Source organism: Mus caroli, unplaced genomic scaffold, assembly GCF_978045245.1.
Source record: "Mus caroli unplaced genomic scaffold, Mus_caroli_1 scaffold_6, whole genome shotgun sequence".
Classification (NCBI taxonomy): Eukaryota; Metazoa; Chordata; class Mammalia; order Rodentia; family Muridae; genus Mus; species Mus caroli.
The window spans coordinates 50522850-50667028 of record NW_028227261.1 but is presented as its reverse complement, the minus strand read 5'-3'; the positions used below and the strand labels follow the sequence as shown (position 1 = coordinate 50667028).

General features: G+C 43.0%; 1 protein-coding gene and 1 pseudogene across 2 annotated transcripts; one reads left to right on the top strand and one right to left on the bottom strand.

Moving 5' to 3' along the window:
* The first annotated feature begins 22984 nt into the window (after positions 1-22984).
* Positions 22985-137600, top strand: Fyb2 (FYN binding protein 2). Of its 2 annotated transcripts, XM_021159645.2 has the most exons (20): positions 22986-23253; positions 55427-56174; positions 59216-59374; positions 61404-61437; positions 97683-97783; positions 104898-104932; positions 106789-106820; positions 107586-107688; positions 108776-108935; positions 116155-116269; positions 116358-116398; positions 119744-119807; positions 120836-120934; positions 122531-122562; positions 124221-124293; positions 131154-131240; positions 134039-134132; positions 136330-136486; positions 136572-136605; positions 136870-137600. In XM_021159645.2, the coding sequence occupies exons 1-20, from the start codon at positions 23053-23055 to the stop codon at positions 136880-136882; spliced, it is 2382 nt and encodes a 793-aa protein (XP_021015304.1). In that variant the 5' UTR covers positions 22986-23052; the 3' UTR covers positions 136883-137600. The 2 variants fall into 2 exon arrangements, 1 of the variants encoding a protein (XP_021015304.1); XR_015047336.1 differs by lacking the exons at positions 134039-134132; positions 136330-136486; positions 136572-136605; positions 136870-137600 and having other exon boundaries at positions 22985-23253; positions 120841-120934; positions 131154-131232.
* On the bottom strand, positions 80198-80572 carry LOC110292350 (small ubiquitin-related modifier 2 pseudogene; annotated as a pseudogene).
* Positions 137601-144179: the final 6579 nt, after the last annotated feature.

Below are 144179 nucleotides of genomic sequence, written 5' to 3'. Positions count from 1 at the left end.
AGGTCCTGGACTCCTTTCATGGATCCTGAGTCAGGTGGCCCTCGCTTGTTACCGGGTGCTGTGCTGTGCTGAGCCCCCCAGGGGGATGGGGGGATGGGGGGTAGGGGGTAGGGGGTGGGCTTTTCTCTTTCCCAGCATTCTGTTCCGCTTTGGGATGAATAGTTTCACCAAATTCAAACTCCTACTCCTTGGGACCTTGCCATTATTTCCCTTGCTGTCTGGGTCCTGGTATTAAGACTGGAGTAGAGCAGACCTTACAGAGAGCTGAGCCATGGGGAGATGTCCAGGGAACATCAGTCAAGCAAAATAAGCATATGCTTCCAGTTATGCAACCATCTTTATGAAAAGAATAACACTGGGTTTTTTCCTTGTCCACTGTGAAGTCCAGATGCATAGCCCACCTACATGGGTCTGTTCCTTCAGCAGAGGTAACTCTGTACCACATCGAAGTCCCTAAGCAATCACGAGTAGCAGGTCGTACTTCTGTCCTGGAAGAGGCTAGGCAACCTTACCAAAGGCTACTATCATGTAATAATATTATCATCATCATGGGCCAGTTCTACCCAAAGATGGGCAGCTAGTCATATCTATACCCTGAGGATCCAAGGAGAGCTCAGTTATTAGCTGCAGAAGGGAGGCTGGCTGTTCAGAAAATGGCTATTAGGTAGAATGGAGACCTTCAATAACCTGGTGCTGTCTGCAACCAGAATCAGGACAGAGTGGAAAGCTGCGTGACTGGAGCTCTGAGAAGGACCAGAGGCATTGGAGGAAGCTAATCATTGGCAGAAAGAGAAGCAGAGAAATGCCAGTAATAAGCTTCTGGTGGGTTATGCCAACCGTGCTGGGTGCAGATCCGGCAAGCATCTCACAGATCCTGCAAGCCTTGAAGCCGGTACCTCTGCAGTCCCTGCATCCAGCTGCCTGGATGGATGGAGGTCTGGCTACACGTGATACTATTCTAGGATTCCCAGGAGCACCTTCTGTCCCTTATGCCAAGAGCATCTGCACCATCACCCCCTCCAGTGTGCCTCTTCTTCCTGGTGTTACCCTACATAAGACCCTTCATTATTACAAAGAGAACTCTGCCAAAGCTCCAGGCTCTGTACAGGTGAATGTGTGCGAGGTAATTGGGTTAGTTGTATCTTACAGACTCTAAAGTGAATCGATGCTGTGCTTTATCGAAGCATTGTGAAAGCAAGGGGACCTGTTTATGTCTTGCTGGTGATCGGTGGGAGAGGTTTTGGTGCCAGGCAACTGTCTCGGCTTCACCTTTACCTCCAGCGTGTGCCTTTCCTGCTCATTGTTCCTAACTTAAAAGGTTTCACATTTAACACAATGTTAATAAGCTATAATTTCCTTTTCAAACAAGACAATAAATAAACATGTACAAAGAAGTAATACAAAAGTTGGGTCTTGGTGGAAGATAATTCATCCACAGAGTTCAAAAGGAGAATGGTTAAGAACAGAGCCCCCCAGAGGCCCTTGGTCCTACGAAGGTTCTATGCCCCAGGATAGGGGAACTGCCAGGGCCAGGAAGCGGGAGTGGGTGGGTTGATGAGTTGGGGGAGGGGGGACAGGATAGGGGATTTTCAGAGGGGAAACTAGGAAAGGGACAACATTTGAAATGTAAATAAAGAAAATATCTAATACAAAATTCTTTAAAAATAAAAGGAACAGAGCATCCTAGGGAGGTGTGGACAGAGTGGGACAAACCAGTGAAATGAGATCCAGACCAGGAAGAACTGGCACCGTTACCACCGGAGGAGTTCCTGGCACACCCCAAAGCCAAGGCATGAGGAAGTACAAGACACGGGGACTGCCTAGGACCCGCAGCACAACAGGAGGAGGCAGGAGAGATGCTATGACCATCTTGCCTCACCTTGGGACCTCACACTTGAGCTTCACAACTAGAATGTGCCAGCACCGCCCTGGCCACGGTTCCCTGTAGCTCAGCCTTCCGGAGCACAGAGAAGGCCTAAGGAAGGTAGGAAGGCGGGGGAGGAAGTTGAGAACAAGCTGCTGAGGTGAATATGATGTCAGAGGATGGAACATGGTCACACACAGCAATCACACGGACAACTAAGAGCCAGAAGAGTGGCACGGTCAGCCCACTCTGTGACACGTGTGCTGCTCCCGCGTGGAACCTCACAGCAAACCTTGCTCGAGGGCCTTCCTGTCCACCTAGCCCCCTTTCCTTCATTCTGGACCTCTGCCTTGACACCCTTGACCTCTGGACATTTGCAACACGTCTGCCAACCACACCTAGAGCTTCTTACCTCCAAGTTCCTTTGATTCTAGCTTGTTTAGTCTATGGGGGCCTCTATGACAGAATGCCACAGACTAGACGGCTTACCGAAGAAAACCTTTCTTCCCCACCATTCTAGAGACCAAGCAATCAAGGCACAGGTAGGCATGCGTCTGAGCAGAAGTCACTTTCTAGGTCACAGCCAGCTGGCTTCTTGCTGTTGTCATGGGAGACAGGAGGCGGACATCAGTTGGATCCAGGATGGCTCTACCCTCCTGACCTTATCAAAGCTTCTCCTTCCAAACACAAGCACACTGAGGAGTAGGCCCAATATAAGGATTCGAGGTGGGCACAGACATTGAGGTTGGTCTAATGGCTCATCTTCCTCTGTCCATGTGGTCTGCTTACCACGTGGCCAAGGGAAGTACCTCCTGCTAGCCCATGCGGCTGGGCGAGAGATCGCTGTATGCTCTTGTTCCCACTGTCTTGACCTTTCTTCACCATTCATCTAAATTCTAACACCTCTAACAACAGGCCTTCTTTAGAGCCAAGGGGTTTAGGAGTTGAGCCTCATGCCCAGATGGGTCCACCATCACCCACCCATTTAGGACTTCAAAGCAAAGTCTGAGGTGCCTAAACCACAGACTCAGAATCTGTGAAAATACAGAGGTCCAATGTATTTGTAACTGTATTTAGGAAAATGCAAGACCCTTTTCCAGGAAGAAAGTTGGTATTTGTTGACTACCTGTGATGGCCACACAAAAACATACACAGACACAGATATACACAGACACACACACAGACATACACACACACAGAGAGATACACACACACACACACACACACACACACACACACCACTTAGCTCATCTCATATTTATGCCCAATCTGTGAGAGAGCTGCTATGAGCAGCTTGCCCAAAATCTCAGTTTCATTGCCGCAGAAAGGCAAGGTTGCAATTCTTTTTGCAGTGCTTCCCTTACTGCATGGCTTTGCAGCAGACCTTGTGCCGGGGATTTCCTTGTAGAACTGTCCTCTTGTCCTTGATTCTGGGCCCCTAACTTGACCCCTAGGGTCCTGGGAGTCTGTTACATGTCTGCAACCCACCCTTCCCCCAGGCTTCATGCTTCAAGTCTCTCTGTTCATCAGAGGCTGCTTGCACCGCTGTGTCCAGAGAATGCCACAGACGGGGTTTTGTCCACGGTGCCCTGTTACATCATACCTCTACCTAGCAAGGGCACAGCTTGTCCAAGTGACTGGAGAGAGGACAGGGGAACTTTGAAGACAATGGTGCCTTACGTTATAGCAAGAACTCTCCTAAGCATCTGATTTGGGTTTTAAAGACAGATTTACACAGGAGAACAGTCTTTTGGTTCCGTTGCCTCCAATTTTCTGTCATCTGAATCATAGCCAAGGAATAAATTGAATCTTTTTCTAACATAGAATATATTACTCTTGAAATAGTAGGAAATGTTGATAATTGCCTTTTATTGGACTCACAAATAATTTATAAGTTGGTCCGATTTAAAAAAAAAAAAAAAAGTATTATAGTCTTATTTCTTTGGTTTCTTCCTTGAGGCAAGTATCAGCCTCTAAAAATAGAACCCGTGTAGAGATGGGCCTAGCGCTCCCCCTGGTGGTCACTATTTAGGATTGCAGGCTCCATAAATGGACCTGAAGCTGTAGGCTACATTTGAATAATTCCTTTTCCCCTAAGTACACAGAAAGATTTGATTTATTCTTCCCAGCCATGTCTGCGTTACAGAGTACTTCTCCTTATAAAGTCTATCTGCTTTGAGCGTAAGTAAATGATCTATTCCTCATATACATTATCAGGCTGAACGTCTCGGAGGTAGTAAGAGCTTTCCTGGTTCTATCAAATGTCAGGAAAGCTGGGAGTTTCTTCTTTGCTTTAGAAAATACGGAGGAGTGAAATGCAAGCTGGCTGTCAGAGAATCGCAGGGACAAGATATTGAAGGAATGACTCGTGACTGTGTGTGCGAAGAGAGTACAGTGGAGAGATGGACGGGAGGGAGGCTCAGAACCCTGGGTCAGAGGCAGGATCCTGGGACGTCCTCCACTGCAATAGCAGATACACACTCTGCCTTTCTCTGGAGAGACTGTGATGCCCTGCCTTCCTTGCAGGTAACTAGAGACCCAAGTAACAGTTCCAGACAGTGGGCTGGAAAGCTAGATGCAGCACTTCCTGGCCTAACCCCTCAAGCACCTGGTGACGGCTCCCACTGTCTCTGTGTTCACACAAATGGCAACGGAATATTCCAAGATATCACAGGAGCAAAGTGGAGTCATCTCTTGTTTGAAAAGTATTTCTTTTCATTTTTTGAGATTATGATACAATTGATATCATTCTCTCCACATCTTCCTCCCTCCAAACCCTCCCCTATACCCTTCCTTGCTCTCTTTCAAATTCACAGTATCGTTTTTTTATTAATTATCACCTTCTACAAACAGACACAAATATACATACATATACACATTTATATGTTTATATGAATGTACATATTCATATACGTATACATAAATGCATAAATGCAGTCTGTGAATGCTACTTGTATATATGTTTTCAGGGCTGGCCATTTGGAATGGCATGACCAATCCATGTGTTCTTCCCTGGGGAAGACTGTTTCTTCCTCTCTCAGCATTGCTTAGTTGCCTGTGGTTCTTCCTTTCAGGCTGAGGCCTCTCTCTTCCTCCTGTCCACCTTGACATGCCTACTCTTGTCCTTTCTCAGCTCGTGCTTAGGCAACTGTGTTGCTGAGACTTCAGGGTTGTGGTTTCTGATATTCCTGAAAGGCACAATATCACAGCAAACTCCCTATCCCCCTGGCTCTTCTAGTCTTTTGGTCCCCTCTTCCTCAGTGATCTCCGAGCCTTGAGTGTGGGAGTTATGTCATAGATGAATTCACTGGGACTAGGTCCCACAACAGTATGTTTTGATTGGTTATGGTTTTCTGTAATGTTCTCCATTTATTGAAAGAGAAGTTTCCTTGATGAGAGATGAAAGCTACACTCATCTGTGAATATAAGGACCAAGATTATAACATAGTTAAGAATTATGCTAGTTTAGTAAAATAGCAGTTAAAGGCTTTCCTCCAAAATCCATGACTTCACTAACCCTGGGTAGTTGGTTAGGTGTTTAGTACTGGACACAATTTCCTTCTTGCTGAATACATCATAAGTCCAATTAGAGCGTTCCTGGTGACCACCTAGTTACGCATTACCACTACCACACTCTTAGAGACAGCATACCATGGAGGTGGTTGCTGTGCTTCATAAGTCTCATAGCTGGGTAAGACTGTTGGTTTACTCCATCCTTAGAAGCTTGCATGGCAGCTTCTAAGTGCCTCAGGGAGGACTCACTCAGCTCAAGACTCTTTCAGCACTAGGTCTGAAATGCATGGTGGTTTTAGCAATAGAGTCTTACTATCTTCCACCTCTGGGGGTGCAATGAAGAGCAGTAGCAACAGCCTGTAATGTTTTGAAAGTTACTTGGACAACTCTGACCAGCAACTCAGAAGAGGACCTTCTCATGCCCAGTGTGGGGGTTTTGTTAGATGACTTTGACTCTAGGAAGAAGAATTGTCAGCAGAGCTGATAAATTTTCCTTCAAACTATATATGTATATTTATACACAGACTTACTTGTATTGTAGGTATTCTTAGGTAGATAGCTAATAGTATGGTGAATTTTTCTGACATCCTTAGAGCTATTTTACCCACTATCTTTTGTATTTATCTTTCCCCTTCCATAATTAGAGCCCCCTCATTCCCTGTTTTTCCCCATTACTTGTACCCTGATAGCCCCCTCTATTTTGCTTCTCCAACTCAGCAACGGTCCCTTTCTTCTTTACAGACTTCCACAGTTACTCCAGGGTAGTGAGTTCATCTCTTACTGAACACTGACCCGGAAGAGCCACCTGATTCTCAGAAACTGGCCTAAGGGAGAGCACACTCAAAAGTGCCGAGTCTCCAAGGAAGAAGAGAGCTCTGAATGGCAGCCAGAAGGGACAGATATCCCCACCATCAAAGTGAGTCAAGTCCTCCCAGCCCCAGTTTTCTCAGCCAGAACTTGCATTAGTGTAGGAAAGTCAATGAAACAATGTATGAGAAACATTTATAATGTATCCAAGCTCAGGAAATGCAAGTGTACCGTCTATTGTGTCTTCTATTGGCAATGATGAATTCTGAAATCATGTTTTGGTTTTCACCCAGGGTTTCTGTTACAAGAAAAGGAATGCCTTGCTTCAATAAATAATCAAAACCAGCTTCCCAAAGTCTGGCAGGTCCAATGTAGATTAAGCCTTGAGGCAATTTAATCCACTCACAGTGTCTTTCTAATTTGACTCCCCAGAAGCTGTTACATAGTCTTAACCTGTTTTAAAAGCAGGAGAAACCCCTCCCAGGCGCCTTGAATCCTGTGATTCCTCCTAATAGACTGGCTTAAATGCCCTGCTCACTTCTGAACCAATTAGGACTCAAATCTGAAGCCAGGGGCTGGATCAAGCTCTCTTAAACCCAGACCAAGAAGAATGAGATCACACATTTTAGAAAGAATGTTTTAAGGATGCTTTCTTAATAGAAGAAGTCACTGGTCTATTGCTGACCAAAGCAATGCTTATAAAAGAAAGCGTGACCTTTGAGCTTGTCATAGTTTCAGAGGTTAGCACATTACGATGGTAGTGGACATCATGGCGGCATGCAAGCAGATGTGGTGCAAAAGGAGCAGATGAGAGTTCTTCATCCTGACCCATAGGCAGAGAGAGAGAGAGAGAGAGACAGAGAGACAGAGAGACAGAGAGAGACAGAGAGAGACAGAGACTTTTGAAGCCTCAAAGCCCACCCCAATAACACACTTTTCCCAACAAGGCCACAGGTCTTAATCCTTCCAATCTTTTAAAATACTGTCACTCCCTGGTGACTAATGGGCCTGTGGGGGGCCATTCTTATTCAAATCACTACAGGGAAGTAGAAGAAAGAGGATACTAGAAATAGCTTGGAGGGGAAATGGTGAGTGTTATTTTGCAATCACTCCAAATAATCTTTCAGAAATCTTTTCATTAACTGGATGGTATGGTTTACAATTCCTAACCTCTGACCATGAGTTTCCTAAAATACCCTCAGGTATTGACTTCGTAAGGTATGCTCAGATATTGACTCCCTGTCTCTTTTGACAAAAGTTCTCATAAGAATAGATTGCTCTTTTATTCTGCTTCCCTTCCCTTTTGATTTGTGTGTCCTTTGATTTTTGTGTTTTAGAAAGTACACGGTGCTCTGTAGACATGAAGGACTAGTATGCCCTTCCTGGCTAGGATAGTCACGTGGTGCTCAATCATTAGGTAACCAGACCAAATTTTAAGGAGATTATTTAGGTACCCCCAAGAGTATCCTAAATAACTGCACTTGTGAGCAGCCTCCTAGAGAGGTGATCTTCATATGCTACCCAAGTGTCTTTGAGCCACAGCTCAGATTTTATTTCCTTAGTTCAAACCCCAAAGTACAGTCCCTTGTCAGACTACACTATGCATCTGACTGGATTCCTGGCTCCTGTAAGGCTTTCCAAAAGACAGTCTAACTCCAAACAAAGGTTTGCCCTCTTGGATAACATAGCTCAGGATAGGAATGCAATTGCCTGTGGAGAAGTAGAAGATTTTGGATTCTGGTATTTGGGGTCAATGCTAAAGTGTGACTATTCACAAGGAAGCATAGAATAGGAGGAGAATAGGAGGAGGCAGGATGGTATCATGGAGCTCTGTACACCTTTCCCACCACCAGCATGCTCTAAAAACCACCCCCTTTAACCCCTTGCAGGAGAATCCCTCCAATCTTCAGGCTTTGGACTCTGAGTACCATTCAAAACCCTACACAGGCACAGACATGCGCGCGCGCGCATGCGCGCGCGCGCACGCACACACAGACACACACACACTTCCTTCCAGCCTGAAGTTTTCTTGCCCTGCTGGGGACACCCAAAAGCTGTGGCCCAGTCTTCCTCTGTTTTCTCTGCTTCCCCTGGCCTCTTTCAAATTGTCTGGCTTCATGTTCCCGTGAGCTCCTCTCAAACCTTCAGTCTTAACCCCTTCCAGTTCACAGAAAGACCATGTTGTTCTGCCTTTCCAGACTGTACCGTTTTGTCCGTCTTAATATTGTGTGGGGCTATTGTCTCTTGCAATGCCTCTCTCTCTCTCTCTCTCTCTCTCTCTCTCTCTCTCTCTCTCTCTCTCTCTCTCTCTCTCTCCTGCACTCCAACCAGTCATGCTCAGAACAGTTAGTTCTTCATCCCTGCCCAGTTCCCTTCAGTCCAGCAGAATGCCTGCTTACTTTAGGCTGCCAGTTCCAGGCCCCTTCATCAGGTGAACTCTGCCTCTGCTTGTTGAGTAGGAGGAACTGCAAGGAGACCGAAGGAGAAGAAAAGGGAGAAGCTGAAGTATTCTTCTCTGTGAAGCCTCAGGAGATACAGTCGTGTGGTTCTGGCTCTCCTTGGGTGTTCCCAGATCTCAGCCTGATGACACCCCATCCTGTGCTGACATCTCCAGGCTAGTGGCTTCTTCCAGATTTTACTAACCTCTGGTTTTCTTATAGCTCTCAGGATAGGACCAGTTCTCTGTATGACATTCCCTCTGTCTAATATTAAGAGAACTCTCTGTTCTTGTAATTGCACACTGACAGATAGCCACTCCCCACTCCATCTAGCAGTACCCTAAGAAGTCTGAGTTCATCATAAAGCCAACGAAAGGAAAAGTTTATATTTCCATTCTCTAAGACCTTTATGGCTCCTCCAGAGCTAGCTTCTCTAGCTCACTTTTAGAAATGGTTACACTTTTCCTAGCTCAGTGCCCTATTCCCAAACCCCTTGTTCAAGTTAACCAGCGTTATGTGGCATTGGTATCCCTAACAGATGGTTAAGACACTGAGTACAGAGTGGGATCATCAGATCGGAAATGCTTCAGATCCACAGAGCAGGGGCTGCTGGCTGAGCCTGCAGCTCAGTGTGAAGGACTGAGTATCCTTCGACTCTCCAGGTCTGATGTGTGACTTTAGCCAGAATGAGGCCAATTTACTGTTATTCCCAGAGCCCAGGGCAATTTTCACATGAAGGGAAGATGCACATTTGTGGCCAAATAGGCAGATTTGGACATTGGGCTGGATGCTAAAATGTCCCCCTGTGCTTGAGGCAGGCACACAGCCGGATGACTGCCTCGAAGCTGCCTGAAACATTATTCTATTTCCATGGTCTGGGCTGATTAGAAGCCAAGCATTTGGAAAGGATCTGGGAATAGCTGGGGGTTGCATTCCAGCTACTTGAAAACAATGGCACAAACCACATTTTCTGCAGCCCTCAACCTATGTCGCCTTCCCTGAGCATGGCTGACAAGGTGGGTGGTGGGCACGCCAGAAACATCATTCTAGGCAGAGAAGATAAATCAGGGAAATATGAATCACTGTGAGCCCAGGAATGAAGAAATCAACTGCAGAGGCATCTGTAACCAAGGATGGAACATGCCCAGAATCCAATGATGAAGAGTTATAAAGAGCCTTTGGTATGTGAAAAAACTTTAGGCTTCATCCCTTGTATGTGGGGTCAGAGGTGGTTTCAGTGCAGTGTCACTATCAGATTTGCCTATGGGAAGATCAATCTGGAAAGCCCCAGAAAACTTGTTTGATGTGGAATGGGAGACTAGAGCCAGGGGCATCCTGGATCTAAACATACATCTCCCTGTAGAGGACACTCACTAAAGAAATTGGCCAGTGCAGTAGTCTTCAACCTTCCTAACACTGCAACCCTTTAATACAGTTCCTTATGTTGTGGTGACCCCTCCACCCAACCATAAAATTATTTTCATTGCTACTTCATGACTGTAATTATTCTACCTTTGTGAATCGTAATGTTAATATCTTATAAGTAGGATATCTGATATATGAAAAGGTTGTTTGATGCCCCCCAAGGGGGCACGACCCACATATTGAGAACTGCTGGGGTAGTGAGATGTTCTAGAAGCCTAATCCTCTTCTGAGGTGAAACTAAACTGTAAGTCCCTTGATGACAAGGACTGCACTGGCTTTCGGTGGGTTAGAACCAAGTACCAAATACTGGAGTGGGCACAGAGATAGGGCCTTTGCCAGTCACTGCCAAATGGTGCACAGAGAATGGGGTTCAGGAAGGTCCAAAGAGTCTTCAGGGAAGGTGAATGATATTTGTGTTGCCTGGAGCAGGCTAAGAAGTCAGATCTTGGGTCAGGTCATGGCCTTGCAGGGTTTGACATGTTTGCAGAAGACCCAAATAAGAAATGTCATGGGCATTTGGATACGGGTTACTCACTGTGTCCTCAATACATAGAACAGTGCCTACCTAACTCAATACCATAAGCAGTTACCCAAAAATATGTGTTGAAGAAAGTGAGTAGGCCTGGAATTCAAGAATGGCCTGAACTTCTTGACTATCTTCTGTGTGGCAGAGGCTGTTGATCTTCTGTCCCCAGTTATTGTCCTCTTGAGGATGTGAGTGTCCTGGAAAGATTCACCTGTGACCTAATGTTTGCTCTTTGGAGTGAAGACATTGTCATTTTGTTTACTTCTGTGTGTCTTGGCCTACTCTAGCCTACAGACAACATTAGATCAATATTTGTTGAATGCATGAGGACCTAGGAACATTTGATATGGGTGTGGGTAGGATGTAAGTAGAAGCCAAGAGCAGGGAGGTACCCGGCAAGCAGGCAGATCATGTTCATCACAGAACTTTCAAGTTTGTCACACTTCGGTAGCCCTGCAACTTCCTCTTCCTCCCCAACATGTCACATCTCCAAACCAGGCCCAATCAAACCCTGCTGTTCTTTCATCTGTAAAATGGGAGTTTAGATCATATCCTACCTAGGTGCTTGCAAGTACTACATGAGGTAAGTCAAGGCAACAAATGTCCATACGGGTGATTTAATGCCACAGTGATAAAATGCTTCTGAGTGAGTCGCTGATTTGCATATTGATGCAGACTGTGCTGCCATGGCTAGAAGAAGCATTCCTTGCTCCAGCAACAGTGGGGGAACATATCTGTACTGGCTGGTTTTGAGTGTCAACTTGACACAGGCTGGAGTTCTCACAGAGGAAGGAGCTTCAGAAGAGGAAATGCCTCCATGAGATCTAGCTGTGGGGAATTTTCTCAATTAGTGATCAAGGGGAGAGGGCCCATGGTGGGTGGTGCCATCCATGGGCTGGCAATCTTGAGTTCTATAAGAGAGCAGGCTGAGCAAGCCAGGGGAAGCAAGCCAGTAAGGATCATCCCTCCATGGCCTCTGTATCAGCTCCTGCTTCCTGACCTGCTTGAGTTCCAGTCCTGACCTCCTTGGTGGATGAACAGCAGTGTGCAAAGTGTAAGCTGAATAAACCCTTTCCTCCCCAACTTGCTTCTTGGTCATGATGTTTGTGCAGAAATAGAAACCCTGACTAAGATAATATCTCATTGACAGAAGCATCCTCGCCAACCAGAGATCTCTTCCTTTCAATGACAAAAGACTTTCATCTTGCAATCTGAATAAAGGGCGGCCAGTCTGCCTCCTTCCACCTCTCCATTCAAATTGCCATCTCTCAGACAGGCCATGATGGTGAGGCCTGGCTGCACCTCCCCTCCTCATGAGCTATTGTACTGACTCTTCACTGTTTGGGTCTGGGCTGCTGACAATGCTGCTAACACAACTAGTAAGTGGGGGGATTGAAGATGAACAGAGGAAGGTCACGTGATAAATGCCTGGACCACAATTCTTGAAAGCAGAAACCCTACCTTGCACCCTTTAGCCCTCTTAAAGTCTGCTCAGGAAATTGCTTGTTAATTGCAGTTCTAGAGCTCCTCTTTCTCTAGTCTGCCCCAACCTCAGTCCTGCTAGGACTAAGAGTCAAATCTTGCTGGCTCTGTGAAGCCTGCTTTCCCTCTCTGGGCAGAGACATCGGTCTCCCACTGTAAATTGAGAGGCTGGAGAAATACTGTATATCTGCAGGAGTTACCTACTGCGAATGTTTCTTTCTATGCCGTGTATAATTTCACAGTTGCAACCATGTGGAAGTAGAATGTGACTCCATTTTACAGATCAGAAAGCTGAGGTGCAGATAAGATCTCTTGATCAAAGACAACTGCTGAGTAGTTGAATCCAAATTAACCAAAAATCAGATCTATGCTAGCCAGACTTTGTCCATGTTACCCACAGAGCACAGATTGTATAGTTTTGATTCTGTCTTGTCTAGAGCAAGGATCTCTTCTCTTCTACCTTGATGCCTAGACACACCGGACAGGTCTAGAGACCTTGATCACAAAGTAAGATCTTTTTGGGCCTGGAAACTATTAACCAAGTACATGATAGGGGGCACATCCCCCGAGCAGGAAGACCTGGTGTTATCCTTCCTCTAGTCTGATGCATAGCAAACTTAGTCTTTTGTCAGTAGGGTGTCTTTATGTCTTGCCTAGTCCCCAGCCTCCATCATATGTCCCTGGCTCTGCCAGCTGGGTATCTGCCTCTAGTCTTTATGTTCACGTGCCTTCTGTGAGAGACCTTAATGCTTGTCTGCTTTTCTGATGCCCTGGCACCTTTCCTGGGCACAGCAGGCTCTCTCCCTGGGCCTTGAAACCCATCTCTAAGATGCTGCCAGTAACTCTCTAAGTGTTTGACACCATCTCTTCCTTAGAGCCCAGTGATGCCAGCCAGGCCTGTGAGCTCCTGTGGGGACATCAGCTAGCTATGCATCTGCATAGCAATGAGCATCTGATGTTACCTCACCAATCAGGGCTGAGTTTGAAACCCAGCTCTGCTTCTTCTGGGCCAGGTAAAGGAGAGATCTCTCTATACTTCAGTTTACTCATCTATATAAGATTAAGAACACTGCCATTAAGGAACAGAATTACATGGTACGTGTAAAGTAATAACCACTGTTATTCTAAGTAGCCCAGATCACATCAGTTAACATTTCAATCTGATCTTCAATTCATGCCCCACCTACGGAGTTAGCTAATCCCAACCCTTTCAGGACACTTTCCATTTTGCCTGTGCTAGCTCTTCCTATCGACTTTGTTTTCCTACCTACCCCTTTCAAAATTACTATGATTTTATAATGAATATAGGACAACCGTATCAGTCAGGATAAGAGAGGCTTTGCCACAGTAGCAAATTACTCCGGATTCTCAGACACTTAAAAGGACACAGTCTGATTCATAGCCCAAGCTGGTGCTGAGTTAAGAGATGCCAGATCATAGTTCTCTTAGCAGCCGATGCTCAGGGATACAGAACCCCTCTGGTTCTATGCCTCGTCCATCCTAACCAGACATGTTACATGATTGCTGCAGAAAGAAAGGAAGGCAGACAATTTAATAGTCCCACAAGTCATAGTCATTTCTTTTTACTACATACTATTCCCAAGCCTGGTCACGTTCTTAAATCTGCTTCCAAGGGTGGTGAGAAATACGCCCTTCTCCTGGGCCCAAGACCAGGAGATAAAGGTAAGATATGATGAGAACAAAGTGTCCTGTCTCCCCTTCTTACCTGTATTTATGGAATAACCTCCAAAGCCCCGAGGTGTGAGGAAAACTGGTTGTATCTCAGTACCCCTTCATCTGGACTCCCAGGCCTGGAAAATCACTCGCTAATCAGTATTGCAGCCCTGCCAACCTCAAAGGACACGAACCCTTTTATTTAACACTCTATCCCAAATGTGGACCAAAAGCGTTTGCTTTTCCACTCTTTCAGAGTTGAAGTTAAAGTGAAATATCTAACAATAACAGGTTTTATAACATGGTTGCCAGTGACGCATGAAGAACTAATAAAGAATGCTCCTTTTTTTTTTTTCAAAATAAATCTTATAGATCTTTAACTTGGATGTTCTTAAACCCTTCCCTGCATCCACAGTTTAGAAGCCACCTTACTTCTGCAATCCAGGGAGGCTTGCACATACCCTCTGCCCATAAAACATAAGCACAACATTTTAGGCAGAGTAACCAGAGGGAAGGGGGTATGTTTGTGAGTGCTCGAGAAAAGCCACCGCCACCATCTCCTCCAAGGAAAAGCAATGCCACCGCTCAGACCTCAACAGGATTTTCTAATGCATATGAAGCCAGTTTGCTTGTAAAACTATGATTCGTGAGAACCATTCCAATTTTTATGATTTGAATGTTTGTGTCCTTCCACAAATTCATGTTGAAGTTTAATCTATCACGTGTGGAAGTTTTCAGAGGGCCTTACAAAAGAGCTAGCAGAAAATATGCCTAGGCCTTTTTGACCTTCTGTCCTCCCTGCTAGGAGGATCCAATGGCAGTCATCCTGGGCAGAGCATGCTGTGCTAAAATCATCATCCTGAAAGCAAAGACTGGTCTCTGAGCAGATGCCTGCTACTGTCTTAATCTGAGAGTTCCCAGCCTCCATGACTGTGATCATTAAAGTTTCTCTATTCATAGATCAGACAGTCTGAGGATTTTGTTTTAACAGCACAAATGGACTGAGATATCAATTGACCTATGGATTTTGTGGCAAGACCTACCATGCCTACATCCTAATAACTCCTAGATTTTATGCATTGCAGTCATGTGACATGGTTATGCCTTGAAGTCCTGATCTAAGTAAACGAGGCCCAAAGAGAGGGAAATTCCCAGCTTGAGTTTTCTAACTAAGGACCCACTTTTCTGGGTGATGGAACATGGGAGTGATTGATATCGGTAATGATTTCCTACTTGCCTAGAAGTCAAGTATTCCCCATCTCCTTGCCACAGGGGAATACTCTCTCTTTGATCTCAACAAGACAAGCATATCAGAAAACATCTTAATAATTCATCTGAGCAGTGCATACATAATGTAACTGACATTAGCAGAGGAAGGAAGTTTCTGTACAAGGACTACCACATCCCTAGCTCCAAGCAGGACACCTGGCACAAAACAGCTGCTAACATTCTCCTTAAATGATCATTAAAAGGAAAGTGTGGGCTGGTGAAGTAGCGCTGCAGTTGAGAGCACGCGCAGCTCTTGCAGAGGACCTACGTTCAGTTCGCAGCACCTACATGTCAGCTTACACCACCTGTAACTCCAGCTCCTAGGGATCCATTATCCTCTGGTTTCTACAAGTACCAGGAGGACAGTGGTCCATATTCATACATGCAGGCAAAATACTCAGACATACAACATAAACAACATTTATTTATTTTATGTATATAAGTACACTATAACTGTCTTCCGACCAGAAGAGGGCAGCAGATCCCATTACAGATGGCTGTGAGCCACCATGTGGGTGCTGGGAATTGAACTCAGGACCTCTGGAAGAGCAGTCAGTGCTCTTAACCACTGAGCCATCTCTCCAGTCCAACAAATCTTTTAAAAGAGATTATTCAAAGGACAGTAGCTTGACTTGGTCATGTTCGCTTCACATTCTTCAAGGCTAAATTTTCAAAGGTATGAATTTGCATGGGATATGTTGAGAAGACCATGGTGGGTTTGGGAGAGAAAAATAGAACAGTAGATACAGTCGTATTTCATTGTATATGATATGAAATTCTCAAAACTAAGGAAAAATTATATTCCGTGGATACTTTGAGAATTCCATACAATGCACTTCAATCATATCCACTGCCCCTCCCAAAGCTCTTCTCAGGTCTATTCCCAAACTACCTTACCTCATGTCTTCCATAAAAAATAATCATTGAAAAATTAAAAAAAAATCATTGAGTTCTGTCTTAGTCAAGGTTATTATTGGTGTGAAGAAGCACAGTGATCAGAGGCAACCTGGGGAGGAAAGGGTCTGTTTGGCTCATCCTTCCTCATAAGAGTCCATCATTGAAGGGAGTCAAACAGGACAGGGAACCTGGAGGCAGGAGCTGATGCAGAGGAGTGTTGATGACTGGCTCCCTATGACTTGCTCACCCTGCTTTCTTATAGAACCCAGGGCCACCAGCGTAGGGTTGGTACCACCCAAAGTAGGCTAAGACCTCCTCCCTTCAATCGCCAATTAAGAAAATGCCCTACAGCCAGATCATTCTCTCAGTTGAGATACTTCATGTCAGATGACTCTAGCCTGTATCAAGGTGACATAAAACTAAAGAGCCCAAGTCCAATCTGTATTGCCCACATGCTTTGGATATGATGCCTGCCCTGGAATGTGGTTAACTTACAAGAGGTTACATCCTAAAAGAGAACAGTTTGCTTTTCCTAGTGGATATCAAATTCCAAAAGCTCCTAGTGGATGATGGATGGGACTTTGTGCCACCCTTTTGCTGGGATTTTGTCTAGCTTGAGTTTATCCAGGCCTTGTGCATTCTGTCGTGATCACTGTGAGCTCACATGTGCCATTGTCCTGGTGTGTCAAGAAAATAGTTTTTTAAAAATCATTTACGACCTCTGCCCTCTCTTCACAGATCCCTGAGCCTTGTGGGTAGAGGTGTGATATAGATGCCCCATTTACGGCTGAATGTTCCACAGTTTCTTCTTCATCTCTGTGCATTGCCATCTACTGCAAGAAGAAACTTCTCTGAGGAGGGTTTGAGAGACATACTAATCTATGAGTATAACAATATGTCATTAGAATAATTTTAATAGGGGAGTAGCTGTGATCATATTTCATTGTATTCACTATGAAATTCTCAAAAAAAAGAAAAAAATTTCATCTTGCTAAATCATATGATAATATGATACTGACTAACAGAAGCAGAAAATGAGAACACTAAATACTGGATTATACACTTTTCTCAAGCAAAGAAGAATCAAGACTTTTTATAGGTCTATAGACCTCCAAAATAGTTCTAGGCTTTTCATCATTATATATAATCTACAAATAGGTATATATTGTATAGCAATTCATTCCATGTTTCTGATTGGTTGTCCATCCCTTCCTACCCACCTACCTGCCTGCCTGTCTGCTCTAGAACCCTAATCTTCATTTTTAACCATCTTGTTTTATTTGATATCATATCGCTCAAGTCTTTTTAGGCCATCATGGGGGGAAGGAAAAAACAATTCAGGAGAAGAAGGACGTCTGGGAAGAGCTGGATCAGTGGAGTATGGAGACCTGAGTCTGGATACTTCCTGCTCATGGGAAAAGCCTGAGGGTCAACTGCATGTCTGTGGTCCAGTGCTTGTGGGCAGAGACAGGCAGGCATATGCCAGGGGCTGGCAGGCCAGACATAGTTCATGTGCTCAGTGTGAGCCTCTGTCCCAGGAATAAGGTAGCAAATGACAGATAAAGACACCTGATGTCAACCTCTGGCCTCCGCGTGCAACTACACACACACACACACACACACACACACACACACACACACACCACACACCGTGGGGGGTGGGGTGGAGAATCAAACCTGTGTGCTCATACACCAGGGCATCTGCCATGATCTTTCTGATCTTGCTATCTTCAGTGAGAAGAAGGGAAACAACCCTGAAAATGCTGTCATGAAAAATAGAATACAATAGATGTTGTGTCACTTGTTATACAATAGACTTCCAATAAATTTAACTTCCTTTCCCCTTCCCTTCTTTCCCCTTTGAAAGTAGCTGGGATATAAATTATACATAAACAAATTACATGTTCTGCTGAAAGTCCTCAGACATGATTAATGTAACCAATAATAGCGTTAATATTAATAGTGGGTTACTCCAGCAGCAGCATCCTGACTGACAATCAATCTGTGCACCACATGACAGATCGCGCTCAAGGCTTACCCAGGGAAATGGAGAATGCACAGGCTTTCTTCCCACTTTCCCATGATATATATATATATATATATATATATATATATATATATATATATTCCTTCTTCACTTTAGGGTATTGTGGATAAGCCATTACTTATGGTACAAAGCGTAAGTAATACATTTGTCAAGAAATAAAAAACAGTGATGTGATAGGAAACACTAAGACGCTTCAAGTAATATCTGAGGCTGAAAGGTTTGGAACAATCTAGAATGTGCCAGAATACAGGTGTCTGCTAGTCACTGCCTGTTGCATTATCTTTTCCTGGAATTCACAAATGAATGTTTGTTCACTCCAGATAGGCTGAAACCAGGGACCAAAGTTGTAATTGTGCTCAAGTCTAGCTCAGTGATTCAACAAGTCTATTGAGCTTACTCACAGAAGCATAGGCAAGAGGTTCTTTGAAGGATGTAGGTGGCTCCCAAGGAGCTTCACCACTGAAGAGTCCCACCCCAGGGTGAGTGGTGACTTCCCTCAAACTGCAAATATGAAGTCCCCACTTCCGTTAACTCTTCACCTCCCAGCCAGGAAGTAGTGACCCATGCCTTTAATCCTAGCACTTGGGAGGCAGAGGCAGGCAGATTTCTGAGTTCGAGGCCAGCCTGGTCTACAGAGTGAGTTCCAGGACAGCCAGAGCTATACAGAGAAACCCTGTCATGAAAAAACCAAACCTAACCAAACCAAACCAAACCAAACCCCTCTTCACCTCCCTAGACCACAGGCAGTTTGGACAGAATTACAGCTAGGAGGTACAGCACAGAAGGCAGGGAATAGCTAGAATTTTAGAAAAGGGTCTAAAGACCCTTCCAAAGCCCTCCTTCTGGGAGGAAAAGTAAACAGGTCTGACTTGGTCTTTTGTAGATCGTCAAAGGCTCTCTGGAGAAGATAGTAATGACTTCTCCAGTAATGACTACTGAAGTTAGACTTGGAGGGCAGTAGCCCAAAAAATAGATAGGACTTAAATGGGGGTGTGTGGTGGTTTGAATAAAAATGTCCCCCGTAGACTTGTAGGGAGTGGCACTACTAGAAAGTGTAGCCACGTTGGAGCAGGTGTAGAAAATTTGCCACTAGCAGGTGGACTTTGAAGTCTCAGAAGCTCAGGCCAGGTCTAAGGGCTCACAGTCTCTTCTTCCTGCCTGCAGATCAAGATGTAGACCTCTCAACTCCTTCTCCAGCACCATGTCTGCCCTCATGCTTCCATGCTTTCCACCATGACAATAAAGCACTAAACCTCTGAACTGTAAGCCAGCCCCAGTTTAGTGTTTTCCTTTGTAAGTGTTGCCTTGGTCATGGTGTCTATCCATTGCAATAGAATTCCTAAGAGAGGGGGCACACCGTGTCCCCTATAGGAAAAGCAAACCAAAGATATTAAAAGAAGATTTTGAGCCCAACTTCAGTCTATCTGTTAAGATCTCCCACCTCCCACTTTCAGAACTTAATTTGGGGGAACCTACTTTAAACCTTTAAGCTCTCAAACCCTGTAAGCTTATTGTTTGGTATTTCTTGAACATTGAAAGAAATGGCAAATAGGCTGGCTGTGAGGGTGGAGACTGGAGCCAGGCTATCTGGACTGGAATTTCTGCTTCTTCCGTTTGCTAAATGTTGCCCAGAGGAGACTACTTAACTTGTGTGTGCCTCAGTTCTCAGCTAGAGAGTAGGGCTTATAATAAAGATAATTAGGGAGCGGTCTGCAAGGTCTATGGTCCCGTTTTCTGCAGACAATAGTCTGAGACATGCAGCCAGCCATTTCCTCATCCCTGATTAACTGGAACTCATGGGGCAATTCCTCCTGGCCCGGGGCAAGAGTACCAGGTACTTGGTCAGATCGCATCTTTCTTGACTGAATAGTGTTCATTCCTAAGGTACAGTGAGATCTAGTTTTACTCAGGTCAAAACTCAGACCTCACATCTCCAGCTCTTCACAGTGAGTGTATTTGCTAGCTTTACCCCTCCCGTGTCAGCGTGTGTGGTTTGTCTTCCGGTGGAGCTGGGCGCCCGCTCACTGGGACCGACTCACTCTCAGGATCCGGGCTCGTGAGCAATTTGAGATCACTGCGGTTGAGGGTGGAGGATGAAACAGTGCTACCCCATTCCCGTAGCTAGGCATGGCCTGTGCGTTGCGACACTGATAACAGTGATTTGAGGTAAGAGGAGAGAGGACAGGAGGAATGGCATGTGGGGTCTTGCAAAGTGCTAAGAACCTTACCAGAGTTCAGATGGCCATTAGTCCTGAAGTTAACCTTGCTGGCCTTCATTTTAAAGGCAAAGAACATCACAGAGGGACTTAGTGGGGAACTGTATTTCCCATCTGCATCTTATGATAATTTTCAGGATGATACATGGTGCTAGGCGACTACTTTCCTACCTCTCTCTTTTGTCTGTTTACTTAGCAATGTTTTTATTACTTGTAATATCTAATACAATATAATGATAGATAATTATTGAAGAAATGATGTCCCAAAAAGTCCATACACATTTAGTTCTGATGTAATCCTCCTGGCCTCTCCATTTCCCCAACCCCTTTCCCACTGGATTGTTCTGTCTCTGTAATTTCCTCTTCCCCTATCATTGACCGCACGCTCCTTTGGCCTCACTTAAGTCATGATGTTTCTCATTGAGAGATAAATGAGCAAGCGACATGACTCTGGTTAAAGCACTTGCTCCTACAAAGGACCTGGGTTCGATTCCCAGCACCCACATGGTGGCTTTCAGTGGTCTGTAACTATAGTCCCGGAAGATAAAAAACAAACAAACAAACAAACAAACAACCCTCTTCTGGCTCTGCATGCACTTCAGACCTGTACTGCACATAAATACATGCAGACAAATACACACAGAAGAGTTAATTAATTAAAAAATTATACAATAGCCTTTGTTATACTCTTTCCCCTTCCCCACTGTGCCCCGATCCTGCCATTCCCACTCACTCAACATCATATTCTTTCTCTCTCTCAACACAAAAATCAGCCCAGATGTCCATCAGCAGATGAACTGGTAAGGAAATGGGTTACACATGCACGGTGGAATTATATTCAGTTGTAAAGCAAAACCAAGTTATAAAATTCATAGGAAAACATAGAAGTAAGAACGTTATATTGGTAACCCAGGCTTAGAAAGAAAACTACCTCTTCCTTGCCCACATGCAGATCCTGGCTTCTAAATGTTAACTACAGTTAGATCGTAGTAAGTACAGGAAAAGGCCAGGAAATTCAAAAGAGCCCAAGGGAAGGAAGAGGAGGCCAAGCCTACTGGCAATATAGTCCCCACGCCCAACAGCTAAATGAAGGTACCTCGTAAACACTAGGACTCACCACTCTAACTAGTTTAGGGCCAAACCAAAGGAAACCTCTAGGAGACCCCGGATAGATAGATGGGTTGTTGAGGAACCCTGAAGCCCTGCTTATCCTCGGCCATGTAGGCTGTCCTGACGCCACCAGGGGGAGCCCTTGTGTTGGGACCATGGGGATGTTGGAGGCCCAATGGCCCCTGGGGCGCAGAGCTGTGCTGAGCATAGGTCATAAAGGACCCTTGGCCTTGAGGAAAGACAGCAAATGTGACTGTGAGCAGTGCTGGGCAAAGTGAAAATCCTGCAGTCGGTCACCTCTTAGCGGACAAGCAAGCAGTACTTCCTACCTACTCTCCTTCCTCTGCTCCCGTCAAGACAAGGGAATCTTATTTTTTAAAAGACTTTTTGTTTCCATTATAAATATTGTTTATTATGAATTTCTGTGTTCAATACACAAAATAAAATTTAAATACTTAAGGTAACTATGGGATATATACAATTTATTCTGATTATTGCTAAAATCATGTTCACATTCACGCCTTGAAGTCTGAGAAGCCAGTGTTTATACATGGAAGCATGCTGTCTAATGTGTATCTCACACAGGGTCTGACAGTGACTCTGGAGTGGAAAGAGTACTGGTCCCATGTCCAGCCTACCCAACAGTGGGTGTTGTGTGGCAGTCAGCACACTTTCACTGCCCTCTCAGTGTTGCAGCTTCTCAGGGACGCCTCGATGGCCTAGGGTTATGGACCTTTTTTTAAGACTTTGAAAGCCAGGCATGGTAGTGCATGCCTTAAATCACAGCACTAGGGAGTCACAGGCAAATGGATCTCTGTGAGTTTGAGGCCAACCTGGTCTACACAGTGATAGCCAGGATAGCCAGGGCTATATACAGAGAAGACAACAATAATGATTTGGTTGGAGGCATTCCAAGTTATAAAGTGACTTTGAAGGCATCTTGAGTAGGAGAACCTGCACCAAACAAACAAACAAACAAACAAAAAACATTTTTATTTAGTCCATAAAAAGCAATGAAACTCAACGGGCCTTATATAAATCAGAGCACAGGACGCTCACCTGCCCACCTCCAATCCCCACGACAAGTGGGAGATCTGCTGCCCCACCCCCACCCCCACCCCAAATCTAGGAACTGAAGTTTGGGTTTCCAGCCAGGATCAGCTCAGGCAGGAAACAGCAAAGAAATCAGAACCCGGAGTTATTGCCCATCAGAGATCCTTTCCTTCAGCATCCTACCAGCATAACTCTGAGCTAGTTAAGGCCCTCTCCCCAAGTTCCAGTTCGTGCCCTTCTAAAAGGAGGACAGCTGAACTTGATTCCAGGGCTACTTGTAAGAGCTAAAGGGATTCATGTCTTAAAACACCGCGACCATGCCTGTCTTTAAAAACGGGTGTAATTTATTTCAGCTTCCTCTCACAGCCCCCATTAAACGCACCTGCCAGCTTAGCGACACTGAAGAGCTTTCTTTTCTCAGAGCCCTGAGCAGCTTTTGTGAAATTAAGTAGCCATCAGCAGGGGCGGAGTTGGGCGAGAGCGCTCACTAAAGGAGATCACAGTGTCCTGAGCTTTTTTTTTTTTTTTTTTTTTTTTTTTTCAGTCTAACTTTAGGGACAAGATGTACTCAGTTCTCAGAAACTCCCCCAGATGGGATGTGATGGGAGAGGACCCGACTCAGGCACAAAGTGAAACCGGTGCAAAGGGAGTGATGGCACGGAAGCCCGGCACCAGTGGCCTTCTGCCCACACACCGGCCCTTACCCCTATGCAGCAGGTCCGGCTGGCAGGATGGAGGCCCGCCCACCCGAGAGAGGGAGGAGCCACAGCCCAGGTGGAGCAGGTGAGGAGCCCGGGCTCCAGCTCCTCCGGGACAGGCGAAGTGACTGCAAGCTGGCGGGCGGAGGCGAGAGCATTGTTGGTCCCAGGATCCAACTCTGGGAAGCTGGCATTGTCTCCCAGTCGCTGCCTAGGAGGACCACAATGGAGGAGGTAAGGCACCCGCTCGCGTGTGAGCTGTAATCTTGCGAACTTTAGTTCCTTCCAAAGGAGGAAGCTCTAGGGAAAGAGCTGCCAGTGTGCCCTGGGCCGGGCCAAACATGTCAGGTTGTCCCGCTATGAAACTGGCATGCTGGCCTTGCTCAGGCAGCCTGTGTCCTCTGTCTCTACAGAACCGGAGGAGCTCTCTCTAACTCAGGGCACAGTTCAAGTGCCTATCACTTCATTGTTGACTTTCCTTCTCTGTCCGGCCTCTGCGGTGGCAGATGGGTGTCCAGGTTCAAGGACAGAGTATGACTCTGGGAAAAGGTGGCCTCGTAGTAAGTGATATGCCCTGAGGCATTTTTTACATCGCTGTTCCCTAAGAACTCTGTGGGCTGGGGCAAAAGTGCTAATGCCCTTGAGCCCTAGGGATCTATCTCACTTCAGTGAGACCGAAGGTGCATGAAAAAACAGAGCCCAGGCTTGCGGTAGCTCCAGAGGCTGGGGTGTTGAAAGGCTAAAGCCAGTCTGAGCCACACAGGGGGACACTGGAGGATTTTGGTTTTGACAAAAGCAACGCGAGGGTTTGAATGGCTTCGATCGGCTGAATGCTGTTAGCATAGTCAGAGATTTTGCCTGGCTAACCCCATCCCTTCTAGTCCTTGCCCTGCTGTTCTGTTAGTGACTTGCATTTCACAGATACATACAAGCATGTTGTGCCATGTCTCTATTACATATTTGGGAACAAGTTATTTACAATTTACTGAAATTGTGTTACTTCCCACCCAGATGTTTGGTTTACAGTCAGGATGGTGGATTCGTTCATCTGTGGCTGGCAAGGATTGCTCTGGAGTTTTAAAGGGGTGCTTGCATCTCTGGCAACACTGGTATCTCTGGTGGTTCACACCATTCAGTTAGTTGAGGTTTGGAAAGGGGGAGCCAAGAACCCCAGTTCCAGCCCATTTGTGGTGCTACCATGTTTAGAAACTACTACTTTTAGTGGGGTGGGGGAAATGATTTTATTTAGAAAGGGTCTCGATTTACAGCCCAGACTGGCCTCAACCTTTTAAATGCTTGAATTACAGGCATGTGTCGCCATGTCAACCTCTATTGGTCAACTTTTGGGACCTTCTTCGAGTTGGCAACTTGCCAGGCTGAACTGATCCTTGTGGATTCAGAAAAAAGCAAAGCAAAGCAAAGCAAAGCAAAGCATTTACATTCTGCCCTCTCTGGCTAGCCAGGATCCGAACTGCCCACCACCACTTCTGCTTATCAACCTGATGGGACAAAGACCTGGAGGTCATTGTCCCTGGGGTTTTTAGGTGAAGAAGCTGAAGGACAGTACATTATTGCTACATGGTATGGCACCGCCAGTCAGAGCAGGGCTAGGGCCTAGGCTCAGGTGGGTGAATCATAGCTCCTGGGAGCCGGCAATAAGCCAGGCAGCACGAGCAAGAATTAATTACTCCAGCAGAGCAGACAGGATGTACAAAAAGTACCAAAGGACGTATTTGCTTCCTAGTAACATTTTACAGAACAAGAAAAGCCAGTGCACGTCTTCCTCTGCTCAGAAAGATGAAGGGGAAGAACCCAAAGAGAAATATGGGTAGTTTCTCATCTGGAGAGGATCCATCTATTGTTTTAGAAAGCCAACGGAACATTCCTTTAATATATATATATATATATATATATATATATATATATATATATATCACCTCCTTTGTATTGTCAATTTCCTTTTTGGATACATGGATACAGTTAGGAACCAAATAGTCCAAAATCTCTGTGTTAGCCAGGCACACTGGTACATGAGTGTAATTCCAGCACCTGGAAGGCTGAGGCAGGATCAAAAGTTCGAGGCCAGACTAGGCTATGTAGCTTTATAAAACACATTCATGACGCTTTACATACTAGTAAGAAAGGAGAAGGAAACGAAACTCTAAGGGTTAAACGGTAGCTAATGCAATGCAGACGTTCAAAGCAGAGAAGGCTCTAAGGTCATGAGACGACAGAGGAGACCACCATTTTAAGGGGCACGGGGTCAAAGGTCAATACATATGAAGAAGAAACTGAACAGAAACTTTAAGTAGAGAGTGGTTGTGTGGATGTTTGGGGGGAAAGATTCTGCGGAGATGCATAGTTCATCTAAGCTTCTTTGATGAAGAGCAAACAGCCAAGTGTACGCTAAAGAAGCAAGGCAAGCAAGGGGTAGAAGCTCACATCATAAAGGGCGTGAAACCCTTAGTGGAAACTAGCTTTGCCTGGCGATGGCAAGTAGCTATGTGGCACCCTCTGGCTTCAGTTGCCTAAGAGTCAGGTGGCTGGAGTTTGGAAATGAGATGGCCAGAAGTGAGAGAGCAGCAGCTGGCTGGCCTGGTAGATAGAAGGTGCTTAGATCTAAGAAGAAGTGGCTCAGGCTTGGCTTAGCGGGGATGGTGGTTACAAGTGTCAGATTCAGGGTCTCTGACTTTGGATGACTGAACTAACCATGTTTTGGCTTTATGAGGCACAGAAGTGGCTTTCATTTGGCAAAACTACTTTGAGCTGTGAATCTTGATCTTTTATCAGCCATGTGTGGCGCTATACAGGTAAATGAATATTCTATGTGTTCTCTGTTGCTAAGCAATGAGTTTTAGTAGGATGGGTGTATCAACTGCGTTTTTAGCTTACGATATGGTATTTTCTACTCACCATGGGATTGTTATGCCATTATCCTGTGATAAGTCAAGGTGCATCTGTATGCTAAAGGTAGAGTCATCGAGGTATGCTGACTAGAGAAGGGAAGGAGGGAGGGAGAGGATTGCTGATGACCCAAAGGCACAAACGCTGAACTTGAGGAAGGAAGGAGCCAGCATTTTTTTTTTAAGAAATGACTTAATACTGAGCAGTTTAGAAGGAGACCAGGAGTCAGTTTTAGACATGGGATGATTGGAGGGCTAATTATACAGAGGAATACTCAGCCTCAGAGTTCACCGGGGAGGTTGGAGCAGGAGAATAATCAGAATAATATCAACATTAGAACAGTGCTGACGATGCGTAGGTGTTTAAGACCCATGGGGTTAAAACTGACCTCACATTCTCCAACATCCTCCTCCGGAGGTGAAAGCAGGCTCCCTGTACTGTGTCTGGGCAAAACTGCAGGCTGCCTTGAACATTGTAGGTTGTCACATTCGGCACTGTGGGACTTCACAGACTCCGAAGAAGCACTGTTCCCAGCTTGTTTTGAGAACTGAGTCTTACAGCCCTGAGCTAGGTCAGCAGCCCTTGCCCTGACGCTTCCATGCTGAAGAGGACCTCATGCACACCCGAACTGGCAGTTCTGGATGAGCCTAGCTTGCTAGCCTTTCTGCAAGGCTTTCCTCAGGATCTCACAGACCACACCAGCACCAGGCAAGCCCCACAGAGTGGCTTTCAGCAACGCCCTGTGGATAGAAAACTCACCCAATTGGGCCATGTTAATGTTCTCCTCCTACACTATTGGGCGATGCAGAAGGCGGGCTTTATGTTCATTTTAGGTCACTTAGTTTTCTGTTGTTTGGTTCTGTATTAGGTAGAAAAACAAATGGATACCTTTAGGTCTTTTTGTTTGTTTGTTATTAAAAGAAAAGTTATTTTTATCTGGGCATAGTAGTACACACCTCTAATCCTAGCATTTAGAAAGCTACGGCAGGAGGACTGTAAATTTAAGGCCAGCCTGTGCTACATAGTGAGATTCTAGCTGAACACGCTGCCACACAGCTTTAATCCCAGCACTCTGGAGGCCAAGAATGTGGATCCCTGAGCTCAAGGCCAGCCTTATCGACATAGCAGTTCCAGACCATTCAGGATGACTTAGTGAGACCCTGTCCCAAACAAACAACAGCAAACATGTATTTCTTATATGGTTTGGAGGAATTCTCTAAGAGTATGCTTTGAGCTGGCTCAGTTGGCAAAGGGCTTGCCATGCAGGCATGAGAACCTAAACTCAATCTGCAGTACCCACATCAAATGGCAGGCTTTGTGGTGTATGCTTGCAATTCTCAAACTGGGAAGCCGGAGACCTGAGGATCCCTGTGCTTGATGGACAGTTGTCTGGCACAATCCGTGAGCTCTAGGTTCAGTGAGATAGCTTGCCTCAAAAACCAAGGTGAGAGTGGTTCCTCAGGAGCCACATCTGAGGTTGCCCTCTGGTCTCCACATGCATATGCAAATATGTATCTGAGCACACAAATATGCACATGTACAAACATCACACACACACACACACACACACACACACACACACACACACGGCAGGGGCTGCTTTACAGACAAGTTGCTAGGTTCTTTTTCAAATGCAGAGTTAAGTGGTATCCTAGCCTGTGCTCTTGACCAGGTGTGTTTTCCCTTGGGTCCAGTCTTGACAAGAGAGAATTGTAGCAGTTTTTAGTTAGTGCTTACTAGTCAAGGTGTCACCACATGTTTGATGGATGAGCTTGAACCACATTGAGAATCAAGCCACATTGAAGTTCACCTCTGCCCATTGGCAGCCAAGTGATTTGAGCAAGTGCTGGAGTTGGGAAATCTCTCAAAGTCCAACCAGTTTAACAACTCCCATTTTACAGGGAAATTTGAGTCCCCAGGCCAGAAAATGGGCAGCGGTTTGGAACTACCCATCTAGTCTCTGTAGCTTGGATACCCTGTTCTTACTCACGTTGAGTTGGAAGATCTGCTTCTTAGCCCCGGCTCATATAGACATTGAGCAGGCATCTTCCATGGGCCAGGCCCCACATTAGCGTCTGAGAGGGACCTGCCTTACCTGACATCTAGTGCCTCAGCCTTTCAGAAGAGTATTAAAGAAAACAAATGGCAGCAGTGTGGCTGGTGCCTAGCCCAGCATTGGTCACTTGTTTGAGGGGCTGTTGTCTGTGCAGAATGTCAGAGGAGTAGGTAGCAATGCATCAGATGAAGAGTGGGGGTGGGGTGGAGGACAGCAGACAGGATCAGAGGTACACAGTGTTGTTGGGTGAGTCAGGAAAGCTAAGTGTGACTGGGGTGGAAATTTTTTTCTAATAAAAGTAAGTTGCCACAATGGAATCCTAAGATTTAGAAGGGATGGGTTAAAATGCTCTAGGTGATGCCCATTTTTGACTCTGAGAACTGAAGGAGCCACAGGGTTGGAGAGGGGGAGCTTTTCTTCTAAAATTCCGGGGTTGAGCTTTGTGTCCTGCTGTGGTCTTGAGGCAGTAAGCTATCACCAAGACCACATTTGGCTAATTTGAATAGAATCTAGGCATGAATGCCGATGAAACACAGCTTAGCAATGCTTCAAGAGAAATGTTTGTGTTTTCTCTTTTTTTACCTAAATAATCTGATGTTTAAGGAAAATGCCCTAAGGGAGAATCTATTATTAAATAATGGGGTGCCAGCTGGTTTCTGTCTGCATGTATCTCCAGTCACAAGATTTAATCCATGAGGATCCACCAGCAACGGACAGCTCTGGTTGGTGAGCTTGTCTGGGGAGAATAGAAACAGCTGTGGTCAAGAGGCATGGTGGGTGGTGCACACCTGAAATCCCAGGACACAGAAGGTTGAGGCAGGAGACTGCTGTGAGTTCCAGGCTAGTCTGGATTATGGAGTAAGTCTTTGTTTGTTTGTTTGTTTTAAAGTTTGGAAACTTCACAAATGTGTTATGAGGGAAAAGATACCACCCAGTAAATCACTGAATAAAAAGGCTGGACAGCTCACATCTGTCTTGGCTGGTAGGCTGTGGGAAACATCCTCTTGGACTGTATCGTTTGGTCCTGTGGTGAGACAAGAAGTGACTTGTATCATTGCCTCATAGCGATCCCCACCCTTATCATCATGGCTTCAAAGGGAAGAGTCAAATTCTCCTTCTCTGAATCCTTCACCTGCATTTCTCCTGAGAGAAATGCTCCCAGCAGGCAATGTGGGCCATGCCATTCTGCTGCTGCAGCTCAGCCATTCTCGATGCCTGTGACGTGGAGTCCATGCCTATCAGCCCAGCTGACAAGGCTGCAGTCTTGGTGCCCACACAGTAGCCTCCCATTTTAGCCACTGTCCTTGGGCTATCCCAGTTCCAGCCCAGCATTTCTGTAAGCATCTTCACTCAGAGGCATGACCTCTTGCTGGTGTTACTCAAATCAAGTCCTGCTTTGCCACAATTGGTCTCTCCTCTCCTCTCCTCTCCTCTCCTCTCCTCTCCTCTCTCCTCTCTCCTCTCTCCTCTCTCCTCTCTCCTCTCTCCTCTCTCCTCTCTCCTCTCTCCTCTCTCCTCTCTCCTCTCTCCTCTCTCCTCTCTCCTCTCTCCTCTCTCCTCTCTCCTCTCTCCTCTCTCCTCTCTCCTCTCTCCTCTCTCCTCTCCTCTCCTCTCCTCTCCTCTCCTCTCCTCTCCTCTCCTTGCAAGACCCCAGGCCCTTTGAATAGAGCCAAGTGTGGATTCTGAGGTCCCATGGGGTAAAGCACTGTCTTGTGAGAGCCAGGAAAGCTTGCCTCTTAAAGGCAAAGCCCCTGAGGCTGCCTGACTGGTTTATCCCGAGCCTTGACACATGCCAGTTTCTTGGTTTTGAGCAAGATATTTAATTTCTCAGGGCCCCAGGTGCTCCATTTGTAAAGGAGAGAAAGTAATACCTGCCCCTTAGCATTCCATAGAGGCTTAAATATGCTCATACGAATAAAGAGCTTGGACCAGTCCTCAGGGCTCAAAGGGCAGACATAATGCTATGTCTGACATAACAGTATCTTACAGGAGGAACAAACAGCTGCTACAGTTGGATTGTGTCAGTCTTGCATTGAAGGCCCGCCCAGCAGTGCTTGGAGAACACACTTGTTATTTAGAGGGTCTTAACTGAATCGTCAAATTGAAGTGAGGCTCTGAGAATCCGTTTTAATCATGCATGAGTGATAGCCTCAGAAAAAAGGCTTTAAACAGAGGAGCGTGCAGAGGATAGAAGGTGTGACTGTGACCATGAGAACACCCTGTAAACATCAAGACCACCATCAGGCTCCAAGCTGATGAAGACCTACAGTCCCCAAGAGGGACCTGACCCTGCCTGCATCTTGAACTTGAACATTTTCCTTCCAGAACCACCAGACAACAAACTTCTCTTGTTTAAGCCACAACGTCCGGGCATTTAATCATGGATGCCCCAGCAACCCATGATTAATGCAACCCATGATTATATGCAACCCATATACACAAGTTAACAAGGAAGTTGATGTTAATATTCAAGGAGGTTCCACACACACACACACACCCTACCATGGTGATGTTTCGTGTCACTGTTTGGACCTACTCCAAAGCAGCAGCTATGCTTAACTTTTCAGAAAAGGGACTTAAGAAAGTGCTTCACAGGGACTGGACAGACATGAGGTTGGCATCAAAGCTGCTGTCCCACCCAGTCAACAAATCCCTGGAAAGATTCTCAAAGGTTAATCACAATAACACGCCTTTTGCTAGAATTCACTAAATACAGACAAGCTGTATAGCCTGAACTTCATAAATATCAAGCAGCTGTGAACCCGGACTATGGGAAGAGTTCACACTTTTCCTTTCTCTGGTCGCTTGACTATTTTTACTATTATTTTTCCCATTTCACAAATAGAGCAGGATGCTGGTGCAAACTAGGACTGTTTACCCCAAAGTGTGAATCTTCTGTGACTTTTGCATTCTATTTACAGTGTGTGTGTGTGTTCCATGGTGCACAAATGTGGAGGTCAGAGGACAGCTAACTAGGAAGAGTTCATTCTCTTCTACCATGTGGATTCTAGGAATCAAGCTCAGGCGATCAAGCTTGACAGGAATTGCCTTCCTTACCCTGCAGCCCTTTAATACCGTTCCTCGTGTTGTGGTCACATCCCACTCTAAAATTATTTTGTAGTTACTTCATAACTGTAATTGTTGCTACTGTTTATGACTCATAATGTAAATATCTGCAATGTGTCCCCTGGAGGGGTCGCGACCCACAGGTTGAGAACCCCTGCACTAAGCTGTCTTGCTGGCCTGCTGGTTGCAGTTCCCTTTGTTGACTGGCTTTGTCCCTTCCGTTGTCGTTGATAGTGGATGCTTATGAGACAAAAGGCCAAAATGTTAGGCTGCGACCTGCGTGTGACCCACCACCTCCCACACACTTGCTATTTGTCCCCAGACAAATTGGTTGCCTTCTCTAACTTGAATTTTTCTCATCTGTTTGTGCGTATAGTAACACCTGTCAATGTTGTCAGTAAGACTTACATTTTGAATAGTATATTTGAGTAGACAGGAAAACGAAAATGCTGTATTTACAGTACTTGCAGTTGTGGTTATTGTCAAGCTCCCCAGCCATAGAATCATAGCAGAGTCACCACTTATCACTGGTATGCAAAGTGTTTCCAAGCCCTGCGACATCTCCCGCTTCCCGCTGCCCCCCCCCCCAGCTGCACACACACACTCATATCTTTGGGGAAGTAGTCCATAACTTGTTTCAAAAATCAGCCAGGGCTGGAGGCAAGAGGAGAGAAAGGAGGTGGGAGGTGAGGAGGTGAGGGTTTCTAAAAATTTTGAGGACTGAATTTTTATTTTTTATTTTATTTTATTTTTTAACTCTATGTTGGCAGGTGTCTATGGGATCTGGGACTATGCCACGTGTAAGTCTCCTCTTCCTTCTAGCCTGAGTTTGTCTCCAGCTCTCTGAGCCCTACTGTGGTTTTCAGTTCATTGAAGCAACAGCCACTAAATGGTGTCGGCATGTGGTAGCCATGTGTGTTAAATAAGTGAATGGGGTAGATGTCCTGTTGGGAATGGGAGCAGCACCGAATGGGAGCACCTCTCATCAGTGGGCAGCTTAGGCAGAATCCAGTCAGTGCCTATGGTTAGCTGAAGAAGAGTATACTCAGAAAGGGCAGGTCCCAAAGTTGCTGGGACACATCCTGGACAGTTGTGTGTGGAGGACTGAATTTTTATTAAGCCAGTATTATTTGTAAAGTTTTGAAGGACCGGTAGAGACATGCCGGCTTCAAATGCCCTTTAAAACCAAAGTACCCACAGCTGTTGTGCTCTTTCTGGTTTGGCTGGTGGTTGTTATTGTTTGATGATGTTGTTGGTGTTTGGAGTGATACGGATAGAACCTAGTACTTTGTGTATGCTACACTACCAAACCACTCCGTTCACTTTTCTTCCCTTTTCTTTCCTTTTCCTTTCTTTTCTCTTTGTAAAGGTAGGGTCTCATTAATGTTTCATTGCCCAGGCAGGCCTTGAACTCACTCTGTAGCCCAAGACATTCTTGAACTTGTAGCCCTCCTGCCTCAGCCTCCCAAGTAGCTGGTCTCGTAGGCCCGTGCCACCTGGGTCTGCCATGATGCTATTTCGAGTGTGTGGAGTGTGTGCACTGGGACTGATCCTGTCTTCTATGGTGTGAGCAGAGAGCGTGAGGCTGAGAGTTTCGGGACTCATATTCAATTTGATATCCTCCTCTCATGCCTGGATACCTGAAGGTGAATTATTTTACCCTCTGTGGTCTTTGGCTTCACTGCTTGTGAGAGAGGATTTAAATGTGGACAGCAGACAGCTAAGAGCATGTAACAGTAGAATTGTCTGTATCGTCTGAGTGATGCGAGGGGCTGCTGATCTGAAGACACCAGATTCTCACATGTGAGCTGGCCTGAGCACCGATATGGTACCGCAGTATGAATTGGTCTGAGCACGGACATGGTATTGCAGAGATTTTCACACCATCTCCTTTTGGTTGTACACAGAATTATTTAGACTACCTTCAGGCTGTGTGTATAAGATATATATATCATATATACATGAATCTTGTATTTAGATATCACAGTACATATATAGAATATTCCAAGCTTCTAAGAAATCTGAGATCAAATATACTACTGGGCCCACACATTTTGAATAAGGGAAGCTTAACTATTTATGTCTTCTGCCTTGTTTAATCTCCAGGTCATAGACCAAGGACCCCAAGGTCTGGCACTGTACCCCTCATAAACCAATTATACCAGTAGATGTGTGTTCTGTGCTTTCCCTTCTCCTTGACCCTCACCACAATTCCATGCTCAGTGACTATTTTAATTAATTTAATGTCCTGGAAAGTATGGAACATATTTATATAGCACAGTCCAGTCCTTTCAGACACAATTTCATTCAGACCTCACCAATCCCATGAGAAAAACTCTAGTCTCCATTTAACAAACAAGGAAATGGTTCTCTGGGTTGCCTGGTTTTGTTCAAAGTCTCATGGATGAAGAACCAGGAAGCCAATCTTTGAGCCATATGCTCTACTTAAAGGCCCTAGATGCTCAGCAGGTTAGGTCACCACCTTTTGAGTTTATTATCTGGGAAAGCACAAACTGAGACATTAGCCTGTGTACTGCATGTTTAATTTTCCATTTGGAGTAGAATAGTATGTCTACTATGATGGCTGGTCTTGGTCATGGACTTGGCTGAATCTGGAATCAACCTACCAGGCACTCCTGTGAGTGTTCCTTTAAATGCGTATCCATTCCATCAGTTCTGTTCCTCTGGAGAATACTGATTAGCACAATTGCCGAAATATAAGTAGCCATCACTGTCAAGAGATGGAGAGGAGTTGAGAATAGAAGACTTGAAGCTGAAACCTAAAGAAGCAAATGTCCTGGCTGTGGTAGATGTATTGCTGCGAATAATTAAAAAACGGGATGGGGAGTCCCTTAGAGGCAAAACAGTTGCCTGACATGTGTAAGGCCATGAGTCGGGAGGGGGGAAGGGAAGAGGTGGGAAGTGGTTTGTTAAAAATGCAGTCAGAGCTCCCAGGGACTAAGCCACCAACCAAGGAGTACACATGGTCCCAGCTGCATATGTAGCAGAGGATGGCTTTGTCATGCATCAATGGGAGAAGAGGTCCTTGATCCTATGAAGGCTCCATAGATGTACCAGTGTAGGAGAATCGAAGGCAAGGAGGTGGGAATAAGTGGGTGGGTGGAGGAATACCCTCATAGAAGGTGGGGGGGGCACAAGAGAGGGAGGATAGGATAGGGGGTTTCTGGGAGGGGGAAATGGGGAAAGGGGATAACATTTGAAATGTAAATAAAGAAAATATCCAATAAAAAAATGCAGCCTGTAGGGCTGGACTCACTGGATACAAATTTCACCCTGGCTGCTTGACCTCGGAGGCCCTGGTCACTCCTTTAGGCTTTATCTACAAAATCCGTCATCATCATAGTGGAGCTTGCCGCATAGTTATTTTTGTAAAAGACAACTGAGCTTTAGATATAAAGCTCTTAGCATATTACCTAGCACATGCTGTTCCTTTAATACTGGCTGCTAGTAATAAAACACCCGTGTCCCCTGTATTTTCTGGAGTGTGGTGTGGTGTGGCAGAACTTGCAGGCATGAAGTCTCACAGAAGAAGTCATGGCAATGGCGTACTTGACTGTGGTGGACTGGGGAGGGGTCCGAAAGAACTGTATTACCGAAAGAGCATACGCCTCAGCAGTAGAGCATGGCCACACCGTCAGGCAGCTTAAGGTTTTTAAGGTTAAGTTTCTCTTCTGTTGAATGGACTTGATAACACGTTCCGCACCTTCTTTCAGATGGTCATGGAGATCAGAGGACATCAATGAGGAAAGAGTTTTGTGAGTTATGTTACAAGATACAAACAGAAGGAAATTGTGGTGGAAAGTGATAGGTAGATTAGATAAATACCTGGGGTAGGGTGAGGGCAGGGCCTAGCTCTAGCTCTCTCCTACTCTGTTACATCCTAGAATCATTAGTTACCTCATCTCCTTGCCTTGACAGAGTACCTGACAAAAGTAACTAATGGGAGGCTGTCTTTTGTCTTTGTGCTTAGTCTTCCAGAGAATAGAATGCAGTCCAAGATGGAGGTGGGGTATGGGGTGGGGCAAGAGGCTGCTGGTGATACTGTGTCTTAAACAGCAGCAAACACAGTAGCCAATACTTGTACTCAGCTTTCTATCTCCCTTTGTTTTGGTCCAGGACCACAGTGAATATAATGGTGCCCTTCACATTTAATATAGATCCTGGTTAGCTTTGACTGTCAACTGGACATAATCTAGTCATCTGAGAAGGAAGTCCATTGAGGAACTGCCTAGATTCCTCAGTGAATTGAGGAAAGAGGATTGGCCTATGCGCATGTCTATGAAGAGTTGTCTGGAGTTTTAATTGATGTAGGATGGTCCAGCCCAACACTGTGCAGGGTCAGGACAGGCAGTCTTGGGCTATGTAAAGAGTTCATTAATCGTGGACTTGATAATGAGCCAGAAAACAGCGTTCCTCCATGTTTCCTGCTTCAAGTTCCTGCTTGCATTCTTGCCCTGAAGCCCTTCAATGACCTGTAACCTGAAGGAAACTGTTGCCTCACAGTATAGCTTTTGGACAGAGTGTTTTATCAAAGCAACTTCTACACACCCTATTCTAATTCATTTAGTCTAGGTAATCCCTGCCTAGAGATAAGTTACCCAGGCGATTCTGTATCCTATCAAGGCAATAATCAGGAGTCGCCGTCATTCCTGGTGTTGAATCTGGCTGGGCTGAGAAAGGCCTGTTTTCAAGTTAGTAAGCCCAAGTATAAGTTAAGTAGAAACGTTAAGGGTCATGGGCTTCCACTGGTGAAATGTCCATGCAGGAAATCTTGTCGTATAACCTGGCCTCCAAATAGGAAGATTTTTGAAAGGAAGAAGGCAGCTATCCTTAATTAATCTCAAGACCCAGTGTGCCTCTTGGAAAGAAATGGGAGAAGATATCAATAGCCTTTCTACCAAGCAACTAGAGATTTTAGGCAAAATAGAAATCTGTTGCAAAAAGTAGTTTAAGTGACTTTGTGGCTTGTCGAGTTTGGGCAGGCATGGGTTAAACTCAGTGTGAATGTTCATGTCCATCTGACTTTAGATAATTAAACATACTTTCCTCTTCCCTCCTTCATTTTTTTCTCTTCACTCCACAAGTTTGTCCAAAGTTGGCCTGTGTTCATCTCTGTACCTACCATTACCTCTCCCCATCTCCAGCTGCCATTTTAAAAGCCCCACTGTTGGCAAAGTCTTGCTACTACCTCTACGTCAGTTTTTTAGTGCTATGGCCACCAATGCTCAGTACTTAGCAGATGCCCCTTTGCTCTCTTAACAATTCCCAGCTTCAAGCCTGGCAGTGGTGGCACACGCCTTTAATCCCAGCATTTGGGAGGCAGAGGCAGGCAGATTTCTGAGTTCGAGGCCAGCCTGGGCCATACAGAGTGAGTTCCAGGACAGCCAGGGCTACACAGAGAAATCTTGTCTCGAAAAATCAAAACCAAAAAAAAAAAAAAAAAAACCAAAAACAATTCGCAGCTTCTTTTTAAATTATATGGAGTCATGTGACAAATGCTGGCCAGTGGGATGTGAGTGGAAGTGACACTTCAGGCACCAACAAGTGGCTGTGAGTCTCTTCGCCCTTCTAACCCTGCTCCAGGTGCTGAGGTATAAGATGCTGCATGGTGGATCTCTGAGTGAGTGTAATGAACAGTCCTTCTCCATATGTTGGGCTTGTAGAAGAGAGAGGACTGGAGTCGGGGAGCAGAGGCCTTGAGTTAAGCCAGTGAGATTTGGGGTCTGCTTGAATATAACAAAACCTAACCTGTACTAACCACTGATCACCCCATTTTCAAAGTCGCATGAGTATCAGTTTCCTATTGATGGTGGAACAAGTGGGGTCACAGGGCTCCATGCCTCCTGTCAATATGAGAAGAATCTGTCTCCTTGCCTTTGTCATCTTAGAAACCACTTGCTGCCATTGTTTGGTGGCTCCTGCAGAATCAAGGTCAGCAGGGTGACATCTTTTCTCTCTGATCTTGGCTTTCAGCCTTATAACTTTTAAAACACTGAATTTCTTACCTCTGTTCTATAAGGTCCTAAGAATATGCTGAGCCCACCTGGGTGAGTCAAGACCTCATTTTCAAAGTTCCTTGACCATGTAAAACACCATAATAAAACAGATTCACAGGTTCTCAGAGGTAGGACAAGAACATTTTTAGGTGCTTTGGAGGGTATTATTTAGGTTCTATGTAGGTTATTATTTAGCCTATTTCTTTCCTAGCCCATCCTGACCAGTTGTTTTTAGAGTATTCATCCAATTATTTTGTTTTGTTGTTGTTTGTTTGGGCTTTTATGGGTAAATAGATATTTATTTCCTATACAACTTATTTCTCATATAGTGAATTTCACTCTAAAAAAAACCCTGAAGTTATTTCTTATTGTTATCTTGTCCACTAATTAATTTGATCAATAAGAATGGCAACTACAATGATAACAAGTATGTTTGGAGGCCCGGGCATGGTCTCCTTTCTGTGGAGAATGTAACTATATCACCTGGCATTCTGACAGCGACCACTGTACCCATCTCATGTAGAAAGACTGAACCCTTGTGGATTTAAATAGCTATCCTGAGACCACAAAGTAACTTAGTCATGGGTCCAGGACTTGAAACTTACTCTATGTGATCCAGAGATTTTTCATTTAATAAGCAGGGTGCCAAGAACCCATAAAATGAAACAATGTAGGCCTTTCTCAAACAGTTTGAAGTTTAATAAGGAAGACATACAACAGCAATATCACGTCATTGCAGTGGGGACAATAATACCACACTCAAGTGACTGGACTCACTTGGTGAGTCAGAGGAGGAAAGATCATTTCTGACTCAGGCTTTAAAGGATGACAAGCTATTGCAGGAGGGCTTTCTCTAAGAGTGAACACACATCTGCCTGTACTCACCTTCTGGAGCACTCATAAACAAAGCATAAGTCTACCAAAGTCTAACTTGGGGAGCCAATGCCCACAGTAGGCTCACTTACAGAGCATGGGTCAGAGGCTCTCGTCTGTGTAGGTGACCCAAAGCAGCCACTTGGTCAGAGAGTCTGACCCAGCATGAATGATGATACCCCAATAGCTGCATTGATAGGGTCCACCCTTTGGTTAACCTTCTACACACTGTGTAGTCTAGCACCTTCTGAGATCACAAGACCTTATGTGGTTAAGGCAGAATGACATACAATAGGTAGGAGGGTGTGGGAAGAAGAAACTGAAACTCAAATGAGGACCCACTTTCTCCTTTCCCCACCCCCTTCTTCCATGAAAGAATGTCAACATCTAGATTTTGAGTTCTTATAGAAGGATCCATGACTGCTCTGATAAAAGTGGTGGCCACTATGGTAGATGGACAGCATGCCATAGTTAGAGCAATGGGGGACAGGAGTGGGAAATATATTGTAGCCATAGAGGACAGTGTGCCTCATGGACTTGTAGCAGAAAAGAGTATGCCTTGAGGAACAGGCTGTGTGTATAGCAGGGTGTAGGATTGTACGTAATAGAACCATGGGGACTTGAACACTTCTGTTGAGGGCTGAATAGATGGTTGGGTGAAGAATGCCATGGGCAGATGATGATCATAGCAGAACCTGGATTCACTAAGTCTTTCTCCTCCACTTTGTCCTCCTCTGGGCTATTTCATGAGCCCATAAGTACATGGTTAGAGACTGGTTTTGTGATTTGAAACAGTTTCGCAGAATTGTTATGGGTTCTGTGTTCAGCTGACTCTTGTTCTCTAGACTTCAGTGGGCGTTACTCATTCCCTCATCAGGTCACAGTCAGTTTTGAGCTTCCACGGGTAGAGTGCTGCTCTGGACACCAGGGTCCTCAGCTAGCTGTACCTGTCTCCGCTAATCTAGGTCTAGACACTCAGCTCTTTCTACCCAGACCATCCTCTCATGCATTGCACTCATTTAAAGAGAATGCCTCCAACCTGGGTTGCATTCTATTTTATTCACAACATCTTCCTTCTTCACTTGATTTGATATTTATGAGAACCGTAGTAAGGAAAAAGAATAAATATAATCATTTCCATTTTAGATGTAATCAAAATAGAGAGATATCTTTAATCGAGCAACAAATATTTTAGCTAACTTCCTTAAGCTGTGACATATTCAATGTGAACTAATTAACATGAACCTATTAACTTTTACTCTAGTGTCATGGTAAATCCTGAGGTTTTAATCCCTACCACAAACTTTCAAACCCAGAAGAGAGCTCAGCTCACGTTACAGATCATCGGCTCTCAACCTGGGGATTGAGCAACCCTTCCACAACCCTTCCCAAAAAACATGGGGAAACACAGGCCTTTACATTATGATTCATAAGCTTAGTAATATAACAGTTATGAAGTATCAACAAAAATAATTTTATTATTCGGGATCAGTGTACATGAAGAACTGTCTTAAAGGGTCCAGCAATAAGAAGGCTGAGAAGCGCTGCTTTAGATGAGCAGACTGAGGCTCTGAGATACCACCCCAGTGTTACCTCTCCAAGGAGTCAGACCCTCTTGAGGAACCAAAGCTTATGCAGGACCAGAAAGTCATCATACTTCAGGCCTTCTATTCTCTCAAAGCTAAATGATTGCCTGCCATTTTTATTTGTGGAGTATCCTGTGACTTTAAATGTCTTATTCATTCATCTTGTCTTTTTTTTTTTTTTTTTTTTTTTTTTTGGTTTTTCGAGACAGGGTTTCTCTGTGTAGCCCTGGCTGTCCTCGAACTCACTTTGTAGACCAGGCTGGCCTCAAACTCAGAAATCCACCTGCCTCTGCCTCCCGAGTGCTGGGATTAAAGGCGTGTACCACCACGCCCAGCTCATCTCATCTCTTAAAGCACAGAAAATCCAGCCATCACTCTTAAAGCCATACATGCTATGTAGATTATCTGTGTTATTCCTACCCTCTCTTTCTGACCATTGACCTCAATCTGTTTCTGAGCCAAGTCCCAGATCTGTCCCAGCACCCATGAGAAAATTCAAGGCCATCTCTAGCTGGTGTCTTCATCAGATTCTTTCCTCATCAGGTATCTCTTTACTATTCCCCACGTTTGCTAACTAAACGTAAAGAGAGATTCCCAAAGTAGAGTAATAATGGGCAGAATAAAGTCTGGGAGCTAGGGTCTGGTGCTGCTGTTCTGAGTGAACACCATTAGCAAACCCAGTTGGAAGTAGAAAGGAAAACAGGAGAAGAGAGTAAAGTCATAGAGTTTGTTAAGCTGTGTGCATCAGCAACCTGACTGCCTAAACACGGAGATGAACAAAGACAACAATAGATATGCTAACATGGACTTGGTTGGAGGAGCCAGGAGCCCTCAACCCTAAATAAAGAACTAAGGCAACTAAGGAATGCCCAAACAGAAAACTAGCCTTCCCCAGGGAAGAACACATGGATTGTACACATGGACACACATTAACCAATACCAAATGGTCAGCTCTGAGAACAAACATACAAGTAACATTGTGTAGACTGAACATGTTGTATTTATATATTTAGGAATATGTATGTATGCATATATGTGGACATATAACAACAAGTAATGAAAAAGGTCATGACTTTGAAAGAGAGTAAGGAAAGATATGGGAGGCTTGGGAGGGAGGAAAGAGACAGCGAAAATGGTATAATCGCAAAAACTAAAAGAAAAAGTAAAAGAATTCTGACCTAGAATATAGATCAGATGGGATGGAGAGGGGGTTCAACAGTAAAGACCATTTGTTGCTCTTGCAGAAGACTGGAGTTTAGTTCCCAGCACTGACATGGTAGCTTGCAACCATCTATAACTATAATCCAAAGAGATCTAAAACCCTCCTCTGGTCTCCATGGACATCTTTAGGCAGACATGTGTGTATATATACCTGCACATACATGTAGTCTCTCTTCCCCTAGCCTGAAACCTGCTTGTTTAGGGGTGGAGCCTTTTGCTCATTTGTTTTGTCACGCCCACTGTTGGACCGTGTTGCTTTGCTGTTTGGAGCCATACACGTGTTCACCCTGTTACTAGACTCTAAGATTATTTGGCGGAAATCGGGTTCCCTCTCCCTTCTTTTATAACTGAGTGTCAGAACAGTAAAATTGAGCTTTGATCAGAGTGATTTTGATTTGGCTTCGTTCTTTCTTTCGCCCGTCTAGTTCTTTTCTTATAGCCAGAGTTACCATCTCAGTTAAACTGTTTGTTGTGAGCTGTTGGTCGGATACATACATAAAAATAATCTTTTTTATAAAACAAGTCTTCAGGAAATGATACATTGAAAACTCTTGCAACACAATGGCAACATATTTCCAATGAATCATCAATGAACACCACTCTCATTTTTCCTATGGATCATAATTCATTTTTAATTCTGAATATATTTATTTTTAAGCACATCATACAATAGGCTAAGTGTTATTACCTTTGGAATCTAGGTTGTATAAATTATTGCATTGTTCTTGAGAATTGTTATATTGGAATTTGATTTCAAAATAGATTTTTTGATTCATATGTCATGGTATATGATACAGTATTAACACTGTACATCAATTAATTAGCAAAGTATTAAGAGTCCAGAAAAACATGAGTGCCTCAAGCTAGGAAACTAAAAGGAAACACTTTGGATTTCTTTGTTTTGTTCTCTGGTCATCGTTATAGCTTAATAACTTGTCTTTGTTTCCCATTTTGTTATGTTCATGATCATGTGAGCTCTAGCTCCTAGGCTGACAGTTGTTTTAGAGACAAAATAGTTTACTTTATATTGTTCAATGCTAATAAAATAAGTAAATATATACTAGTACTAGAACATTTAAAATTGTAGAGGAGGAAGAGGATTGGATATGATGAGTGCAGAAAAAGAAGGGCCGAGACTGAGTCATGTCTGTTACTGGAAAGTAAAATGCCGCCTATCAAAACTGATAAGTGATCTTCCCACCTGAAAACTCCAGGCCGATTAGCTGGGCACATGTTTTTTGCCACAGGTGATCACCCTGCCAGCATTCACCTCATAATCACGAGTGGGTCAGCGTTACCACCACTGTCACCACTCTCATTGCAACGCTCTATCCCAACATCATTGCTTAAGGGACTCCTTTGTGCCAGGTACCAGGCCAACATGAGTGCCCATCATGGCAGTGCTTGGTTCCCTAGTTCACGTGTCAGAAGATAGAAAAAAAGAACTGAAAGCGCTTTGTTAAGGTAACACACATCAGGATGCCAACCTAAAGCGTTTCAACCTTCAAACCTTAGTCCTGCTTTTAGTTCTGCTGCTATTATTGAAAGTAATTCTTACCAGGTAAGCAAGATATATAGTAACTATTGAAACATACACGTTTAGTAAGGGGAAGGCCACAGTGGAGTGCTCTGGCATGGTATAGAGTTTCTTTCTAAAGCCATCAGTGCATGGTGTCCTCCAAAGGGCCAAGGATACATCTTTCCTGGGAAGCAGCTGAATGGAAGATGGTATTGGTCCCACATAGTTGATCACCTACCTCCAAAGGAGGAGGACCTTGTGAACTGGTGCTAGGAGTGTTCACCAGGGACCGATGTGTCACTGATTGGCTTAGCTAGGGTTTCCATTGCTGTGAAGAGGCACCATGATCACAACAACTCTTACAAAGGAAAACATTTAGATGGGGATGGCTCACGGGTCCAGAGGTGTGGTCCATTGTCATCATGGTGGGAAGTGTGACGGTCAGCTGGAAGACATGGTATTGGAAAGGAACAGAGACTTCTACATCTGTATCAATAGGTAGCAGGAAGAGAGAGGGACAGTGGCCTGGCTTGAACTTTTGAAACCTCAAAGCCCACCCCCAGTGATACACTTCCTCCATCAAGACCATACTTCCTAATAGTGCCATTCTCTCCTGACCAAGGATTCAAATATAGGAACCTATGGGGGCCACAAATTATTCAAACCACCATACTACGGTTGCTGTGAGCTTCTCATATGGGACTCTTTGAGCTTGGATGCTCCTTCAAGTCCTGAGGTGGCTTGGCTCTGTGATGTAGCAGAATGCACATGGACACAGCACAGACTGTTGAGCACTAGTTCTCATTGGCTGATCTTGCCCCAGATGAAGGACTTTCAAACACCCTTCATTTGCATTCCTTGTCTGTTCAAAGCCAAACCGGAGTCTGTGATAGTGAGTTGCAAAAAACAAAAAACAAAAAAAACCTTGGAGATGGTGTTCAGGACAGACGTATTATCTCTTCCATCTTAAGCAAGGACCATGACCCCTCCAGCTATAGTTTCCTCTTTTGTAAAATAGGGTTGATTACTTCTTCATGACAACATGGAGTCAGAGTAAACAATATTGAAAATGTGGTAGTGAATATCATTTATCTCAGTAGTGATATTCAGACAGTGAAAAGATCTGGAATTTGGGACCCAGGCCTTGTGTTGATCATTGTGGTGTGACTATAACAAACGACACGAAGCTGAGTACATTTCTAAGAGAAAATCATGTCTTAATTTCCAGAAGCAGGGAATATTAAAGCATGGCTGGCCTCAGCTCGGTGTTGGTGAAGGGCCCTTTTTTATTACATTATAATAAAGCAAGTAGGAGTGCTTGAGTCTCTGATCCTCATTTTACAGAGTCCAGAAGACCACACCCTCATGACTTCATCCAACCCAACCCAATCCAATTGCTTCCTCAAGACCTACCCACAAATCTCATTAATATATACACTTAGTAATTAAGTGTATATATTCCGGACACATGAAGTTTGGGACCACACATCTGGACTCTAGAAGAGTTTACAGTTAAATCAAATTTGCCTCTTAGTAACAGTGCAAATTGAGAAACCAAGAGAGGATTAGCCAGTCTTCCCAGGCATAGTTAGTTATTGATAAACACTTACCATGGATTGTCCCAGTTACTTGGCTGTTGAATACTATTATCAACCCCACTTTATTGATGGGAACAGAGGTGACAAAGGTTCAACTGAAGGTCACCCAAACACAGCCCTTCTACTTCCCAGGTCCACAGCATGAATTTTTAACCCTTGAGTAAATTGTTCTCTCTCTAAGCCAGATCCTAACTCTGTAAAATGATAGTAATGACACATACCATGTCATACTGCTAAGGGATTCAAAGGTTGTGCCTAAAAAGCAGCAGCTTATACACACGGGGTGAAGGAGGGGGTGGAGAAGAAAAAGGGGGTAGAAGAAGAGGAGGAGAGGGAGGGGAAGGAGGAGGAGATAATGGAAGAGATATATTCAGGGCACAGCTGACTGGCACTTCATATCTTAAAAGCAAGTTTTCTGAAATTACTGCAGAAAAGAGGTGTGGAACAGACAGAAAACCTGGGGGGGGGGCTTGCTTGTTCCTTCTTTAAAATGCACTAACACCCTTAAGCTAGAATGAGATTCAGTTTCTCTCAAGGTTTCTTCATTTGGTTGGGATTCCAATATACAAAACAATCTAAGAAATGTAAATGGCCCCATTGGCTGAGGCATTTACATAGTACAGCGGAGGGCAAAGCAGTAAAGTGACTCAGAAAAGCTATTTAACCCTTCTTCTTTAGGTGTTTGCTAAATTGCACTTTATGTAAAATTGTCATAACCCTGGTAGAGAGTGACTGACTGTTCTGTCTGGAGAGGACATCAGGATCTACAGGGAGCCCCATCAAATAAACAGGCTCTGTGGCCTCTTTCCAGCTTTCCAGCTTCCCAGGGGGCAGCGTCTGCCTTCTGTCTCTCCTTCCTTTCCTCCTTTCCCTCCTTCTGCTCTCCTCCTCCTCCCCCTCTCCTCCTCCTCCTCCTCCTCCTCCTCCATTGTGTATCTGTGTATGGAGATACACACATGCTGAAAGGCAACTCTCAAGAGGGATTTGGTTGCTTCCTTTCACTGTGGATTCTGAGGATCTAGCAAGGGGTTTTACCTAAAGCATCCTGTTGTCCCAGAAACTCCATTCTGGCCCCTAAACTCCCAAACCAGATAATGAAGGATGGCCAGTAGTTGGGTGGTTGGCAGGCTGTGGCACATTTGCACAGATTGTAAATTCTGATTTAAGACCCCATCCCCTGTCTGCTGATATAATTAAAACCTAGTCTGTTTTGCTGGGGGCTGCAGTTTAAAACTGGCCTCAGAGGCACATAGTCCAAATTTCCCTCAGAGACCCTCAACACCAACACAGAGTCACTGCTTCAGCAACATTTAGATGTCTGGAAGCAAAGCTGAACTACCACTGCCAGGCTGACTTCCTGTGTCTTCAGCGAGCTGTGGTTTGCTTGGTAAGGCCATCCTACGTGGTCCTCTACGACCTGTGCCTCAAGGATGGGGCTCTGGTGGCTTGAAAATATCAGGTTCTTGGTCTGGGGAGATGGCTCAGCGTATAAAACGCTTGCCACACAGCTGTAAAATCTGGAATCTAGATTCCCCAGTACTCACCGAGAAGCAGGCAAGTTTGGCACCTGCTCCTTGCAAACCAGAAGGCAGAGATAAGGGATGCCCCGGGGTAAGCCAGGGAGAGACCTTGAATAAATAGACAGTGATCGAGGGGGACAACAAGGTCAACTCTGGGCCTACACACACAGAAACTATCACTCACTCTCTTGTTACCACATCTCACTATGTCTCTGAAGGCCTTTTGAAGGTGAAACTGAACACTGTGCTGCTTGTTCCTTTAAGGGTGTGCAGGCCTGAAGGGGGATGGGGCGTCACAACCACGCCCATTTTTCTCACCTCACACTCCAGCCACAGGTATGCTCATCCTCCCAGGCCAGGAATCACTGCCTGCTAGGCTTTCTCAGCCTCAGGCCTTTTAAAGCTTTCTCTCCTTGCCCAACAGCTGGTAAATAACTGTGATTTTCACTGCCTTTTGGGCACCAGCTTCCTTTTCTCTGAGAAGTCACTTGTTACTCAAACCCAGTTAGGTTTGTCCTGCCCTGCCTGTCCTCCTGCAGCTAGGCCCTAGCACTGACCTTGGGGTACTGTCAGTGTCTCAGTAGGTGGCCTCTTCCACAAGACAATGAGAGGGGGGAGGGAGAGGGATGTCAATTCCATGAGGCCTTGGGTGCTCAGGAAAAAGATAGTAAACTCTACCATTAGGAAAAGGGTGTGCGTTACAGTGGTCTTTGGCTGTTGCTGGCTTCATTCAGACCTTGGCTCCGGTGCTCATTTGTGACCAGAAAAATCTTCAGAAAGCCCTGATCCTCAGTTCCGTCCTTATCTCAGAAGCCTGTTGGTGGAACTGCAGTCACTCAGAAGCAGCAGAGACATTGCTGCACAGCGAAGAGGCAGTAACTTAAACAAATGCAACGGAATAGGAACCCAGAGCAACCTTTACATGTCTAGAATGCAGCCTAATTGTTCTCGGTCCCCACAAGCATAAATGCATAATTAAAAGGACATGTGTCACCTGTGCATTTTCTGAATGCCTAAGCACAGAGACAGAAACATGAACTGGAAAGAAAATGCACTCCCAGCCTCTACAGACCTCAGGGTGAAGCAGGGTGAGGTCAGAGCGATGACTGTGATAGAATTAGGAAAGTAGAAATGGGCAGGCGAGCAGAGGCTGCTGTAACAGTGGAGGTCAGGAGTGCTTTGCCTAACCCCAGAGCAAGAAGACACTTCTGGGAACTGACACCTCAGCTCTGTGTCAAATGATGAATATGAGTCCAGGAATATATATGGAGAGGTATTCCAGGCAGAGGGCACACTTTGAACAAATGCGCATGGGCAGCTTGGTTTTCTTGTGGGTGGGGGGTGAGGAGGGGGATTGGGGGGATGGGTCTAGTGGAGTAGGAAGTGCTAGGAAAGGAAGATGGAGGTAAAAGCAGCCAGGGCCTTGTGTGTGCACCTCAGGAACATGTAACTTAGCGTCGGGCCGTGGGGGACTCCTGAAGGATTTTAATAAGGAAGTGCCATCATTAGAAGAGCAATTTAGAAGCACTGTTGGCAGCAAATTAATTGGTAGTTCTCTGAGAAAGCCCTTTTTGAAATGAGAATCCCCTCCAGGCCACTATCTGAAATCTGCTCATTCATTTTGTTCTGGGTTGCTTTGGTAAATATTTATTGAGCACTTGGAGCCACTCGTGGAGAGCCCGTGGACTCCGAGAAAATGAGAGTACGTCTCTACCTGCCACGGAGGAGCTCATGGAATCCAGGAAAAGCAATGTATTCACTTGAGTCATTACTGTAAGACACAGGAAGTGATGAAGAGTAAGACCGGAAGGGAATGGCAGCTGGAGAGCTCTGCAGCCAGATGTGGTGTAGGATGAAAGGCTGAGATGGCCATACGCAAAGCATTATGGACATACAGATATTCTGTACGGCGAGGGCACGTTTAGAGGTCCCTAGGGCCATTATGAGACATCCAAGACAGAGAGCCATTGCCAGAAGCGGCCTGAGGAGTGAGATTTTGAGGGGTCGTGATACCAGCCTCATGGGAGTTTCTGAGCTACCTGTAAAAGAAACAAGTGTGAATTGAGCAGTGGGTGTCTAGCAAAGACAGCCCACACATTTCAGCCATCGGGTTAAAGCACAGGCTCAGAGGATGAAGGAAGTCATGGCCCTTATCCATGAAGCACAACAGGTCTATGTTGTGCTCATAGAATAACGAGATGAATAGCAGGGACGAAGTGTTAGAATGCTTGTCTAGCGTTATGTAAACTCTCGGATTAGAGACTCAGTAGGAGGGAGGGCAGGAGGGATAAGGATGTGTAACAGAGGCTTGAGATCCAGGAGCTGAAGGAGTTAGCTTTTGTGTTGGCTGGCTTTATGTTAACTTGACACAAGCAAAACTCATCTGAGAGGAGGATACCTCAGTTATAACGAATGTCTCCATCAGAGCAAGCTGGAGGCTCGTAGGGCCTTTTAGAATTTGTAATTGATGGTGGAGGCCCCAGCCTATTTTGGGTAGTGCTATCCCTGGGCTGGTGGCCATGAGTGCTATAAGAAACCAGGCTGAGCAAAGCCATGAGGAGCAAACCAGTAAGCAGCACTCCTCCATGGTCTGCATCAGCTCCTGCCTGCAGCTTCCTGCCCTGCCTGATTTCCTTTGGTAATGGACTGTAATATGGAAGTGAGATAAACCCTCCGCAAGTTGCTTTTGGTTATGGCGTTTTGTCATGGCAATAGGAACCCTAACTAACACAGCGCATTATCTGATTAATAGTTCAGGGGGAAATGCCAGCTTTTGAAAAGAGAGTGAAAAAATTGTTATGGAAATATATTATAGAACCATTGAGTCACTGAAGGCTTGTTTGGGTGAAGCTAATTGCCAGTGGGAAAATAATTGCAAAAATATCAGCTGAAGCCGATGGCCACTGGACTAACTGCTAGGTATTATCTACAGCCACTGCTGCCATCTTTGTCCCTGGCACAGCCTGATTGCCTTGTTCTCCTTCATCCAGCCTTGAAGAATTTCCTGGGAAATGAATAGAAACGCCTCCATAATGCCCCACCCACATCTCCCAAGTGCAGCAAGCTTTTAAGATGACTTATTTGTCATAACTGCCTTGGTATCAGAAGCCTACCGGAGGCATCCCAAGACAGTGCCTGGTCAATGTGTCTCATGTGGTACCTCAGGCGAGCACTCATTTTTTTTTTAGGGAAACAGTAGCATGTCTGAGCACATAGCATGTTACTGCAGTAGAAACCCTGACTAAGGCAGGATTCCCAGCAACTTCCCAAGGATAGAGAAATGAAGCAGGTTCTGGGGCTCGTAAGACCTGAATGGGCAGGGTTTGATGAGGAAAAGGTGGTCATTAGTATTCATTTGGGGCACTGGAAAGAGGATTATTTATATTGCTATGAAAATGCTATTAGGACCTTTGAAGTCCAGTTCCAGTGTTTGTCTGATTTCTGCTGAATGAACAGAAAGGCTTTCTCAAAGAGAAGTCTGTAGATATAGACTCAGCATTGTTGTTTCTGTCCTCTGAAAGGCTTTGCATCAAAACATGTGCAAAAGCAACCAAGGTCATGTCTTCCTCAAAGGCTCAGAAGACCCTCAGTGAGCATGGCTTTCTTCTTCCATCACTTCTGGTTGCTCTGATCTGCCTCCCTTGAAAATGTAAAGGACCTGCGTGCCCCCTGCTTTTGTTTATGCTGTCCCATCCACCCAGAATGGCTTCAGAGCCTCCCCTTCAGTGGAAACATTTCATCTCCCTTCCTGTGGGCTTCACCATACTTAGTTGTATATGTGTATATGTGTGTGTGTGTGTGTGTGTGTGCATGCACACACTCACATGTCTGTGTCTGCCTGTTTATGTGTTTGTGTTTCTTCTGCCTGTCTGTCTTCCTGTCTCTGTGCTTGTCTATGAGTCTGCCTGCCTGTCTGTCTATGTGTGTGTGTTTGCACACATGCACAAGTACACGCTCATATGTCTGTGTCTGCCTGCCTGTCTGTGTATGTGTCTTTGTTTCTGCCTGTCTGACTGCCTATTTCTGTGTGTCTGCTAGTCTGTCTGTCTGTGTGCTTGTCTGTGTTTCTGCTTGCCTGCCTGTCTCTGTGTGTGCATCTATGTATGTGTGTGTGCGTGTGTGTTTGTGTGCGCACGTGCGCACACGCGCAGATATGGGGATTGGAAGACAACTCACAGGAATCTCTTCTCCCCACCTTGTAATTCTGTCAGTTGGCAAACAGCATGCTAGTTAGTTTGGAGGATTCTGGGAGATCCTCCTGTCTCTCTTTCCTGCCTTGCTGGGGGAGTGCTGTGATTATGGATTCAAGCCACCATACTTGACTGTGTGAGTTCAACAGACTGAACTCAGGCAACCAGACTTTCAAGGCAAGGACTTTTACCCACTGAGCCATCTCAGGGGCCCAAACTGATCCATGATGCCACTACATATTTATTGACAAAACATTCAGCCTTGTGGTTAGATGGCGGCTGTTTCCATAACCACCTTCACTGAAGGAACAGTCACCGAATGTTTAGGGTTGCTCTACTTAGCTGGCCCAGCTATCAGCTGAAGATAACAGAGGTGAATAGAACGCCTGCATTGTGAGAAAATGGAAAGGCTCAGAGAGTCAGTGGGCAGTTGAGATAAGTTAGAAGGTGATAAGCAAGCAGAACTGACCCAGATCAGTGCCTGGAGGCACATGACCACCGGGGATGCTTGGTGGCTATCTTCCTGTCTTTATGGGTGGAGACATGACAAGAGAGGAGTTTGACCTGTAGCTCCAGAAGTTCTAGAGTCCTTCCTTAAAGCATATGGGGAGTACCCTATAGGATGCAGATATCTGCAGACATAGGCCACACTTGTCAGCCCTTATACCCACATCAGGGGCTTTAACTTTCAGGTTGAATCTGTTCCCAGGGCAGGCGAGGGGGCATCAGACAGCTCTGAGCTGTCTTTAGCCTTTCCTAGTGGTCTTGGGTATTAATCCCTGGTGCCAGGAATACAGGCAGTCTTTCCACTGTCCAGCTCTTGGATTCATGGAAGGTGACTGTCTACATGCTATTTTGAAGATGTTTCTATGTTAGCTAGCATTGACAGCTATGGCTACCCCTATTACTAGAGCATAATTTCTTGGCTTCTGCGGCCTTCCCGGTGCTAGAGATCCATCAAGACTGTGCATGAGAGTTCATGATGAGGCTGAAGAGGAAGGAACACGTTCCTGTCAAGTGTGTCCTGTGCAAAGGAGCACAGAAGCACTGTACCGATAGACTCAGGGGTGAACGTGAGCCCCAAAGCCAGGCTGCATGAATCAAATTCCTGGTTTGACCTGTGACCTGGGGGGATCCACTTAGGCTTTCTGTGCTTGGTTTCTGTCTGCACCTGGGAATCCAACAGAGGTGAACAGGAATTCAGATCAGTGTGTGCCACAGGGACACGTGGGAGAAGTATTTGCCTCTTGTGTTACCACTACCATTAACTCTTCATGATTCTATAAAATAAAAAGTGAATGAGAGACACCTGTTGTTCTCCAAGTTTGGCTAAATGGAGACCTCATAACATCACAGGCAGGGAACTGGCCTTAGAAGCGTTGACCCTGGCGGCCTCATCCTTCTGAAGTGGCACTTCTTTGTTGATGGTGTCTGGTCGCCCCTTCTTTCCATCTTGGAGATAAGCCTGTTCTGTTTAGGGGACACTACACCTTTCATCTTTGATTGTTCCCACAATAGCACAGGCTTGGCTTTGCCGTGTGCTTACCAAATGAAGCTCACCTGGTCCATCTAGAGCGGAAGTGCCCCGGATTGTTTCCAAAGCTATTTTCAGTGCAGTCTGCTGACATTAGAGGGGGTTGATTGTTTCTGTGGATGCTCAAAGCTGACCTCAGAAAGATGGTGCAAGGGAACGTTAAATGTCTACAGTTCCCATTCACGGACCGTATGGACCTGCTAACCTTTCCAAGTGTGCATTCTCTGGTTCATCTATTCACCACAGACTTTGTGAACCACTGGACGAGGCTAAGATAAGTAAGACTCTGTTATCATCTAGACTCTGAAATCTCCATCGATTTGCCACATTTTTATTGAGCAGCAATTCCATTTGGTGAGAAACCAGGAAGTCTGCTGGGGAGGGGCCGCAGTGATGTCAGACTAACAGGATCGGGCTTAGGGAGGGTCTTAGCTGATTGGGAAATGCACTCGAGCCGGTTTGAGTGCTTGAGAAAGCCACTTTGAAGGATTTTCAGCATGTGAGGGACTTACATGATCAGATTTGTGTTGTTAAACAGATTTGTCTAACAGCTGGGTAAATGAAGGATTAGAAGAACCCAGGGTCAAAGCAAAGAGACCACAACGAAATCACTTCAAAATAACGAGAAAGGCTTCAAGGCAGTAGCAAGAGTAAGAGGACAGAGAAGAACACTTGCTGAAGAAGACAAGATCATGAGGATATGGGACTGTGGTTTTGACCAGAAGGCTTTAACCCACTGTCATCCCAGGCCACCCCCATGATGGTACCTCATGTCCTCAACTCTGAATTCTCAGAGGGTGATAAACTGTAAAGCCCAAATCACACCTATTTCCCATGCATGCCAGGATGAAGAAATTGCAGTGTTGGAAGAGGCTTTGGGGACCAGTGAGGCCGACACCCACTCTGGTACATGGCTGAGTGAAACAGTGACCTCTCTGTGGTAGCTTTGAAGATCAGGCATGATGCCACACATTGCATTGTGCCTACCCTGTTCTCCATCTAGCTCCTGCCTCTAAGCTTTTCTTGTATGTTATACTTACAGGCTATGTCTCCCTAATATTAGACTACAATATCCAAGAGAGAAGAGCCTTTCAGTGTTGAAAACTGTATCTCGTCCATGTAGTAGATGCTTAATGGACATTTATTGGAAGAGGAAGTAAGCCAAGCATAATCAGGTTTGCCCCACCCAGAAGTAGTGATCTTTGCACACGTCCTTTGCTTAAAGGTTATCAAATGCACAATTCTGTTTCCTAATTTTTGCAAAATCATTTCTACAGAGATTAAATTCTATCAAGCTTTTAGTTCACATGGCCCCAGATAGTAAAGAAAAAATGATTATTACATTACTTCAGAACCACTAACCACTGGCTAGTTCACACCCACTTTGGATGGCCAGAACAAAAAAAAAAAAAAAAAGAAGAGCTGGTGAGTATGTTGATAAACAAGAATCCTGTGTACCATTGGTGGGAATGTAAAATGATGCGATTGCCAAGGAAACTAGTACAGAGGTTTCTAACAGCTTAAAAACAGAATTGCCATGTGATCCAGCAGTTCAACATCTGGGCACATAACTATGAGAACTGAAAGCAAGGCACAAAACCAACGTTTGTACACAGAGTTTTATAGAAGTCTAATACCCAGTAACTAAAATATGCGAAGAATCTCTGTATATGACCCTGGCTAGCCTTGAGAGAGGATCCTCCTGCTTCCACCCACCAAGTGTGAGGCAGCTTGCTTGGCCGGAAGAAAGGAAATTCTAACACTACATCATGACTAAACCTGAAGGGTACCGTACTAAGTTAATAACCAGTCATTACCCATACTAAGTTAATAACCAGACAAATGCCATATATGTTTTCCATTTGTTTAAATACCCAGAAGAGTCAGACTCAGTCAGAAAGTGATGTGAGAAGGGAACATGGAGCTATTGTGTGAGGGATGTAGAATCTCATTTTATAAGATGAAGAATACTGGAAATTGGTTGCACAACAGTGCCAATCCTTCTCATGGTGCTAAACTGAAATCTTTCAGTAGGTTATGCATTTTATGTTAATAAATATTTACCATGAAGTGTGTACATCTGCTATCTTATTTGATCCTGAACTGTTTTTTATTTATTTGTTTTGTTTTTGTTTTTTGTGTTTTTTGTTATTTTTTTGTTTCTTTTTTTTTTTTTTTTTCCGAGACGGGGTTTCTCTGTGTAGCCCTGGCTTTCCTGGCACTCACTTTGTAGACCAGGCTGGCCTCGAACTCAGAAATCCGCCTGCCTCTGCCTCCCGAGTGCTGGGATTAAAGGCGTGCACCACCACGCCCAGCTTGATCCTGAACTGTTATGAGAAGAAGATGTCTATCCTATCCACTCCCCGGCCTATACTGTTTATGAGAACAGGTCTCTTTGAGTAGCCCAGACTGGCCCTGAATTCCTGATCCTTCTATCTCATCTGAATAAGTACTGTTCTATAGTAATAAAAATAGGTAAGAGTTGTAAAAAAGATTTCATAAGGTACCTGACTGGACAAGGACTAGCTTGAGACATCACACTCAGGATTCCTGACTTCACTCCCAGTACAGGCTTCTGCTGCATCAAGAGAGAGGATGCAGGGATGATTTAGCTGGCCTGTTGACTAAAGTATAAGAAAGGGACCATTGGACACTTGGAGAAAGATCTTTAAGCAAGTTCTGGGGCAGAGGTGTGTAGTGGGAGCAAGAGGAAGAAAAGCAGCAGTGCATATAGCATGAACTCCAGCGTGCAGCACCTGCCTTCTGCTGCCTGTCAGCTTCCCTCCCTTCCTAAACCCTCGGAGGGCAGGTGTGAGTCAACTGTAAACACAGTGAGGACCGGTCACACAGAGTTCCCTCTCACAGCTGGCAAAGTCACTGCCATGGCAATGGCCTGTGTGCATGCAACTTAAGGAAGGAGGGAGGGAAAGTGGGAGAGTGGGAGAGAGGGAGGGAAGGAAGGAAGGAAGGAACAAAGGAAGGAAGGAGAAAAGGGGGAAGAAACTTGAAAACATGAAACATGACCAGGAAAGGAGAGTGGGTCTTACGTTTTGAAATGACTCCATTAAATGTCCTCCTACCTTCCGTGTAGGCAGAAGATGCCAGGATACATTTACAAAAATAAATGAGCTTTAAGAAGAGATGGGAACAGTAGAAAAAGTATCAAGCCTATTTGGCTAGACAAACGGCCAGCTCACTATGTAGTCCTCGACACTCCCTCACTATCCCTACCTTCTCTCTGTCCTAGACCTGAGCCACCATTACCAAGTGCATTACAGCTCAGTTTGACCTGTTCACTAAAGCGAAGCACTAACACAAGAATATTATCTAGCCTCTTGTAGCTTTGATTTATCATAGCCCTACTATGTGTTGGGCCCTGTGCTGGACACTTTCTGTATAGTAACCCCAATCCTTCTAGTGTTTGTAATATTAATCAGCTCCATGTGACGTTAAGATAAGGTTGCAAATAGTATTTCCCTGGATGAGAAAAGGCAAAGTTGGAACTTGGACATAAGACGTCTCAAGTTTTCTCTTAACACAGTGTAAAATTTCAATAGTCAAGTTATAAAGAGATCTAAGGGCATCGAGGAAGCAGTGAAGTAGCTGGTCCTACCTGGTCTTCCTAGAGGCAGTTTTGATGGAGAATGCGCTTGAAATCAATCAGGATGTGAAAGGCAACTTGACATGGAGATGGGAGGGTACAAGCAGGCCAGAATGGTGAGCCAGGGCAAGGTCACCAGGTCAGTTGTAAACCACTCACTAAGACTGTTCATCTTTTAATTGTTTTATGTGGAGATAAAATTTCATTATTTTTTGAGCAAACAGAGACCATATTAGAAAGACAGTTCTATGACAAAGCAGATTTTAGCTTTTTTTTTTTTTTTTTTTTTTTTTTTTAGAAAGAATCCATCCAAAGATTTATCAGCTAGTCATAGTGGTGTGTGCTTTTACCCCCAGTACTTTGGAGGCAGAGGCGAATGGATCTCTGTGATCCTGTTTCACATAGAGTTTCAGGCCAGCAGGGCTGCATAGTGAGACCCTGTCTGAATAAAATACCCAAAAGGTTTATGATCAGTCCCTATTACTATCTCTATTTGGTCCTCTCATGCCAGGAGAACATCCAATATAGCCAAATTTAAGAGAGAGAGAAATCCTTATGCTCATCTCACAGAGACAGCAGTAGCACAGACTAATGTAACTTACCTGGTGAGCAAGGCTGTCACATCAGCCATTGGAGACATTTAAGTGTACAATGAAGCCAACTGATCATGCAGGATGTTTCCCCAGGGTAACTAGACTCTTTTGTTCTTCTCCGTGCTTTAGGAAGGGATAAGAAACTTCAAGGAACTTCGAGCCAAATTTCAAAAGTTCAATGCTGCACCTCTTCCAGGGCCAATAAGGTTTCCAGCTGGTGTGTCTCGAAAGGATGACAGAGGTTCCACACAGCCAGCTCAGGATCTGGCTAATAGGAAGTGCCTCTCATCCCACCATCATCGAACCCCATCTTATTCTTCCACTGGAGTGTCCCAGCCTCTTAAAAACCAGACATTGAAGTCGGCTCAGAGAGATGAACTTCAGAAGAGTTCAAGTTCCTCGGGAACTCCAGAAAAATCTACAGTGTGTCCTGAAAGGAATTTCCAGAAAGCTGCCATGCCATTGGATGTGACTAAATCAAGAGCTAAGACATCCAACGAGGAGAAAGGAATGACCCTCAGCAGCTTCAGATACAAGCTTTGGAACTGGGAGAAAGTTTCATCTCAGAGGGGTGAAATGTCCCCAGCTCTACTCCTTACCAATGGTGGGATTAAGACCTTCCATCTTGAAGGGCAGAAAACCATGGGGCTTGCTCAGGACAAACCAGAGAAGAGCCTGAAAGCAACAGGAGCCCAGACCCTTCCTCCCCAGAGCCATTCGATGGCCCAGAGAAAATCACCCGTGACCTCCAAAGCCTCCGGTGTATCACTTCCTCCACATAGCAGGAAGAGCACAAAAAGCCCCGGCACTGAGGGAAGCCACAGGAACAGCCCATGCCAGCCTGTTTATGAGTGTGAACTTGACAGCCTGGTTCCAGGTAAGAAACTGAGTCTCCTTGGGACTGGGGGCCAGACCGTTCTCATTCCAAGCCTGCAGACTTGACGAGTAGGTGGCCTGTGCAACAGAAAGAGAGCCTGCCTGTGGACAGCCTGTCCAAGCATAGTCCTGGGTTGGAATAAGCATTTAATTCTGAATTACACTGTGGCAGAATTTGGCCGACTTGAATCCCAGCTCTACCTGTCACAAGCTGTATGAGTGTGGGGGATTTATAAGCTTCTTAAAGCTTAGTATGTATGTTCCATGAATCAGATTCATCACCAGTCTTCTGTGTGGAAAACACAGCACAGAACTCATCACTTTTTCAGGGCAGTAGCCTAAGAGGGATACCCCAGTCTTCTGTCCTTCTTATTCTTTGCATTGAATACATAACTGGCTCTTTGACTCCTCCTTAAAGTATGTTCAGAACACCTCAACTTCTGTCTCTGCCCTCGGCTGTAGTCTCTACCACACCATTCTCTCACGGGGTCATTGCTAGCTGGTCTCACCACTTCCACAGGATTGGCCCTTTGGATTCTGTGTTCCTCTCCACAGACATGGTGATCCTCTAAAATAACATGAATCTGACCATATCACACTGCTGCTCAAAATTGGCTGCACCTTCCAACAGTGCCTCACATTGTGGTGCTTGCCTGCTTCTCTGTCCTTCTCATCTCTTACCATTGCCTGCTCAGTCTTTAGATATGAGACAACGGCTCCATCCCAGGTCTGAGCACTGTCGGTCATCTATCTATCAGCAAAATTGTCCTACCAGCTTCAGAATGGCCAGGTGCTGTCTCCCTCCTTTGTAGTCTCTGTTGTAGTGTCCCCTCCTCTGAATGGACAGATGCTGTTTAAATCATCTCTGCTGTTCTGTTACCCTTAGGCTTCAGGCAGGACTCTGGTTTTGCTCAGGTTACTTGCCTCTGCCCAGGAAACTGCCATATACTTGTCTGCCTTTATAAGGAGGAAATTTTCAGAGGATAAAATTTACCTTCTTCACCACCTTACATCCCCCTCCTCCTCACAAAACAAGACCAGGTTGATGAAGTCTTCAACAAATATTTAGTGATTAGATGGGTAGGTGAATGGATGGGTGGATGTATGGGTGGATGGGTGGGTGGATGGGTGGGTGGACGGGTGGGTGGATGGGTGGATGAGTGGGTGGACGGGTGAGTGTGTAGATGGGTGGGTGGATGGGTAGGTGGATGGGTGGAGGGGTGGGTGGGTAGGTGGATGGGTGGAGGGGTGGGTGGATGAATGGACAGATAGTTTGATGGATAATGAATCAGCCACATGCAATCCTATGGCTTTTCCTTTTTCTTAAGAATGGAAACCAAAGTACTTACTATAATTTAACAATGCCTTTGCAGTTAGCCCTTGCATCTCTGACTTCTCCTAACTCACATGCCAGGTAACCTCCAGAACTCTCTTCTCTGTTTGCTCCTACTTTATCATTAATGTCCTCTTATGATAATGAAGATTCCTGAAGAGGAACTGTGTTTGTTTCTGTTCTTGGTTCTAGCTCTAGCTCCTAAAATAATGCCTGGACTACAGTAAGATGGGTACTGAAGGAGGATAGGAAACAAGATGAATGAAAAGAAAGGTTTATGGGGAAAAGGAAAGAGTGGGTCATCTCCAGAGGAAACTGTGGAGAGAGTTTCATGAGATAAACATGTAAATTAGCTTAACACAGTGCTGGGGTTGGGGTGGGGAGATACATACTTTAAGGAGGAGTCAAAGAGCCAGTTATGTATTCAATGCAAAGAATAAGAAGGACAGAAGACTGGGGTATCCCTCTTAGGCTAGTTAGTAAGTGATATTCCATTTTCACTGTGTCTCCTCCTTGGTGTGATTAAAGGCTAAAATTCCCAACATTTCAACAAACTTAGAGTTGACTCCTAAAGAGAGAGTATTTTGGCTCTGATCTTCTGGAGACATGGCTTTTAGTGGAAGGGCAAGAAAGAAGCATTCCCTTCCATCTCAGCTTGCAGAGGACATGACCTTCCCAGAGGCACATGTGCAATCCAGTCTACTTGTTTAGTCTTAGCATGGCTGGCCTATATAAACAACTACTCTATTGTGTTAACCAAGAATGAAGATGCCCTACTTATTAAAAAACTTTGTGTCTTTTTCTGCCAAGAGAAATTGCATATGATTTTCACATATAATAACGAAATGTTGGAGTTGTAATCACGAATACAGAAAGCAGGAATACACACCATTGGGACTGTTTAGAAAATTCTAAGACACTGAACTCAGATATTCTAAGAGCCTTGAAGCCAGGGCCCTAGAAATTCAGCAATCAATTTCTAGCTCAATTCAGAGATCTGCTTTAGAGTCCAATGCTATTCGCTCAGCCAGTACTTGAGTCTTTTCAGTGAGAAATCACAGTTCTTCCCCCTGACATAGGCCCTAAGCTTCAAGCTAGGACAGTAGTGTCCCAGAGTCCTACAGAAGCCCGCTTACCACCAATCACTTACTAACTAGATTCTTGGTCTTCCCCTCAAGCACGCAGCAACCTGAGCAATACAGGAGAGCATGCAGACTAGAGGGTGGTTAGTTCTAGCCTTCATTCCAGGAAAACTCAAGACTGCTGTAGGGGATCTGTCACTGGAGTCCAGCCTTAGAATAAGAAGTGAAAATTAGTATGAAAGGAATCAGTGTCCTGCAGTCAGGAGGAGCATACACAAAGTCTCAGATATGAAAGACTTCATAGAAAGCTTTTAAAGTCAGGGGTGGATCACTGAGAAAGAAGCCAGTGGCATAAGTGGAAGATGTGTGCTAAAAGTTGGGAAGCGAGACAGTGCTGCTTGCTGAGAAAAGAATCTGGAAATGTGAATCTAAAGTGTGCTGCAACAGCAGATCAGTGAATGGGCCACACTGAAGATCAACAAGATAGTGGTGTAAGCAGGTGTGTGTGTGTTGGGGGGTCAGCGTGTTCTCATAGCTGCATAGAGGCTAGTCAAGAGGCCAGCAAGCTGGTCAATTTTATCCAACAGATGTAAGTAATACCCTACATGTTTTCCTATTTGTACTCAGAGAAGCCAGAGAGCAGGCAATGCCAGCTTCCCAAAACAAAACCACTGCCTTCCATTGAGACCCTCGGTCCACCTCCTCCGAAGCCTTCAAAGCCCCCATTCGTGAACCTCTATGCCTTCCACGGGCTACCAGCTACTGTCACCAAGACCCCGAAAGAAGGTAAGAAGAGGCACAGGGCCCACCCTCACGGGCCAGAGTCATAGGTACTTGGACCACATACCTTTTCCATCCCTACCCCTCCCATGTAGCAAACTGCTCTTCCAAGGGGCTGGACATTATTACTGTTGTTTGCTCGCAGACTGTGGCAGCTTGCCCATGAAATGACACTTGTGTAGGAATTGGCCCCTTATCGCTCCTGCGTCCACTTCCCCCAAGAGAATTGCATTGCATCACTGGGAATCTGGCCAAGAGGAAGAAAATGAAATGTCTTCAAGTGAGGAAGGATCAAACTTTTGTGTGCTGCACAGCCTGTGCTGTAAACAGCCAGTGCAGGAGGAAGAGGGGGAAGGGAGGTGAGAGAGTCAGTGTCAGGTTGACCTGACATATTTGGTGGTCCCCCTCTGGCCCCCATGACCTGTATCCTCTATGGGATGTCAAGCATCCTTGGAAGCCATTTTTCTGTGTTCTTCTGTCTCTCCCTCTGCTATTTAAAGGATCAGCTCTGTTCCTTTCCAGTCATACCCCAGTGTCATCATCCCGATGTCTTAAACATCTTTTCTTGTTCTTTCAATGAGCAAGAGGGGAATGTACACTTCGAGGCTCTGTGTAGTGGGTGATGTGCTAGTGTTTGTTTTACCACGCTGTCAGTACCAGCAGATGGTGTGGTAGCAGAGCTAATACAGGCTTTGATTGTTCATTTGTCTGCTTTGGGCAACCTCATAGTTGAATTTCCCTAACTCAGATGTAGAGCGAATCTTTACATAATGTATGGAAGGATCACCTATCAATGAGAAAGCCTCTGGCCAATGAGCTGAGGCAGGAAATAGGAGGTAGGAATTCTGATAGAGAGAGGTGGGTGGGATTTTGAGAAATAGTCAGACTCAGGAGATTCACACCAGAATGCTCCTGGCGACAGCGGCATGAAACTGAGAAGAAACTAGCCCTGTGGCACACATAGAATAGAAAAGTGGGCAATTATGTTACGAGCTAGTTGGGGAGCAGACCTGAGCTTTTGGCCTAAGCATTTATTCATATATAATTCAGTCTCAGAGTCGTTATTCCTGGAAACAAAGAGGTCATGTGGAAAACACAAGGTTACAGATGGCTTTAACTACACTCGGTGGCTCTCATAATGAAGCCAGCGACAGAATCATCTGAGTTTAGAAAACTAGAGCTTTCCATCCTGAGGGAGATTGAACACTTTCCTTTTGAGCAGGTAGTGGCATGCTGGCCCAGGGAACCACATGCACATTGAGGACCTACAGGTCACCATCAGCTTCACCTTTCAAGAAAGGACACATGCAGAGACGGAGCTTTCCATAAGTGTGTACTGGAAATGTGGCAGCTCCTCACCAGAGAAGATGAAGTGTGATTCCCCACCCCAGCCTGCCTTGTTGTTGTTTTTTGAGACAGGATTTCTCTGTTTAGCCCAGGCTGTCTTTGAACTCTGTTATCTGCTTCTTGTGTCCTGGGATTAAAGGTGTCTGCCACCATGCCTGGCTATGATTTTATACCTATTAAAGAACGCAGGCTTCAGACTATTGCCACAAAAGGGAAGGTGGCTGTCTAGAACAAAACACTACGTCTCTTATAATAAAACAGGCTTTGTGGATCTCAACTCCATTCCAGCAGCTGTTTCAGGTTGAGGAGGGTAGTCAGTGAGCCTCATTTCCTATTCTGTGAAGCTGGGACTATGGAACCTCTAATCCTGTGAAACTGTTGTGAGAAAGTACCTTGACCATGCTTGGCGCACTGCACATGCTCAGTGTATCTGAGTGTCATTTAGAACACATGGTAAATAGTTCTCTCTGCCAGTCCATGTGGTAAAAACAAGTAATTAAGAGATTAAATCCACACAGGGGTTACTGCTCTTAATAGAGGTCAAAGTGCCCATAAATAACACCAGAATATAGAGGGATGAGCTGCTGTTTAGAGATAGCCAGTCCTTTGGGTACCAGGGTGGGAGCATCATTCACTTTAACCAGACTGCTACCAACACCTGCTTTTCCTCTGCCTCTTGCTCTTGCAGAGACTATGAAGGAGGGTCCCCTGTCTCCAGATAGGTGAGTACCTGTTCCTCTCTTATGGAAAAGTGCAGCCCACAGTGGCAGGGGAGGGGTGGCACTTGTGGGCCTTCTCAAGCACAGGCAAGTCACTCAAAACCAGTGTGCATATCCCCCAGAAAGGCTGCAAAAAGAACAGACTTACAAAGCAAACAGGAACTTCCTGGTTTCAAACAAATAAAGTAAGATGCATTCAACTTTATACTGATGTTAAGTTGCAAACTTTATCCTCTGAAGTACTTGGGACTTCTTCATTGTACAAGTGGATTTAGTGCATAAAGACATTGGCCTTCTTAGCTATAAATCAAATAAGAGGCTAAAGAGTGCTTTGGGCAGCTCTGGTATTAGGCATTGGAAATGGGATAAAAGATGTTCGGTTTCTGGTGCCCCCCTCCTGAGAATTTCACTATGGAGGGGTCAGGTCATTAATTCACTTAGCCAAATAAAATATATCTCAGAAGTGGCCTGGCCTGGGCTGCCTAGTTTGTGTGTTTGCTCTTTTGCTTGGGAACTGCAAAGTTGCTTCTGTAGCGCTCATTTTACGGCCCCAGATGGCCAGCTTTAGAAATGTCCTACTCTCCAGGGTTATGATTCCTGTCCCGATGTGCCCAAACCATTTTGACTAAGCCTCACTCCCTCCCAGAGATGTTCCTGGCAAGGACAGTCTTAGGAGGAGAAGCAAGCAAACAAACACTAGCCTACTTCCATTCAGCCATCAGATGTTCACAGTGCTATGTAGCACGCTGTCTGTAATAGAGGAAGCATATGGGCCAGAGGTTGCATGGGTGAGAGAGCAGCCCCTTTATCCTCAGTGGGGACCAGGAAATATTTAGAGAAGTCCTCCTCCATTGCAACATTAGGAATCTTTAGAAAAAGCAGAGTTTTTGTACCACAAGTCCTTGGGGACAGCCATTATGGCTCCAGACTAGCTCATGTGTTTACAGACCATTAGTGATGCTGGCTGGAGTTGTTCAATGTCTGCAGCTCTGGAAGTGGACTGATGGAGAATTGTTTCTAGGAATGAGTACTTAGACCTAGCATTGACTGGCATCATAAGACAGAAATGTTCTCCTCTTGGTGGCAGCAGACAAGCAAGACAGTGGCGTGAACACTCATGTTTACCAGGTCTCTTTCACTGAGGATAAATTTCTCAAAGCACCTCACTGGCCAAGTCCAGAGTCAGAATGGAGGAGCACTGAAGACTCACATGCCAAAGGATGAGGATTGGAGGGAGGGTTGGTAATAGAGATGTTGGTCCAATTAACCCATCAGTGATGAGGGCACACTTAAGTCGAGTGTTGAGGATGAATGTTTGCTCAATATAATGATAGCAAAGAAATGCTACAGGAGGACACAGGATGTGTAACATAGTCTTGTTTGTAGAGCAAGAGAGTTGAATGAAATCAGAATGTGGACAGTATAAAAATGGGACTGTAGAGCAGATAGGAGCATTGTGAACCATGTTGTACACCCAGAGATTGTGGAGGTGGCCCTGTTCAACCAGGCTCTGCCTGGGTTGTGCTAGACATAATTCATGTGCTCTGGAAATTCCTCGTTGAGTGTCCATTGGAGAGTTGAGCGTCAGATGGGCCAGTGCAGCTGCATTCTGCATACAACTATGTGAAAGTGACAATGGCATAGATGGCTCTAGCCATGGTGATCACAGGCCCAGAGTAACAGCTGAGGTTTCAGTGAACCTCTGCAGTGCTTAGAGTCAGCCTGGTCTCATGGCTGTCATTCTGGAAACAACTCAGTATGCATGTAACTATACTGGGCATATTGGCACTAAATGAAGATGTCTCTGGCATTTTAACCATAGCAACAGCAAGTCATTTCACACTGAGAGCTGTGAGGGGTCCATTGGGAGACTGTTTCCTGTATGACACTATCTTCCTATAGGATTTGTGGAGGCAATTTTAACTATTCTTCCCTGTTACACTGGCTGTAGAACACAACTCCCATCTGAACTGGGGTTGTGTTATATGTGACTTAGATATAGGTACATATGATAAGAATGAAAGGCAAAGCAGATAAAAAGGGCCACATGACTCAGGTGGCTTCATGGAAGAGGAACTAATTTGAGGAATAGCCTACACAATACCTTTCATTCTCTTTCATGATACTGTAAGATAGATGGAGATATAGCAGAGTGTTCCTCCTGGAACTAACCATGTCCAGGACATATTGACAGATAGCTGGCTGGATGAACAGTCAAGATGGAAGTACAATTAAGTGTGATAGCACGTGCTTGCAATCCAAATACTAAGAAGGCTGAGGCAGGAGAAGTGACACACGTTCAGGGACAGCTTGGGCTACATAGTGAGACCCTGTCTCAAAAAAAATGTGGAAAAAATAAACTAACAAAAAAGAAAGCCAAAATGGAAAAAAATATGTTGAATATAGGCAGTAATAAAGAGGAATAAACAGACAAAAGAATCCTGATACAGAAAAATAATTGATATGTTCAGATTATAAAATATAATCAGCCATCTGTACCTCTAGGTTCTGATCTATAGAGTTAAATAAACCTTAGGTGAAAAAAATTGAAAGAAAATTCAGTCTGCTGAGCATCTAAAGACATTTCTTGTCCCCATTCTCTGAGCATATGGTCCAACAGTTATTTGCACAGCACTGGAGTCACACTAGGCATGCTAATAAGTGAGAGGTGAGGTAAGTGCGTGGGAGGGGTATATAGGTTCTGTGTACATATTAAGCATTTTATAAAGCAATGTGGGCATCTGCAGCCTTTCTTGTTTGCATGGATACTAGAAGCAATTCCCTATAGATACTAAAGGGCAGGCAACTGTATATTAAATACCATGCTAAGAAGTTTGGACTTTGTCTTGTCAATGACAAGTCAGATGTCGCTTGAACACATAATTGTCATAATGCCCAAAAGCCTTAGATACAATTTCCATGGAAACTGGTGTTTGCTAGAGAATATCTCTCTTGTTCAAGTGCTAACCTTCAATACAGATAGATTTAGGCATAGATTTATCGTAATGGGAAAAATACCTTGAAATTTTCTGGTATGGTCAGGCATGAAATTAATGAGAACCCAAGTTTTGAACCCCAGCACTACCACCCAATTTTTGGAATACAAAGTATGCCTTAACCTCAGAAAACCTGCTTTTGTCTATGTACAATGGTCAAATGAGGTGAGGGTTGTGAAGTGTTTATTATGGTGTCTGGGACAGTAGCTTACATAACAAACCCAAGGATAAGAATAATGCAGAATCCTATTTTCCAAACATCGATCGCTGGAGAGCTTGGTATCTAGAATCCTCAGTACCTGTTAGTTGTGGCTGTTGTTGTTGTTGTTGCTGTTAGATCAGATTTTAATTCACTTAACATGTATTTCTCCAACACGTTTGGTACACTGAGCACTCTTTAAGTCTTCCAAATTACTCTGGGGGAAAATTGGCCTCCACACCCCAAGTTTTAACTATTTATACCATCTAAACTTGATTCTTCTGTACAGTAGACAGGAGCTTTAATCCCCCTTCTCAGGACAGTGCTTAAAGCACAGAATGACAGTTTTCTCTAAGTAAAAACACTTCGTGGCTTCAATCTTTATTGATGAAGGTTTTATATTTTTGCTGTATTGGAGGGTGGGGAAAACACACTGTAATTATTTTGCTAAGAACCCAACAACATCAAAGGCAGCCATCTTTCATTTTTGGTACCTCTTCCACGTATTAAACCTGAGACAAAATGCATAACCCAAGAACTTGCAGAGTCAGAGCAATATGAGGTCAAGTCCCTCCTTCATGGTTGAGAAAAGTACAGGCATGAGAGAGCTTTGACATTCAGAACTGCAAATAGACAGACACATGATAGTATTTTGCTCATTGTGCTATGGAAACCAGTGTGTATCTACCAAGCAGGACATAGATGATGCACAGTGAGTCTTAGCTACTTCTTCTACACTTGACCTGACTATCCTTGTTGTTTCTGGAATATTAATATCTCATTAGCTGCCAACAGTGATGGAGTTCTTTAGATGATGTTGCTTCCCTGATGGTCTTTCATGCAGACCAAACTGGCTGGCATCCCTCTTGAATCAGCAGTTAGAGTTTGTGTGAACAAAGCAGGTTGGTCCCTGGGTAACTGTTAGCTTTAGGTTGCTGTCAGTACGTAGCAGGGTTGCTTAATGTTTTATTCATGAGCTATAAAAATGGCTTTCTCCCATTAAAAAGTGGCAGAGGGTAATCCTGAGTCAGGGAATGTCTGAGTTAGATGAGAGGGAATAGAGAGGCTATTTACTTCAGAAGTAGAAAAAAAATGCTCACATATGGGGCCTTGGAAGAACCTGCAAGTGTGTTCATACAAGTCTACCACTTGAATCGTGTGTGTGTGTGTGTGTGTGTGTGTGTTTGTGTTTTGGAGACAGTCCTATTCAGTCCAAGCTAGCCTTGAATGTATAGTCACTTTGCCTCTACCTAGCAAGAGAACTTTAAAAAAATATTTAAGATTTATTTGTATTCTATTTATTCTGTATATGTTTGTTTCGGTGCATGTGTGTGTGCCACTGTAGACAGGTATCCTCTGAAGCCAGAGGTGTAAGATCACCCTGGAGTTGGCTGTAAGCTGCTGACATGGAAACTGGAAGCTGGCCTCAGTCCTCTGGAAGAGCAGTATGTGCTCTTAACCACTGAACTGCTAAGAGAACTCTTATGTCTCTGTTTCACAAAAGTCTTAAAACACTGGTATCATGTATTTACGCTTTTGTTGGTATGCTTACTTCATGTCAAACACACAGTCTTCAAGGCCTGGGAGGCTATTTGACTGTGTCTAGGGCATTCTTCACTAGGAACAGGGAATGTTTGGTCCCATGAAATGGAGACAGGTAACTTACATAGGGTCAGGAGGTACAAATACTACTACTACTACTACTGATGATGATGATGATGATGATGATGATGATAGCAGTGCTGAGAACAGCCAAATTCACTCACAGCCCTTCTCTAAAACATAGAGAAAGCTTTTAGGGAGTATTAGCATAAAGCTGAGAATGAAGAGGACTAAAAGAGGTTTAGAATGGCTGAGAGCGGCCTAGAGGTGGTGACATTCCGCCTAACACCTGATTAAGAGCCCATTCTGCTCATATAAAGGTCTAGGAAAAGAACATGCCCAGAAAGGGAGTGTTCCCAAAGACTCAGAGTCTCAAAGGAGACCCACCCTCCACCTGTTAGAAGAACCAGACAGGAGGCAATCATGGCTATAGCCCACTGAGCAAGAGGGCAGGCAAATCTCACCAGCCAGGCGATAAGTTTGGCATTTGTCCTAAAGGTACTAGAAAGTCATGGGAGAATTTCAAGCTAAGGAGGGGTGTGAGCTGATGTTTGTTTTATAAAGTTCGCTATTAATGTAGTATAAGTAATACATTTAAAGAAGAAATAGAAAGATAACCTAAGAAATCACTAAAGCAACAAAAGTAGCAGTGTCCGTAGAGTATTTCAAGAAGGTCATTTCTATGTCCTATCATTCCTATACTAGGTCGGCGATACCTCTTTTCAGAGATAAGAAAGCTGAATCCCAGAGAGGTTAAGTTAACCAGACCTGGATCTGGGTATAAAAATGAGATTAAGGAAATTACTTGGTCTTTCCTGGGGAGTGGGGGGAACAAAAACAAACTAAAACTGCAATTGCTGGCCCAGGTGTGGGGACTTGGGTGGGCGCAGACAAGGGGAGGGGACATCTAGGATGGCTTCTGGTTCTTTTCTGTTTCCCCCCAGTTTGCTGCTAACACAGATGAGCACTTGGCACGTAGCCCGAGCTCAGCGCGAGGCAAGAGTGGTTCTTGCAGAAGCTGTTTGAGCTGTTTCTACTTTGTAGCAAGAATGACACAAAGCCTGTGGATCTGCCTTTGTCAGTGTGACAGACCTCTCAAGGCCGGTTTTTAATTACTTAGTTTCTTCCCTGAGACTTCATGCTGCAGGAAACCACGAGGAGTGAACAGCAAAGGAAGCGACAAAGGAAGCTCCCCTTGTCCTGTCCTGATGGTTGGGGGTGCAGAGCACCTGGGAACCCCAGTCTGCTCAGCTAGAGTGCGTCAGGGTGGGAAGAGCAAATGTGGAGAAGGAATATTTTTGAAATCTGTATCCTATAGAGTTTTAGATCCAGAACATTCTGATGGCTTCAGTTTAAGATACTTCAAAAACTTCTCATCTTTTAAAACTGGACTTCAGGCGACATTCCACAGTCCCAGTGTACCCTTTTCTTCACAGGGGCAGTGGTTTTAGGGGCCATGGATGTACTAGAATGCTTCTCTTATTTCATGTTTTCAGAATTCTTCCTTTGAAAAAAAAAATCACTCACAGCTTCTATTATTATTTTCCAGCCACAAAGCCTCGAGTCTCATTTTCAAGCTCCCAGCCACAGTCACCCTGTTAAAGAAGTGGTTTTGAGCAGCTCCTAGCTGTCTGGTTTGGAGAGTCAGGTCAAACTGTTTATTACATTGTAGCTGGATCAGGAGGCACCTGGGTCTACCCTGGTCAGCATGGCTCTGCAACATGGGCACAAAGATTCCCTGTGGCTCTTCTTCGCAACAGAGGAAGCCAAGGGTTTCATGTAAGAACAGCCAGGGCAGAACTAAGATACAGAAGGGTTTGGAGGCACGCAATCTTCACCCATTGTCAGTGGCATCCTGATGCTAGGTTAGAAAATGCCAGATGGAGGAAGGTAGACAGTTTGTGGGTTGCAGCCTATTTTTGTATATAGGTCTATTCTTTAGAGTTGACTAGACGCTAACTTTTAACTATGGCCACATGCCTGGCACTGCGCACACTTCCCATAGCTGTTAGACTTATGTAAGAAAGATAGTATTTAGTCTTGCTTCATAGATGAGAAATCAGGGGTGGCGATAATCAGTTTCTTGATGTACTCAGAAGTGTGGGATACACAGATTTCCCCAGGATATAAACTTAGGACTTTTAAGGTTTTCAACTGCACTGTACTCTCTCAGATTTTACAACAGGAAGGGGTTTGGAGGAATTTATTGTACTACAACCCATGAATAAAAGGATCATCTGGGTTTTCAGCTCTATTTCCCAGCACCTATCATGCAGGGACGGGTAAAGAGTAATTACTAAAGATGGCTGTAGGATGGACCAGTGGAACGTCAGATAAACTGAATGAAAGAAGGATGCTTGAGCGAACTAAATGATAAACCTTCCACTAGCTTTTAAGCAAAGGATGATAGACTTCATTTCTATATCTTGCACTGATTTGCATAACTGGTGTCATAGACTTCTATTGTTCAAGCTTGGTGAATGGGCCAAGCTGAGCTCTTCACCTTTGCTTGGGAACTCTGTGACAAGAAGGCTCACACGAAGCCTTTTCCTCTTCCTCTCAGGCTAATGCCCCATGCCAGCTGGATTGCCTAGACCTCATCCTTATTCTTTTAGTTTCATTAAATCCATCTTCCTCTCCTCCCTCTTTGTTTATTGACTCATTGGTCTGTGAATTAAATACACTATGAAATTAGTCATCAAGCATTTATCATCCATTATGAACTTAGAATAAAAACTTTTAAAAAACTAAACTTTATACCAGAGTCCACGAGATCCTTTTGTGTGTTCTGGCCATTGTTTCTCTAGGCTTTTCACCTAATTCCCCTTTCTCATGACTGTTGACTTTCATCCTGTGGAGCCGCCTATTGGCTATTCAAGCAGGCTTGCTACAACTGTGCAAGAAATGCTAGCCACTTCCTCTGTGTGGAAGAGTCTTCGCCTACATCATCTCCAGTTAGCTCTTACTCTGCATACATGATTCATTTTTATTATGTAATTCAGTAATTATCAAACCAAAGTATGTTCAAGCCATTGCTTAGACTCTGTCTTCATGCGGAAGGAAGAAAGACAAATAAGCCAATAACTACAAACTATAAAATGGTGTCAAAGGCATCAACTTCTCAGCCTTTAGCCCATCATCCTCATACAAGGTACTGAGTTCACAGATGGAAAGAAAGGAGGCCGTCTGTTTCTAACAAGTTGCTATGGCTCCTGATGTAACTCCTGTGCTGCTCAGATCATGAGGCTCCTGAGTGCAGGCTCCTTGTGATACTTACCTCATGTTCTAGAACAGTGAGTGAGTGATAAAAGGAGCCAAGCGGGAAAACACAATGATGCATCATTATATTCCCTCCTGGGCATGTCTCAAGTGATGCAATACGTCTCTGAGCATTGACACGGTACCCAAAACTTTTAGGTTTTAGAGCATTTCTGATTTCCAATTACCATAACTGAATGCCCAACTGATAAAATTTATGCAAATATTCAAAACATGTGAGAAACACTGAAATCTGAAACAGTTCCTGTGATTTTCTGATAAGCTATAACTGGGCCTCTGTTGCTTTGAACACCAGAAGGTGATGTAGTTGTCAACTAGCACCCAGTGTGACACAAGATGTCACATGGTCCCATAGTAGCAGAGATCAAACTAAACTAGTTTTAAAAATCAGAAAGTAATTTATAGATTATGCCCTTGACTTAGAGGCATCAAGTAAAGTATAATAGTATGTTGGCACAGTTGGGGAGAGGGGATGCTAGAAAAGGTAGCTGGGGGTGCACAGAGGTGAGATCTGGGGTGCAGAGGAGCTGGCCATCCATCCAACCAAGGTTCAGGGGTACCCCTTCAAAGTCTTGACGTTAGTGGTAAACACGTTGTCCTTGCAAAGTAGAAAGGAGACCTGTATGGATAAAGCTCAGCAGGCAGTGGGAGGACAGCATCCTGGAGATGCACCCAGCAATGAGATGAGGTGGGGAGCTTAAGGTTCTATGTGTGTGGACATATGTGTGTGCAGGTCGGACGACAGTGATGAATGTGTCTTCACTTGTTCTCCACCTTAATTTTCCAGGCAGGACGTCTCACTGAACCTGATGCTTACTATTCAGCTAGATTTGTTGGCCAGCAAGCCCCAGGGGTCCTCCCGTATCTTCCTCCATATTGCTGGGATTACGGGCATTTGCCACCATGCATGGCTTTTTATGTGCATGTGAACTCAGGCCCTCGTCCATGTGCTGTCAGCACTTTACCAAGTGAGTCACCCTCCTAATTCACTAGGGTTGTTTGATTAGAATCAAGGAGGCCTTTGAAGATCTTAGGAACATGTCTATATTATATTTCTAGATTATTCTAGCTACTGTGTGTCTAGTGGCTTGTGGAAGGGTCAGAGAGAATGGCACTTAGTGAGTTTTTAAAGAAAATGGAGTTTAAGAGGGGGCCATTGATGATACTACAGGCAGAGAGTCCCGTGTCCACAAAGCTTTGGCTCTGCAGCACAAGCTGCAGGAATTGCAGATGATCTGATGTGATTCGAATGGATAGTAGTGGGGCATGCATGGGCTGGGGGTGCTGCATATGATAGCCGTTCAGTGAGTGCTGGCTGCCTGTTAGTACTCACCTGTTCTCCAGCTGAGACTCACTGGCATCCAAACTATATTTACCATTCTGTTTTTCCTCTGTGTATTTCGCCTCCTTATAAGTTCACTATAAATAAGGAGAAGGAGTTGGTCTAAATTTTTTTTCTGAGACTTTGTAGCATAAACTGATTTAAACTTACGGTTCTCCCACCCTACTTCCTAAGTACTGTGATTGCTGGCCTGTGTCACCATGCCACAGTTAAAAAGTTCTGTCCTACGCTGATGGCTTTGTCAATAAAGCACCTGCAACTGCGCACCAGAATTTGGGTTTCCAGGACCCACATAAAGGGCAGCTGCAATGCTGTGTATCTACAGTCCTGCTGCTCCTTCAGTAAGGTAGGAGTGGCAATAGGAGAATCGCCAGAAGCCAGCCAGTCTGGCATACATACACAGTGGCCAAGAGACCCTAAAGGGAATGAAAGCATAGATTTTGGAGTTCTTGGACTCCATGTACTAGCTGTGTAATATTGGAAAATTTTCATATCCCTGGACCTTCCATTTTCCTCCTCCATGGGGTACAGTGAAATACCATCCTACCTTGCAAGGCTGTTGTGAACTGTGAGATAAATATCTATAATTCTGAAAAGTAGAATCATAGTATATAAACAGGAGCAGTCTATGGCCATCTGAGACAACAGGGCTTTTCTCCACTAAGGTCTGATGCTATAGGAAATGGGCAGTCCAGAACCCAACTCCTCATTAAAGCCTCCCACTGGCTCAGAGAGTAGCCTCAGTCCCCTCCCTCTGAGACATATGGGGTTAGATATGCTGGCACAGCTCAGAGCAGACACTCTGAAATGTGGAATGCAGATATACTTACACATGAAGATTTAGATCTGGAAAACATAGATGAGAGAGAACACGTCAGTATCTCTCTCTCTGGGTCTGGGTTACCTCACCCAATATCATCGTTTTGAGTTCGACCTATTTACCTGTAAACCTCATGGTTTCATTTTTATTTACAGCTGAGTAGTATTCCATCGTGTATATGCACCGCATATTCATTATCCATTTGTCACTTGTTTCCATTTTCCAGCTATTGTGAGTAGAGCAGCCATGAACACGACTGAGCAAGTATCTGTGGAGTAGGATGTCAAGTCCTTTGGATGTATGCCAAGGAATGGTTGAGTGGGGTTGTATAATAGATCTTCTTACAGCAGTTTGAGAATTCTCCAAACATTTTCCCCAGAGTGGCTATACCAGTTTTAATCCCAACAACACTAAATAAGGTTCCCCTTTCCCTACTTTTCCTGTTGGTTTTGTTGATCTGTTTTTCAACTTTGACTGGAGTAAAAAGAAATCTCAAACTTGGGTTATTTGGTTTTCTGATATCTAGGGTTTTTTTTTTTTTTTTTTTTTAGTTCTCTCTATAGTTTAAATATTAGCCCTCTATATGATGTTTAGTTTATAAAAATCTTTCCATTTGTAGGACATCACTTTGTTTGCATGATGGTGTCCTTTGCTATGCAGAAGCTTTTCAATTTTATGAGGCCCCGTATGTTAATTATTGATCTTAGTGCCTGTGCTGATGGTGTTCTGTCCAGGAAGTCCTTCTTGTGGCAATGAGTTTAAGAATATTCCCTACTTTCTCTTTTATCCGGTGCAGTGTATCTGGATTTATGTTGCACTCTTCGATGAATTTTAGTTGAATTTTATGCATGATGATAAATGTGGATCGATTTGCATTCTTCTGTATGTAAATATCCAGCTTGAGCCACTGCAGCTATTGAAGTTGCTATCTTTCCCAGTGTATATTTTTGGCTTCTTTATTAAAACCATGGGTCCATATGTATGTGTGTGTTTGTGCCTGGATCTTCAATTCAATTCCACTGTTCAACTTGTCTGGTTTTGTGCCAATACCATGCTGTTTTTATTACTATATAACATTGTAGTATAACTAGAAATTAGGGATACTGATACCTCTAGCAGTTCTTTTATTGGTCAGGATTGTTTTAGCTATATATGGATTTTATGATGAAGCTGAAAGTAGTCCTTTCAAGATCTGTGAGGAATTCTGTTGGAATTTTGTTGGGGATCGCATTGAGTCTGTAGATGGCTTTTGGAAGGATTGTCAGTTTTACTGTTACTCTTACTGATTCACAATCATGGGAGATCCTTCCATCTTCCAATATTTTATTCATTATCCTGAAGATTTTATCAAACAAGTCTTTTCTTTGCTTAGTTGGAGTTATCCCAAGGTATTTTATAATATTTGAGGCTATTGTGAAATATGTTCTTTTTATTTCTTTCTCAATCTGTCATTTGAATACAGGAGAACTATTGAATTTTATGGGTTAATTTTATATCCAGCTAATTTTTCTGGCAGTGTTTATTAGCTTCAGAACTTTCCCAGTGGAAATTTTTAGGGTCACTTATGTATACTACCATATCATCTGCAAATAAAAAATTAGGACTTCTTTGGTTTCCAAGTTGTATCCCCTTGGTCTCCTTTAGGTGTCTTATTGTTTGAGCTAAGGCTAAGTTATAAGTTGAGTAGGTACAAAGAAACTATATAACCTTGTTACTAATTTTAATGGAATTGTTCTGAGTTTCTTTCCAGTTAAGTTGATGTTGGCTGTGAACTTGTTGTAAACCGCCTTTATTATGTTGAAGTATGTCTGTTGTATTCTTAATCACTCCAGGACTTTCATCATGAAGCAGTGTTGAATTTTGTTAAAGGCCTTTTCTGCATCTAATGACAAGATCATGTGTTTTTTGTCTTTCAGTTGTTTTACATGGTAGAAATTAGGGATACTGATACCTCTAGCAGTTCTTTTATTGGTCAGGATTGTTTTAGCTATACATAGATTTTATTTTTATTTGTCAGTTTATGTATGTTGAACCATCCCTGCATCTCTGGAATGAAGTCTACTTGATCATGGTGGATGATCTTTTTTGATGTGTTCTTAGATTTAGTTTGCAAGAATTTTGTTGAGAATTTTTGCATCTACGTTCATAAGGGGAATTGGTCTGTAATTATCTTTCCATTGGGAACTTTATGTGGTTTGGGCATCAGGGTAACTGGCCTCATAAAATGAACTGGATAGTGCTCCTTCCATTTCTATTTTATGTAATAATTTGAGGAGTATTGGCATTGACTCTTAAAGCCTGGTAGAGTTCTGCACTAAAAATATATGACACTGAGCTCTTTTGGAGGGAATGGAAAAGTCTGGAAGACTTTTAATGACTGGTTCTATTTCAGTAAGGGTTATAAGTCTGTTTAAATTGCTTATCTGAACTTGACTTAACTTTGGTAAGTGGATATGTATCAATAACATTATGCATTTTTTTTTAGACTTTCCAACTTGGTGGAAAAAGTATGTCTTTATAATTCTCTGGGTTGCTTTAGTGTCTGTCATTCTCCCCCTCCCCCTTTTCCATTCTAACTTTGTTCATTTATATCTTCTTGCTCTGCCTTTTAGTTCATTTGCCTAGGAGTTTGTCAGTCATACTGAGTTTTTCCCAAGAAACAAATCTTTGTTTCATTGTTTTGTTGAATTGATTTTTTTGTTGTTGTTATTTTTATTTTATTATCTGTTGAGATTTGTTTTGTCTTTGAGGATGTGGTAAAGTTTGGAGAAAGCTCCATTAAATGCTAAGAAGGTGTATATATTCTTATATGTTTAAGTAAAATGCTCAGTAAATATCTGTCATGTCCATTTGGTGTATAACTTCAGTTCCAGCATTTCTCTGTTTTTGTTGGTGACCTGTCATCTATTGTTGAGAGTTGGGTATTGAAGTCTCCCATTAACAGTGTGTGACAGTCAGTTTGTGATTTAAGCTTTCGCAGTGTTTCTTTATGAACTTTGGTGCCCTTGTGTTTGGTACAGAAGTATTAATAGTTGCAACGTCCTCCTTAATTTGTTGTTGTTGATGATGATAAATATATGTCCTTCCCTATCTTTTCTGATTAGTTTTGGTGTAAAGTCTTATTTTATCAGATGTTAAAATGGCTACAACTTTTACCGTGAGGTGATAGCTATCCTTAAAGTTAAGGTGTGTTTCTTAGAAGTAGTAGAAGGATTGATCCTTCCTTTGAATCCATACTGTTAGACTATAGGTTCTTCTTGGGGAATAGAGACCATTGATGTTGAAAGTTATCAATGAGTAACATCTTTTTAAAATTTATGTTAGTTGGTATTGGTGGTGGTGGTGTGTAAGAGTGTGTGTCCCTTGTTTGATTTGCTGGTCTGTGATTATTTGCTGTATTTTTTTTTTTTTTTTTTGGTGTGTTAACCTCTTTTGCTAACTTTCCTTCTAGCACCTTCCTTAGGGCTGGATTTGTAGATAGATATTGCTTAGATTTGGTTTTGTCATGGAATGTCTTATTTTCTCCATCTATGGTGATTGAAAATGTTACTGGTTGTAGTAGTCTGGGTTGGTATATCTTGTCTCTTAGAGTCTATAGAACATCTGCATAGGCCCTTCTGGGCTTTAGAGTCTCCATTGTGAAGTCAGGAGTTATTCTAATACATCTACCTTTACATATTAGTCTTTTTCTCTTGAAGCTTATAATATTCCTTCTTCTGTACTTTAAGTGTTTGGGTTACTTTGTGTTGGGGGACTTTCTGTTCTTGCCCAGTATATTTAGTGTTCTATATGCTTCTTGTACCATGGTAGGCATCTCCTTCTTAGGTTAGGGACATTTTCTTCTATGATTTTTTGCTGAAAATGTTTTCTGTACTTTTGACCTGTGTTTCTTCTCCCTCTATTTCTAGTATTCTTAGATTTGGTCTTTTCATAGTGTCCCAGATTTCCTGGATAGTCTATGCCAGTTTTTTTTTTTTTTTTTTTTTTTTTAGATTCAACATTTTCTTCAACCAAAGTATCCATTTTTGTTTTTTGGGTGTTTTTTTTATTGTGTCTTTAATGTCTGAAATTCTCTTTTCTATCCCTTGTATTCTATTGGTAAGGATTGTCTCTGAGGTTGCTGTTCAACTTCCTAAAATTTTCATCTCCAGATTTTCCTCAGTTTGTTCCTTCCACATTTTGTTTGTATTTTCATATGTTTCTTTAAAGGATTCATTTCCTCTTTAAGGACCCCAATCATATTCATAAGGACTGTTTTAAGGTGTTTTTCTTCTGGGCATCTAGGTTAGGAATCATTGTAATTCTAGGTACTGATATTGGGTCTCATCTCTGTTGAGTAGTTGTTTTTCCCTGCCTTGATTTCTGTTGCCCTTTCTGGTTCTTAAGAGAGTGTGTTGGCTGTGATCACTGGTAGGAAATTCTTCTGGTATCTTGCTAGATGTGGCCATTGTGAGGTCCAGGTCAAATGTGTTCCTAGATATTAAAAATGCTTGGGAATGGGAATGGACTATGGGTAGGGGTGGGAGTGCGTACTGTGAGAGTCCACAGGAGGGAAGAAAGCAGGGTGTTCCACCTGAATCTGTTTAGTCCCTGGTAACGGTGGCAAAGAATGAGGAGAAGCCACAACAGGTAATCAGCTATAGAACTTGAGATAACACTCAGGATTCAGTTTGATGGAGTGAGGGAAGAGTGAACAAATAGCTCACCTACCTGCTTCACTGGGCTACTTGCCTCTCTGTCTGGCTTGGCAGGTAGGATCTCAGGAATGCCATTGGAGTTGAGGGCTAGGATAAAAAGATCAATGAGGAGAAAGGTTGGAGGAGAAAGTCTGTGTGATTCATTCTAGACCAGGGTCGGAGGGAGGGAGAGAGGGAGGGAAGAGAAGGAGAAGGAGAAGGAGAAGGAGAAGGAGAAGGAGAAGGAGAAGGAGAAGGAGAAGGAGAAGGAGAAGGAGAAGGAGAAGGAGAAGGAGAAGAAGAAGAAGAAGAAGAAGAAGAAGAAGAAGAAGAAGAAGAAGAAGAAGAAGAAGAAGAAGAAGAAGAAGAAGGGGAGGGGGGAGAGGAAGGAGGAGGAGGAGGAGAGAGAGATGAGGCTACAGCAGGTAGTCAGCTACATAGCTGGCTATGAGACTTTGAAGATTGGATTTGGAGGAGAGAAGAGAGAGGTAAAGATCTTTGGTTAGCCTACCTGCTTCCCAGGCTAGAGTGGTCTGCCAATAATTTCTTCATTTTTATTTCTTCTTTTGAGATTTCTGCTCAGACCCATAGCCCAAATTTTGAAAGCATCCTTGATTTTTACTTTTTTTATTTCTATATATATTCTACATATTAATCCTCCATCAGATATATAGCTGGCAGAAATTCCCTCCTACTTGTTGGGCTCCCTTTTCTTTCAGTCGATTGCTTCTTTAGTCACACAGCAGCTTTTTAGTGTTCATGACATCCCACCTGGCAGTTGTTAGCCTTTAATTTTTGGGCAAATGCTGTTCCGTTCAGGAAGTCCTTTCTCAAGTCTCTGTCCTGCAGGGTTCTCGGGGCTCTACCCATGTTTCCTTCCAGCTGTTGCAGCGGTTATAGCTTCATGATGAGGTCTTTGATCCATTTTGAGTTAGTTTGTATGCAAAGTGATAGACAGGGGTCTGATTTCATTCTTCTGTGTGTGGCCATCCCACCATCCCAGAACTATTTGTCAAAGATGCTATCTTTTCTGCAGTGTATATTTTTGGCATCATTATCAAGAGTCAGATATATATAGTCATGTGTACACATGTTTTGTTTCATTTGTCTATATGTCTGTTTTGTGTCAGTGCCACACTGTTTTTATTACTATAGTTCTGTAATATACCTTGAGATCTGGAATAGTAAGCCCTCCAATATTGTTCTTTTTGGCTTATGATTGGTCTGTCTTTCCAGAGTTTTTTGTGTTTCCAAATGAGTTTTTAGATAGTATTTTTTTTCTTTCTATTTCTTTAAAGAATGAGATGGGGATTTCGAGTGGGAAATCATTGAATTTGTAAATAGCTTTTGGTACTTTCACAGTGCTAATTCTACCAACCCATGAGCATGGGAGTGAAAGCCTTTGATGGCTTCCACTGCAGCATGAGCTATTCAATCTGTTGTTGGCTTTACCAAGTGTGCATGCTTCCCATGAGTGTGGTCCACACCTCAGATGCTGGCATGAAATGCTTGGCTCCTGTTCTCTGCTGTACCACTTGCTACTCTGGGAAGGTCAATTATACCTCAATTTCCTCATCTGCACAAGGAAAGAATCATAGTGTTTACTCCATAGGGATAAATAATTTGACACACATAAAGCAGTGCCTAGCATACAGTAGTGATCAGTAACCACTAATTAGCTAGTATTTACCTGTCCTTATGAATATAATCAAAAGTTTGATAACCTAACATTAGAGTTGGCCACATTAATTTTGAGATTTAGAACAGAGGAGGGTGGTCTATTTTAAAGCTTATCTGGTGTTTAGTAACATTTACTTGGTTCTTATAGGTCTGAGTGTTTTTGTGAAGAGAATTGGATGACAGATACATAAATAAAGCAAAGGTGCCTAGAATTGAGAGATGCTGTTTATTGTTTCACATTGAGAGATGCTGTTTATTGTTTCACATTGAGAGATGCTGTTTATTGTTTCACACGTCGAAATGCACTTAGTCAGATTATGCTACAAATGATAGGCAGTTATGTGTGTGAATACATGTTTGTGTGCAGACATAAGCATGTAAAATATATGTAAAGATACATATACACAGAATGTGCGTGTGCTTGCTGTAAGAATGGTCTAGTGGGAGAGCTAGTAGTGGTAGCAGAAACTGAAGCCCCTGTGGTAAGAGAGGAGAGCAATGGAAGCAGGGGGCCTCATGCCTTCCCAGTGTGTGCTTGCAGTGCTGTAATTTATGTTGCTGTTAAATACCATAGAGAGCAAGACTCTCGTCATCCTGAAGATGTACACAGACAAATGTCCTCTGGATTTTAGAGCACTAATAAATCATTTAGTTCACGGTTGGATTTTCATTTTCTTTTTATGTATTTGTTCCTTTTTTCCTTTAAGCCTCCTTGCCTCTGGCTTCGTTCTCCTGGTTCATGCTATGCTTCTGCTGAGGCCTCTACAGTGCTGAGGAAGCTCTTGAACCTTAAAACTATTTTGTAATAACTAACAAAATATCATTGTGCAGAAAAGAACACCAGGAAGGTATTTAATTATAGGGTATGTAAATTTTGAAAAAAAACAAGCAAACATTGTAAATTAGTATACCTCTAACAATACAACTGAATGGAAACAAATTCTCCAAGGGCAGGTGAAAGACAACAGTATGCTACAAAAGGGCCTAATGTGATTAGTATATTTCTAATTCTGTGGCATTACTGATTTAGACCAATTTATTTATATTAACAAAATTAATACTCTTTAATCTCTAACATCAAATACATGTATCTTACTCTGAATAGAATTACTCTGAATTAAAAGAATTTTTTTTCTTAGGATTATGCACAATCTATATTTTTATCCACTACAAAAGACTTGGAATGAAAGATATCAAATTATAAATAATATTTTTCTCAACTTGTTTCTTTTACCTACTATTTTTAAATTTTTTGTATGCAATAAAATTTCTTATTTAAATAAACATAAAAGGGTAGGTGAGCTCAGTAGTAAGAAGAAGTGGGCTCCATGCTGAATATTATAATAAACACATATTTTATGTCATCCCAGTATCAGCAGAAACAGATAAAGGGACGGGACAGATGTTCCAGTATTTAAGAGCATTGGATCTTCTTGCAGAGGAACCAGGATCGGTTCTTAGAACCCATGTGGTATCCCACACCATCTCTCTAACTCCAACCCAGGAAATCAAATATTCTCCTCTGAGCTCTACCAGGTATACATGTGATGCACATATACACATACAGACAAACATATAAATTAAAATCAATCTGAATATCTTTAAAAAAAAAACAAGAAGTTTATTTAAACAACAGGATGCTTGTCTTGAAGGGAAAACTATCTAGGATCATTTTGTTTAAGAGTAACTTATCCCTACTTAAAGGCACATTGTGCTACATGTAATAGCTATGTATTTAAAAGTTATAAAATTATCCTTGGTTTTACAATGTTAAATAAAAAAACCTTAAACTTCTCCAATCGAACAAGGTATGCAAAGATTTTGTGTGGTTGGGTTCTTTTGTTAAGACAATGAGAGCAAAATAACTTACTGGAATATAAAGGTAAGAGCTGAATGAACATCCCACTAATGGAGAAGGGGGTATTTTCACAGACCCAGTACTTTCCCCAGACCATCTCCATCTGATGTCAGCCAGAACAGAACATTGGCCATTTAGTTTAACAAGAGAAATGAAGAAAAGAGCACTGTGCTTTAAGCACATACACCACTTACTTTATGTACCATAAAGAAATGGGGACAGGGAAGGGAAAGAAGAGAGAAAACTATACTGTGTAGTCAGGATGTGGCGGGACCAAATTGTGCCTTTCTAATTGAGAATGTATTCTTGGTCTACAACAAAATTCTGGAGTAAAGTAGCAGGCTCCCTTTTTAGCAGGCATCCCTTGTCTGCTGCTAAAACACATCAATCGTATCTTCATCCTCCATTTCCTACTGTGCAGGAGTGTTTCATTGATTGGTTGCCCATCAAACCAGAATCTGATAGGCCTCATTGACAAACCTTGTCATTCACAATAGGCTTTCATTGGTTTACTAAGTGGTGTATACCTCTTCATCTTAAACTGTACCACAGAACCGTCCTGCCTCACCACTTTCAAATTAATATGATCATTGTTCTCAGGCTCGACTCCTTCCTTGGCTTTCTGGTTGGCCATGGTGAGTGCCAGAGTCTCCTCAGATGCCGCTCTTCACAAAAGAGGCATCAGGTCCGCAATGAAGGAGGAGCACACAGCAGCACCAGGGGCGGCAGCAGTGGATAAGGCAGAGGGCACGCACACATCCTGAATATCTTTTAAAGTTTATAAAAAGGACAATAGACCTTGGGTCGAACTCCCTATTCAAGGTCTCAACCAAGGACAGCTGATAACATCTATATCTGTTCTGAAGTCTCTGCCCTTCTCTAGCCATTTGTTTGTTGTTTGGTGGGTTGTCACGTTTAACCATTATCTTATGTGGCGAAGGAAATGGGTCTCATGGCTTATAAAAGGAAAACTCCCTCTGACCATAGAATTCCGTGACTCTGGCATAATTACACTTTGCAATTCTTCTTAGCTAGATTAGATGTCAAGGTTTTATTTTTATCAGTGTGTGTGTTTGTGTGTGTGTGTGTGTGTGTGCGCACGTGCGCAAGGGCTCACATGTATGAGTATAAGAGTGTAGTGCATATAGGGGTCTAAGAACAACTTGTGGGCCTCATTGCCCTCCTTTCACTGTGAGTTTTGGGACTCGGGTCACCAGGCTTCCACAGCAAGCTCCTTTACACACCGAGACATCTCACTGATTGATGGCCCTAAATGTCACTCACTGTTGAACTTAGGAGAGGATTTCTTAGAGTGGAGAGCTTTGGAGGGGTGGCCTTGCACAAAATAATTTTTAGTGGGAATCTGACAAGTTTGGGTCCTCAGGTAAATGTAATATCAGTTATACTTTCATATTGCTTCATGCTGTAAACTGTCACAAGGGGCACTAGCTCCTCAGTGGCTCCTGTTCTTTCTTATTTTTAAAGCCTATATCCTATTGGAACTGAAAGTGGGTGTGAAGCTCCATCCTAGTAAATATAAGAGGACATGTGGGGCTCTTGATATTAAAGTTTCAACCTTTTCAGTTCTTTAGAGCTTCTGCAACTTCCTTTCAGTCACATTTTTTTAACCTGCTAAATTATATGTGTGGCTTCAGAAAAATCAAGAAAGGAAATTTTAATTTTCTATCAGGTGATACACAAAATCCCCCATTATAAAGGAGTGAAGGTTCAAAGAATATAAATGGTTCCACAAATCTTGCAGCAAAAGATGAATCTAAGGGTGATATCTAACATATGATGAACCTTCAAGAAATATTAATCATGATTGTGATTAATAAGTTTACTGTTCAAGCATATAGTTTGTTGAATAAACCATGGGAACCCCTTATATGGAGAGTACAGCTGGGTATGGGGACTGACAGACTTCTTTAAAAGACACAGGAATCATACCAGGATCCCAGATTAATGACTCAGAAGTAAATGGGCCAGGAGAACCAACAACAAGAAGTCCCTTGTCCATGCTTCAGCCAGAGGTCTTACTACTCAAAGCTTCATTTTGAAGATAAGACTCCAGGGGTCCAAATCAAATTCAAAAAACTCTAGTTTCTTAAGCTGTCTTTAACATTCATGTTGCAGGTAAGATGGTATCGTTGCTTCTTGAAGAAATGGTGATCATGATGAAGACATTATTAAGAAACATTAAAGCTTTATGATGCTGAATTTGAATTATGAGAGGTTTGCCCGTAGTAAAGTATGAAATTTAATGCTATATCTGTAATAAAGGATCTTTATAAGATACCTCATAACATCCTTTAAAATATAATAATGTTACCAATGTAATATTACTAGTATGCTTTTGTGGCACCATTATGCAGAGGAAAAATGTTTCATTCAAAATCCACACTATATCTTTAAAGTAGCTTCCGTTATTGGTATTTTACAGAGTGGAAAATGGAAGCTTAAACTGTTCGTGCAGTGCTTTCAAACTGGCCTTTGAAGAGAGTGGGGTTCAGTTTCCTTCTGTCTGCAGCCATCCATACTCCTGGCCTGACTGCTATGCTGCCTCTCCACAGTTCTAGCATTCTGTGCACACTCTTCATAAATGTGGAGATAAATAAATTGAATCATAGAGCTCTTATTTACCCAAGTTCTCTATACTGATCCACACTGTTGTAAATTGAGATGGAGCTTAGATATAGCTCCAGTGTCTTGTAAAGGTAACACATTCTTAGATAGCAAGAAAGGGAGTTTAAGTACCACCCACACTGTCTCTTTCATAATGGTAATCATTAGGAAAATCATTCTTGTAAACTCACCTGAAAGACATTGCTGCTTCCCACCCCTCCTCCTCCTCCTCCTCTTCTTCCTCCTCTTCCTCCTCTTAGAAAAACACTTGGTTAAAATCCTTTATCATCATCTAAAATCAGATACTTACTCATTTCTGACAAAGCTTATGCAAGAAATCCTCTTTGAATTCCTCTGAAACTGTTTCTTATTAATAAGGCTAACTTCCCACGGATCTGATGAGATCATTAAGTCATTAGAGCATGAGGTACACAGCACAGCTTCTAATTTAGCAAAGTTTCTCTCAATAATCTTCTACTTGGGGTGGGGATGTGAAACTATGAAAGAAAACTGTTACTAAACTATTAGGATTCATAAGTTTTCTTTTTCAGCAAACTGGAACTAGTCCTGTATCTTTAAAAACACTGTAGAGAATATGCAAATAAAGACCAGAAAAAAGAGATGGCTCAAAGGTCAAGAGCATTTGATGCTCTTCCAGAGGACTCAAGTTCTGCTCACAGCACACTTGTTAGTCAGCTAACAACTGCCTGCAAGTCCAGTTCCAGGGCATCTGACACTGTCTTCTAGCCGCCACAAGTAGCCTTATGCAGATGCATCTACACACACACACACACACACACACACACACGCTCACACGCTCACACGCACATACACAAAATTAGTGTAATTTCTAAAAACACAATAGAAAACAATAAAATGAAATATTCAAATTGTTGGACGAGGGAAAATGAGTGGATAGACTGTGCTTATATTCCATGGAGGAAAGAAAGTGAGATAAGTGTCCAGCTGTTCATTTCCTGTGATGTAAGTGAGCATACCATATATGGGAAAAGGAAGCATGCATCCTAAAATGTGAGGCCCTCCTGTATGTGGAGGTGGAAGGATTGCCTGGGGCGATGTCCCCTCTAGTCTCCCCACATATGACATGAGGGTGCCTCCTTTGGCTCGCTACTCAGCTGTACTTCTCACCTCTAGAGCCAGCACCTCTTATGGATTTAGGGGGGGTCCAGACAGACTTTTCCTATATTAGAATGACAAGTTCACTTGCTTGTTAAAAATAGAACTTCAAGTTTTTGTTTTGTTTTTATAAAAAGCAGGTTACTCTACCTCCCGCAGCTTGTGTTTAGAAGAGCGGTTTTCTAAGCAGATGTTGGCAGGTCTGTGGAGTTGGACTGCTGTGCTGTACCCTATCAAACGAACATGCCATTTGCTTATGTGTTCCTCACTGGGGAGCAGCTAAGCTGCTTGAAAAATCTCACATATGTGGTTGATCCAAGGGAGTTTTCCAAAGCCACTCATTTACCAAAGAATAATAATTACCAAAGATTTGCAAATCAATAGCAATTAAACAAGTTCGGCTTTGCAAGATTTTGACATATTATCTCCCATATTGGTGCTGCCAAGTCTTTCCCAGACAATATAGGGATTCACTACTTCTCATTTTCCCACTGAACACGGTGCCGTCCTCAAGCTGGGATTCATGCAGACCTAGGGCGTGAACTAAATTGCTCTCCTTTCCATTTTCCTGCTCACTGTGAGGTTAAAGACCCAATTTTGTGTGTGCTTGACTTTTCTGTGGTGACTAATGGTTCTGTCCAGCTTTCCATGAGCTAGCCCTTTTCTACTGATGAAGTTTCTGATAGAATTTATATAGATATTAGCACTTTTTTTTGCACTTTGTCATTAACTATGGTATTTATTTACTGGAGATCAATCTAGTTAAGAAAATTTAACCCAACAAAATGCTTTTTTGCATTTATTAACATTTGATTTTTTTCCCATTAAAACTGTGATTGATTGGCATGATATATTCTCTACAGTTGAGACATTCTTGTGATTGTGGAATAAATTCTTTTGTTCTGGAGGTACTTTTAATACAGATTAATTTATTTTTTCTAGAAATTAACAAGCAGGGCTGGGCTGAATCTTTGTAAGTCTTTCAATTGAATTCCTTGAATTTTTCTTTTACTATTTTATCATATTGTTTTTCATGTGAAAATAATACACATTAAGAAAATATTCTTTTAGCCGAGCATGGTGGTGCACACCTTTAATCCCAGCACTCAGGAGGCAGAGGCAGGCGGATTTCTGAGTTCGAGGCCAGCATGGTCTACAGAATGAGTTCTAGGACAGCCAAAGCTATACATAGAAATCCTGTCTTGAAAATCAAACAAACAAAAAAAGAAAATATTCTTTTTATTGGATATTTCCTTTATTTACATTTCAAATGTTATCCCCTTTCCAGTCCCCCTCCCCTGAAACCCCCTATCCCATCCCCTTCCCACTGCTTCTATGAGGGTGCTCCCCCCCAACACTCCCGTCTTAATATCTTCACCTTGTTTCTATTTTCTGAAAAGTTCTCTTCAGCTCGATAGTAGGGGCTTAGGAGGTGGCAGAGTTCTTGCCTCACAGACATGGGTACCAGAGTTTGTTCTTTCCTGTCTATGTAGGCATTGAACCTGTGCACCCACTCCTACCCTCTTGAGTTTCCTCAGATTGAGTCCTTTAGGGTAGCTGATATTCTAAATGGAATTGTGTCACAAGGTCATGGTGCTCAGAACACACGCTCACCCCACCTCATGTGTGTGTGTGTGTGTGTGTGTGTGTGTGTGTGTGTGACTCCACCAGCTTAAATGCAGGCTCCCTAGCTGTGGTTGTTCCCTGTTTTCAGGCATCCAAGATATATATATCTTGGATATATAAACTGGAGTTGACACATGGGTGCTGAAACCCAGGTCCTCTGGAAGAACACCCAGTGTTCTTAACCACTAAGCCACCATTTCAACTAGGTAGCTCAGCTCTGAACAATAGACTCCCACTCAAGATGGCACCCGGCCACCGGCTTCCTCCTCTCACAGGCTAGCAATGCCAGTCTTCCCTACTGCTCACCTACCTCCAGAGGAACTGCTGCCTGCCCAGAGTCTACAGCTAGATTTGAGGCATCTGGCAACTGTGGCTTGTACTGCAGGGTAAGACTGTCATTCTCCTTGCACCAGCACCATCTGCCTTATCATTGAATGGGGCTTCTGCAGCCTTTTCCCTAACCAGGAAGCCATATTGTCCTTGGCTCCTGCTTGGCCAGCTGCCAGTCTTTTTGTCCTGCTTTTCAACTCTTTTGTCATTTCATTGCCTTTGGGGATTTCCAATACTCTTCCCCTGTTTGAAGTAGAGTCTGTTCTTTCTTTCTTTTTTCTTTTTTCTTTTTTTTTATTACGTATTTTCCTCAATTACATTTCCAATGCTATCCCAAAAGACCCCCATACCCTCCCCCCCACTCCCCTACCCACCCATTCCCACTTTTTGGCCCTGGCGTTCCCCTGTACTGGGGCATATAAAGTTTGCATGTCCAATGGGCCTCTCTTTCCAGTGATGGCCTACTAGGCCATCTTTTGATACATATGCAGCTAGAGACAAGAGCTCCGGGGTACTGGTTAGTTCATAATGTTGTTGCACCTACAGGGTTGCAGATCTCTTTAGCTCCTTGGATACTTTCTCTAGCTCCTCCATTGGGGGCCCTGTGATCCATCCAATAGCTGACTGTGAGCATCCACTTATGTGTTTGCTAGGCCCTGGCCTAGTCTCATAAGAGACAGCTATATCAGGGTCCTTTCAGCAAAATCTTGCTAGTGTATGCAATGGTGTCATCGTTTGGAAGCTAATTATGAGGTGGATCCCTGGATATGTTCTTTCTTAAGCTACCACTCATCCTTAACCAAGTCACATGAAGGCATCTTCTAGCCTGCCATCTTACCCCCACATTAACATCTTTATTAATCTCAGAAATTATATTTATGGGCTAGAGAAATGGCACCGTCAGCCAAGTTCTTGCCTTGTAAGCACAGAGAATAATTCAATCCCCTAAAACCTTATAAAATAGCCAAGCATGGTGATACACATTTATACTCTCAAGGCAGGCAAATCTCTTGCCAGTCAGCCTAGCTGTTCTAAGCCAAGTGAAAATCTCTGTTTCAGGAAGCATCATAAACGGCCATCTAAGGAATGATGCAGAAGGTTGAACTCTGGCTTCCACATTCAAGAGCATACATGTATCAACATACACACATGAACACACGTGTACACATACAGAAAATTGTCTTTATGATTTCTTTATCTCTTTTCTCTTGTCCTTAAGTATGTAGAGTCTTCTTTTGGGGGGAATCTCTTATTTTTCCCTAATACTTACTATTATTCACATAATTTCTTCAAATGCTTAAATCACATTGTAGTAAGTTTATTGTCTCTGTTGCTCCCCTCTTTCCACTGTTCTGCAGTGGCTCACATTATTCCGTGCCTTTCAGTTTTGACAATAAGCTTGTTTTAGGTGAGGATTGTTACCTTTTGAAGCTTAGATACCGTGGACATGAAAATATTTCTATCCAAGTACACCAGAGTTGCTTTTTTTTTTAATTAGGTATTTTCCTCAATTACATTTCCAATGCTATCCAAAAAGTCCCCAATACACTCCCCCCCCCAGTCCCCCACCCACCCACCCCCACCCCTTGGCCCTGGCATTCCCCTGTACTGGGGCATATAAAGTTGGCAAGTCCAATGGGCCTCTCTTTCCAGTGATGGCCTACTAGGCCATCTTTTGATACAAATGCAGCTAGAGAAAAGAGCTCTGGGGTACTGGTTAGTTCATAATGTTGTTCCACGTATGGGGTTGCAGTTCCCTTTAGCTCCTTGGGTACTTTCTCTAGCTCCTCCATTGGGGGCCCTGTGATCCATTCAATAGCTGACTGTGAGCATCCACTTATGTGTTTGCTAGGCCCCAGCATAGTCTCATAAGAGACAGCTATATCTGGGTCCTTTCAGCAAAATCTTGCTAGTGTATGCAATGGTGTCAGCGTTTGGAAGCTGATTATGGGATGGATCCCTGGATATGGCAGTCTTTAGATGGTCCATCCTTTCTTCACAGCTCCAAACTTTATCTCTGTAAAGCTTTCCATGGGTGTTTTGTTCCCAATTCCAAGAAGGGGCACAGTGTCCACACTTTGGTCTTCATTCTTCTTGAGTTTCATGCGTTTAACAAATTGTATCTTATATCTTGGGTATCCTAAGTTTTGGGGCTAATATCAACTTATCAGTGAGTACATATTGTGTGAGTTCCTTTGTGAATATGTTACCTCACTCAGGATGATGCCCTCCAGATCCATCCATTTGGCTAGGAATTTCATAAATTCATTCCTTTTAATAGCTGAGTAGTACTCCATTGTGTAAATGTACCACATTTTCTGTATCCATTCCTCTGTTGAGGGGCATCTGGGTTCTTTCCAGCTTCTGGCTATTATAAATAAGGCTGCTATGAACATAGTGGAGCATGTGTCCTTCTTACCGGTTGGAACATCTTCTGGATATATGCCCAGGAGAGGTATTGCTGGATCCTCTGGTAGTATTATGTCCAATTTTCTGAGGAACCGCCAGACTGATTTCCAGAGTGGTTGTACCAGCTTGCAATCCCACCAACAATGAAGGAGTGTTCCTCTTTCTCCACATCCTCGCCAGCATCTGCTGTCACCTGAATTTTTGATCTTAGCCATTCTGACTGGTGTGAGGTGGAATCTCAGGGTGGTTTTGAGTTGCATTTCCCTGATGATTAAGGATGTTGAACATTTTTTCAGGTGCTTCTCTGCCATTCGGTATTCCTCAGGTGAGAATTCTTTGTTCAGTTCTGAGCCCCATTTTTTAACGGGGTTATTTGATTTTCTGGAGTCCACCTTCTTGAGTTCTTTATATATATTGGATATTAGTCCCCTATCTGATTTAGGATAGGTAAAGATCCTTTCCCAATCTGTTGGTGGTCTTTTTGTCTTATTGACGGTGTCTTTTGCCTTGAAGAAGCTTTGCAACTTTATGAAGTCCCATTTATCAATTCTCGATCTTACAGCACAAGCTTTTGCTGTTCTATTCAGGAATTTTTCCCCTGTACCCATATCTTCGAGGCTTTTCCCTACTTTCTCCTCTATAAGTTTCAGTGTCTCTGGTTTTATGTGGAGTTCCTTAATCCACTTAGATTTGACCTTAGTACAATGAGATAGGAATGGATCAATTCGCATTCTTCTACATGATAACCGCCAGTTGTGCCAGCACCATTTGTTGAAAATGCTGTCTTTTTTCCACTGGATGGTTTTTGCTCCCTTGTCAAAGATCAAGTGACCATAGGTATGTGGGTTGATCTCAGGGTCTTCAATTCTGTTCCATTGGTCTACTTGTCTGTCGTTATACCAGTACCATGGAGTTTTTATCACAATTGCTCTGTAGTACAGCTTTAGGTCAGGCATGGTGATTCCTCCAGAGGTTCTTTTATCCTTGAGAAGAGTTTTTGCTATCCTAGGTTTTTTGTTGTTCCAGATGAATTTGCAGATTGCCCTTTCCAATTCGTTGAAGAATTGAGTTGGAATTTTGATGGGGATTGCATTGAATCTGTAGATTGCTTTTGGCAAGATAGCCATTTTTACAATGTTGATCCTGCCAATCCATGAGCATGGGAGGTCTTTCCATCTTCTGAGATCTTCTTTAATTTCTTTCTTCAGGGACTTGAAGTTCTTGTCATACAGATCTTTCACTTCCTTAGTTAGAGTCACGCCAAGGTATTTTATATTGTTTGTGACTATTGAGAAGGGTGTTGTTTCCCTAATTTCCTTCACTGCTTGTTTATCCTTTGTGTACAGAAAGGCCATTGACTTGCTTGAGTTAATTTTATATCCAGCTACTTCACCAAAGCTATTTATCAGGCTTAGGAGTTCTCTGGTGGAATTTTTAGGGTCACTTATGTATACTATCATATCATCTGCAAAAAGCAATATTTTGACTTCTTCTTTTCCGATTTGTATCCCCTTGATCTCCTTTTGTTGTCTAATTGCTCTGGCTAGGACTTCAAGTACAATGTTGAATAGGTAGGGAGAGAGTGGGCAGCCTTGTCTAGTCCCTGATTTTAGTGGGATTGCTTCAAGCTTCTCACCATTTACTTTAATGTTGGCTACTGGTTTGCTGTAGATTGCTTTTATCATGGTTAGGTATGGGCCTTGAATTCCTGATCTTTCCAAGACTTTTATCATGAATGGGTGTTGGATTTTGTCAAATGCTTTTTCAGCATCTAACGAGATGATCATGTGGTTTTTGTCTTTGAGTTTGTTTATATAATGGATTACATTGATGGATTTTCGTATATTGAACCATCCTTGCATCCCTGGGATGAATCCTACTTGGTCAGGACGGATGATTGTTTTGATGTGTTCTTGAATTCGGTTAGCGAGAACTTTATTGAGGATTTTTGCATCAATATTCATAAGGGATATTGGTCTGAAGTTCTCTATTTTTGTTGGGTCTTTATGTGGTTTAGGTATCAGAGTAATTGTGGCTTCATAGAATGAGTTGGGTAGAGTACCTTCTAATTCAATTTTGTGGAATAGTTTGTGAAGAACTGGGATTAGTTCTTCTTTGAAGGTTTGATAGAACTCTGCACTAAACCCATCTGGTCCTGGGCTTTTCTTGGTTGGGAGACTATTAATGACTGCTTCTATTTCTTTAGGGGATATGGGACTGTTTAGATCATTAACCTGATCTTGATTTAACTTTGGTACCTGGTATCTGTCTAGAAACTTGTCCATTTCATCCAGGATCTCCAGTTTTGTTGAGTATAGCCTTTTGTAGAATGATCTGATGGTGTTTTGGATTTCTTCAGGGTCTGTTGTTATGTCTCCCTTTTCATTTCTGATTTTGTTAATTAGAGTACTTTCCCTATGCCCTCTAGTGCATCTGGCTAAGGGTTTATCTATCTTGTTGATTTTCTCAAAGAACCAGCTCCTTGATTGGTTGATTCTTTGAATTGTTCTTCTTGTTTCCGCTTGGTTGATTTCACCCCTGAGTTTGATTATTTCTTGCCGTCTACTCCTCTTGGGTGAATTTGCTTCCTTTCTTTCTAGAGCTTTTAGGTGTGTTGTCAAGCTGCTAATGTGTGCTCTCTCTAGTTTCTTTTTGGAGGCACTCAGAGCTATGAGTTTTCCTCTTAGAAATGCTTTCAGTATGTCCCATAAGTTTGGGTATGTTGTGGCTTCATTTTCATTAAACTCCAGAAAGTCCTTAATTTCTTTATTCCTTCCTTGACCAAGGTATCATTGTGAAGAGTGTTGTTTAGTTTCCACATGTGTGTTGGCTTTCTATTATTTATTTTGTTATTGAAGATCAGTCTTAGTCCATGGTGATCTGATAGGGTGCATGGGACAATTTCAATATTTTTGTATATATTGAGGCTTGTTTTGTGACCAATTATGTGGTCAATTTTGGAGAAGGTACCGTGAGGTGCTGAGAAGAAGGTATATCCTTTCATTTTAGGATAAAATGTTCTGTAGATATCTGTCAGATCCATTTGTTTCATAACCTCTGTTAGTATCACTGTGTCCCTGTTTAGTTTCTGTTTCCATGATCTGTCCATTGGTGAAAGTGGTGTATTGAAGTCTCCCACTATTATTGTGTGAGGTGCAATGTGTGCTTTGAGCTTTACTAAAGTATCTTTAATGAATGAGGCTGCCCTTGTATTTGGCGCATAGAATTGATAGTTCCTCTTGGAGGATTTTACCTTTGATGAGTATGAAGTGCCCTTCCTTGTCTTTTTGGATGACTTTGGGTTGGAAGTCAATCTTATCAGATATTAGAATGGCTACTCCAGCTTGTTTCTTCATACCATTTGCTTGGAAAATTGTTTTCCAGCCTTTCATTCTGAGGTAGTGTCTATCTTTTTCTCTGAGATGAGTTTCCTGTAAGCAGCAAAATGTTGGGTTCTGTTTCTGTAGCCATTCTGTTAGTCTATGTCTTTTTATTGGGGAGTTGAGTCCATTGATATTAAGAGATATTAGGGAGAAGTAATTGTTGCTTCCTTTTATTTTTGTTGTTAGAGTTGGTGTTCTGTTCTTGTGGCTGTCTTCTTTTAGGTTTGTTGAGGGATTACCTTCTTGCTTTTTCTAGGACGTGGTTTCCGTCCTTGTATTGGTTTTTTTTTTTTTTGTTATTATCCTTTGAAGGGCTGGATTCGTGGAAAGATAATGTGTGAATTTGGTTTTGTCGTGGAATACTTTGGTTTCTCCATCTATGTTAATTGAGAGTTTGGCTGGGTATAGTAGCCTGGGCTGGAAATTGTGTTCTCTTAGTTTCTGTATAACATCTGTCCAGGCCCTTCTGGCTTTCATAGTCTCTGGTGAAAAATCCGGTGTAATTCTGATAGGCTTGCCTTTATATGTTACTTGACCTTTTTCCCTTACTGCTTTTAGTATTCTATCTTTATTTAGTGCATTTGTTGTTCTGATTATTATGTGTCGGAAGGAATTTCTTTTCTGGTCCAGTCTATTTGGAGTTCTGTAAGCTTCTTGTATGTTCATGGGCATCTCTTTCTTTAGGTTTGGGAAGTTTTCTTCTATAATTTTGTTGAAGATATTTGCTGGTCCTTTGAGTTGAAAATCTTCATTCTCATCTACTCCTATTATCCGTAGGTTTGGTCTTCTCATTTTGTCCTGGATTTCCTGGATGTTTTGAGTTAGGATCTTTTTGGATTTTGTATTTTCTTTGATTGTCGTGCCGATGTTCTCTATGTAGTCTTCTGCTCCTGAGATTCTCTCTTCCATCTCTTGTATTCTGTTGCTGATGCTCGCATATATGGTTCCAGATTTCTTTCCTAGGGTTTCTATTTCCAGCGTTGCCTCAATTTGGGTTTTCTTCATTGTCTCTACTTCCCTTTTTAGGTCTTGGATGGTTTTATTCAATTCCATCACCTGTTTGGTCTGGTTTTCCTGCAATTCTTTAAGGGATTTTTGTGCTTCCTCTTTAATGTCTTCTACCTGTTTAGCAGTGTTCTCCTGCAATTCTTTTTTTTTTTTTCTCCTGCAATTCTTTAAGGGATTTTTGTGCTTCCTCTTTAATGTCTTCTACCTGTTTAGCAGTGTTCTCCTGCAATTCTTTAAGGGATTTTTGTGCTTCCTCTTTAATGTCTTCTACCTGTTTAGCAGTGTTCTCCTGTATTTCTTTAAGTGTGTTATTAAAGTCCTTCTTGATGTCCTCTACCATCATCATGAGATATGCTTTTAGATCCGGGTCTAGCTTCTCCGGTGTGTTGGGGTGCCCTGGACTGGGCAAAGTGGGAGTGCTGGGTTCTGATGATGGTGAGTGGTCTTGGTTTCTGTTAGTAAGATTATTACGTTTACCTTTCGCCATCTGGTAATCTCTGGGGTTAGTTGTTATCGTTGTCACTGTTTAAAGATTGGAGCAGACGCTGTGTTCCACTCACCAGAAGTCTTAAGATCCTGTGGCGGGTGTTGTGGGTAGCTGGCGGGTGTCAGCTGACCCTGCGCCCTAGCTACCCCGGTGCTGGTCAGACCGGAAGAGGCTTGTGGCCCTACTCAGGCCGGTTTTCTGCCTCCCCAACCAAAGCAGTCTCAGGTCCCGCACGATTGGACTGGAGCAGAAGCTGTGTTCCACTCACCAGAAGTCTCAAGATCCTGTGGCGTGTGGTGTGGGTAGCTGTCGGGTGTCAGCTGACCCCGCGCCCCAGCCACCCCGGTGCTGGTCAGACAGGAAGAGGCCTGTGGCCCCACTCAGGCTGGCTTTCTGCTTCCCTAACTAAAGCAGTCTCCCAGAGTTGCTTTTTAATGCAATGCAAACTCAGCTCTCACTCCCAAGCAATTAAGAGATAGTTTACTATGAGCCAACCATGAAAGAGGGCATCCTGGGGATGTGGGTGTAAGTTGCCCCAAATGCATTCTTTCCAGAGGAATAAGTTACATGAAACTTTTATAGACACAGAACAAAAGGAAGCTACAAATCAATAGATGTGCCAAGTATATTGAGGGGGGCACCATTGATTGAAGTGAATCAAGGAAGTGTCTGCTATATGATGCTATGTGGTAGCAGTATTAGCTTTAGGGAGGGGCTGCTAGTGATCTGCTCAGTCAATGCTTCCAACAGTTGTACCAAATAAGTCAAAGTGATGTCAGATCACTTACAGAAGTGGGTGACACATGGCTATTGACACAGGGCTGATGAGATGAATCCTCAGATGGGAAGAGTTTGATCCCTGAGTCCCATAAGATAGGAAAAAACCAACTCCATCCTGTAAGTTGTCCTCTGATGGCCATCCAAGTGCTGTTACGTGTGTATTCTCTCCCACACAAACACAGATAAGCATAATTTTAAAATTTAAAAAAATAAATATCCAAGGAAGATAAATTTGAATTTATGCCCATACCCTCCCAGCTCTCCACAATCACAACACTATCTGCACAGCCTTCAGTCCTGGTGCAGCCTTCTTTTGAAATCTCTAATTCATACAAGGAGGATCTGCATCTCTAGTTCCAGGCTCAGGGTCAGAAGAACAGAGATTGAATGGATTCTGACCACACCCCTGTTCTTAGTCCTGGGTTTTGAGCTTCTGTTTCTCTCTGGACATGTCTTTCAGCTCCATAACCAAAGAGAGAAAGCTTTCTTGTTCATTTCCTTGGGAGAGTGCACAAATATTTTCTAGAAGCTGTCATAGGTCAGGCAGTATTTGTTACTGTAGATTTTATGCTGGTACCATAGTTTTGGCTTCCCAGTCAGATGTGTCTCAGCTTGACCTCCTGACTCGGACATTAACCTCCTAGCTCATCTGAGTTTCTTATTTATGGGTTTCCTCACTACATTTGGCACCATGGATTTTACTTTATTGATTACCATGTGAACTACAATACTTTGTGTGATTATATATTTCATTGTGAATCCCTGTACTTTAGGGAGGTCATGTGCCTTCCATATCTGTGTAGATCACTAGGTGAGCCAGGTGCTATTTCTCTATTGAGAAAAACATATAAAGAGCTTTTAAATATGTTTAAAGATATGTGTTACTTCTTTTTATTGAAAATAAATTTTTTTCTCACATAGTATATCCTGGTAAGGTTTTTTTCCCCTCCCTCTACTCCACTCAGGTCTTCTCCCCTTCATCCCATCCAGATTCACCTCATTTCTGACTCATTTAGAAGATATGTTCCCAAGGGATAATAATATAAGAAGATAAAACAAAGACTAACATATCAGAATAGGACAAAACAGACAAACAGAAGGAAAAGAGCCAAAGAGAAGGCACAAGAAACAGAGAGCCACTCATTTGCACACTCAGGATCCTATAAAAACATTGAACTGGAAGCCATAATATAATATATACACGGAGAAACTGTATTTTAAAAAGAGAAAAGAAAAAATATAAATAAAATAGAAATTTTAAAAAAAAGATAAAATTAAGGAACAAACCCCCCAAACCAAAACAAACAAAAAACCAAAACAACAACAACAAAAAACAAAACAAAGCAAAACAGACACAGGAAAAGCCCTGATTAGACATTGTGAGATATGGAGCCTCCAAAGATGTTGTTGACTTCATTTTCTGTTGACCATTGACTGTGGGATGTGAGGCCTGCCCTTAAGAGTAGTTTGTTTACCCAGTGAAATTCCCATGGAGAAAACTAAATTTTCATTTGCTAGATTAGGGATGAGGACACTTATAAGATCTTCATAATTTTTTTTTTTGGCACTTAGTTCTATGAACTTGACTCTTAGAACCTCTTTCATTGTATCTAGTAAGTTTGGGTGTGTTGTGCATTCATTTTCATTGGATTCTAGAAAGTCTTTAATTTCTTTCTTAACTTCTACCTTGACCCTTTTTTTTTTATTCAATAATGAGTTGTGCAGTTCCCATGTGTGTGGGGGCTTTCTGTTGTTTTTCTTGTTGATATCCAGCTTTACTCAATGGTAGTCACAAAGGATGTAGGGTGTTAGTTCAATTTTCTTGTATCTGTTGAAATTTGCTTTCTATCTGAGTATGTGGTCAGATTTGGAGAAAGATCCATGAAGTGCTGAAAAGAAAGTGTATCCCTTTGTGTTTGGGTGAAATGTTTTGTAAGTATCTGTCAGGTCTATTTGGTTTATTATGTCAGTTAGCTCCAGCATTTCTCTATGTAGCTTTTGTCTAGACATCCTGTATACTGACAAGAATTAGGGCATAGAAGTCTCCCAATATTGGTGTGTAAGAGTCACTTTGTAAATTAAGCTGCAGTAGTGTTTCTTTATGAACTTGGGTATTCTTGTGTTAAGAATTGCAATGTCCTCTTGGTGTATTTTTCCATTGATGAGTATATGTGTTGTCCTTCCCTATATCTTCCTATTAACTTTGGTTGGAAGTCTATTTTGTCAAATATTAAAATAACTACACCAGCTTGTTTTGTAGGTTCATTTACTTGGAATATCTTTTCCCATCCTCTTACCCTGAGGTGATGTCTATCCTTGATGTTAAGATGTATTTCTTGGATGCAGCTGAAAAATGGTTCCAATTTTAATTGGAACAACAAGGATTACCATCCTTTTTGGGGAATTAAGACCACTGATGTTGAGAAATATCAATGAGCAATTTTGTATTCCTGTTATATAGAAGTGCGGGAGAGAGAGACAGATAGACAGACAGACAATTTCTCCTCTTTTGATTTGCAGGTCTGTGATTATTTGTTTTTTTCCCCTTGGTGTGTTAACCTCTTTTGGTTGGAATTTTCCTTCTAGTACCTGCCATATGGACTGATTTGTAGATAGATATTACTTAAATTTGGTCTTATCATGGAATGTCTTATTTTTTCCTTCTATGGAGATTGAAAGTTTGTTTTGTTGGGTATAGTAGTCTGGGTTGGCATCTGTGGACTCTTAGAGGCCCTGGTCTCTGCTCAGGCTCTTCTTGCTTTTAGTCTCATTGAGAAATTAGGTGTTATTGTAACACATCTACTTTTATATGATTAGTTGGCCTTTTTTTCTTGAAGCTCATAGTTGTCTTTACTAGTTCTGTATTTTTAGTGTTTGTATTATTTTGCAGTAAGAGGATTTTCTTTTCTGGTCTGTCTATCTGGTGTTCTGTATGCTTCTTGTAGCATGATAGGCATCTCCTTTACGTTAGGAAAATTTTTCTTCTATTATTTTTGATGAAAACATTTTTTTGCCTTTGACCTGGGTTTCTTCTCCCTCCTCTATTCCTATTATTCTTCGATTTGGTTATCTCACAATGTTCTATATTTCCTGGATGTTTTGTATCAGGATCTTTTTAGATTTAATATGTTCTTTGACTGAGGTGTCCATTTTTTTATTGTGTCTTCAGTGTCTGAGAATCTCTCTTGCATCACTTGATTGTGTTTGTGAGGCTCCCATCCAAGGTCCCTATTCAAGTTTCTAAACTTCATATCCAGATTTCCACCAGGTTTCTCTATAAATTCTATTTCCACTCTCAGGTCTTGAACTGTTCTATTTACTTCCTTTTGCTGTTTGTATGTCTATGGATTTCTTTAATGAATTTATTAATTTTGTCTTTAAGGACCCCTATAGACCATAAAGGTGATTTTAATGGCTTTCAGATATTTTGCAACACTCAAAACCTACTGTAGTAGGGTTGCTGGACTCTAGTGGAGGCATACTGTCCTGGATAGTTTTGTTGTTTTGCTTTGTTTTTGCTGGCTTCTAGGCATCTGGGTTGAGAATATTATAATTCTTGATATTGGTATCTGATTATGTTTTTGTTGGGTGGGTTTTTGTTCCTCCATTTCTGCTGCCCTCTCTAGTTCTTAGGAGGGTTTGATGGCTGTGATCTCTGGTAAGAAATTCTTTGATATCCCACTAGATATGGCCACTGCGGCTTCTAGGTAAACTGGGTTTTGGAAGGTGACTCTTAGGACTGGGGATGGGCTAGGGGTGAATCTGAGGTTATTCCCAGGAAGAAGGGGAAAGCAGGATGCTCTACCAAGATCTGCTTAGTCCTCTGGGAGTTGGGAACAAGGAGGATAGTGAGGCTGCATCAGGTGGTCCACTACAGAGCTGGATATGAGTCTTGGGGATTGGATTTAGAGGAGTGGAGGAGAGGTGAAGATTTACAGTTAGCCTGCCTGCTTCCCTGATCAGAGTCAAGAAACATGTATCAATGCATCCCTTTTCTTCCATTCTTCTCAGTGCAGAGTTGGAAGAAGCACATAATTATGACACAACAATTTCATATCTGAGACACTCTGGCAACTCCATTAACTTGTGTGCTGAGGAAGAAAGTGCTGAAGGTAAGTCTGCTAAAGCCAACTAATATTATAACTTGTATGAGTAAAAATGTGGCAAGATGGTATTTTCCCAATAGCCAGTGAGATGTTAAGATTGTCACATTCATTTGGCTCTGCCATCTTATGTCCTTTTTCCTCTCTCCCATATCTAGTTTCATATATATACATACACACACACACATGCGCGCGCGCGCGCATGTGTGTGTGTGTGTGTGTGTGTGTGTGTGTGTATCAGTCCAGTTGGGCATCAGCGCTGATCTGGATCCATAATCCTTGACTCCTCTATATACCTCCTCCTTTCATTTTAGCTGCTTTGCCCTTTGTATGTGTGTAGGACGGAAACTCGAGACACTGTTCAGTGTTTCTCACTTGACTTATGGAAACCTCACCTCTCCTATAAGATCTATATAAGATCTTCTTGAAAGTACTAAAGGTATGGAGATGGAAAGGACACATGATGATAATTAGGCTTTGTGGCCAATATAATTAAGAAAATGGGGTTATCTAGTAGCTCTTAGACTCTAAAATAAGTCCTCCAGCCTTTCATGATGCTCAGAAGGTTTTGTGCCAAGGAGAGACTCTCAGGGGAAAAGAATCAGAGGCAGAGACTCATAATATTACTGCAAGTTTCAATGTCTTTGTTCTACCAACAGAATCATCCAGTTCCCTGAAGAAGCCATAAATATCAGTGCTAGAATCAATACTAGGACTTACGGAGCCAGCACTATGGATTGCATTCCTCTGCTAGGTCCTCTGTGCAGATGTCTGCAGATTGAATGCTCCCATCCCCCCCCCCACACACACACACACACATACACTGCTAGAGACAAGAGATTGAAGATCAGAGAGGTTGAGCTGTACATGGTGACCCAAGTACTGTATGAGAGAGCAGTAGTGTAAAGCAGGCTCAGCCTGTCTGGACACTCTATGCTCTGTCCATAAATCTAAGCTGCACCTCACTCAGGAGAGTTTATCTTCCTTGCCTCAGAAGAGGTCTTCTGGCTTAGTTATTGCTGTACTGACAAGAAGACTTAGGTTCTAGGAAAGAAGTTCTTGTCCTAGAATATGTACTTAGAAAGTTTGTGACATAAAACATGAAGAGAAGACATGCTGACATTTCACTGTCCTTTCCCAGGAGTGAGAAGTTGAATAGCTACTAGAAAATTCTACCGGGCAAAGTCTATTATCAGTGACGGCTGCCTTGAACACTTAAAATTTGGAAGCTAGATCCAAGCCTGGGATGAAAGTCCTGCAATCGGCTACTGATGTCTGCCATAGGTGTAGGATTTTGTCATTGTTTGCTTTTTGTTTTGTATTCAATCCATTGCACCTCCTATGACAGTAGGGTTCTAAAAATCTAAGATGTCAGATGGTTGTCCTTGTGCTCTGATAAAGTTTGAATTGGGATAAATCAGATCACCTGTGAGAAACCAGGCTCCTCCTCTGAGGTAAAATACTAGCCACAGGAACAGAACAGAGCTTTGTACTTTCTGATGTTTGCACTGACCCCAGGAAATCTTACAATATAGATTCTAGTTCCATGGCTCTGGTATGTGGCCTTGGAGCCTGCTTTTCTAACAAGTTCACCATTCATCTGATGTTCCTGGTCTGTCCACTGTACTTTGACTAGAGAGTCTAGGGCTACATGCAGGCAGAATTCTCATTGCTTGACTTTCTTCAAGACTAAAGATTCACAGAGCCAAGGGGAAGCTTCAATCTGAGCCTATACCTTTTTTTCTCTGGACTCCTAAGACTTCTTTACCCAAAACCTACCATTCTGGAAATGCCTCACCAAGATCCTGGTTAGGGATTCTCTGTTGGTCCTTCTTCCTTGTGACAAGCTGAGCTGCAGGGAGGTATATGGATGTTTACATATACACAGGGCTACTCATGCTAGAGTGGATGGTCTCATACATACAGGGCTGCTCATGCTAGAGTAGATGTTTCCATACATACAGGACTGCTCATGCTAGAGTAGATGGTCCCATACATACAGGGCTACTCAGACTAGAGTGGATAACCCCATACATATATGGCTACTCATGCTAGAGTAGATGTTTCCATACATACAGGACTGCTCATGCTAGAGTGGATGGTCCCATACATACAGGGCTACTCGTGCTAGAGGATGAAGCTGTGGGTTGACTATAGAAAGCTGGGAAAGACATCATTCATTCACTCCAGGGCACAGATTCCAAATTGGGCCTTCTGAGGGACACTATTTCAGATACCGAGAGAAGGGATTACTAACCTAAGCCCCTCTTCGGTCTTTTCTGAAGAGTCAGTCCTTTGTTGTACTTCAGGAGTAATGGCATCAAGGAGGCAAGGGCTAATGACCAAAGAGTCAGAAAGGGCTCAGAAAATGAAGCCTAGTTCAACTAGGAAACAACTGTGTGGAACAGCAGGAGGTCAGATGGGAGGGGATGGAGGTGGCTAAGACACTCTTTGTAGAAGGACATCTTTGTAGTAGATGAGGATAGACCAGGTAAGGCTTAAAAAACTGGAGAACTATGGCCAGCAGTCAGGAGGAGTTCTGTGGATGTCTTACCCCCTTAGAAAGGTTAATGGAATTGACAAATCTCTAGAAATAATGACTTAAAAAAATAAGTCTAGAGAATAAAGTGGGGGATCACCTCACAGATCCTGTGGGCAGCAAGAAATAAGAAAGCATTTTAAAGCACTGCACATACATGACTTTGGCAACTTAGACAAAAGCAAAACAATCCCTCCTAAAGCACAGACTACCATGAATCACCCAAAATAATTTGATAACCTGTAACACTTAGGACAATCTGAACGTAGAACTTAAAGAGTCCCTCAAATAGAGGCTGAGGTCATGGCTCCATGGGTAGAGAGCTTGCCATGCAAGGATGAGGACTGGAGTTTTAATTCCCAGGGCATGTGTAAAAGCTGGGAGCTGTAGCTGCTACCTATAATCCCAGCATTTGGGAAGCAAGCATGAGGATCCCTGGAGAATCAGTGAGTTCTGGGTTCAGTGAGACATCCTGCCTCAGAAAGTCAAATGAAGAGCAGCTAAGGATACCCAACACTAAGTAAACTCTGGCCTCCAAGAACACATGCACACCCCCAACACACATGGGTATCCACATGTATATAATATACATCCCTATCATGAATGGGTATCTGCATACATGATACATGCATACATGTGTGAACACACATACCATATAAACAAGTTCCCCAGAGAGCAGCTACACTCAGATGATTTCACCGAGTCAAGCTTCCAAACACTTCAAGGAGTGCTAACACTGATAGTTTGCAGTGTCTTCAAGAAAAATAGAGGCAAGCAGTTAATGGCTCATCTCACGAAGTTAGCATAAGCCTGATATTAAGACTAAACAGACAGCAACTCCCAGATCAATGTCCTATCTAAGAGTGGCTATGTAGACCCTTAATTACTATTAAGGATATTAATAATAGAATTCAGCAAGCACAATTGACTGCAGTTGGTTTCCAAGATGTAACACTGGCTCAGTATCCACAAGTCAATCAATGAAACCCACCATAATGACTGATTGAAGCAGTTAGATCACACCGTATATTCAGAAAGGACACCACACCACACACACACACACACACACGCTGATAACTGACAGCTACGAGAAGCCTGCAGAACATGCCACTTGATGGTTGAGAGTGACAGCTTTCTTTCTAAAATCTCAAACAGAAAAATGTCCTTACCTGCTGAACTTACTCGGTAGAACTAAGAGTTCTAGCCAGTAAGAGGCAAACAAGGAAATAAAAGGGCAAAGAGAGATAGCATCTTAATTTGCAGAAATTCCTAAGAGTTTATGAGAACCTACCAGAGCTACATGCCCATCCCCAACCCCCACAGTCCCACCCCCCCGCAAGAACTAAAACACAATTGTGCTTGTATGTTCTATCAATGTGCACATGGATGCTGATTTTGAAAAAGTACAATACCTTTTAAGTTTTCTCCCCAGAAGATAAATACGTAGACTTCAATTTGTCACAGCGTACATAAGACTTAAATGTTAAAGGGTATAAAATTTGGATTAAAGAAACTTAAATCTAATCCAAATGAATGAAGAAACAGATTGTGTTTGTGGATATCAGAAGACCCGATGACTAAAACTGACAGTAAAAAAAGAATGCATCCGTTCTCCCCGAGTGGCACATGGGCTTAAGGCAGTTCCTATAAAAATCCCAGCAAGGTGTTCTGTAGCTATAGACAGGAGTATTCTAAGATGCATGTGGAAACGCAGAGGGACTTAAAATAGCTGCAGACAATTTTGAGAAAGAAAACAGGAAGGATCCAGCACCTGCCTCCAATCCTGTGAACCACAGTGATCAAGATCATGTGGCTTTAGAGGAGAGACACAGTATAGAAGAATGACACTGAGGAAACAGAAACGGGAGGATGCAAATACACGAAACAGTTATTTACAAAGATGAAAAGCAACTCAATGGAGAGGGCCTTTTAACAAATGGTGGTAGAGTAGATAAGTGTAGGTTAAAAACCAATGACAAACTGCAACCTAATTCTCATACCTTTTAACATTTTAATTTAAATAATGTTTCTCTCAAAAGCAAGAAATCAAATTTCTTATTAAAAGGGAGTGGGGAAAGACAGAGAGAGGGGTGGGGAGGTACAGAAATTGTTATATGTTTTCCCATCCGCGGTTCAATCCCTTAGTTGGGGTGCATAGCACATGGTGCCCACCTTACAGAGCTCAGTCTTGGGTCACAGGATTCAGCTTGTTCTGGAAGCTACTTAATTGTCCACAGAGGTCATCAAGGCCAGTGTCCTCTGACTAGCCTCCTGGGTGCCTGGGAATTCTTGAGGGGTCTTGGAGAGCCTCAGAGCCACCTTCAGACCATAGAGTTCTAAGCTGGCAAGCTAGTCTTTCTAAGTGGCCTTGGGCAAGTTCCTTCACTTCCCAGAGTATCAGTTTCCATACAAGGAAGGTGTGAATATCAAAAGGAAAGGTATTGCCTACACTATGAAGTTGTTGGCTGCTTTTATTATCGAATTATTTAATATTAATGATAGTCATATCACCTGATGTAAAGGGGAGACTTGTCTGAGATCACATGGGGTACAGTCCATGGAGAGGTGGAGGGTCTCTAGGGCACAAATCTCTGCAGTTGGAAAGTGGCTGAGGCAAGCCAAGTCAGAGAAGGAAAGTTACAGACCTCTGCATAGAAGCAATCAGACTCCAAAGCTGTGGATCAAACCCCATTACCACTCCTAGTCCCTTGCTGGTTCTTTTGGAGTACAGCACACACACACACACACACACACACACACACACACACACACACACACACCTTTCTTTTATTTTTGAGATTACAATCATCTCTCACTGCCCTTTCCTCCCTCCTAACCCTCCCATCTGTCCCTTACTGCTCTTTTCCAAGCCTTTTATTCTTTCCTTGGAGCAAGTCTTGATGCCAACGCCTCCTTTTGGAAAGATGTTGATAAAGCTTTGAAGCTGTGCGGACATTGGTTAGCTGAATATGTGATCTTTGCCTCCTTGCTGGAGCTAGCATCCTCAGAGCATCTGCAAGCCTTGATTTTGTAGTTTTTAGACACAGCCTGTACTGATATTCTCCATGGTAACTAAAGGGAAGCAAGTGCAATCATAATTTGTTAATTCTATGAAAGACAGACACATATGTGAAAGAGAAGTTTATCTTTTGTAAAAGGTAGAAACAAGTCATTACTCAGAGGTGGCAAAAATTGTGTCCTAAGCAGATTTGAATTTTTCTAGATATATTTTATTCTGTGTGTATGAGTGTTTTGCCTGCATATATGTCTGTGAACCATGTGTGTGCCTGATACCCAAGGGGGTTAGAAGAGGTTCTTAGAGCCCCTGAAACTGGAGATGCACATGGATCTGGGCTACCATGTAGGTGCTGGGACTCGAACCTATGTCCTCCACAAAACCACAAGTGTTCTTAACTGCTAATCCATCTCTCCAGCCCCATAAATATATTTATTATTTTTTTAAAAGGTGTGGGTGTTAAACAAAAAATTAAAACAAAGGTCGTAAAATATTTTTCCTGAAAAGCCACTAAAGATGAACATCTGCAGTTACCTAAGCAGAACTACATTATCAATCATGCATTAATTACCTAAGCAGAACTACAATATCAATCATGCCTTCAGAATTTTAGGTCTAAGAAAACCTAAACTTAAGGGAAAATTAGCATCAGACTTATTTTGTCAGTGGACCATATGTTTATATTAAGGGCTGATCCATGGGACATTTTTTATTTATTTTAGCCCAGTAATAGAAGAAACAAACCAAGGCCTGCCTGCTCCACACCTCCATCCACAGTTCAAAACTTTTATAGATGTTCGCTAAGCAAGAAGCAGTGGGAAGCAATTTCCTAGAACCTCTGACACTTTTCATCAATGTCCAGTGTCTTGTAGACAACACTTTTAATCGCTATCTGGGAGGTACTAATGGCCCAGCTTCACAGATGAACAGGCTCATGGGAACTCATCTGAATCCATCAGGAGAAAGTGGCAGGACTCATCCCTGAAGCCAATTCTTACATTTTTAAATAATTAGGGAAGTCATGATCTCATTAACCATCAGGAAAGTCAGAAGACATTTATGTCCTCTTAGGCTCCTCTTTCAAGCTGAGCTTAGGAAAAAGGCATTGGGGACAGAACCTGGCAAATAACTGTTGAGTTGGACTCAGGTTCCTATTAGTCTGTCCCTCCAGCCCCAGCACCCCCACACACACCCTCCCCATCTTCCCACATATCCCCCTCCCCACCTCTCTCATACACACACCCTCCCCATCTTCCCACATACCCCACCACCACCACCTCTCTCTCACACACACACACCTTTCACATTTGTCTTCTAAGTGCTGCTACTGATTTTCAATGCTTTTTTTTTAAAGCAGGGTGCTTTCATCAGCCATAAATTCCACCCTGGAAATCCCCATAGAATTTAAACCTTGAACCTGAGAATTCTCCTACCCATGCAGAGCAGGTCACAGATCAATGCTCTGAAGGGTGAGAAAGCTGGACTCTGTAACTGTGTGAACTATGCTAACCCTGAATACTGAGAGATGAGCGGATAAACTGACTTCAAATATCTTTTGTTTATTTTAGCCACTTATGAAATTGAGATTGAAGAACTCCAAAAGGTATGGCTTCTCCTCCCCTTACTGATGTGTGACTAAGAGCGCCACACTCGCACAGACGTGAGTCTAGGGTACTCTCCTTATTTGCAGCAGGCTTTTCCAGGCTCCTAGTGGTCAGGATTCTGAACCCTGAACCTTTTATGTAGTTAGAAGCTGTGTACTGAGATGAGAAGGCATGGTCTGAACTGATTCTTGGACCCTCCCTCGTCTCTTGTGGCCTGTGCCAACAGTTTTAATAACTATCTCTCTCAGAAAGACATGTCCTTTAGGGTTATCCAAATTTATATATTTTATGCTTTCAAGAAAACAACCAGAGCCTGGAGAGTATAGTTCCTGGGCTCCCACTGGTGGTGTTATGTGCCACCTGGGGGGTGATATAGCAATCCAGTTGTGGCCCCCAAGGAGAATTGTACAGGCCTCGGTCGAACTATGACCTTCAATGTTGCTCAACATCCTCACCTGTACAAATTAATAGAACACCCATATCTAGAGTCCTTGTGAGCATTCATAAGGCCAACCCTGAAGGAATGGTATATTCAGAAGTACCTGGGACTCAGCATTCGGCTCTCTGTAAATGGAGTATTACTCCCCATGGGGACAGGAAACATGTTTACCACTGTGTCTGCCTTAGCAAATGTTAAGTAGAGACCAGTACTTTTTCAAATTGCAGAGAACAGTAAATTATATAAACTCTTGTCTGGCACATAGTAGGCACTTCCTGAGCACTTTTGTGGGATCAGTGAAGGATCTATTCCATGCTCAGTAGGCACGTTTTGTATTTTTAAGCTGGTTGAGCAGTGTCCAGTTTCATCCTTTTTGATGAGCTGGTTGTAGGGCTGTGTGAGCGCAGTTCATGTTCTTACAAGATAGATGCCCTTGGACCTTAGAGAAGAAGGGCTTGTTACCTCATCTCAGAGCTCTGTTTTCTGTGATTGTCATCTTTTCTGCCAGTTACCTTGTCTGCCTCCTGTTGACAGGTCGGTTTCTAGCAGTGAGTCCTTTATTTTACCAGGAATTACACAGCAGCATCCAATCCTCAAGATGACCTGGGAGTCAGTGCCCCTGCTCCCAACTATACAATAACTTGAGAGCTCCGAGCTATTAAATAGTCAACAATTAATATATCAGAGATATTAGAAGGGTCTGTCTGGCTTGCCTTGCGGTGCTGATTTCCTAGAGTTCTATGAAGAACCACTGGCCACTGGATGAAGGCCTTCGGGGCTCACTTCTAGACACTGCCTGGGAACTGATGTGCTAAGCCTTCCAGGCAGCCTTTCAGATTCTTATTTTCTGTTTTCTTAGGGGTTCTGGGCTAGATTCCAAACAATTACTGACATCAGATGTGGGACAAGTGATTAAGGGGAAGGGGGAGTGGTATTCTGTTGTTATCACTGGGACATAATCTTAATGAAACTGAATCTCTGCCACGTCACAGTGGAGTTTTGATCAGAGAGCATGAAGCTAGGGCGCAGTCCAAGCAAGATTCACACACTGACCGACCTACATCAGTTTTGGCAGTTGAAACTGCCCAGATGCCACATGCTGTGCCCTCTCAGGGTCTGGATGCTCTTCTCCCTCACAGGCGTGCCTGGAAAGGGGTGCAGAGAAAAAGACCCAAGCCGTTTTATGTGCTATTCCTTACACACACTGCCCATTCAGAAATGCTGGTTTCTTCTCTGCTTGGCCTTCAGTCCCACGCACAAGAAAGCTTCATGGAACGTTCTGTGGCCATTGTCTGCTTTCGCCAGGTCCTAAGACTCACCTCCCATTTGATCAAGTCACCTGATGATCAATAACCAACAACAGAGCCTGCTTTGGGTAAACTCAAAAAAAATGACGGTTTTCCTCTTTGTTTTCAGCCTTGGAGGAGTTTTTTCCTTCCAGAACTGAGGTAAGATTTTTTTTTCCTGTAAAATGGAAGTACAGTCTCACCACTGATGACTCATGGCTGAACTCATTCTCTTGCTATGGGTTGGCCATGGTCCCAGTGCATGAACTGGTTCTGTTCCCTGGCACCTTGTAAGGTACCCAGCGCACAGCAGGTTCTCAGTGACCCTGCCTGGCCTTCCCTGTCCGTACTGCCCAGGGTCTTCTTAGCCCACACTGTACTCACGCAGCAAACTCTAGCTGACAAAACAGCGAGGAGGCAACTGAAGAGAGATCCACAGACAGCATGCAGTGATCTAAAACACACTGGAGACGACAGGACTGCTTGAGGGTAGCAGTGGAGAGCTCTCGAATATTGTGACTTAGACAAAAGAGATCCTGGGTTTGCTAGCAATGTAAGAATGCAAATGGCATGTTTGGAAAAACTAAGTAGCCAATAAAAAAGGGAGAAACACTTGAATAAGCTGGTGTGTTGGGGGAACCCAAACAGACGTGGAGGAAAGGAACAAGGAGAGATGGGGTTAGAAAAGAAGAAACCTAGCAGACCACAAGAGGACTTAGAGACGCTGGAGAATGAAATTTAAGCAAGAGTTGACTCTCATACTGGTTGGAATAGGCAGAAGCTCATGCAAGCTATCTGTCTGACTCGTTTGGTCATAGCTCCGCATCTTAAAGGAACATTCATTGTTCTCCCTTATCTCATTAGGACTGGGCTAAACTACCATCTACACTCAAGACCTTACTTTTCCTTGGTGTCTTCATATTTCAGTCCTAGACCTAAAGATGAAGAAAACACCATGAAGGAAAAGGAGTCATGTGAATCGGAAGCTCTGAAGCCAAGGAAGGAGTTACACCCTAATCATCCTCCCAAGGTATCTGTGTCCTAGGGCTCCTGATGTGGTTCAACCGTGCGATCTTCCTTAAATATGTAGCTGATCAGTGTCATCCACTAAGGAATAAAATCCAAACTCCTTGATTTGTATGTAGGACCACTCGTAATTCAGCCAAAGCCCATCCTGTCTTTAGCCTCATCTCGTCTTCCTCCTCTATTTCTTCTCCCTTTTACTTTAGCAAGCTCTTGTCACAGCTTCCAGACCAACCCTGTCATGCTATTAGGCCACTAACACTTCTCCAAATAGCCCATATTTTTGTTCATTCTCATTCATCTTCCAGACATTCCTTTCCCCTTCCATCTGTCTCCTACCTACATTTTACAAGATAGACTTGGATGGATTCTGCTTTTGGAAGATTTCCCAAACTCAATCTCCCATTGAAAAGGACAAATCTCTCCATCCTGTTTTTCAGGGCTGTGAACACTTCCATAAGTAATAATATCACATTGACCCTAATTGCTTGCAAATGTGCACTGAGGCCAGTGTTTGAGATGCTCAGTCAACTGACTAGGCTACTTCTAGAGCTGTTCATGTTATCTTATATTCAGTATAGGTCTCATAGATCAGAAAATGGAGACTTGAGAAGGATCACAAGGTAGCAGACAGAAAGAAAAATGTCAGGTAAACTGTAGGGAAGGAGAAGTGCCCAGCAGCCTCCTTATAGGTGATGAGAACAGGGATGGAGGGTGATGCCCTCCTTCAGTAGATTACTAACAGTGTGGCCCACCAGCGGTTGTTTGACCTGCCTAGATGCTTTCTCAAGAGGACTAACAGCATTTTTTTTTTCCTCATGGGATGCCATGATGGTTGAGATGGAATGACAAGCCAGGCTTAGAGTAAGCACTCTCATGGGCCTACCTCTGTGGGACTCCTTAGCACTCAGAAATAAATGAAGGGTGTGGTATGTACTCTGGAAAGACGTGGGGTCTAGCAAAAGAGCACTCAACAGCTAGTAATAACAAGACTTGTTCTCGCTAAGGAGCACACCCTGAAGACCAGAATGCATGAGCAAGGAACCGAGTTGGCAGTCAGCCCCATCAGTGCTCTCCCTGTTGTATGTGTTTAGATAGTTGTCTACAAAGAGACTCCAGGAAAAACCCAGATGGCTGGAGTCCATGAGGACAGAAGGAGTGTGCCAGCTGGAAACCAGGAAGCCATGACTGACATCATGCAGAACAGGCTCTTCCCCGAGGATGTGACACTGACAAGGCATTCCCAGGATAAGAGTAAGTTGCATTTCCCTGGACTCTCTTCACTGCCAGACTGTTTTAAAGGGAATTATGGCTGAGATCATAATTTATTTACGGATATAAAAAGGACATTTATTATGTACCTAGTAACTCACCTGGAAAGGCTATCTCCCTAGAGCAGTGGAAAGATCACTAGATTTAGAGGCGAAGGGCTTGAGTTCAAGTCTACACATGTGTGAACTTAACGGCTGTGTGGTTAGTTTGTATTTCACTAGTTCAATTCACTGTTAAAAATGGAATCTGAACATGAACTTTACAGGCCCAACAGCATGGCATGTGACAGTCTTGTTTTCTTGTCTACCCACTGACCCCTGCTCTCACCATTGACAAGCTGATATGTCATACAGCATCACTAAGTGGGCATTTCAGCTGCACTTCAAAACTCTTGATTATAAACAACAGTAATTAAATCATACTTAGTTAAACCACATACTTAAAAGAGGCTGGCTCACTTGGCAGAAGTTCTAGGCATGGCTTGATCCAGGAACACAGATAATACCACAAGGACAGAGTATTCTGAGTTCTCCAGTGAGGCAACTGTCTCTCAGGCAGAGTCAGTTTCTGTTCAGCCAAGCTGGCAGCAAGCAGTGAGAGTCACAACCTTCTCTGATAAACCCCGAAGGGAAGCTGGTCATTTTTGTCTCTCTACAGATTAAAGAAGAAGAAGAAGACTCTTACATTGAAATTTGATTGGGTCACATGCCATCCCGATTTAAAAAAATATGATGCTCTGATGGGACCCAGCTGTGTCTTACATTGAGCTAGGAATGAATAGATTAATTTCTACCAAACAACATACCATTGGTCTTGGTTACTTTTCTGTCATTGTGAAAAGACACCATGATCTAGATAACTTAGAGTTCTTGTCAAGAAACGTGGCAGCAGACAGGCAGGTGTGCTGCTGGAGCAGTACCTGAAAGCTTGTATCTCATCCATAAGCACAAGGCATATGAGAAAGAACCGATGGGGGATAAAATGAGCTCCATCCAAGTCTGGCCCAGTTATGTACCTCTTTCAAGAAGACCACACCTCCTAGCCCTTCTCAAATAGTTCTGCCAACTGGGGACCAAATGTTCAAATGTATGTGTTTATGTGGGCCATTCTCATTCAAACCAAGACTTCATCACATGGAAGGAAAACAGGATGGCTGTTGTCAGGAGATAGTAGGATACAAACATTTCAATATCAATAAAGGCTGGGCTTGTTAAAATTACTGCTTTGAAAATGCATTGGGATTGTTTAAAATTCAAAAATTTGAGTGCCCTTTACAGGTCCTATAATCTAGGTGTGGGGATTTAGCAGTGAAAGAAGCAGAAATAGAATCTCCATGCACATAGGACTGAAGACCCTATCTTTCATCCTGTACAAAAATCATTTCAAAATGGATCAGAGATCTTAGTGTAACAACTAAAATCCAGGAAGTCATGAGAAAGACCCCTGGGGAAAGCCTTAAAAATGTAGATAGAAGCAACTAGTTACACAGAATAATTGCAACAAGAAACAAATGAGACTATGCAAACGTAGACGCTTCCAACAGCAAAGGAAACAACAGACCACCCAGACAGCCACAGAACGAGAGGAAACCATTGCCAGCTATAATGGACTATTAATATCGAGAATGTATAACTGTTTAAAATTCAACATTAAAAAATCAGATAACCCAATCAATAAATGGCACATGAACACAACAGGATCTGCTCAAAAGACAAAAAAAAAAAAAAATCACATGGGAAATCTTTCAACATCCTCAACCATCCAAGAAATGTAGATCAAAACCATGCTGAGATCCCACCCTACCCAATCAGAATGGCCATCACAACTAAACATGCTCTAAAGAGAATGTTGGAGGAGGGGCTTAACCATTGCCGGTGGGAATGTGAATTAGGGCAGCCAGCTGCTATGCAAAGTGATATGACAAAAACTTTCAAAAAACTAAAATGGAATGGCCACATGACACAGCTATCCCAGGGATGGCTGTATGCAGATGGGGGTCTAAGTCAGCACATTCCTGTTTATTGGAGCACTGATAACAGGCAAGTCAGAGTCAGGTTCAACAGCTGAATGGCTAAAGAAAATAGAACTGGGGGGGGGGGGTGTGAAGGGAGAAAGGAGGGGAAGAGAGAGTGTGTGTTATGAAGAAGAATCAGGGGGCTGGGGGGTAGGGAGGAGACTCCAATAGTAAATATCTTGCCTTGGTATGCATGAGTTTGGATGCTATGTGTGAACCAGCAAACAAAGCCCACAAAAGGCATGGTGGTGTGCTTTATAATTCCAGCCCTGCAGAGACAGAAGCAGGCAAGAACCCTGGGGCTCACCAGCCAGCTCAGTGAGTTCCCAGGCCAGTGAGAAGGCCTGTCTCAGAAAACAACACCCAAATTTGACTGCTGGCTTCCACACAGGCATACACACTAACACACGGAAGAATGAAATTCTCATTTGCACGAAAATGGATGGAACTGGAGAGGGACTGAGAAGGACAGGCTCAGAATGAATTCATCATGTTTTCTCTCTCATGCGGAAAGATACTCACATGGAAGACAAAGGGAGTCTGTGTGGAGGGAGACGTGGGTAAAGCAAGAGGATATATGGCGTACATAAGATCAGAGTGTATAATCTGAGTGTACGAACATGCCACCATGAAGTGCATGCTTTGTACAATTCATGTAGATTAATAGAGAATCCCTGTCCCCACAGGGGTTACTTTCTGATCACACACAGCAGACAACGCGTGAACGATAAAATATTATGTGAAATGGAAGTAAAGAAGGGAAAGAGAAGGAGATCATGGATGTTAAAACTTGACTGTGTCTGTGGTTAAACTCAAAGACCTCAGGTATATCCAGATAGGGTAGTTCCTCCTGCGTGTCTACTTAACTGCATTTAGAGACACACCTCTGGGCATGTATGCAAGGGAATTTCCTGAGAAATTCCACTGGAGAGGCTAGATAGACTCTGCATGTGGGGCTTACTATCCCACATGCTAGGGTTCTGGACTACATGAAAACAAAAAAAGGAGAGAACGTGAACAAGGAACCGAGTTGGTGTCTCTTGGCTGCCTGAAGGTAAATGCAGTGTGATGAGCCGTCTCACACTGAACCACCCTGTTGCCATGTCTTCCCCTGCCCTGATGGACAGGAACCAAATTAAACTCATTTTTCCTTAAGATGCTGTCGTCAGGGGTTTTTGGCATAGCAGTAAGAATAGCAGAAGTGTGTATGCATCTGATGATGAAAGACTGTTAGAGGGCGAAGGCAAGGGAAGCAGATACTTCCAGGCCAGAGCTGACCATGGGTGTTGGCGGGATATAAAATCCTGTGGGTGGAACAGAGGAGAGAGAGGTGAAGGAGGAAGACAAGCACAGGCTTAGAGAAATCCCTCAGAGAGCTTTGGCCTTTGCTCTCTGTAAGACTTTCCACACCATTCAGAGCTTCGAGCACACACACAAAGTCGTGATCAGAGTTAGCACGTGAGATACAGAAGGAAAGAATCAAGGATGTCTCCAGCACTTGGGGCCTGAGGAGCCTGGGCAACAGAAAGGACGCTATTCACTCTGTTAGAGGCAGAGTAGAGTTAAAGACTAGCATATTCTTTAAAAGAAATCATGAGAAAATCCACTGTACCTAGGACAACCAAATGGAGGCAACATGAAGGATTGTAGTAGCTCTGGAATTGAGTGATGTATTTGCTGAAAACATCTGCAAATCTTGTTTCTAAGATGATTCCATAGTGCTTATCATAAACCAATAAGAAAAATTAAGGCAAAAGAGAGTTGGAGAGACAGCTCAGGGGTTGAGAGCATTTGATATTTCAGAGGATCTGTGTTTGGTTCCCAGAATCCACATGGTGGTTCCCAGTCATCCATAACTCCTATGGGATCCAACAGCCTCTTCTGGCTTCCAAAGGCAGCTGGTACACAAGTGATATACCCACATACACACAGGCAAACACTCAGACCTGTAAAGTAGAATAAGTACATTTTTTAAAAAAGAAAGGAAAAGAACCTGACTATGTGCTTAGCATCTTTATTTTTGCTAAAGCCATTCTGATAACTTCTTCCAAAACAGCAAGGCTTCTTCCTCTGGGAATTGATGCTCTTTGAAACAGTTTGAAGGTCACATACTTCTTGCAGTAGGATAAAATCTTCTCATTTGGTTCATTTAATTAATAGATACAAGTCACTTCGCTTATTGCATATCTCTAGATACACTTCTTATAATAAGTAGTTCATGTCTGAAATGAAAATAGCTGTGAATCACCCACAGCCTAAATATGAAGCTACACCAGCTGATGAGGAAATGAGACTTATGGTTGTTTTACAAGTTTATCACTGAGAGATACCTGCATTTATCAGGCTGGCTACCTGTGCAAACCATCTCTACAGACTTTGCAGATTGGCAAGTTTACCTTGCGGTTAATTCTGTCTTTAACCAACTTAAGAATCTTTTTTCTTTTTCTGCACATTCATATTTATTAATTTTATACTTTACAGTCTGAGAAAAAAACACTATTATGATGCTGTGTGATGATAATAGGCAGCAGTGTTTTTATAGTTTGAGAATGCATTATAGATTAATATAATAAAACATATCGATTTTTACATAATCCTGATCAGGTAACTGTAAGAAAGATTCCATGTTTTTTGTCTCCATCCAAAGAAGTGCATTATTCCTATGCAAACATGACTAAGGTAGAATGCTGTTGATTGATTCTGGTTTGTGTGTGGAGTAAGATTCTTTTTCCTGTTTCAGTCAGAAGTCACCTTGTATACCAAGTCAGGGCTCAAGAAGTATCAATCTGTCTCTGCCTTTTTAGTCCTGGGGTTACATTAGTGCAAGAACACTTCTGGCAGAGACACCCACTTCCCTTGTTGATATTCAGTATTTCTTAGCAGTCATACCTGTGGCTATGGTCCCTTCTTAAGTGGAGGGTCAATAATTAGACCCTATTCATCTTGGGCTGTACTGAGACTGGGTGCTGAGGAATTGCAACTGTGTGCTTTTTATGAATGAGAATAGTTATCTTGCTTTATATCTTGCATTTCCTTCTGGTTTCTGAGGAAACCACTCTGCTCTATATGAGCATTGTGTGAAAGGATGTTACATGTTAGAGAGAAAACTGAGATGTCACTATGTTAATAAAATTATTAAATGGTTTTTCTTATAATTGTAGTATATTGCAATTTAGGAAAATTTATGTTTCTAGATTTTATTTGTGTGAAATATTTGGAGAATTCTTTAGATACTCCTCATTTCATGGTGTTAACAGTATGTGCATATTTGCATGTCATGTTTCTGTTCTACTGTTTTTTTTATTACGTATTTTCCTCGATTACATTTCCAATATTATCCCAAAAGTCCCCCATACCCTCCCCACTACTTCCCTACCCACCCATTCCCATTTTTTGGCCCTGGCGTTCCCCTGTACTGGGGCATATAAAGTTTGCATGTCCAATGGGCCTCTCTTTCTAGTGATGGCCGACTAGGCCATCTTTTGATACATATGCAGCTAGAGTCAAGAGCTCCTGGGTACTGGTTAGTTCATAATGTTGTTGTACCTACAGGGTTGCAGATCTCTTTAGCTCCTTGGATACTTTCTCTAGCTCCTCCATTGGGGGCCCTGTGATCCATCCAATAGCTGACTGTGAGCATCCACTTCTGTGTTTGCTAGGCCCCGGCCTAGTCTCACAAGAGACAGCTATATCAGGGTCCTTTCAGCAAACGCTTGCTAGTGTATGCAATGGTGTCATCGTTTGGAGGCTAATTATGGGATGGATCCCTGGATATGGCAGTCTCTAGATGGTCCATCCTTTTGTCTCAGCTCCAAACTTTGTCTCTGTAACTCCTTCCATGGGTGATTGTTCCCAATTCTAAGAAGGGGCAAAGTGTCCACACTTTGGTCTTCGTTCTTCTTCAGTTTCATGTGTTTTATAAATTGTCTCTTATAACTCGGGTATACTATGTTTCTGGGCTAATATCCACTTATTAGTGAGTACATATCATTTGAGTTCTTTTGTGATTGTGTTACCTCACTCAGGATGATGCCCTCCAGGTCCAACCATTTGCCTAGGAATTTCATAAATTCATTCTTTTTAATAGCTGATTAGTATTCAATTGTGTAAATGTACCAATTTTTTGTATCCATTCCTCTGTTGAGGGGCATCTGGGTTCTTTCCAGCTTCTGGCTATTATAAATAAGGCTGCTATGAACATAGTGGAGCATGTGTCCTTCTTACCGGTTGGGACATCTTCTGGTTATATGCCCAGGAGAGGTATTGCAGGATCCTCCGGTAGTACTATGTCCAATTTTCTGAGGAACCGCCAGACTGATTTCCACAGTGGTTGTACAAGCTTGCAATCCCACCAACAATGGAGGAGTGTTCCTCTTTCTCCACATTCTCGCCAGCATCTGCTGTCACCTGAATTTTTGATCTTAGCCATTCTGAAAAAACTAAAACTAAAAAAATAAAAACAAAAAACCACAAAACAAACCTACCAAAAAGACTAGAAGTGCCATTTTGATGGTAGAGAAAAATATCCAGGGCTGAAGGACTTCAACACAGAAGGTCAGAAGTGGCATTTCACTGGGGAAGAGCTTTGGTGTGCCAGGGAATTAGCATTCATTGTGTGTATACACTGGATTCTTGCATAGTCACACAGCAGGGCCTGTTCTTATTACCCCAGCTTCCAGGAGTTGCAACAGGCTCAGCCAGTGGCTTATCCAAGACCGTGCAGACCATGCTGCCAGTCTCACTGCTGTAACTAAACAGACAACAGAAGAGAGGCAAGGGTGGGGTTAACTCATAGTTTTACTCTATAGTCTTTGGCTCTAACCACTTTTAGGTCTATGATAGAACACAGCATCGTAGCATGGAGGCATGTGGAAGAGGAAGCGGGTCATGGTTGACATGAAGCAGAGAGGAAGAAGGGATAGGGTTAGCCTTTAAAGGGTGCCCCTTACTGACCTCATTCCTCTAACCAGGCTCCACCTCCTGAAATTTTAGAACCTAGCAGTATCTCTTTTGAGCCAGGGGTTCGGGGCCCATCTCTTGCTCCAACCAACACATGCCAAGGTGGCAGTCCAGTTTCATCACCTTTACTCTGCCTTTGCCTGCTGCTGCTCCATTGCCAGGGATGAGTGCAGCTGTGTCTCTAATAGCTAATGACAACTGTCTCGGGGTTCTCCATTGCCCTTACAGGTGGGTATGTGGAGGCTTTGGAGGTGACAAAAGAAACGCCAAGTCCCAGCACCATTAGGTCAAGCTCCTCTTCAGAGAAGACGTATGATGATGTGGAGTGCTCCAGAGAAGATGTGTAAGTGTATTCTGCCCTTCCAGCAGGATGAATCCAGTGAGACTGTGGAGGCGCAGTAGGCTGATGATCTTTCTATCTTTCTCTACAGACGAAAGTGGGACTTCTCCAGCTCATTCACCTCAGACAGTGGTAAGTGCTGGTTGGAAACAGCAGAGTGCTCCTGAGGCCGAGCAGTGACCTCAGCCTTTTACTTGGGCACATTTTCAATGGTTAGAAACTGGGTGGTGAGATAGTAAGCGAAGAGAATGGTGGTCCCAAGGCATACGCTTAAGAGGCCGGAGCAGTGTTCTTGTGACTGAAAGCAATTTCACATGAAACAGCATCTCTCTGGGGCGTCTTCAAAGCACAAGTCTGACGAGTGATGTGCAGTTTTTATTTAAAATATCATCGGGGCTTCCTACAACTAGTAGATTGTAATTATGTGTATGTGAGGGCTTGCGGGTATGTGCCTATGTGTTGCATTCTCTGAAGGTGGATTTTCAGGCATGTTATTAACCACCTGATATGAGTGTGTGGAAGCCAAACTTGGGTCCTCTACAATCTAAGTATGTAGCTCCAACTTCCCAGTGCTTTTAATAGCAATATCAACATGGCCTAATGGCTTTGAATGGCCTGGTCCTCTCCACAGCATCAGTGCGACTCCATCTATATTCCACACTATATTCAGTTCTCCCTTTGAGAGGCTTCCATGTTGACTCTTCTCTACTTCCACAAATGCCAACCAAAATGTGTTTGCAGATGCCTACCCCCAACTAAAGTAACACTGGCCTTCCTGGGATACCTCAAGTGGCTCTTATCAGCTTTGTTTCATCTTTATTCTTGACACTTTCGAACATTTCCAAGAACTTTAGTTGTTTTCATACCTTTTCATCCTCCTTTCTCCCCCACTGAAGCTTTTCTCCCCTTCAAGCCCCTTTCACTTCCATGCCTTCTTTTTGCGTGTGAACCACTGCATTTGGGTTTCTTACCAGAGCATAGCTAGTAGGTTACTCACTAGAGCAAGGTCAGCTTATGAGTGGCTATGCCATGGAAGAAAACAACACACCCTCCCTGCAAAACTAGTAGTCCATCAAGGAAGTGGAGTGTTCTGTGGGTCCCCTGCCCTTGATGAGATACCATGGGTCCAATCTTCAGCAGATGAATGGTGATAACCACAGCTGTAGTTATGTGGACAATGGTCATGTCACATCCAGAAGATGTCTTTGGGGCACACATCTCTTACAGTATCTCAGTTCTATTATCCACAGTGTTCCATAGGCCTTGTAGGCAGTGATCCAGCTGTCTCATTTAGAGCCAAGCCCTCGACTACCACTAAATTTGGGTGCTTTGACCAGTTATCGGGCTTTACACTGTGAGTTACCTACCCCTAGAAGATGTTCCTCTGATGACGGCTGTGTGTCGGTCTAATCTGCAGATCTAAGCTCAAGTATCTAGGTAGCAATTTGTGAATATGATCACTTAGCAGTAACAGCAGCAGCAACAACAACAACAAATAATAGGGCTGGAGATGGCTTAGTAAATAAGAAAACTTATTGCTCTTCCAGAGAACCCAAGTTCAATTCCCAACACCCATCTGGCAGCTCACAACCATCTGTAATTCTAATTCCAGGCTATCATGTCCTCTTCTGGCTTCCATGGGTACTAGGCACACATATAGTACAGAGTAAAAATACACATAAAATAATATATTTTTAAAAAATAACACCATTTTCCCTAGCCCCCATGCATCTGCTCTGTACCAGGCTTACAGAACCAGATATGAATTTCTTCTTGAGAAGTAGGCATGAAAACCAATCAGAAAGTGGTAAGTTACCACCATACCCATCATGCCACTATTAAACTAGAGGGTTTGATAGGCCCAGCAGGGCATATTGTAGCTTACAGGATTCACAGCTGGAACACTATTGATGAGGTTTCCCCATCAGTAGGCTACAGAGCACCTTCTGGCACCACAAAGCTAGACAGTGATGGGAAAGTATCTCAGATTTAGCTTGATTCCTCTGTCATGACCAAAAGTGTGGTGTCTTCGGGAGATAGAGTTTTACCACCAACTTCCATTGGACAGCCAAGCACAATGAAATTACCTTGTACTGTCTTGAGAACTCTGAGGTATCTCATATCTGGCACTGATAATTTTTGTTCACTAACCCATGACTTTTGGGAAAAGCATTACCCACCCATATAGGATGTCTAGTTACTGTTCTATTGCTTTGAAGAGACACCATGGCCAAGGCAACTCTCATAAAAGAAAGCATTTGACTGGGGTCTTGCTTACAGTTTTAGAGAGTTAGTCCTTGATCATCAGGGCAGGAAGCAGACATGCATGGCACTGGAGCTGTAGCTTTGGATCCCAGATCCAAAGGCAGTAGTAGGAGGAGGGAGAGGAGAAGGGAGAGGGAGGGAAGGAGGGAGAGAGTGAAGAGAGAGAAACTGAGACAGAGACAGCATCTGGGGAGCAGGGGAGTACTGAGACTGGCATGGCATTTTGAAACCCCAAAGTCCACTCCAAGTGACACACCTCTTCCAACAAGGCCATGCCTCCTTCCAAAACAGTTCCACTCCTTGGTGACTAAGCAATCAAATATATGAGCCTCTTGGGGCTATTCTAAATCCAGATGATACCTCCATTCCAACTTTGTTTTTAGGTAATATTTTCTAATATAAAATAGCAAGTTTCCATATCCTCTTTTTAAAAAAGAAAATCTATAGTTTTAATTACCCATCCCTCCTTTCCCTACCCTTTCTCCTACCTTCTTTCCCATTTTCTGATTAGACTTACTCAGGGAGTTCCAGGATAACCTGGGCTAAAGAATGAGACACTCTCTACCTGTAATATAACACACACACACACACACACACACACACACACACACCAACTAATCAAATACTATTTCAGGCATCCTCCTTAGAATCCAGAAATTTGATATGAGAAACAACCTCAGAGAACATTAAACCTAATACCTTTCGTGAGAGAACAAAAGTACAAAGAAGCTGAGGAACTCTGCATGCACACTGTGTTCCAGTCAAGTTTGAAATCTTAACATTTATTCTTTGAATCCAATACTGTTTCCTTTAGACTCGGTTTCCAGGCTACACTCAGCATCCACCTATGTGTAGCAAGCGTATGTGTTACACTGGGGCAAAGGAAGATATTCTTCACCATGCGTGGGTGCCCTTCCTTCCCCAGTATTTAGCATGCTGTCCCTCACTAACCCTGGGAAGGAAGGAGAGTAAAAGGGAATTGTTAAGAAATAGCTTTCTTTGGCTGAGCCAGATTCCCATATGGAATCAGAGGCAAAAGATAGACCTAATTTTTCTCATTTGTAAAAACCTTTATATATAAGTTTATGAATTTTTTTACCACATGCTTAGGGAAACTTGCATAATTTCAACAAAACCCCTTAACTAAATAAAGTTGAAAGTACTTGGCAGCTCATAGGTATTCATTCATTTCTCTGTGTGTTTTAATTTCAGAAGAAAATAGTGAAGAAATGTATGAAGATATCTACAAAGCAAAGAACGATGATCCTAAAACAGAGTGAGTGTCTTTCCTGGACTGTAGGCTGAGGGTGTTTCCTGTTTACCCAGGAAGCCAGGATTTAAGACATGGCCCCATGTCCCACCACCATTGTGGATGGAAGATTACACAGAGGGATGCTAAGCTATTGAAATATGGCACTATCAGTCGGCAGCATATTCACCACTGTGTACAATCACACGCCATAATATTGAAGATTCATTGCTCTCTCCTTTGAGCAAAATGTCCATTTTCTAGAGTAGGGAACTTTTATAATATGTGTTAAGAATTAGTTGAGACACAAAACGTAAATAACAATAGACTTTGCCTTGACTTTGTAGTTGGTTTCCCAGGAACAAAGCACAAACTTTAACTCCGCCCTTGTCTTTGTGAGTTAGTCAGACTCTGGGATTTACCCACTAATGTTGCAAACAACGTTTGTTCAAATGAGCAGCATTGGCCAAGTTTAATTATAAGCAGCCAGAAAAAGAAAAACAGAATGTTCAACAGCGATGAGTCTGGGGACAAAGGGCGCAGGGATCCTGGCAGGTTATGTGGGTGAATTCCCTTTCGTCTCCATCCCCCGAAGCCAAAAGGATGTTTAGAAAAATTTCATCAGATGGCTCGTGAGCATGTCACCACAGCTGTTCACTCAGTTACTGAAGAGTATGTTACAAATCAGGGATGGCAATTTCAGGAGTCAGTAATTCCGCTGATGTATCTCCAGTACCATGTAGAGGGAGTATTTCCCTAGGTTATTTTTCTCCCTGGGAAAGCAAGATTTTGCTTCATAATCTCTACCTCCCAAAAAAATGCACACTATTTGTGGTAGATGAATGTTTGTACACACTATAATCACTCTATTCGTGGTTGCCTCAGATACACTTTATATCTCAGCAGAATCTCAGCAGACTTCACTCGTACTCGCTGAGGCATTTCCTTGTGCTTCCTTCCTGCGGACGTGAGCCTGAAGTCTCTGATCCATAGTTATCCAAGAGCATTGTCTCTGACTTCTAGTACTCTCTCAAATGCTCCATGTTTCCTCTTAGAGTAGCTGGGAGGACAGCACTGAGAAGACTGCAGCAGATCTTCAGGAAAGAAAACGTAATGTTCGGAATGAAGAAAACCAAGTCAAAAGAAATTGTCAGGTAAGCTGTCCCCTTTAGCCTTTCTCCCAGATGCCATCAGCAACACTGGCCTTGAAGACACATAGGATGCTGTTGTACATCCAATTCTCAGCACCAGTGACAAGAGAATCAGAACCTACAACTATAAAGGCCCCGATTACATGATACCCTAAGAAACTAGTGAGGAGAAAAAAATTACCAGAATAAGCAAGCAAGATCCAGAATGGAAAATGTGCTGTCATCTTTGACATCTTGGGTCACTAGCACTAAATATGATGTTAGTGTTTACATCGTTTTGTGCTCTCTTGGCGACACAACCTCCAGTGGTCTGACGTGTGTACCTGTCCAGATTCACTTTGTCTCCCTTGTTAGCAGCAGTGTGCTTGTGATGTGGACATGGGTTACCTGCATGAGGTTTGTGCATCTCAAGATCTTGGACTTAGAACCCCCCTCCTCCATCTCCTCATGTAACCTCCACTCTTAGCCTCTGGGAAGGTTCCAAATCCACAAACAGTGAAAGAGAGAGGAGTTTCTTCCATTTGTGCTTATAGGACTTGGCTCCCTTGTGGGCGCAGTGGAAGGGGGACTGTGCAGTCTCTGGAGACATTTCTTTCTCCACAACATCAATACCGACTGACAGGTCTAGATCTGCCCTCTGTGAGGGCAATTTGCCAAGTAATCATCTGCACTCAGATAGGATGAAGCTATTCTTCTCTCAAGTTCTTCCCAGTTATAAACTCTTGCAGTTTTGTGATTTTAAGCTCAGCGGTCTGCTGGAGCTAGATCTCCCAAGACATCCAACCAGACATGAATGTGGGTTCTGCAGTTCTCATCACAGCACAGAGCACTGTTACTTTATTTTCTATCTCCCTTCAGGACAGAAACTGTATCCAATCATCCCACATAAGAGCCTGGCTTGTGGCTAATACAAAAACACCTATAGTATTGGCTTGAAATTAAAGGCTGCAAAGGCACAGGCCTATCTGTGTCTCTGTCTCCCTCCCTTCTTTCCTAACACGCATCTCTTTCCATGTGACCTCCTTAGCAACGAGAGACAAGAACCAAATCTATCTATACTCCATGGTCTCTCCCACTTGGCAGGTTGCCGTCTTACATTTCCGCCTGACAGGGATTTCTCTGTGCAAGTCTTCCTTTGGCTTAAGAAACAGACAGGATGCAGTGTATGCAGAGGACCTATGGATTTATCTGTACCCTGTTCTTTTGCATTCCTCGTGGTCATTTAGTACATCTGACTGTCTCTTAGAAGACTAACAGATAGTTGTGGGTTCTGTGGATGCAGGTCTAGGCAGCCTGGGTGGATAGTTGGTTAGGTAGGTAGGAAGTGAGTTACTGGCAGTCCACAGGGATGGATACGCTCATTTGGAATGGGGTATGGACAATCAAAACAGAGCTGCAAGAGTCTCACTTGACAGACTGGCCTGGAAGTACCATCTGGACCAGATACTTGCCATCAGGATGATGACATCTGGACCAGGCAGGTACCTGCCAATAGGATGTCATCTGGGCCAGGCACCTGCCAATAGGATGGCATCTGGAATTTGTCTGTTCATGAGCATGACTTTTTTTCCTTGACCTTTTTTGTCTTTTCCTCCTTAGCAATGGATTTTCCGTGTCACTGCCTGACTTAGGTAAGTATCATTTGCTTGCTGTTGTCCACCAGTATTGCTGTCTTCAGGACTGGTGTATTAAGGGGCAGGGGAAGAATGGTGGTTTCCCAATGAAAAAAAAAATGGACCCATCAGAATGAAAGAAGATATCTCCAACAGCAGTACTTCCTGCTTTGGAGCGATGAGAAAACTTTTTCTGGCATTTCCATAAATAGATGTTACTCTCTTTTTAGGAGGCTTCTAGGACCCATAGCCATACTTTGTGATGGGGGTTTGTTCCCGAGTGTCTCTGACTATGAAGTTAGGCATTCTGCATTGATCTGCACAGCTCTAGTGGATTTGTTAGCAAGGCTAAGACATGATAAGTTGAGTATAAGCATGCTGCAGTCCACACAGTAGCTGACTAAAAATGGGTCACTGGTTGTCTAAGTTATCACAGTGCCTGACACATAGGATGCTCTCAATACATATCCAGGACATGGAACTTACCAATAAACAAGATCTGTGGGATTTTGTTCATGGTTTTTGTTCATGGGCACTAGGAATATAGTTACTTTCATCAACAACTGTGATTAGATTTCAGAATTATAAGCTACCGAAGTAAATAGCAAAGGTTATATAGACCTGATAAAATTGCAGCTCTCTCAAATATTGTCATAAAAAACTTAAAAGGCAACTTGGAATAGGAATTCATCTTACAGATGGATTACTTCTAATCCCCAATACCACAAACCAAAATCTGAAAAAATTTTTATTGCTGACAGAATTGAAAATTTCTACATCTGACTCCATGTGACATAGCAGGCACAGTAAAATATTGTATGAAGTTACTATTAGAATACGTGTAGCAAGTGTATATAAACTATTAACTAGTTTCAAGTTTCCATTTGACTTCTACTTCCAAGATATAATCTGTATATTTCCCGCTATGTATGTACAAACACTGTAAAATCCAAAAAGACTTGATGTCTGAAACTTTCTGTCCCAAAGCACTTAAATAAGGGCTGTTGAATCTATATACCCCCCAGCCAAAGCTTAAAGGTACTGTGAGAAATTAGCAAAGCTAAGAGTAATAATGAATACTGGAAAATGAATTGTGAATATATCAAAGTGTCCCAGACTTTTTCAAATGGTGAATCACTTAAAAATCATAGAAGTCTATGTTGCACGGTAGCATGAGCATTACAAGCTAGAAATAACTAATTATCATTATATGCTAACTCAGATTCAATGTAATACAATAGCATTCTAAAGAAACAATTGCTTCAAACTACTGGTGTGAAATAAGGAAACGTGTGTGTGTGTGTGTGTGTGTGTATGGTAGGCAGAGACCAGCAATACATTCCCATTTCCCCTCCAATGGGTATTATGAAAAGTCCCCTCAAAGTTCTAGCAATATAAATCATTTTTCAGTTCCAGAAAATGGTACAACTTACAATTCGATGAAATCAAATTGATGTAAATACATATACAGGTCAGATGCTCAGCGAGCTCACTGCGTTTTATTCCCTCAGTTGTGTTTCTTCCCCACGAGAGACTCATTCTGCTCCAGCCCGTCTATGTAATCAGATAAAAGGCTTGAGGACACATTGGGATAATTAGGTCATTGTGTATAATTTGGAAAGCCAGAGGTGTACGATGCATACCTAATAATTTTTTTGATCCTGTCTGTGCCCTAGGACCTAGGTCTCAGGATGGTTCTCAGGATGGTATCATCTACGATGATGTGGATACACGTGAGAAAGAACCAAAGTAAGCCAGTTCACTTCACTGGTCATCCCTGGGGGCACAACCATGGCCTGATGCTTTGCTAAAGACAGTCAGAGTGGCAGATGCTGACAGAGGTGCTATTCCTTGTGATCTGAAGGGAAAACAATGAGTGTTCCCAGTGGTGGCCCAGCCGTGGTACCAAGCCACAGGCATTGGAGCTTCGGAGTCTGTGTTTCTTATCTTTGAGTCTCGAAAATTTCAGCACATTCAAATAGTAATCTTTTGTGTATACTGAAAAGTGCCGGGTAGCAAGGCTGTTTGATAGGACAGTTTTCAAGGACTAAACCACTATCTCTATTATCTCTAGAAAGGAAGCCATAATCAGACTCAGGGCCCCTCCCAGTTGCTGCCTGTCCTCCAACCGTTCATTCTCCACCCAACAGCTAGTGATGGGGACCTCTCGTTTTCAGTCACCTGACCCTGATCACTGGGCAGGGACTCATGCTGTCTTGGTAAAGCTACTAAAAAGCTGTTGTTAAACCAAGAGATATTCTTAAGACCATACCATAATTGAGTTTTTCTACAGTGTTTTAAAATTCTGGTCATGCAATCTTTACAGGGACAACACATCCTGTTGTCCCCGTGTTTCCATGGAATGGTTCCCATTCCTTCTCTTGCTTGTCTTAAACTTTGTATGTGAGGTTTCTTCTCCCACCCATGCCTTAAGTCGCAACTGTTCAGATGCCCCTATAACAGTTCTATTATCCCGTCAAACATCCTTTGTGTTTCTTTTTGGCAGGACTGAGGATTGTTATAAGGCCTCCTGTATGCAAGGCAGGCACTGCACACTGCCCTCTCTAGGCAGGCACTGCACAGTGCCCGAGTCCTTTCACTTTAAGTATTTTATTTTATTCAAGGCTTTGCTAAGTTGCCAAAGCTGGCTTTGAACTTGGGATTTTCCTGCGTTAGATTACCAAGTAGCTTGAATTAGAGGTGTGATACCCCAGTCTTCCCTCCTGTATATTTTTTAGTGTTTTCTCCACTACCCCAAGAATTATAACCAAAATATCAAAAGTTAAATTTTAAGGCCAGATTAATTTTTCTGAGTTCCAGGAAGCCTTGAGAGCCATATGCCCTAAGCTCAGGAGGTTTGTAATAATACGGAATACAGTTTTCTCTTATCCAAATCTGTCTTCTAATCTCTATGGTAGTGATTAGAAACACAGTTGCCCCTAGGTTTGATCCCGGATTTCCTCAGTTTTCCTGCCTGCCATCCCAAGGCTTTGTTCTAATGTCTCTGACACTTCTCACTTCCCCTCCCTCACCATATGACCACGACTACCACCTGTGTTGCTTCTTAAAGAGATTTCCCTAAGTCCACAAGTGGCCATTTTACTAGTTAACAAATGCAGTCATGTCACAAAATCTACACTCCATCAGCTTTAAACATTCAGTACTTACCTAACCATCATTCTCAAAATGCCATCCACACTGCCCCCTGCAACCCTCAGCCTCTGCACCCGCCCCGCCCCGCCCCACTCCACACTACTGGGAGTTCCTTGAACTCCAAAACTGTCCAATATTCCAAACCTTCAAGTCTTCCAGTGCTATTAATTCATTCAACTAACACTTACTGATAGTGTCCTCAGTGCCAGATATTGGGTGTAAAGTAATTCACAAACAAGATATGATACATATCTTAGAGAAGGAACAATTTCTCTCCAATTATGCACTAGAATTTGGTTGTGTTGGACAAGAATATTTTGAAAGAGATGCAGGTATGTGGGAAGCATGCTACATAGCCCTTGTTATTTTATGTTATTTTATTTTATTCAGGATTTTGCCAAATTGCCCAAGCTTGCCTTGAACTTGGGATCTTTCTGCCTTAGATACCCAAGCTGCTCAAATTACAGGTGTGGTTCCCCAGGTTTGTTGGAGCATAAGGCATATAATCGGAGCATAAGTAGATGTCACATGGTATGAGATTGGAAGGTGGCCCTGGAATTTTTAGACAACAGCCCTGTAATACCAAGTTAAATTAATAAAACTTTTTCCTTGAAAAATAAATTCTATTTGTAACAGTACATTATAAAGCACAATAAAACCAGCCAGCCCATATCTATTGAACAAGAAGTAGAATATGACCAATACTATCCTCATCACCATATGCTCATCCCACACCCGCTCACCCTCCCACCTGCACACGCCCCACCTGCATGTCCCCCAACCTGTACACATACCCCAACCTGCTCACCCCTCACCTGATCACCCCTCACCTGCTCACCCCTCACCTGCTCATCCCCATCTTCTCACCTGCTCACCCCCATCTTCTCACCTGCTCACCCCCTCACCTGCTCACCCCTCACCTGCTCACCCCTCACCTGCTCACCCCTCACCTGCTCATCCCCATCTTCTCACCTGCTCACCCCCATCTTCTCACCTGCTCACCCCCTCACCTGCATACTCCTCACCTGCTCACCCCTCACCTGCTCACCCCCATCTTCTCACCTGCTCACCCCCATCTTCTCACCTGCTCACCCCCATCTGCTCAACTGCTCACCCCCTCACCTGCATACTCCTCACCTGCTCACCCCTCACCTGCTCATCCCCATTTTCTCACCTGCACACCCCCATCTGCTCACCTGCTCACCCCTCACCTGCACACTGGTTTCCTCCAGGGTGAGTGCCTTTTCTGCTTTTGTGCTTTTCTTGTTCAAAACAAACAAAAAAAATATTATCAAATTATAGATGACAAAATTACTGTTTCATTGTAAAAATGATTTCATCCGTTATACTGAATTCTGTAGCTTTGGTTTTACTCAGTTCTACTGCTTTGCTGCCATGCTTCCTTCATTTTTCCTGCTCTTTGATTAATATTCCAGTATGCATATTGCCACATTAATCCATTCTCTTGGTAGGCATTTAGTTCCTGAGTGATTGTGCATGTGCGATCAGTACTTCCACAGATATTGATTCCTGGTATCCTCATGTACTTGGAAGAAGAAATACAGACCAAACATGGGATACAAATTCACAGTGCCGTTCCAGCATGTAGGGTTTGCCCTGGTTCCCACATAACACACAGAACAAAAAGAAGACATTTTTGCCACATTGGTGTCTGTAAATAGTCTCACATCATAGTACTTCGCATCACTTCACGCTTCAGTGCAGTTACTCACACTCCGTCGCTCCTCTACTCGTTTCATATCATTTGACTGCTTTTCTGTGGTGGTGTCGGTATTTTTCTTCTTCTTAGGTTTTAAAACAATTCATTTTGGATACAACTCTTTTCCTCTCTCGTGCCATTTATTACTACATATTCTCCACCTGTTGGATAGCATTCTTGACTTCCTTTCTAGTCTTCCAAAGAATAGAAATTCAAATTCTTTTTTTTTTAAGATTTATTTATTTATTATATGTAAGTACACTGTAGCTGTCTTCAGACACTCCAGAAGAGGGCGCCATATCTCGTTATGGATGATTGTGAGCCACCATGTGGTTGCTGGGATTTGAACTCTGGACCTTCGGAAGAGCAGTCGGGTGCTCTTACCCACTGAGCCATCTCACCAGCCCGAAATTCAAATTCTTAATGTATCCTTTAAATTACTTTTTATTATTGCTTTCTATATCTTTTAGAGAACTTTCTCCTAGCTTGCTCAACATTCTCCTATATTCTCTTCTAAAAGTTGCAGCTTTGCCTTTTAAACTAAACCCTTCCTTAGATCCACCCGAACTGAGATTTTTTTAGGGGGTTGTGTTTGTTTTCAAAAGAAGGTTTCTTCCCTGACTAGGGATTGAATCAGAGCCTCAGTGGTGAGAGTGTTGAGTCCTAACCCCTAGACCACCAGGGCACATCAAGTATCGCGTGAATTGAGTTTTTTTTTTTTAATAAGTGACAGCCAGTTGTTTTCTTCTATACAGAGAAATGTCTCTTATTTTCCCCAGCAATTTGCAATGCCAATTTGTTAAATCAAGTGTCCCAGCACTTTTGACGGTCTGTTTCCAGGTTCTCACTTCTCTTTTGTGGTTGCTTCTATCCTAATGACATTGTGGGAGAGGCTGCATTTTCTATTTCTTCTTCCTTTCTACTGCTTCAAAAACTTCAAAGACTTGGATATATTGTTTTAGTAAAGAAACTAAGCATGGGAGAGGGTGTCTGCCCAGCCTGCACCTGCTCTCCTGCTCTAGCTCCCTTCAAATTTCATGCACAAGCTCACACTAAACCCTGTTCTGTGCCTGGTATTGTGCAGAGCTTATAGCAGATCCACTGGGACTAGGTCAGAGTTCCTCCTCCTGGGAGCTCATACGGAAACCATCAATGAGTGAACATGAGGCCCTTAGAAAAGGAAGTAGTTTCTAGAGCTATCTTCTAGGCTTCAAAGGTAACAGATGATGAGAAGAGAGGCGTGCAAGATCCCCAGCAAGTCCTAGGGCCTCACAAAAGCCTTCTCAGGTACAGCTTCAATGACTGGAAGGGGCTGGAACCTTCATATCCTGAAGGACCCTCTGAGCAGAATCTGAAGAAAAGGCCAGCTTGGTGGCAGAGGCCTGTAATCCTGGCTACTATGGAGGTTGAAGCTGGGGACTAGCAAGTTTAATACCTACCGGGGCCACAAAGTTTGAGGTTTGAAATATAGTTAAGTGGTAGAGTGCTTGCCTTGCATGTGCCAAGACCAGAGTTCAGTTCCCAGGATTGCATATGTAAAGGAAATCAAAACATAGCATCTATGAAAATGTAAGCTTTCTAACATATGTATCATTGTGTTTAAAGGTTTCCTAGTGCAGAGTTACTGAAGTATTTAGGCTTGTCAGCACCTTAGATAACCGGATGGTTCTTAAGTCACTGAGCCATCTATCCAACTCCTATTTTATTATTTTAAAAACTAGCATACAAAGTATTTGATGCCATTAGAGCATTTACAGCATTTTCTATTGAAGTGTGTTTTAGTAGATCCCCTCTCCACCCACCTCTTCCAACCTCTATGTCCCCACCCCCTCTTAAAACTTCCTCTCTGCTCCCTTACCCTCCTCTGCAGCCCCTCCATCCTTCATGTTACATGTGTCTTTTGCCCCACCCCTTCTTCAGCACCTCTTTATCTTCTTAGTCTCCTTTGTAGACTGTTGAACTTATCTATACATGCAGAGTAATTTTAATCTAGCAACATGGCTGCTCTGGCAAGGAATCACATCCAAAGATATGATCCAACAAGAATGCAGACATGCCCTGGATTACAGTATGATCCAGCTGGAATATAGACAAGCCCTTACTAGACACCTGTAATCCCTAACAGAAGAAGTAAAGTTAGTTTGTAGAAGGAAGCAGTTATGTTTGAAAGTGACATCTAATTGAGAGGCAGACAAAGTGATGAATCAGAGTAAGATTTGACAGAATGAGTCAGAGATATGATATGCCCAACTCGCACATGAACAGATAGGAAAGAGAAGCTACTTAAAGAACAGTGCAGAGTGAGTTAGAGGTAGAGGGAAGTTCAATGAGTGGAGGTAAATTGAGTTCAGGCAATGCAGTTGAGTTCAGTTGAGTGTCATTGGATGTAGTTCAGTTGAATGCATTGAGTTCAATTGAATTCATGCAGTTTCTTTGAGTTCTACTCAGTTCATACAGTCAGTGCAGTTCAGTTTGTGGAATTCAGAGGTAGATTTTCTAAGCAGAAAGTAATTCATCAGAAGCCAAGAGAAGCCAGTTTTAATCAGTTAGTTTGGAAAGGAGTTTTGAGCCAGAACAGCTGAGTTGAACCAGCCAGCCTGAATTCAGAAAGAACTAGAAAGGATGAGCTTATTCAGCACTAAGCCTCTGAGACAAGTATATCTGGTGAAGGGAAGTTACTTTTATATATATGCATGCATGTAAATACCACAAATTAGGATCCTCATGAGAGAGAACATAGGTTTTGTCACCTAATTTAATATTATACTTTCCAGACCTATCCATTTTCCCACAAATTTCATTTTTATTTACAGCTAAAATTTCATTGTATATATGTACCACATTTTAGAAAAGAACTATATTTATTTACGTGAATGTGTCTGTGTGTGAGTATGTACATGTAAGTGCAGGCGACCTCAGAGACCAGAGGTGTTGGATCCCCTGGAGCTGAAATTACATGAAGTTGTGAGCTAGGAACTGCACTGGGTTCTTTGTAAGGACAGCACATGCTCTTATTTAGCTGTCCCTCCAGCCCCCATGCCATATTCTGATTATCCACTCATCTGTTCATAGATATCTATGTGGTTCTAATTCTTTGTTATTGTGAGTACTGGAGCAATGGATGTAGAGGTGCAAATATAACTTTAGTAGACAGGGAATTCTTTGGGATACGCCCAAGAGTGCTAGAGCTGGGTTATGTGGTCATTTTGAATTCTTCAAAACCCTCCATACTTACTTTTATAATGGTTATGCTAATCTGAACTTTCACAAGCATTCACAGTTGATGATGTTAGCCATCCCTACCAGGGTGAGGTGCATCCTCAGCTATTAGTGAATTGCAAGTTTACTAGTAGGATTCACATTTTAGGAAAAAAACAAAAACAAAACAAAAAAAACCTCCCGAGGCTCAGAAAGGACAGGTCTGATTACAAGTGGATTACAAGAATGGATAGGTATGATTACAATTTTGTTTCTGGTGAGCTCAAATTTGAGCCACTGAGAGGTCAACCGGTTTTGTCCTGTGGGCCAGTGTGGCCTCGTTGTTTTTGTAAATGAAGTCACAACAGTAGAACTATAGGATGTTCACTGCATGGCCTGGCTGTGAGTAGGGATATGGATTTCTAGATGATGTTTAAACTACTTTGGTCATTGACCTAGAAAACACTGGGGGTGGGGGGCCTGTAAATGTTTACTAGTTGAATCTTAATGTACTTGATCAAAACATTTCTCTCCTCAGTGACGAGGATAAAGTGAAAACTTGGAAGACTAAGTTTTTGATACCAAAAGGAAAAAAGTGGGGGAAAGACAGCCAGGGATCCAAAAGGTAAGAACACAAATGCACTCACAACTCCACTACCGCAATTTCTGCACCTCTTGCCAGCTGGGGGACCTTAGGCAAGTCCTTAACTTTGATTTTCAGGTTCCTCACCTGCAACTGAGAACTAGCAACACTTGCCTCACAGTACAACTGAGAGGAGATAAAAGGCATAAATACACAGTTCCTAACACCCATCCCCAACCTGTTCCCTACTCTCCATCAATGAGGAATAAAAAGGCATGGGCAGTAGCTGCTAGCAAACAATGAAGGACCTACAGATTTCTTGTCTTTTAGGCCATGGAAGCATCCCTCCAGAAGGATAGAGCTTAAATACCATGTCAACCAGAACTGACTTTGCTACAGTGTAAATTTAGTTCTGACTACAGTTAGAACGTCATCAGAGCAGGGATTGCCTTGTCATGTGTCAATGGGAGGAGAGGTCCTTGGTCTGAAGGCTCGATAGATGCCCCAGTGTAGGGGAATCAAGGGCAGAGAGGTGGGAGTGGGTGGGTGGGTGGAGGAACACCCTCATAGGAGCAGGAGGAGGGAGGATGTGATAGGGTGTTTCTGAGAAGGAGGAAAACTGGGAAAGGGGATAACATTTGAAATGTAATAAAGAAAATATCCAATAAAAAAGAACCTTAAAATTTTATTCTAATCAAGAGAATAGTTAACCAAGAAGACATTACTATATAATAAACATATGTGCACACAAAAAAGGAAAGAAAATGCAATAATGAGACTATCATTGTTTCTGAAGAGCAATGGATCAATTTCTTAGATCCTTTTATAATGGTTTCTGGGACAACTATTCTATCAATAAGTAAAGTGTTTTCCATATTAGTTAACTGACAGCTTATTCCACCAGTAAGTATAAAATATGGGTGAATATTCAAAGGCATACATGACCTAAATAGACACTGTATGTGGAGGGAACATGTGTAATGCTAATGGAACTGGCATTTGCTGTAGGTAGTTCAATGCCCTAAAGGGTGTCATCAGAGCATGATTAATTTAGAAAGATATCTCTGTGATGGGTATGCAGATGGATGTTTTACAAGAATAGACATGGAGAATAGTATTGTTGCCAGTGGTCAGGGGCTAAGAGGGATATTTCCAGGTTCTTGGCTTCTTATTCAATAAAGAAATAAAAAACAACACATGCTGCAAAGTACTGAGGGAAATTTATTCAAAGCAAAGAGCTAGAATAGGTTAGATTACACTGTAAGAGGAGCAGACCTCGAGGACTACAGGATGGTGTTTGGGGCTTCTTTATAGGAAATCTAAGAGGGGGATGCAGTTGATCACAGGTATGTAGTTTGAGTGATTTTCTTAGATTGGATAATATAATCATGTATTTCCATCCCACAATGCACCTGACTTTGTGTGTGCCCAGTTATGGGATGAGTGTAAAATAATAAGGGCTTCTCCCCTAAAAGTTCACTTAGGGACATGGTTGTCTTCATCACACATGTACCCAAAGCCAGTTCAGGCCAGATCTTCCTTTCCATTTCTGTAGCAGAACATAAGCAAGTAAAGTCTAACCGAATACGATCTAAATTTGATAGTCATTCATAGTAGGAGGTATATGCAGTATGATGCAGATTTGTCCAGAGATGTGTATATGTGGTAAAAGTCTCAAGCTGTCAAGTGCATTGTAGCTGATGGGATGGTACCAAGTAGGGTCTCAGGTTGCTACACAATGCCATATGCTTCCCCAGTAATCTGCAATGAATGTGGCTGTGACTAGAATCTTGGAAAGACATACCCCAAGACAGGAGACACTTCTCACTACAACTGATAGGACTTGTGTGGTATTACCCTGTCTGTCCATGTATGAAATGGCTAAGTAGAACCAAACTCCACTTATAAAGCAGGAGAAGGGAGGAGTCTTCAAATATAGCTTCTGCTATAGATTTGTTCATTTTATTTGCTTAACCGCACTCATTTTTACTGCATCTTGCTGTATATTCTTAATTCTGTTCATATATTCCTCACATTTCTTATTTCTATAATAAAATATTCCCCAAACTAACTTAAGACAGAAAGGTTTGTTTTAACCCACAGTTCAAAAGTACAGTCCATCACCCCAACTCTTGTTTATTTACACTGAAAGCATACAAAATTACATGTTGTCAAAACCAGTTACCTTATTGTGGTGTTTTATGATAAATGTCTCCCCACAGTCTAAGGCATTTGAATACTTTGTTCCAGTTGGTGGCACTGTTTAGGTGGCCTTTGAAAGTTTAAAGACTCCAGTTATTTCTAGTTCTCTGCTTGGTGTTTGCTGTTCTAGGTACTGTGCCCACCAGGTCCCCGCTATGATGGACTCTAATCCCCCAGGAACTGGAAACCCAAATAAATACTGCCTCCCTATCATGTGCCTTAGTCATGGTGTCATCTCACTGCAACAGAAAAAGAAAGCTAAATAATACACCTACTATTCTACAAAACACATTCTTTCTCCCTATTCCATTGCTCCTTCTGCACCCAACCGTTCTCTCTATATGGTGCTGATTTTATTCCATGCTCACTTGGTATGTATGAAGCACTGGTTAAAAAATACATACGTATGTATTGAACAGAAAAATAATTGATATTACCTTTTTCAGAAGTTATGACAATTTGCTCTAGTAGAGGGTTGTATACAGACAGATGTGTGTGTATAGGTATAGAGATATATAAAATTATACCTGTACAAAGTTGTACCTGAGTTTATCCTGAAGCAGGATGAGTTCATAGCCTCACGGATGCAGGGTGTTTGTCATGCTAAACTTACCTCTATTCATGTTATTTCTGGACAGTTTTTCTCCCAGACATTTCTTCAGAACTAAGAAGCAAAAATTAGAAAAGAATAGAATGGAAAAAGAAGAAAAACTCTTCAGAGAACGATTTCAGGTATGTTCTCTTTTGAAAGTACAAATGAACAGAAAATGAACACCACTGACAATTAAACCTTCACTCCTGAAGATTCCACCAGCTTGCGGTGTCTCAGCCACTCTGAGATAAAGGCATGATCTTTTGTCTAAGTCTGACACTTTCCTATATTGACATGCCCTTGTATATTGCTATTCTATCTGACAAACCTTCTCCAGTGTTGTTTAAGGACCTATTCAAGCCTCGCTCCCTCAGCTCATTAGTACAGCACTGGTTGGAAGGAGAGACTTCCATATTTCGGTTCCCAGCATGCTGTACGTGTAGTGTTCGAGGAGTACGGTAGCAGAATCTCAAACTCACAGCTTTTATTAAGAGTCTATGGAGCATTTTCCACGGCTCCCAAGTTGAAGTAGTCCTTTTTGAATTCATATTCTGCTGAAGTGAGAACTGAATTTGGGAAACATTTTTATCACCATCCATGCACTAGACAGCAGGTGAAGAGAGACAAATTCTGTAAAGAGGAAGCACACTGAAAGCCAAAGCTCTACCAGAAACGTTTCTTGGTAGTTCTCTCAAGTCAGGACCACAGCTAACCTGTTTTCTCTCCTCACATTCTGTCTCTGCTCTTTCTGCTTTACCAACAAACCGTTCATAGTTTTGTTTCTAAGAGAGCTTGCATCTCTACCTCCAGGCAGACTTGGTCTACCCCACATCCGACATGCCCCCTCACTTTCTCCACCTGTCCTGTTCACTTACCAAGAACCAACTGAGGCATCTTCTCATTCCAGAAAGACCTGCTCAAACCTTCTGATTAAAGGGATTGTTTTGCTCTTCAGCTTCCCGAAGGACCAACATCTATGCAGTTCATTACACAGCACTGTGAGCTGCTCCAAGACAGCTACCTTCTATGTCTTCACATCCATGTGCTGAGCAGAGCCACTACCTCAGGCTTCATACACATCCCACACTATTTTGAAAGTGAACTAAATAGGACTTTACATAAATAAACCCTTAACCACTGCTATCATCTGCTTGGCTCAAGGTGATAATGTTATTTGATTAGATCAAAACCAACAGTATAGCAACCTCTGATTGAAAAGACCCTATACTCCAGCTAGCACTTTCTCCCTTGACTATCCCACATGGGACAGAAATCCTATCTCTCTATGCAATTTAAGTCTATTCTTAATTACCTGAGGTGGGCTTCTAGTAACCTTTAGGGAAAAATTATGCCATTTCAATCCAGCTCAAATGAAAACACAGTGTGTACTTCACTGGTGAAGCTTCTTTTAAAAAAAAAAGCTGGTGTGTTTGCTAAATTCTACCATAGAAACGTTTAGTATACTTGCAACAGTAATCTGTTGAAGGCAGTCACGGGTCTTTGGCGGATAAGTATTTCAAGTAGAAAAAGAAGTGAGTGTGCTTGAGTAAGGCCTGGAGAGATGGAAGCAGGGTGCGTTTACAAAGTCTCATGGAGCTGCCTGGGGGTTCAGTAAGGAGGACAAAGACATGGAGGTGACCTACATCAGAATAGCATTTGAAGAAACCATTTTGGATTCCTAGTAAACACAAGGGGCTTGGGGGAGCACCCTTAGCCAGCTGAGGAGGAAGCTATAAGTGGAGACATTCCATTCTAATCTGGTAAAGGACATCTATGACCTAAGCTACCTGTCCCAGCTTTGTTTTCCTGGTCAGTGCATGACAAGACGAATTACTTGTAGAGGCTAGCTCGTCAGAAAGAAAATATCCTGTGGGTTTAGGAACCGAATTTCCAGTCAGAAGCTGCTGCTCCTCAAATGCTTGTCTTTCCCCCTCACACCCAACTACTGCCATTGTAAAATGCATGTGCCCTATAAAGGTGAGGATGGAGCATCATCCAGAAACAGAAAGTCAACTCTACCGCTCTGTGAAATGTTTCCTGAGTTGGGAGGTGCCTGTGTTGTTATGGTATAGCAACTGTGGTATATTCTAAGCCACCAGGACTTGTTCTAATATGTATTAGTGGATGTGAAAACAGTTTCAAAATATAATCACATTAGACAGATGTTTTATTTTGGACGTCACTATTATTTTAAGGGAGTTTCACTGTAATATCCCCATCATTTATTTTGTCCATGTATCTAGTATCCTATACTTTGAGGTTACTATATTATACCCTTCATTAATTCTGTTATAACCACCATGCAAGCATGCCCTTACTAGTAATTTCTCATTTTAGTATGGCAAAGAAATCCTGGTCATTAACAGAGCTGTAGCATGTGCCAGTAATTCACGAAATGGAATGTTTGATCTGCCAATAACTCCTGGCGAACAGCTGGAAGTCATCGACACCACTGAGCAAAACTTAGTGATCTGTCGCAATTCCAAAGGCAAATGTGAGTTTACGTTGAAATGTTTTCTTTATATTAAAGAATTTTCTCTAGAACTCTCAGGTTAGTAAAGTGAGTTTTGTTTCTACAGATGGATATGTGCTCGTTGAACATCTAGATTTCAAGTAAGTTGTTTAATTTTATATCCAATCATAAGTTGCAGGTTCTTTGATGTAGTGTTGTATATTCTAGTTTTAAAGGACCAGAGTTTATTTGGAAACTCTGTAGTGCTCTGTCTGGGATTGCATCGGAGGAGGCCATGTCATTGGACTTCCACTATACTTACCAAACTAGTATGCAGAGCCCATTTGTAAACAGTCTTTAGAAATCACCTAACTGTTCTGATAGCATGTATTTCATATGCCTGCACGTATTCCTTTCTGTCGCAGGCATCAGGGCTGATGTAATTAAGAAGGTCTGCGTGATGTCTGGATGTGTCCTAGGTCTGAGTTCGGCCCCACAGCACTTTCAGCTCCTGCCTCAAGGGTGGAAACTCTGTCAGAAACTCAGAAGAAAACCCCTTAACAAGTCAATGTTGGTTTTACGCCATAAAAGTTTGTCCTTCGATGTCTATGTCCCTGCTGGTTCAGGAGAGTATGAAGCAGTATGTTAGTATGTGAGCATGTCCCTAATGAGCCATACCCCAAGTTAGAAATCTTGCCTTCAGGCACCAGGGAGTTGGGCAGATGGTGAGTGAATTGTAACGTTAGTATACTGCACATGTAACTGCTTGGTACATAGCTACATTTCACATGAATTCTGTGTAGTAAATAATGTGACCATGTCACCACCACCTGAGCCATAATCACTTGGTTTTTTTTTTTTTTTTAACCAAAGTGAAAGACAAGTACTGCTGAAGGGATTCTTTTCTAAACTTAACCAGAACTATTGTTTAGAAGTGTTTAAGTATATTTAACAAAAATGTGAAAATATGTAAAATATATACATGTTGTATCATGTTAAAAATAGGGGGAAGGTATTAGTTTGTCTGTTTGGCTACAACACTTCCAAATATATATTTCATTTATATTAGAGTAAGTAGAAATTACAGAGTTGTAAATACGATTCTGGTTCTACCCGATATGCACTGTATGTTAATAAAGTCTAGATATGCTTTCAACTATTACTTCAGCTCATTTCCTAATCTTCCAGAACCCCGCCCCCCCCCCCCCCCCCGCAGTTCCCAGCACTCACATGTAGTAGCCACTCTATCTCTAACTCCAGGAGATGATGTCCCTGCAGGACATCTGCCTTCATGTGACATACGTTCACGCATGAAGAATTGGGCTTTAGCAGAAGGCCCAGGGGAAGCTTTCTCCTGACAGACCCATCCTTCCTACTTGGAATCTACTTTTTAGGCTTCTGTGGTCTTCCATCTTCCTTTACATGGTCCCAATGGCACATGCCAATAAAGGGCATTTCACCCTAAAAGAGATGAATCAAAGGTATTTACAGAGTTCTAAGTTTATAAAATCAAACAGGCACATTACCACAAATATAAAAGCTAAACACATAAACAGAATGGCTTAAAGATTAAGAAAGGTGTTACAGCTAAAGTGGTACAAAGCTTGGTGTCAAAGAAAGGCAGAAACTAGAAAAATCGAATCTTCCTGGAGAATGCCGAGAAAGTGAGGCTAATAATATGCAAAGTCTGGGGAGAAGTTCTGTTTGGAGAACTTCCTCTAAAGACTGGGGACCCATTCAAGGATTAGGCTAAGAAAAAATGCCAATGTTAATAGGGTTACAGATTATAGAGAAAAAAGACTTCCTTGCAATATTCGATTAGGGAAATTTCACAAAGCTTCCACAGGTAGATGAAGAGCTCCAGGCAATCAATGGTTGCTGAGAGGGCCTCTTTCCTAGAGGGTTAAGCTCTCTGATAGGAATCAACACTACACACATGTACAGAACATTAAATGAGGCCACTAGGCTGTTAGTCATGTTTGGAAGTGAACTTCAACAGGCAAAGACAAATGCAGCCTTAACGTGTCAGCACAAGTGAATGGAACAAGCCATACTGATGTCTGGCATGTTAGACTCAAAACTGAAGCCCAGCACAGGAGGTAACCAATGCCACTTCATTTTGATCCCAGGAATAAATCTAAGCATACACTCAGCAAAGAGCAGTGCACCTGATTTCATTAGACTGACCCGTCTAGATATAACAGCATTAGACTGACCTCCATATAGAAATACTGGTAGGTGACTTCAATGCCTTGCTCTCACCAACAGTCACCCAGACACATAAGCAAGTAAACTCCAAATGAATGGAACAGACATCTGCGTAATATTTCACCTGCAGAGTGCACATTATTTTCAGCAATTGTACAAAGCAAGTCCTTTCAAATCTTTTTTAAAAAAATCTAGAATAGCAGAAAAATTAGAGTATTTCTCATGAAAATAGAACAACATATTATTGAACAATGAGTGGGTCATTTTTATAAAAAAAAGAGGGAAATTTCAGGAATTGTAGAACACAATCATAATAAACACATGGCAGAATCTGTACTATATCCTGAAAATCTTTCTACAGTAGGAAAACTGCAGCTATATTTAGCCCCAGGCGGTGGTTGCACCCATCATCTCAGACTTGGTATGAGCATCCCACAGCTTTGCCCGTATCACTGAAGCAGGCCGTGCACATTCCCCAAGACTTTGGTGCTTGTCAGTCACCCTGGAGGTCAGCCTGTGTCTCCAAGGCCTCCTCTACCCCCAACCCCGTGGAGCTGATTGCCCTCACCAACGCTTTGACCATGCCCATAGTCCTGCTGTCACCTAAGCAAGGCCAGGTCACCACAGCCACCCCGAGTGTGAATAAGCACCTGTTGTCTAGTTTCTCCAGCTGGATTGCATGAAGGTGAAGTATTGACAACAAAGGACACAACCCTCAGCAGCTGTGAGCCGAATATGGACTGAAACGTTTTTCAGTGCAGACTAGCAAGGGTTAAGTGTTATCCTCCTTTTGTTCATTTTGCTTTGTTGGTAGTACATATTTTTGTTCTGTGTCTTTTTGTGTTGTGTTTTTGGTTTTGTCAATATTTTAATAATGTGTGAGTATAAAACAACTCACAATTTTGTACATTAACTCACTGTGTGTCTTAGGGTTTTGCTGCTTTGAACAGACACCATGACCAAGGCAAGTCTCATAAAGGACAACAACACTTAATTGGGGCTGGCTTGCAGTATCATTAAGTATCATTAAGATGGCAGCATCCAGGCAGGCATGGTACAGGAGGGCCTGAGAGTTCTACATCTTCATCTGAAGGCTGTAGCAGAATACTCGATCCCAGAGAGCTAGGACAAGGATATTAAAGCCCACACCCACAAGCCCACACCTCCCAACAGTGCCACTTCTGAGCTGAGCATATACAAACCATCGCATTCCATTCCCTGACCCCAACAGGCATGTTCAAACACATGAGTCTATGGGAACCCTATCTAGTCATAGCATAATTTTAAAAGTGCATTTAGTACAACTTCCAAAGTCCCCAGAGTCTATAGCAGTACATCTCCTGGGCATATACCCAAAAGATGCTCCAACATATAACAAGGACACAAGCTCCACTATGTTCATAGCAGCCTTATTTATAATAGCCAGAAGCTGGAAAGAATCCAGATGTTCTTCAACAGAGGAATGGATACAGAAAATGTGGTACATTTACACTATGGAGTACTATTCAGCTATTAAAAACAATGACTTATGAAATTCTTAGGCAAATGGATGGAACTAGAAAATATCATCTTGAGTGAGGTAACTCAATCACAAAAAAAAACACACTTGGTATGCACTCACTGATAAGTGGATATTAGCCCAAAAGCTCGGAATACCCAACATTCAATTCACAGACCACATGAAGCTCAAAAAGAAGGAAGACAAAAGTGTGGATGCTTCAGTCCTTCTTAGAAGGGGGAACAAAATACTCATGTGAGCAAATATGGAGACTGAAATGTGGAACAGAGACTGAAGGAAAGGCCGTCCAGAGACTGCCCCACCTGAGGATTCATCCCATATACAGTCACCAAACACAGAGACTATTGTGGATGCCAAGAAGTGAATATTGACAGGAGCCTGATATAGCTCTCTCCTGAGAGGCTCTGGCAGAGCCTGACAAATACAGAGGCAGATGCTCGCAGCCAACCATTGGACAGAACACAGGGTCCCCAATGGAGGAGATAGAGAAAGGACTGAAAGAGCTGAAGAGGTTTGCAACCCCACAGGAAGAACAACAATATCAAGCAACCAGACCTCCCCCAGAGCTCCCAGGGCTCCAGCCGCATATGTAGCAGAGGATAGCCTTGTCAAGCATCAATGGGAGGAGAGGCCCTTGGCCCTGTAAAGGCTCAATGCCCTAGTGTAGGGGAATGCCAGGTTGGGAAGGTGGGAGTGGGTAGGTGAGTGAGAGAACACCGTCATAGAAGGAGGGGGGTGGGATAGGTAGTTTCTGGGCGGGGGGCCGGGAAAGGGGATAACATTTGAAATATAAAGAAAAATTTAAAAAAATATATATATAAAATGGAAGAAATCAAGTTATCCATTTCCAGATGACATGATTATATACTACTCTGTATTTAAAAACCTTGTAAAGTATATCAGAAAGTCAGTTAATAAGAATTTTCAGTGACATTGTAGTTTACAAATCAATATACAAAAAGCAGTACCTTTCTTACATACCAGCAATGAAACTGCAGAGAAAGAAATTAGGAGCCGGGCATGGTGGCGCACGCCTTTAATCCCAGCACTCGGGAGGCAGAGGCAGGCGGATTTCTGAGTTCGAGGCCAGCCTGGTCTACAAAGTGAGTGCCAGGACAGCCAGGGCTACACGGAGAAACCCTGTCTCGAAAAAACCAAAAAAAAAAAAAAAAAAAAAAAAAAAAGAAATTAGGAAAACATCCCAGTCACAAGAGTTCCAGGAAAAAAAGAGTACCTAGGAATAACCTTAAGAAGGATGTGAGAAGCCTCTTCCGGTCAGAAAAGCACCGGGGCAGCTAGGGCGCAGGGTCAGCTGACACTCGCCAGCTACCCACAACACCCGCCACAGGATCTTAAGACTTCTGGTGAGTGGAACACAGCTTCTGCTCCAATCCAATTGTGCGCGGGACCTGAGACTGCATTAGTTAGGGAAGCAGAAACCAGCCTGAGTAGGGCCACAGGCCTCATCCTGCCGGATCAGCGCCGGGGTAGCTAGAGCACAGGGTTGCCTGACACCGGCCAGCTACCCACGACCCCTGCCACAGGATTTTGGGACTTCTGGTGAGTGGAACACAGCTTCTGCTCCAGTCCAATCACGCGGGACCTGAGACTGCTCTGGTTGGGGAGAGAGAAATCCGGCCTACATAGGGCCACAAGCCTCTTCCGGTCAGAAAAGCACCGGGGCAGCTAGGGCGCAGGGTCGGCTGACACTCGCCAGTTACCCACAACACCCGCCACAGGATCTTAAGACTTCTGGTGAGTGGAACACAGCTTCTGCTCCAATCCAATTGCACGCGGGACCTGAGACTGCATTAGTTAGGAAAGCAGAAACTGGCCTGAGTAGGGCCACAGGCCTCATCCGGCCGGATAAGCACAGGGGTAGCTTGAGCGCAGGGTCGCCTGACACCCGCCAGCTACCCACGACCCCCGCCACAGGATCCTGAGACTGCTGGTGAGTGGAACACAGCTTCTGCTCCAGTCCAATCAGGCGGGACCTGAGACTGCTTTGGTTGGGGAGGCAGAAATCCGGCCTACGTAGGGCCACAAGCCTTTTCCGGTCAGAAAAGCACCGGGGTAGCTAGGGCGCAGGGTCGGCTGACACTCGCCAGCTACCCACAACACCCGCCACAGGATCTTAAGACTTCTGGTGAGTGGAACACAGCTTCTGCTCCAATCCAATTGTGCGCGGGACCAGAGACTGCATTAGTTAGGGAAGCAGAAAACCGGCCTGAGTAGGACCACAGGCCTCTTCCGGCTGGACCAGCACCAGGGTACCGCCAGCTACCCACGACCCCCGCCACAGGATTTTGAGACTGCTGGTGAGTGGAACACAGCTTCTGCTCCAATCTTTAAACAGTGACAACGATAACAACTAACCCCAGAGATTACCAGATGGCGAAAGGTAAACGTAATAATCTTACTAACAGAAACCAAGACCACTCACCATCATCTGAACCCAGCACCCCCACTTCGCCCAGTCCAGGGCACCCCAACACACCGGAAAAGCTAGACACGGATCTAAAAGCATATCTCATGATGATGGTAGAGGACATCAAGAAGGACTTTAATAACTCACTTAAAGAATTACAGGAGAACATGGCTAAAGAGTTACAAGTCCTTAAAGAAAAACAGGATAACACAATCAAACAGGTAGAAGTCCTTAAAGAAAAACAGGATAACACAATCAAACAGGTAGAAGTCCTTAAAGAAAAACAGGAAAACACATCCAAACAGATGATGGAAATGAACAAAACCATACTAGACCTAAAAAGGGAAGTAGACACAATAAAGAAAACCCAAAATGAGGCAACACTGGAGATAGAAACCCTAGGAAAGAAATCTGGAACCATAGATACGAGCATCAGCAACAGAATACAAGAGATGGAAGAGAGAATCTCAGGTGCAGAAGATTCCATAGAGAACATCGGCACAACAATCAAGGAAAATGGAAAATGCAAAAAGATCCTAACTCAAAACATCCAAGAAATACAGGACACAATGAGAAGACCAAACCTACGGATAATAGGAGTGGATGAGAATGAAGATTTTCAACTCAAAGGACCAGCAAACATCTTCAACAAAATTATAGAAGAAAACTTCCCAAATCTAAAGAAAGAGATGCCCATGAACATACAAGAAGCCTACAGAACTCCAAATAGACTGGACCAGAAAAGAAATACCTCCCGACACATAATAATCAGAACAACAAATGCTCTAAATAAAGATAGAATACTAAAAGCAGTAAGAGAAAAAGGCCAAGTAACATATAAAGGCAAGCCTATCAGAATTACACCAGATTTTTCACCAGAGACTATGAAAGCCAGAAGATCCTGGACGGATGTTATACAGACACTAAAAGAACACAAATTCCAGCCCAGGCTACTATACCCAGCCAAACTCTCAATTAACATAGATGGAGAAACCAAGTATTCCACGACAAAACCAAATTCACACATTATCTCTCCACGAATCCAGCCCTTCAAAGGATAATAACAGAAAAAAACCAATACAAGGACAGGAACCACGCCCTAGAAACAACAAGAAGGTAATCCCTCAACAAACCTAAAAGAAGACAGCCACAAGAACAGAATGCCAACTTTAACAACAAAAATAACAGGAAACAACAATTACTTTTCCTTAATATCTCTTAATATCAATGGACTCAACTCCCCGATAAAAAGACATAGACTAACAAACTGGCTACACAAACAAGACCCAACATTTTGCTGCTTACAGGAAACTCATCTCAGAGAAAAAGATAGACACTACCTCAGAATGAAAGGCTGGAAAACAATTTTCCAAGCAAATGGTATGAAGAAACAAGCTGGAGTAGCCATTCTAATATCTGATAAGATTGACTTCCAACCCAAAGTTATTAAAAAAGACAGGGAGGGACACTTCATACTCATCAAAGGTAAAATCCTCCAAGAGGAACTATCAATCCTGAATATCTATGCTCCAAATACAAAGGCAGCCACATTCATTAAAGAAACTTTAGTAAATCTCAAA

Coding starts and splice junctions, on each gene's coding strand:
- Fyb2 (XM_021159645.2), top strand. CDS start 23,053: ATGGAGGCCCGCCCACCCGAGAGAGGGAGGAGCCACAGCCCAGGTGGA. Junction 23,254..55,426: donor GGAGGACCACAATGGAGGAG/GTAAGGCACCCG, acceptor TCCGTGCTTTAG/GAAGGGATAAGAAACTTCAA. Junction 97,784..104,897: donor TGAGGAAGAAAGTGCTGAAG/GTAAGTCTGCTA, acceptor TGTTTATTTTAG/CCACTTATGAAATTGAGATT.